This window comes from Heterodontus francisci, chromosome 24, assembly GCF_036365525.1.
Source record: "Heterodontus francisci isolate sHetFra1 chromosome 24, sHetFra1.hap1, whole genome shotgun sequence".
Classification (NCBI taxonomy): domain Eukaryota; kingdom Metazoa; phylum Chordata; class Chondrichthyes; order Heterodontiformes; family Heterodontidae; genus Heterodontus; species Heterodontus francisci.
In genome coordinates this window covers 62,281,924-62,426,102 of record NC_090394.1, presented here as the reverse complement: position 1 = coordinate 62,426,102, position 144,179 = coordinate 62,281,924, and the positions used below count along the sequence as shown (strand labels likewise).

At 44.8% G+C, this 144,179-nt stretch overlaps 2 protein-coding genes and 1 pseudogene across 2 annotated transcripts in view; 1 reads left to right on the top strand and 2 right to left on the bottom strand.

Annotated features, from left to right (window-relative positions):
* Positions 1-6,292: 6,292 nt before the first annotated feature.
* On the bottom strand, positions 6,293-6,400 carry LOC137383732 (U2 spliceosomal RNA; annotated as a pseudogene).
* A 65,293-nt stretch (positions 6,401-71,693) lies between these two features.
* Positions 71,694-127,837, bottom strand: LOC137383695 (tektin-3-like). The gene is made up of 8 exons (XM_068056870.1): positions 127,698-127,837; positions 126,679-127,364; positions 117,257-117,340; positions 113,126-113,196; positions 107,696-107,839; positions 93,464-93,686; positions 84,234-84,388; positions 71,694-72,117 (listed from the first exon to the last, which is right to left on the bottom strand). Exons 2-8 carry the CDS (start codon positions 127,348-127,350, stop codon positions 71,814-71,816), a joined length of 1,653 nt encoding a protein of 550 aa, XP_067912971.1. The 5' UTR covers positions 127,351-127,364; positions 127,698-127,837; the 3' UTR covers positions 71,694-71,813.
* Positions 127,838-138,633: 10,796 nt separating this feature from the next.
* Positions 138,634-144,179, top strand: part of nubp1 (nucleotide binding protein 1 (MinD homolog, E. coli)) — a 70,796-nt gene continuing 65,250 nt past the window's right edge. Inside the window, exon 1 of the mRNA XM_068056390.1 lies at positions 138,634-138,716. Within this exon, the coding sequence (XP_067912491.1) occupies positions 138,683-138,716 (34 nt within the window). The 5' untranslated portion in view covers positions 138,634-138,682. The remainder of the gene's footprint in view (positions 138,717-144,179) is intronic.

Below are 144,179 nucleotides of genomic sequence, written 5' to 3'. Positions count from 1 at the left end.
TTCTCCGTTTAAGTAATACTATGCTTTTTTATTCTTCCTGCCAAAGTGAACAACTTCACATTTTCCCACATTCTGCTCAATCTGCCAGATTTTTGCCCATTCACTCTAACTGTCTATATTGGTCTGCAACCTCCTTAAGTCCTCTTTACAACATACTTTCCTACTTATCTTTCTGTCAAGTGCAAATTTAGCTACCATGCCATTGCTCCCCTCATCTAAGTCATTGATATAAACTGTAAAAAGTTGAGGCCCCAGCACAAACCCCTGCGGGCTCCACTCGTCACATCCTGCCATTCATCAAAGGACCCATTTATGCAAACTCTCTGTTTTCTGCCAGCCAACCAATCTTCTATCCATGCTAATATGTTACCCCCTACACCATGAGCTCCTACTTTGTGCAATAGCCTTTTATGTGGCACCTTGTCAAATGCCTTCTGGAAATCCAAATACAGTACGTCAGCAGGCTCCCCTTTATCCACAGCACATGTTACTCCTTCAAAGAACTCCAATAAATTGGTGAAACATGATTTCCCTTTCACAAAACTATGCTGACTATTCCCAATTACCTTGAGTTTTTCTAAGTGCCCAGCTACAACCTCCTTAATGATCGATTCTAACAACTTCCCCACCACAGACATCGAGCTAACTGGCCTATAGTTACCTGTTTTCTGCCTCCCCCACATCTTGAATAGAGTAGTTATATTTGCTACTTTCCAGTCTGATGGAACTTTTCCAGAATCTAGCGAATTTGGAAAAATTATCATCAATGCATCTACTACCTCATTAGCCACCTCTTTAAAGACTCTGGGATGAAATCCATCAGGACCTGGTGACTTGTCAGCCCACAGCTCTATCAGTTTGCTCAGTACCACTTCCCTACTGATTGTAATTTCACCAAGTTCCTCTCTTCCTTCCACCTCCTGATTTATAGCTGTTACTGGAATGTTTTTTGTATCCTCTATAGTGAAGACAAGTAAAATATTTGTTCACTTCATCCGCCATTTCCTTATTATTCACTATTAACCCCCCCATTCTCATTCTCTAGAGGACCAACATTCACTATACTTACTCTTCTTTTTTAAATTTTTTTTTTCCAAAATATACTTTATTCATAAAAATCTGTAAAAATTACATTGCCAACCAGTTTCCAAACAGCACGAAAAAATACAAACATTGCAAAAGAGATCAGTTTCTTTCAATAATGTCATGAGTTTCTTCCCAACCCTTCCGTTTCACAATTGTCATGTCAATTACAGTTTTACATTTACAGCAATTGAGAATATTAACGATACAGTTCGAGGGGCTTCCCATGGTTCCAGCCCCTCAGTCCAGCTTGGTGGGGGAACCTTACACTGTGGTCTTTCCCCATTGAGCCTTTGCTGTGGCTGCCCCAAGCTTTAGTGCGTCCCTCAGCACGTAGTCCTGGACCTTGGAATGTGCCAGTCTGCAACATTCGGTGGTGGACAACTCTTTGCGCTGGAAGACCAGCAAGTTTCGGGCAGACCAAAGGGCGTCTTTCACCGAATTGATAGCCCTCCAGCAGCAGTTGATGTTTGTCTCGGTGTGCGTCCCTGGGAACAGCCCGTAGAGCACAGACTCCTGTGTTACAGAGCTGCTTGGGATGAACCTTGACAAAAACCACTGCATCTCTTTCCACACCTGCTTTGCAAAGGCACATTCCAGGAGGAGGTGGGCGACCGTCTCTTCCCCACCACAGCCAACGCGGGGGCACTGTGCGGAGGGGGCGAGACTTCGGGTGTGCATGAAGGATCTGACGGGGAGGGCCCTTCTCACCACCAGCCAAGCTACGTCTTGGTGCTTGTTTGAATGTTCTGGTGATGAGGCATTCCGCCAAATGACTTTGACGGTCTGCTCGGGGAACCATCCGACAGGATCCACCGTTTCCTTTTCCTGTAGGGCCTTGAGGACATTCCGTGCAGACCACTGCCTGATGGACCGGTGGTCAAAGGTGTTTTTCCGCAGAAACTGCTCCACGAAGGATAGGTGGTACGGCGCCGCCCAACTGCACGGAGCGTTCCGCGGCAATGTGACCAGGCCCATCCTTCGCAACACCGGGGACAGATAGAACCTCAGCACGTAGTGACACTTGGAGTTTGCGTACACATAGACTTGATGCAGCCGCACACGAAGGTGGTCATCAGGATGAGGGCCACGTTGGGTACATTTTTCCCGCCCTTGTCCAGAGATTTGAACATCGTGTCCCTCCGGACCCGGTCCATTTTAGATCCCCAGACGAAGCGGAAAATGGCTCGGGTGACTGCCACGGCGCAGGAGTGGGGTATGGGCCAGCCCTGCGCCACGTAGAGCAACAACGTGAGCGCCTCGCACCTGATGACCAGGTTCTTACCCACAATGGAGAGAGACCGCTGCCCCCACATGCCCAACTTTTGTCGTACCTTGGCTACTCGCTCCTCCCATGTTTTGGTGCACGCCCCGGCCCTTCCGAACCATATCCCCAGCACCTTCAGGTAATCTGACCTGACGGTGAAGGGGACAAAGGATCGGTCAGCCCAGTTCCCAAAGAACATGGCCTCGCTCTTGCCGTGGTTAACTTTGGCTCCCGAGGCCAGTTCGAACTGGTCGCAGATGCTCATCAGTCTGCGCACGGACAGCGGATCCGAGCAGAAGACGGCGACGTCATCCATGTACAGGGAGGTTTTGACCTGAGTGCCTCCGCTGCCTGGGATTGTCACCCCTCTTATGCTCGCATCCTTCCTAATAGACTCAGCAAAGGGTTCAATACAGCAAACAAACAAGACCGGGGACAGAGGACAGCCCTGTCTGACTCCAGATTTGATCGGGAAACTTTCAGATTCCCACCCGTTGATTGACACTGCGCTACTGATGTTTGTGTAGAGCAGTTGGATCCAATTGCAGATTCCCTCCCCAAACCCCATTTTGGAAAGCACGTCCATCATGTAGGTGTGCGATATCCTGTCAAAAGCCTTCTCCTGGTCCAGGCTGATGAGGCAGGTGTCCACCCTCCTGTCCCGTACGTAGGCGATCGTATCCCTGAGTAGCGCGAGGCTATCAGAGATCTTCCTGCCGGGTACAGTACAGGTCTGATCGGGGTGAATCACCAGCTCCAGAGCAGACTTGACTCGACTGGCTATGACTTTGGACAGAATCTTGTAATCAACATTAAGCAGTGAGATGGGCCGCCAATTTCTGATTTCTACCCTCTCCCCCTTCTGCTTGTAAATGAGGGTGATGATGCCTTTTCTCATGGATTCTGACATGCTACCGGCCAGGAGCATACTCTCGTATACTTCCAGCAGGTCCGGGCCGACCCAGTCCCACAGGGCCGAGTACAACTCGACCGGTAAGCCGTCGCTCCCGGGAGTTTTACTAGCCTCGAAAGATTCGACGGCCTTTGTCAGCTCGTCCAGAGTTAGCGGCTTGTCCAGTCCCTCCCTCCTGCTGTCATCTAAGACCTCTGTGATAGATGACAGGAAGGACTGGGAGGCTCTGCTGTCTGTGGGCTTCGCGTCATACAGCCCAGCATAAAAGGATTTGCTGATCCTTAGTATGTCGGACTGCGAAGGCGTTACCGAGCCATCTTCTTCCTTCAGGCTGCTGATAACAGAGCTCTCTCTGTGTACCTTTTGGAAGAAGTAACGCGAGCACGTCTCATCCTGCTCGATGGAGCGGACTCTGGACCGGAAGATGATCTTGGAGGCCTCCTTGGCAAAGAGCGAGGCCTGCTGGCTCTTCACCTCTTGGAGGTCCTCCTTGACCTCGACCCCCATTGACTGCAACCGGAGTAGATTTTGCATAATTTTCTGGAGTCGGGACAGTTCCCTCTGTCTCTCTCTCGCCTTCTGAACACCTTTGTGGATGAAGAACCTCTTGATGTTCTCCTTAATCGCTTCCCACCAGTGAACTGGAGACTCAAAGAGGGGTTTCACGGTCCTCCAACCATTGTAATCCCTTTTGAGTTCCTCAACGTTCTCTGGGGTCAGCAGTGTCGCATTGAGCTTCCACGTCCCTCTGCCAACCCGCTGGTCGTCCTGTAAGTGACAGTCGGCCAGTAAGAGGCAGTGGTCGGAGAAGAACACCGGCTTGACGTCGGTGGATCCGACCGTGACAGCACGGGACACAAACAGGAAGTCAATCCTGGAACGGGCAGACCCGTCCGATCTTGACCATGTGTATCTGCGCTGCGCTCCGTCTGCAGGTTTGCTGAAGACGTCGTGCAGTTTGGCATCCTTAACTGTTTCTATTAGGAATCTGGACGTAGCGTCCAGTTTGCTGTCGTCACTGCCGGATCGTCCAGCCGCATCGATGATGCAGTTGAAGTCACCGCCTAGGATGACCGGCCTGGACGTCGCCAGCAGCAGTGGGAGCTGCTGGAAGACGGTCAGCCGCTCGCTGCGTTGTACCGGGGCGTACACGTTGATCAACCGGAGCGGAGCGTTGTTGTACATCCCGTCTGCTACGAGGAGGCGGCCGCCCACCACCTCCTTAACTTCGGAGATGGTGAAGTTACCTCCCCGCAGCAGAATACCCAGGCCGGAGGAACGGCAGTCATTACCCCCCGACCAGATCGATGGCCCGTGGGACCACCATCGCGACCACTGCCTGTAGGTGCTGAGGTGTGGTATTCCACACTCCTGCAGAAACAGTAGGTCAGCTTTGACCTTGGCAAGGTAATCCAAGGTTGAAACACATCGCGTAGTAGATTTAATGCTACGCACATTAATGGAAGCAATTCTTACACCCATTTTTTACTAAAAATTAGTTGTTGCTTCCCATACCATTTGTCCTCGCTAGTCCCAGTCCTTCCCCTTCGGGATGTTCCTGCATACCCATCGTATGCGCAAGCAGTTTCACGTTGGTTGGGCTCAGAAACCCCTCCTGATTTTTCATGCAGGGTTTGTGCCGCTCGGGTGACATCGGGGGGGTCTTGTAGGCAGAGAGCATTGGGTTGTCCTCAGCTGCTTCCATCTGTCCCTCCTCGAAAACATCACAGCTCCCGGTCTCCCGGAGCTCAGGTGCGCCAGACGTGTCTTTGCTCCCGGTGTCCCGGAGCTGAGATGCGTTGGCCACGTCGTTACGTGTGGGGAATTGGGGTTGGGGCACGCCGGGCCCATCACAGCTTCCAGTGCCCGGGGGCTGGGATGCTTTATCATCCATCTCGGAGTTCTGCCGCCTCTTTTGAAGGGGCTGTCGTTCCAGCATTTCCCCGTCCAGTGAAGAGGAGTTGTTGCAGTCTGATTCAGAAGAGAGCCTCCTCTTGCCACTGGTTTGGGTGGTGGCTTTGGGATGTTTTTTCTTTGTGGTTTTCCTCTGGACCACTTGCCACTGACCTGTTTGTCCATCTGCTGCCTCCTCCTCCATTGATTCTGTCTGTGGAGGAGGGGTTTCCGGGCGCTGGGTAGGTGCTGGGTCGTTGGTTTCAGCCGCCTCCCCTTCCTTCTCAGGTTGAAGTTCCTCACTGCGGAGAAGGTTGCTGGTCTCCTTTCGAACAGCGGACGCCTTCGTCGAACCTTCTCCCGGCCTTTCCTTGGACCTTGCCGCCTGAGCATAGCTGAGGCAACGTTTGGGGCAGGTCTTGTAGAGATGGCCTGCCGCACCGCACAAGTTGCAACACTTAGTCTGCTTACAGTCCTTGGTCTGATGGCCTTCCTCCTTGCAGTTCTTGCAAACAACCGTGCTGCAGTTGGCTGCCATGTGACCAGATTTGCCACAAGTGCGGCAAACTCTGGGCTGCCCAGCGTAGACCAAGAAGCCTCGACTTCCCCCGATAGCAAAGCTGGAGGGAGGGTGGATGATGGCTCCACTGGGATCTACCTTCAAGGTCACCTTGACCTGCCGCTTGCTGGTCCAGATCCCAAAGGGGTCCTTGACATCAGTGCTGCTGCCGGCCACCTCGACGTACCTGGCGAGAAAGGTGAGTACATCCACCACCGGAACATGGGGGTTGTAGAGGTGAATCGTCACCACCCGGTCCCGTTGTGACGGAAGCGTGAAGAGCGGCTCCGCTGTGAGGATCGACAGTGGAGCCCGGTCCCCTTTCTCCTTGAACGCCTTCAGGAACTTGATGCATCCCGCCACGTTCCGGAACGTCACGTCGAAGTATCCACTGCTGGGGAAATCCTGCAGGCAGAAGACGTCCGTCGCTTGAAATCCGCAGCAATCGAAGAGAATTTTCTTGATGAAGAAGGTGCGATCGACCGGTGCATCTCCTTCCTTGTCCTTCACGACCACCCGAACGGTGTTGCGCACTCCCTGGCCCGAAGCTCGAAAATTGGTTATAGCCATTTTACTCAAAGCTTCCCCAGGATCAAAAGACAATGATCATGGTCTCTTCTCAATCAAATAAGCACTGATAGGAACAGATACTACACTCGATCTTAGCCAAAAGGCCAGAAACTCTTGCTGTCCATTTTTACATTTCTAGCTAGCTTCCTCTCATACTCTAATTTCTTTCTCCTGATTAACCTTTTAGTCATTTTATGCCGTTCTTTATATTCTGACCAATCATCTGAACTGCCACTCACCTTTGCGCAAATTACATGCCTTTTCCTTAAGTTTCATACTTTCCTTAACTTCTTTAGTTAACCACGGATGGTGGCTCCTCCCCTTAGAATTTTTCTTTATAGTAGGAATATACTTATTCTGAACATTCTGAAATATCCCCACAAATGTCTGCCACTGCTTCTCTATTGATCTATCTCCAACCCTAGTCACCCAGTTCACTTCAACTAGCTCAGCTTTCATGCGCGCATAGTTGCCCTTATTTAAGTTTAAAATACTAGTCTTAAAACCACTCTTCTCCTTTTCAAACTGGATGTAAAATTCAATCATATTGTGGCCACTGCTACCTAGAGGTGCCTTTAGTTTGAGGTCGTTAATTAATCCTGTCAAATATTACAATACCAAGTCTAATATAACCTGCTCTCTGGTTGGTTCCTGAACGTGCTGCTCTGAGAAACTTTCTTGAAAACTTTCTATAAACTCCTCATTTAAAAGCAAAATACTGCGGATGCTGGAAATCTGAAATAAAAACAAGAAATGCTGAAAAAACTCAGCAGGTCTGGCAGCATCTGTGGAGAGAGAAGCAGAGTTAACATTTCAGGTCAGTGACCCTTCTCCAGAACTGGAGGGGAGCAGCAGACTGCAATGGAAGATAGGTCACAGAGAGGGCACTTTAAAACATGGAGGCATCTTCTCTCCAACCTTTTCAAATCTTTAATTAAAAAAAATAGATTCAGCAGCCAGGCCACCACTGTAGAGGGGAACCCCTCCACAGGGAGGCCTGTGGCTGCTCCTGCACACAGGCTGCCGGGTGCCGGTCCCCAGGCACCTAAACTGGCACCGGCCAGTGCGGGAACCTGAAATATTCTAGTCAGCCTCCTTTAATTGGCCTCAATTAGGACCTTAACAAGCATGATTGGCTACCCACTGTGATGGGCGGGTCACCCTACCCACCCCCAATCCTGCCACTGCAAAATGGCCTGGAGGCAGGATAGATCCCAGGAACTGGCACACCGCCCTGCCCGCCTCTGATGCCAGCCCCAGTAGGGGCTGAAAATCCAGCCCTAAGTATTGAGACAGCAGAGGAGTGCTGAGAGAATACATGGAGGTTAGAAAAGAAGTAAAAAAAAATTAGAAATGCAAAGAGGAACAATTAAATTAAATTATCAAGCAACGTAAAACAAAATAGTAAAATATTTTGCAGGAACAACATTAAAAAAGGACTCCATCTTTTCTCCCCTGCTCCAGTCTCTTCCCACCTACATCCGTGACTCTTCTGATGCCCTACGTCTTTTGACAATTTCCAGTTTCCTGGCCCTAACCTCCTCCTCTTCACTATGGACGTCCAATCGCTCTACACCTCCATCCCCCACCAGGATGGTTTGAGGGCTCTCCACTTCTTCCTTGAACAGAGGCCCAACCAGTCCCCATCCACCACCACCCTCCTCCGCCTGGTTGAACTTGTTCTCACATTGAACAACTTCTCCTTCAACTCCACTCACTTCCTTCAAGTAAAAGGTGTAGCTATGGGTACCCACATGGATCCCAGTTATATCTGTCTTTTTGTGGGATATGTCAAACATTCCTTGTTCCAATCCTACTCAGACCCACTCCCCCAACTCTTTTTCCAGTACATTGATGACTGTATCAGTGCCGTTTCCTGCTCCCGCCCCGAACTGGAAAACTTTATCAACTTTGCCTCTAATTTCCACCCTTCTCTCACCTTCACATGGTCCATCTCCGACACTTCCTTTCCTCGACTTCTTTGTCTCCATCTCTGGGGATAGGCTGTCTACTAATATTCATTGTAAGCCCACCGACTCCCACAGCTACATTGACTACACTTCTTCACATCCTGCCTCCTGTAAAGACTCCATTCCATTCTCCCAAATTCTCTGTCTCCGACACATCTGCTCTGATGATGCTACCTTCCATGACAGCACTTTTGATATGTCTTCCTTTTTCCTCAACCAAGGATTCCCCCCCACTGTGGCTGACAGGGCCCTCAACTGTGTCCGGCCCATTTCCCATACCTCTACCCTTACCCCTTCCCCTCCCTCTCAGAACCACGACAGGGTTTCCCCTTGTCCTCACTTTCCACCCCACCAGCCTCCACATCCAAGGATCATCCTCCGCCATTTCCGCCACCTCCAGCATGATGCCACTACCAAACGCATTGTCCCCTCCCGTCCCTTCCACTGTCAGCATTCCAAAGGCATTGCTCCCCCCACAACACCCTGGTCCACTCCTCCATTACCCCAACGCCTCATCCCCTTCGCATGGCACCTTCCCCTGCAATCGCAGGAGGTGTAATACTTGCCCATTTACCTCCTCTCTCCTCACTATCCAAGGCCCCAAACACTCCTTTCAGGTGAAGCAGCGATTTACTTGTACTTCTTTCAATTTAGTATACTGTATTTGCTGCTCACAATGTGGTCTCCTCTACATTGGGGAGACCAAACGCAGACTGGGTGACCACTTTGCAGAATACCTCTGCTCAGTTCAAAAGCATGACCCCGAGCTTCAGGCTCATGCCCACATCTCTGTAATGGGATTCCTGCAATGTTCCAGTGAACATCAACGCAAGCTCGAGGAACAGCATCTCATTTACCGATTAGGCATGCTACAGCCTGCCGGACTGAACATTGAGTTCAATAATTTCGGAGCATGATGGGCCCTCCTGTTTATTTTTACTTTTAGTTATTTTTCTTTTTTCTTTTTTACGTGTTTATTTTATTTTAGTTTGTTTAGTTTTTTTCTACTGTGTCTACCCAATGTTCAGTTTTCTGTCCATTAACACCCTCTCTGTACGAACACTTTGTCTTTCAGCACACCATTAAGATACCGTTTGCCTTTGCTCCATGACCTTCTGGTCAGTTATTCTTTGTGACCTTGTCCTATCAACACCTTCTCTTTTGTTATCTCTTGCTCCACCCCCCGCTTTACTTGCTTAAAACCTTTTACATTTCTAATATTTGCCAGTTCTGATGAAGGGTCACTGACCTGAAACATTAACTTTGCTTCTCTCTCCACAGATGCTGCCAGACCTGCTGAGTATTTCCAGCATTTCTTGTTTTTATTTCAGATTTCCAGCATCTGCAGTATTTTGCTCTGATATTAAAAAAGGAAGGCTGGGATGGTAATTGCACCATTAAGGGATAGACTTGATACACAGGTAACGACAAGAAATGGCAGAAATATTAATTATTTCACTTCAGAATTTACAAGGGAGATAGACGTGATATTGAATAATGAGTAATGAGGTAAGTGCACTTAAAATAAAAAAGATGTATTAAATTAAATTATAAAACTTATAGAGAATAAAACCTTGGTCTGGATGGATTGCATCTACGCATTTTAAAAGAATCTAGGGAAGAGATAGCAGAGACATTTTAATAATTCGTTAGAAAAAGGTGTAGTGCCAGAGGGCAGGCAGACAGCTGATGTAATACGTATATTTAAGAAGAGGTTAGAACATGTCCAGGGAATTATAGACTTATAGGATTATGGCTTAACATCGGTGGTAGAAAAAATAACTAAATCCTCACTAAAGGAGAGAATAGAAGAAAATCTAGAAATGTAAAAGATAACAATGAATGGGCAGCATGGATTTCAAAAGGGAAAATCTTGCTTGACTAATCTTATTGAATTTTTTAGGAGGTAGCAGAGAGAATAGACAATGGTAATGGAGTAGCTGTAATTTATCTGGATTTTTAAAAGGCCTTTGATAAAATGTCCAATCATAGACTAATGAGTGAGGTCAGAGAAGGGGCAGTCAGGGGACAAGTGGCAGAATGGATTGCTAGCTGGCTTCAAGACAGAAGGCAGAGAGTGGGAGTAAAGGGTTGCTATTCAAAATGGCAGATGACGAATCAGTGCTGGGACCACTGCTGTTCATAATTTACATAAATGATTTGGACCTTGGAATCAAAAACACAATTTCTAAATTTGTGGATGAAACAAAATTGAGGGGGAATAGTCGATACTGAGGAGGACTGCAACAATATACCAGAGGACAATAATAAACTTGCAGAATGGCCAAATAATTGGCAAATAAACTTTCACAGATAAATGTGAGATAGTACATATTGCTAGGAAGAATAGGAAGGTCATTTATTACTTGGAAAGTGCTAGTCTAGGTGGGTTAAAGGAACAAAGGGATCTCAAAGCACAATCACTAAAAGTTGTGCCACAGGTTAGCCATGCCATAAAAAAACAAACCAAGCACTAGGGTTTATTTCTGGAGGGACAGAATTGAAAAATAGGGAAGTTACGCTACATCTGTATCGAACCTTGGTTAGACCACACTTAGAGTACTGTGTGCAGTTCTGGTTAGCATATTATAAAAAGGATATAGAAGCACTGGGGAGGATGCAGAGAAGATTTACATGGATGACACCAAAATGCGTGGGCATACATATAAGGAAAGGGTGAACAGGCTGGCTCTCATTTCTGTTGAAAAAAGAAGGCTGAGAGGTGACCTAATAGAGGTCTTTAAAATATGAAAGGTTTTGTTAGAGTAAATACAAAGGGAATGTTTCTACTTGTGGGGAAGAGCATAACTAGAGGCCATCAATATAAGATAGTCACTAAGAAATCCAATAGGAAATTCAGAAGAAACTTCTTTACCCAGAGAATGGTGAGAATGTGGAGCTAGTTACCACAGGGAGCGGTTGAAGTGAATAGTATAGATGCATTTAAGGGGAGGCTAGACAAGCATATGAGGGAGAAGGGAATAGAGGATTACACTAATAGAATTAGATGAGGAAAGACAGGAAGAGGCTCGAGTGAAGCATAAACACTGACATAGACTAGTTGGACCGAATGGCCCATTTCTGTGCTGGATATCCTAAACAATCCTATGATTCCTGAGATGTCTCCATGAGAGGACTGGAAGATCACTCTGGTGTAAAGTTTGAGGATCGTGGTGGCTTTTACTGACAAGGGTGGTGTATATAAAAAAAAATCGCACACCACCCTTGCAGATCTTTGGGGATCAGGTCATAGCTTCCCTGATGAGTCTGAGCCTCCTCATGAGCTACTCCTCCACTAAGGTTAAGTGGTACATCAGTAAGCTAGAGTGAACTTGTAGTGGGTCATGCATCACCCACGATCTTTGCAAACTTGGCTCTTCTGTTCCTCCTGCTCCACTATCTTATGCCCACCAGTGGCTTCTGTATGCATGATGTCAAACAGAAAGATCTTCCGTACAAATAACCTCTACTACTGTTGTGGTGAAACTGCAAATCTTGTTTGTTCAGCTAATTCCAGACCGAGAATAAATCACACACTTTTCAATTTGGCTCTACAACTGTAATCTTTAACAAGGCCTTTAACACTAAAATATTGGATTTTTTTTATTGCTTTTCACTCGGCTTTTGCATTTCTTTATTGAAGGGATAGAGTGCCTAGAACAGCACAAAACACAGACAAGTTATCGATTGGCACTTTCTCCCAACAGAACCTCACATTTTACTTGTGTCAATTTTTTCCCAAAGATTAATGAGCTGAGAAATGCCAAGCCTTTGTTTACTTTTAGCATGTTTCTGCTCCATTTTCCTCCCACCCATTACTGAGCTTGAGAGTGTGGATTAACATGCACATTATTATAAATCAGTAAAAGAGTGAGTGGATTACAAGCCAATTGTGTTAATCATGTTTACTTTGTTTAATGATCAGCTCCAACATGAAGGGCTTCCTGGCAAATACACCAAGCTGTTCTTTCATTATTTTGTGAATTAGAAATTCTCTCAATGCTTTCTGAAAAGGATGTTGCAGCTTGTTTAAAATAACTTTTTGCTGCATTTAAGGATAGAACAAGAAAGAAGGAAAGCCTTGCATTTATAAAGCACCTTATCACATCTCTGAAAGGTATATCAACTCAGTTCATACCAAATTAATTACTTTGAAATGCAACAGTCATTTTGTTCACATCAGGACCTACAACAGCAATGAGACGAATGACCAATTAATTTATTTCGGGTGGCATTGACAGGGGTACGGTAGTATAGTGGTTATGTTAGTGGACTAGTAATCCAGAGGCCTGAACTAATGATCCAAAGACATGAGTTCAAATTCTGCCATGGCAGCTGGAGAATTTAATTTTAATTACTTAAATAAATCTGGAATAAAAAGCCGGTAATCGTGACCGTAAAACTCCCAGATTGTCACAAAAAAACCATCTAGTTCACTAATGTCCTTTAGGGAAGGAAATCCACCATCTTTCCCTGGTCTACCTACATGTGACTGAATGTGCAATGTGTTTGACTATTCACTGCCCTCTGAAATGGCTTAGCAAGCCACTCTGTTGAATTTAAGAATGCAGCTCACCGCTGCCTTTGCAAAGGCAATTAGTGATAGGTAATAAATGCTGGCCTTAACAGTGGCACCCACTTTCCATAAATGAATAAAAATTATCCAAGAACAAGAGTAGGCCATTCAGACTCTGGAGCCTGTTCTGCCAATAAACTCCATTTACCTACCTAACAAAAGTGTGTCTCAGTTTTGAATTTTTCTATTTGACCTAGCCTCAATAGCCTTTTTGAGGGAGAAAATTCCAGACTGAGGAAGCAATGCTTGTCAGGACACTGGAATCTTCCTGCTCTTTTTTGAGGAGTACAAAGTGACCTTTAACCTCCACCTGAGCCATCAGAGGGTGTCCCTGTTTAACTCCTCACCCGAAGGACATCATTTCTGACAGTGCAGCATGTCCATTGTACTGCACTGAAGTATCAGATATGTGTTCAAATCCTGCTATGCAAGTTAGCCTAGCAGCTTCTGAATGAGAGATCAGTGATATCAAATTATACTTAATAGATTCTCAATGATACTGCAAGATCCACAACTATTTCATTCAATAATATTGTTCAGCGATTATATTTAAAATCTTCCCATATAGATCTCCTAAATTCTCACACAGTAGTCCTGTAAATCCATTATAAAATTCCAGTGATAGTTAAATATATAAAAACTCAGGGTTCATTTGCATTTGAAAACATATCTCTTGATTCATGCGCCTGATTTCCTGTTTGTCCTCACTATAGTAAAAGAGGCAAAAAAAACTCCATTGGTAATCTGAGACCATAGTGGTAGGGCCAGCTTTTGGGAAAACGGCGGCCTGGATGAACTTATATTTTGGTGTCCATTCTTTGAGTTTAAGTCTGTAGTAGCATTATCCAAAGTTTCAGAAATAAAGCTGTAATCTTACAAGTCTTTTTTATAATTTACTAAAAGAATTGCAAAGAAGGAATGACACAAAATTCAATTCAATTCAAACAATAAAGAATATGCGATAACAACATAGCTGTGACAAATAAGTTAAACATTAAACTAACAAATAAGAATAACAAATAAAAATCTTTGTTCACCAAGATTCCATGACTCAGAAGGCCTCATTGAGTGCCTTTGCTGCCACAAACTCCGATATTGCTTGTGATGGGTAAACCACATCATTCTCAATTGACCGAATAGCCAGTGAAGATGCCTGTTTCCTCCCATGGTCTAATGCAAATATGTTTTTATGAGCTTCATCTGCGAGAAGCTCTGTTCGCTGCCCGCCACTAATATAGGCATGGTTAACTGAAGGCTGAGTGCTCTGCACGTGTTTGGGACGTTTCATGAAGTCCATCATCACAAATAAATCAGAGAACCTATTGAGGAGCAGCACAGTTGGAAGCAGACTTTGGAGGTAGCCAGGTTCTTCGCAGAGGTTGATGTCATTAATGTCTGAGCTCTTTCCATATGCCAACACACAATGAAGGTCCTTACAATGCCTTATCAAAGTTTCTTTGTCAGGGAGAACACAGAAATAGGAGCAGGAGTTGTCCATTTGACCCTTCAAGCCTGCTCCACCATTCTATATGATCATGACTGACCTTCTACCTCAACTCCGCCTTCGCACACTATCCCCATACCCCTTAAAACCTCTAGTATTCAAATATCTAGTGATTTCTGTCTTGAATATACATATACTCAATGACTGAGCATCCACAGCTCTCTGGGGTAGAGAATTCCAAAGATTCATAACCTTTTGAATGAAGAAATTTCTCCTCATCTCATTCCTAAAAGGCTGCCCCCTTATTCTGAAACTATGGCCCCTAGTTCTAGACTCTCCAACCAGGAGAAACATCCACCCAGTATCTACACTTTCACATCCCATAGGAATTTTAAACACTTCAATGTGATCACCTCTGTTCTTTAAATTCTAGTGAATGTAGGCCTCATCTACTCAATCTCTCCTCAAAGGACAATCCCCTCGTCCCAAGATTCAGTCTAGTGAATCTTTGTTGCACTCCCTCCAAGGCAAGTATATCAAGTCATGTTATACAGAAAACCCCAAAGGTTCACATGCTCATTAATTTGTTCAAACTGTCCTTTCACGGACAGTCTTAGTGTGTCTATAAGCCAGTTTGAAAATTTCAATTTTGAAGTTGATTTCTGGATTGTTAACTGTTTCATCTTCACATTTGTAGCAGTGTTGATGCTTTTTACAATGAATGTGTGTAGCTGGTTTAAACAATAGATCAATACCCAGATCTTCAGCTATTTCCTTAGCTATTATCAGAGCTGCTTTTTATTTATTTATTTATTATTTATTTAGAGATACAGCACTGAAACAGGCCCTTCGGCCCACCAAGTCTATGCCGACCATCAACCACCTATTTTATACTAATCCTACATTAATCCCATATTCCCTACCACATCCCCACAATTCTCCTACCACCTACCTACACTAGGGGCAATTTACAATGGCCAATTTACCTATCAACCTGCAAGTCTTTGGCTGTGGGAGGAAACTAGAGTGCCCGGCGGAAACCCATGCGGTCACAGAGAGAACTTGCAAACTCCACACAGGCAGTACCCAGAATTGAACCCGGGTCGCTGGAGCTGTGAGGCTGCGGTGCTAGCCACTGCGCCGCCCGTTGGCCTTGCCCCAATTGAGAACTCTATCTCCTGCCTATCCTTGGCCTTTTCCATAATTCTGTTAAAACTGACTTAATTATGACCACTACTACCAAAATACCTCCCACTGCCACTCCTTCCACCTGCCCATCTTCATTTCCTAAAACTAAGTCTAAAATTGCATCCTCTCTTGTTGGACTTGCTACATACTGAGCAAAAAAGTTCAAGAATTCTGCTCCCTCAATTCCTTTCACACTAAAATGATCCCAGTTAATACTGGGGTAGTTAAAATCCCCTACTATTACTGACCTATTGTTCATGCACTTCTCAGAGATTTGCCTACATATCAGCTCTTCTATCTCCCTCTGACTGCTTGGGGGTCTATAGTACACTCCCAGCAGTGTGACTGCCCCTTTTTTGTTCCTTTGCTCAATCCATATGGCCTCATTTGATGAACCTTCCAACGTATGGAGGTGACTTAATAGAGACATATAAGATAATCAGAGGGTTAGATAGGGTGGATAGTGAGAGTCTTTTTCCTCGGATGGTGATGGCAAACACGAGGGGACATAGCTTTAAGTTGAGGGGTGATAGATATAGGACAGATGTCAGAGGTAGTTTCTTTACTCAGAGAGTAGTAGGGGTATGGAACACCCTGCCTGCAACAGTAGTAGACTCGCCAACCTTAAGGGCATTTAAGTGGTCATTGGATAGACATATGGATGAAAATGGAATAGTGTAGGTCAGATGGTTTCACAGGTCGGCGCAACATCGAGGGCCGAAGGGCCTGTACTGCGCTGTAATGTTCTATGTTCTATGTTCTATGTATCATCCCTCCTCACAGCTCTAATAGTTTCTTTGACCAAAATTGCCACTCCTTTTTTTATCCCCCTCCCTATCGCATCTGAAAACCCTGTATTGTACCTGACTTCCCTGTAGTATACAATATAGTCAGGCCAGGTATTTGTCAAGCTTGTGGCTGCAACAGTGTTGAATTTTTTTTCTCACTTTGCATGTTTTTGCTCAGCACATTGACTTGAAAAGGATATCATTCCATGCCACAATGGAGACAAGAAACCTGAATTCAGTGAGTGGATATGCCAGGATGAGAATTTCATGATGAATCCTAGGGTCCGCTTGCTTTGATTCAGCTAATGCAAATAGAACAATGTGGAATCAAGATAAAAGGTGCTGGAAATAATCAGCAGGTCTGGCAGCATCTGTGGAGAGAGAAGCAAAGTTAACATTTCAGGTCTGTGACCTCTCATCAGAGGACAATGTGGACTTCAACTGTTTGGTCTCAAACAGTTTTAATACTGTCAATTCAGCATTCCCAGTATGTTCCACATACTGGCTTCGCAGAGATAGTGACATGATCTGTGAGAATCTTCCAACAATGAATAGAGGCAGAGAACAGAATGCAGATCCTTTGCAGAATGCCAAAAAGAGACATGGTCTCCATTGAAGATGTTGTAGTGTTCCCCACGATTGAGCAAGTGGCGTCCACATGAAATGTTCTTGGGTTTTGATTAAGGATTCTTGCCTGTGCACCTTTTTTTTTATCCCTTCATATTTGCACTATTATCATAATCCTGGCCCCAGCAGTGTTGGATATTTATGTAGCATTCCTTTAGGGTAGAATGTATAGTATCAGTTAGTCCTTCCCCTGTGGACTCATCCATTCTTTTAAAACCAATAAAGTGCTCATGGATCGTCACTTTGCCATCTGAAGTGTCAAGAAACCTAACAGTAAAAGACATCTTTTCAGATTGGTTCGCATCTGGAATGCAGTCCAATATCACAGACTTGTACTTGGCATACTTCAACCTTTTAAAGCTGCCTTGCGGCACTTCTTTCCCACTAATTCAATTGTCTCATTCTGGATTGTTTTTCCGCAGTCGTGATCTATCGCATCCCTGGAAGTTTTCCTTCATTATTTCTTCGTACTTCTCCAGTAACTCCACCAAACCCAGGAAGTTCCCATGTTCACTGAGTAGAGCCTGTCAGACAAGCCTCAGAAAGCCATTTAATTTTTAGAAACGTAAAGGATTTTGTCTTGAGCCTCTCTAGAACATTCTCCCAGTGTTTTGTCTCTTATTTAATCACATGTTGAAGCTCCATGCCAATAGGGTTATCCTGTTTCATCCTTTGCTCTGCTTCGACCCGCATTAGGTATGAATTGAAATGACTAGGTGACATTTCATGATGCACGAGAATCTGAGACATGTGCTTCCGATCATTTAACCCCTGAAATGCTAGTGATGATTTTGGATTCAAGTCGAAGAGCTTGCAGCAGAAACAGAAAACCTGGTCAGTGGCAGCCAGAGCCGTTTTGCAGTTTTCAAGCTTTCTGTATGAAAATCTCATAGATAAATGGCGATTCCACTCATCCAGAAGAAAATCCCAAGCCCTTTACTTTTGGTGGACCATTTGTCACTAACTGATCTCAGATTTTGGGTGTTATATTGGACAGGATCAGAAATGGTATTGACAACATTTATAATGGGAATTGTTTTATCTCTATCACTACTGACATTGTTGTTATTCTGGTCCGGATGAAGAATTTCTACTTTGTTTGGGTCTCTTTGTTTCTCTTGTGATGATTTTTGGAGGTTGAATTGTGGATCATCTATGCATTTTTCATCTGATGACTCTGTTGTGACAATCTCACTACTACTGCACAGGTAGTCGTTAACAGGTTTGAAGTATTTTTCCATTGCATCTGCATTTTTCTTCATTGTAGTCATTAACCGAGCTTTTCGTTTCCTGTCCTGCGCCATAAAATCATCACCATATGTACTTGCGACATTTTGTTTCCTCCCAAGTTTCATGAAATAACAATAAAAAAACTAATTTACAAGAAATTTATCAAATCACATGATTTTGGAAACAACATCAACTTCACAATGCTATGGGGGTGAAATTCATTCTTATGTCGTTCCCCAGGGACAACCATGCCGTGAGCTGCTACCTGTGCGGCCTGTGAGGTGTTCTCCACTGATATCATTGAAGAATGACGTGTGGGTTGCTAGAAGTGACACTGCACCAATAAATTTCTCATCTAAATCTCCTAAATGGCGTGTTTCCACTTCAAAGTTTTTTCATATTTACAATCCTCTCAACCAGCCCTTTCATTTGATATGTAAAACCACATTATCTGAGATGAACATGTATTCTTAACTTTTAGCTAAAAAATTCTAGCTTGCATATATATTTGCACCTGAACTCTTTCCATCAAAATTGTTATTTAATTTTTCTTAACACCCTCTTGACTATGGTGACCCCCTGACCACGGCACCCCCTGACCACGGCACCCTGGCAGTAATCAATATCACCCACCCATACTGCATATTGGAAATGGCTACTTGTAATAATTCTAATATGCCACTACTCTACTATCGACTAAGGCACCATTCTATCACCTGACAATGTACTATCCACAGGGTGTTAGAGTGCCATTAAAGGCTGTGCTATTATTCCTTAATCTGCTTGCATATTATGCTATGCTGTGTCATGGTATCATTTTATACATTATATAGTGGACTAAGTTTGGCTGCTGGGTTTCCTACATTACAACAGTGACTACACTTCAAAAGTACTTCATTGGCCATAAAGTGCTGTGAGATGTCCAGTCGTCATGGAAGGTGCAAATATTTATTTTCTTTAAGGCACCATAATGAAACAGTCCAATGTTCTATTCAAATTGTGCTCGGTGAAAACTTGAGGATCGGGTGTGAGAAAGTCAACTTATCTGCTGATTGAATAAGCAACGTTTGTGTTGTTGAATACAACTCCTTTGTTTAAAGTTTTGTTGTTGTACAACATGTACTCAAGCACATGATAAAAGACGATACAGGATCATTATCTTTGACATACTTACATATTATAATGCGGCCAGTGATTTGTATCCTAGATTGACGTACCTCACAGTACTTGTTACAACTCAATTCAAAAGGTTACAAGATGCTTTATGAAACATCTTAATATGGCGGAGTAGTGAAATGAAAGACAGGAGGAGGGGAAGGAAAGAGAGATGGGGGAAGACCGTGAAGGACAGAAGTCTTACACTGGACTTTCAGAACACCTTTCCTCTTAATCCTAGATCATTTTCTATACACATCTATTGCATTCACTAATGCCAAATGAATAATTTTAGCTGTTTGCTCTGGTTTAAAAAATACCAGACTGAACCACACTTATGGCCCCAAATGGCACCCAGTTATTTGTTGAGTAACTTTTATATTTAATTCATCAAATTACAGCAAGTTAAAAGTAAATGCATTTGTAATCAATTAATAACAACTAGTATTGAATAATTAATGGTACAATCTTCTGGCACAAGTAAAATTCTTATAAACCTGTCTCAAGGTGAATATTTGTAGGAAACATGATTTCTAGCAGGAGTGGGCTGTGCTATCTTTTCATGCATTTTAACCGACACAATGTGTATGATTCTGTCAATCCTTTACATTCACTATAGTTTTCCAGGCACCAGTGATAAGTTCGGACTTGTCCAGTGCTATTTAAAATTCCTCCTCCCTCATGAAATACATTAACTTGCCTGTGGACAAGCTCAGAACTATTAGTGGAACACTGCATTTTGTGGAATGCAGCGCAGAAGGGACATCACTGGGACTGTTCAACAACAGCTCTAAGTTCTTATCCAGCCCCTGTTCAAAAAGTATTAATAACCAGATCATATAAATGCTCCCTTGCAAGTTGTTGATGCCTTCTTCAAAAACTTGGGGACCAGGTCAATGGAAGATGCTGTAGCATTCATATTGAATCTTTAAAACATATTTTGGAACATATCCTAAAGAATATCACATAGACTATGATTCCCAGTTCTTAAAGTTGAAGATTTTTTTTGAATTCCTATTGAACATATTGGCCTAGAAATTCGATTGTGCCTGAAAATGAGGCAGGGTTTGTGATTTACGCACCTATTTGCCTAGTCCCATCCAGCACGTGAAATTGTTGCTGGGACCTCATTATAATGTGGCAGGCATGCAGCAAGCATTACCCACACTATTCATTGGCTCTGTGTCTGTTTGGGGCAGCCGGAAATAAAGCTGGACTGACGTCACTTGATGGTAGCCAGCAGCTCTTAAAGAGGAGGTGAACTGTGGCTGCAGAGATAGCGGAATGTTTTACAACAAGCAGATAGCTAGGGCATCCAGATTCTGTGATGCCACCTTGGAGGCCCTAATGTAGGGGTGAACAACTGGCTGGTCCTCCAGCTGGCAGAAAACCTTGAGGCAACTCCTACACTGCTAATGGGAAGAGATGGCAGAGCTATTGAATGCCAGGAGCTCAGCTCCCAGGACCTGGCTGGAATGCCAAAATAAGTTCAATGACATGACCAGAGTTAGCAAGGTAGCAATAAGAATTATGGGACTCTGTTGGTTTACTGGGGATGGGAGCTATGGTTCACATGAACTGCTTTTGGATGAGCTGCTCTGTGAGAGCTCGGGCAGCTAAAATCAATATTTTTCATGCTCTTCCTCCTCTTACCCCTCTTTCTCCTCCTGTTCTTCCTCTTCTTCCTCCTCCTTCTCGTCCCCATATCGTCCACTTGATCCTCCCCTCCTACTCCTCTACTCCTTTCTGTACTTCTTGCTGTCCAGGTGCTGGTAAGGGCTGGTCCCTTATGATGGCAAAGTTATGGAATATGCAGCAGCAGATGACAAAGCTGGATGCATGCTCAATGGTGTATTGCTTTATTGCTCCACTGTGGTCCAGGCAGAAGCATTGTTTGAGAGCGCTGACTGTCTGCTGGATAATGTTCCTGGTAACAGCAAGGCTCTCATAATAGGCATGTTCTGTTTCTGTGCCTGGGTTCCTAATAGGAGTCATGAGCCAGCTCTGAACAGGATCAATAGCCCTAGTCCCCCATTGGCTAGCCTATGACCTTGTGGCTTAATTGAAAGAAAGGTGTTGGGTATTCTAAAAGGCATTAAGGTGGACAAGTCCCCAGGTCCGGATGGGATCTATCCCAGGTTACTGTGGGAAGCGAGAGAGGAAATAGTTGGGGCCTTAACAGATATCTTTGCAACATCCTTAAACACGGGTGAGGTCCCGGAGGACTGGAGAATTGCTAATGTTGTCCCCTTGTTTAAGAAGGGTAGCAGGGATAATCCAGGTAATTATAGACCGGTGAGCCTGACGTCAGTGGTAGGGAAGCTGCTGGAGAAGATACTGAGGGATAGGATCTATTCCCATCTGGAAGAAAATGGGCTTATCAGTGATAGGCAACACGGTTTTGTGCAGGGAAGGTCATGTCTTACCAACTTAATAGAATTCTTTGAGGAAGTGACAAAGTTGATTGATGAGGGAAGGGCTGTAGATGTCGTATACATGGACTTCAGTAAGGCGTTTGATAAGGTTCCCCATGGTAGGCTGATGGAGAAAGTGAAGGCGCATGGGGTCCAAGGTGTACTAGCTAGATGGATAAAGAACTGGCTGGGCAACAGGAGACAGAGAGTAGCAGTGGAAGGGAGTTTCTCAAAATGGAGACGTGTGACCAGTGGTGTTCCACAGGGATCCGTGCTGGGACCACTGTTGTTTGTGTTATACATAAATGATTTGGAGGAAAGTATAGGTGGTCTGATTAGCAAGTTTGCAGACGACACTAAGATTGGTGGAGTAGCAGATAGTGAAGGGGACTGTCAGAGAATACAGCAGAATATAGATAGACTGGAGAGTTGGGCAGAGAAATGGCAGATGGAGTTCAATCAGGGCAAATGCGAGGTGATGCATTTTGGAAGATCCAATTCAAGAGTGAACTATACAGTAAATGGAAAAGTCCTGGGGAAAATTGATGTACAGAGAGATTTGGGTGTTCAGGTCCATTGTTCCCTGAAGGTGGCAACGCAGGTCAATAGAGTGGTCAAGAAGGCATACGGCATGCTTTCCTTCATCGGACGGGGTATTTGAGTACAAGAGTTGGCAGGTCACGTTACAGTTGTATAGGACTTTGGTTCGGCCACATTTGGAATACTGCGTGCAGTTCTGGTCGCCACATTACCAAAAGGATGTGGATGCTTTGGAGAGGGTGCACAGGAGGTTCACCAGGATGTTGCCTGGTATGGAGGGCGCTTGCTATGAAGAGAGGTTGAGTAGATTAGGATTATTTTCATTAGAAAGACGGAGGTTGAGGGGGGACCTGATTGAGGTGTACAAAATCATGAGAGGTATAGACAGGGTGGATAGCAAGAAGCTTTTTCCCAGAGTGGGGGATTCAATTACAAGGGGTCACGAGTTCGAAGTGAAAGGGGAAAAGTTTAGGGGGGATATGCGTGGAAAGTTCTTTACGCAGAGGGTGGTGGGTGCATGGAACGCATTGCCAGCGGAGGTGGTAGACGCAGGCACGATAGCGTCTTTTAAGATGTATCTAGACAGATACATGAATGGGCAGGAAGTAAAGAGATACAGACCCTTAGAAAATAGGCGACAGGTTTAGATAGAGGATTTGGATCGGCGTAGGCTTGGAGGGCCGAAGGGCCTGTTCCTGTGCTGTAATCTCCTTTGTTCTTTGTTCTTTGTGTCACAGAGGACTGGCACATAATAATTGAGTTCTGACTGTAGTTGGGAAGCTGGTCACTAACCTGCAGGATTTGCTGCCTGTGGTTGCCATCAGTCTAGTCAGAAAATAGATCAAAAAATGCACAGAAGCTAAACAGCAACTTCCAATGGTAAACCAGCAACTAACTTGTTTGTAGTGGATGAGGCCTTTAAATAGCACTGCTGAATTTTATGAATTCTTTAACAGCTGACAACAGTTGAAATTTATATTCATAGACTGATGTCAACATGATACTTCTACATGAAATAACCTAGTAGAGGCTCGATTGAGACAGACAATAGATGGCCAGACATGGGTATGAAAATATATTTAATGGAAGCCAATCATTGTGGACGCTGGTAATCTGAAATAAAAAAAGGAAAAGCTGGACACACTTAGCAGATCAAGGAGCATCTGTGGACAGAGAGAAACAGAGTTAACGGGTGAGATTTTAACTCATTCAAAACCCATCCAATTGCACACAGTTAAAATCAGGACCAATGTTTCAGGTTGATGACCTAGATGAAAGGTCGTCGACTTGAAATGTCAAAAATATATTTAAGTCAGATACTCATGTTGAATAAGTTGAAGATGATGTTTGCACTGTAAACCAAACTCTGCTAACATACTAACTTTGCCACAGTGAAAGACATCCCAGAGACAGAGCCGCCTGATCCCATTTTAACATGGATTTACCCTGATAGAACTGATAAAAACCAAAGATTTGTTAAATCCTGTTTTGTCACAAAGACATCCTTTTTTACATGAGAGGTCCCATTCTGATAAAAGGATAGATATATCAAAATCAAATGTTCCAATCTGCGACAGATTTCACAATCATTTGTGGTATATAATCCTGTGCTTTGGAGTTGGCTAATTTTCCAAAGGTAATATTGTCCCCTACGAAGAAAATCAAGAATATGGGGATAGAGCAGGAAAGTGGAGTTGAGGTAAAAGATCAGCAATGATCTTATTTAATAGCCGAGAAGGCCTGAGAGGCTGTGTGGCCTACTCCTGCTCCTATTTCTCATGTTCTTAGGCTCTTACAAGCATTTTTTGGATTCATCTAATCTTACATGAAATAGTGGCTCAGTGGTTAGCACCGCAGCCTCACAGCTCCAGCGACCCGGGTTCAATTCTGGGTACTGCCTGTGTGCAGTTTGCAAGTTCTCCCTGTGTCTGCGTGGGTTTTCTCTGGGTGCTCCGGTTTCCTCCCACAGCTAAAAGACTTGCAGGTTGATAGGTAAATTGGCCATTATAAATTGCCCCTAGTATAGGTTGGTGGTAGGGAAATATAGGGACAGTTGGGGATGTAGTAGGAATATGGGATTAGTGTAGGATTAGTATAAATGGGTGGTTGATGGTCGGCACAGACTCGATGGGCCGAAGGGCCTGTTTCAGTGCTGTATCTCTAAACTAAACTTATTATCTAAAAAAGTTTGTTCTCACATGTATTAATGTTAATGATTAGTCTGCATTGGCAGTTCCGAGCTGGAAGAGAACATGATCTATATTTATTCATCTGCCTCTGCAAGGAAAAATTCAGAACTCAAACTCCTTTGGGGCCTAGGAGAGCAATTTGAGGTAATGTTAATTATCTTATTGATTACTTTCTGGGAAAAATATAACCTAGTCAATACCAGTTCCCATTACACTGCACACCAAAACGAAAGATAACCAGATATTATCAGTTATTATATGTTACAAAGGTCAAAGCTTTCATAAAATAAAAGTAATGCTTTAAAACATTGAGGGGCATTGAGGTGAGCTGGTAACCTAGAGTATTGATGTAACAACAACTTGTACCACTTAGTAGCAGGACATAGACTCAGTTCCATATCTCACACAAAGGCTAACATTCTTGTTTTCATAAATTTTAGTGTTAAACTTGTATTTTAAAAAGCACTGTAAGGTTGGTAGAAAACACCAAGAGACTATGGTCCATGTTTAGTTGAGAGGACTTCTACCCTTCCAAAGGTTCAGTAGAAAATGTGTTTTTCACTGGAGCCATAGGGCCTGAAATTGCTGTGGTGGGAATGGGTGTAACTCAAGCATTTGTGACAGAATCCAGATCTGCTGGGTTTTTGCATTTGTCCTAAATTTTAAGTGGGGTAGAGTGGAGGAGCAGGCGTGTCTACTGCCAATCCTCCCTGTGTCTGCAGCCAGCTGTGGGGGCAATGTCTGGGGGCATTCCCTCGCTACCCGAAGAATTCCAGCCTAATTATTGCAGTGGAAGCAGCACCTGTTGAGAGTGGGTGTGGGTTCTGCACTGAGCTTTAAGAAAGCACCAAACTTTGGAAGAAGGCAAAGAAATCAATCCCAGAGGGGATCTTAAGTGAGGAAGAGTTGTGATAAACTTTACTTTTTATGGTATTCTAGTTTTGTAGGGTGCCCAATATGGGTGGACACAGTTAAATAAGGCAATATTAACGCAGTGATGTTGTTTGCCACATTTTGGATTATTATTGCCTCAGTAACACTGGACACTATTCATGACCCTTTACAACTGGCATCCAGTGTTATTAGATGATGGGGAGAATTTGAAACAAGAGTGTTAAGTCACAGCGGGCACCTTAATCAAGAAAGTCGTGAATATACTGGGTTAGTAGGCAGACAGGCAGAATGGCCAGCACCAACTCCCACCCTCACACCCACCCACAGGCCCCACCTCCAAACCTAATACCACAGATAGAAACATCTAAGGTGATGTGTCCTGGGTTTTTAATCACTACTATTCCCATGAGGAGAAGGAAAATTTAAGGATAATCATCCAGGATTGTTCTCACTTACTTCCTGACATCTGTATGAGGAATAATGCTGATGAAGACTGAAAAGCTGGTCCTAGCTTTATTGGAATAGTGTGTGGAGCGGCCCATTGAATTAGGCTCCCGTGGCTTTACCTGGTCACAGGAGTAGATCGAGCCCCACAGACCAGGAAGTCTTATATTTAGTCGCTGGTCTGTGTTGATTTACAGCTTGAAGTGAGTCAGAGGGTGGGTCATAATGTAGCTTTAGAGGGGCTTATTTGTTATTGTTCAATGGGTCTTTACTGAAAGTATAGCATGCGTGATTTTAAGTAAACATGCCATTTAGTTGCAGTAAGATTGAACTGGGGAAAAGGCTGCGAGGGCATTTTTTTTTGAAACTGTGGAGATCCGTTCTTTTTAAATCAGTGTTGGCAATAAGCGTAAAAAGAGATCATCATGTTCTAACAATATTTTAAAAATCTCTTCTTCCCCACATCTCAGTTGCTGGGCGTGTATTGTATTTCCATAAGACTTGAAAACAATTTCTTGACAACACTGCCTGCAGCATTTTCAGGTGTGGCGTGTCTGCGGCACTGTATTAAGCAAACCACAAGCTTGGTGCTGAGGTATCTTGGTGGTTCTGTATTGTGGTATGTACACCCCATTCACTAGAGCTACGTGTCTGCACATACAGCTGTCCTGCAATGACATTCCCTCACAGCAGCAACGTGCTGTCCCTAAACAGAGAATCCCGAAGATAGCAGAGCCTGTTTATAAATATTAACATAGCCCTTCTTACCACACGCTGTCTCCCACTAGCTCCAGCTTTCTCAGTGCAAAATTAAACTACAGCGTTCAATATAAATCAATGGGAGTTACTGGCTGCCAAAATTCTGTCACTCCCAGAGATGTAATTAATTTTTTAAGTTGTATAAAATAGTACAATAAGTGATCAAACTACAGCAGTGGTGAGATAGTTTAATAGATCAAGCAGCTGGGCGGGGGGGGGGGGGGGGGGGGAGGTGGTGGGGGTTGATTGTGAGTCACTGGTGAGTCACTGTCCCAAACTTCATCCAGTAAAAATACCATTTTAAAAAACCAGCATGTTAAAAAGATTGCTCACAGTTGCACATGATTAACTGCATTTTTGAAAGCATTTCTTTTTTTAAACGTACCGTAATTCTGTATTTTTATTTGGTGTTAGCAACCACAAACTGAGTCACATGCACTAAGTATTAAGAAGTCAGATTTACCATATTCACTGTGAAGCCACTTCATCAATTTAGGGAGTGGTTTGCAACTCTAGTCTGAGTAACACACAAAGGCACTTTTATTCATAGAATGATGATGGGGAGGGGGAGTTTGATGATATTGCAATTTCATCTTTTTGGCTTGCAGTTATCAGAAGGCAGCACTGACAGCTGGAGCGGAAAAGATGTGACAGCATGTGGTTCACTCGAGACATATCTTTCAGCTGGAACGAGGCGGGAAGTGTTTAAGACCGTTCCACCCTCTTGACTGGTATAGAATACACAGTGTGGAGTGCTCTATCCTTACCTCCCTCCCAGTTGGGAGTGACTCTGATTGCTCATCCCGCTCTCCCCATCGGTACCATAAAGACATACGATGATTTTGTGACTTTGGCCTTGCTGACAAATTGGGCTGGATTTTCCTGTTCCTGCCCTTACAAAGATGCACACCAATCTGACCCACCGTGACCCTGGCCCAGCTTGCGGCGAGGGGGAGAGGTGGGGAGGGCTAAATCACCAGATATTCAGCAAGTTCCCGGCAGCAAGAGGGAACCCACCAGGAAAATCAATGCAGCAGGACCAACACTGCACATGAGCACCCACAGCCAACAATACATATTGAGAGGGAAAGGAGACCTCTTATGGGCTCTCTCCTTCCATTTGCTGCATTTAGGCCCATTGCCATTTCTACCCCTAGCCTCCTGCTATCATTTATTTGACAGTCCTGAGAGGGGGGAGCAGCAGAAGCAGCAACGGGTGGGAGGGATAAAGTCTAAGAGCCTGTATGTGGGAGGCAGCCACAATCCTTGCTGGGTGGGGGAAGAAATTCATCGTGTGAAACATTTTGAGACATTCGGAACATTTAAACAGTATGTAAATACATTTAATTTTTTTTCAATGCATCCTGGTTCTAAACCATATAAATGTCCTCGGGCATAACTGTAATTCTTTAGAAATCAGACACCATTATCGACTATTCTGCACCTAAAGCATAATTTGCAAAGCTTGTTGAATGCATTGAAATGGGAAGAAGTTTACTTCTGCAGTTTTGCATGCTGCAGGGCTGTGACTAGTCCCCCGCGGAAATGTGCACAGAATACCTGGAGTTGTTTTTGAAGGGTTTGTGTGACTTTCTAAAATTGTCCAATATTGCATCTGACCAATCAGCTATCCAATAAAAGGTAGTTCGCATCAAACGGGGCATTTGGGACATCGGAAGTTGTCATGGAATTTCAAATCCAAACACCAGATCAGATTTGAAACGTGGATTTGGGTCTAGCTGAGATACTAAAGCTTTTACATTGTTCTGCAGAGCAATTTTAGCCTTTGCAGATTACTCGACATGCGCTTAAAAATCTGAATCTACCATTATCTCAACAACTTTTGGATCATTCAGGTCTGGCAACATTCCAAGATATCTGAACTGAGTCATAGGCTGAATTTTAATCTGCCTAATTGCGTTGGTTTGGGTGCAGGAGGGGATGGTGTGAGGAGGTTATAACCAACAAAATTGACAGTGTCAGGAAGTTGACTCCAAATCATCAACATCCTGACTTCACTCGAGCCATTAGGCTACACCTAAGCAACACCCTCAGGAAAAGCGTATTGGCAACTAACATTTGTTAATCAATCAATTAGAGTGATATTTACACCCACTATTGATTTTAACATTGAGTGCATGGGTTTCCCGGGCTTCCTGAAAACAAGACAAGTACACAATTGAGGGACCTCAAGCAATCTTAGGCAAATACACCAATAAGTACTCAGGGCGGCACAGTGGCGCAGTGGTTAGCATCACAGCTCCAGGGACCCGAGTTCAATTCTGGGTACTGCCTGTGCGGAGTTTGCAAGTTCTCCCTGTGACCGCGTGGGTTTTCGCCGGGTGTTCCGGTTTCCTCCCACCGCCAAAGACTTGCAGGTGATAGGTAAATTGGCTGTTGTAAATTGCCCCTAGTGTAGGTAGGTGGTAGGGAATATGGGATTACCGTAGGGTTAGTATAAATGGGTGGTTGTTGTTCGGCACAGACTTGGTGGGCTGAAGGGCCTTTTTCAATGCTGTATCTCTAAATAAATAAAGAATAATAATAAATAGTCAGCTACTTTCTTACTTGCTAGTTGCAAAGAGTTCATTCCCAGTACTTTTGTTAAGAAATTACTTTCTGCACTTTGGAAAAAACTTTCTACATTTTGGATGTTTGCTATGCCAGATCAGATGGATGCCACTTATCCTACTTTAGATTGAACGCAGATCAGGACCGAGGTGCCAACAGCACTAGCACTGCACCCTCCACCAGCTGGTCACAGATCTAGAGCTGCATAGCAGAAAGGGGAGCAGCAGAGAGGGGTGCAGTTTGTCGGAGGCACTACCACGAAACAGGGTCTACAGGCAGAGGATCAGTTTCCAGGACATGTCTGAACACCAGTGCCTCAGGAGGTTTAGGATGTCACGTGAGGTGGTGGCAGACATCTGCAGCCTCCTAGAAGAAGACCTTCTGCCTGCTGGGCCTGGTGGCCATGCATTACCACTGCCAAATTCACCACTGCCCTCAACTTCTTTGCCTCTGCACCCTTTCAGGGCTCTGCCACAGACATAGCTATGATCACCCAGTCAACCGTCCGCAAATGCATTAGACAGGTCATTGATGGCTTGTTTGTCAGGGACAGCAATTATATCAAATCTGTCTGCGATGATGCCAATCAGAATGAGGGGTCACTCGGCTTTGCCACTGCAGCCGGCTTCTCACAGGTGCAGGATGCCATCGACTGCGTACACGTGGCAATCCGGGCACCACCAGAATTTCTAGGAACTAGATCTAGTGCCAAGTGTGTGAGCGTGAGGTAAAGTGTACAAATTTTAAGGTTAGGTACTGATTGATAGAGATTATTGTTAAGTGGGTGATGGAGGTGGAGAGAATTGAGCAGTGGATGTGGTTACTGGTGCAGTTGATAGGATATGCCATTTGAAGATAAAATCGCTCAGCTTGACAACTTGTGTCAGATTGTTGAACATCTTCCTATACTGGCAAAACTGTAATGAAACAATGGGGCTGCCTTTAAAGAGGAGCTAGTTCAGGCACAGTCAAAGTAACTTCCACAAGGGGGAAAGGTAGGGTAAACAAATCCAGAAGTCACTGGATGATGAAAGAGATAGAGAGTAAGATGAAGCAGAAAAAGCGTAGATAATACAACTGAGAACTAGGCTGAATATACAAGGTTCAGAGGGGAAGTGGAAAAAGCAATAAGAGAAACAAAGAGAGGGTATGTGAAGAGACTGGCAGCTAACATAAAAGGGAATCCAAAGGTCTTATATAGGCATATAAATAGCAAAAGGATGGTAAAAGGAGGAGTGAGGCCAATTAGGGACCAGAAAGGGGATATTAATGACCTAAACTTGGGTATAGAGGGCACAATTTGAAGATGATACAAAACTTGGAAGTTTGTGAACTTGGAGGTTTGTGATAGGCTTCAAAAGGACATAGACAGGCTGGTGGAATGGGCAGAAAAGTGGCAAATGAAATTTAATGCAAAGAAATGCGATGTGATTCATTTTGGGAGGAAGAATGAGGAGAAGCAATATAAAAGAAAGGGTACAATTCTAAAGGGGGTGCAGGACAGAGGGACTTGGGGGGATATATGTGTATAAATCAATGAAGATGGGAGGGCAAGTTGAAAAAGCAGTTAATAAAGCATAAGGGATCCTGGCTTTATGAATAGGGGCACAGAGTACAAAAGCCCGGAAGTTATGATAAATCTGCATAAAACACTGGTTCAGCCTCAACTGGAATATTGTACCCAGTTCTGGGCATCACATTTTAGGAAGAATGTGAAAGCATTAGAAAATATTCATGAGACTGGTTCCAGGGATGAGGGACTTCAGTTACATGGATAGGTTGGAGACGGTGGGGCTGTTCTTCTTGGAGAAAAGAAGATTAAGAGGAAATTTGATAGAGGTGTTCAAAATCATGAGGGATCTGGATAGAGTAGGTAGGGAGAAACTGTTCCCATTGACAGATGGATTGAGAACTAGAGGACACCGATTTATGATAATTAGCAAAAGAAGCAAAGGGGACATGAGGAAAAAACTCTTTACCAGCAAGTGGTTAGGATCTGGAATGCACTACTAGAGACTGTGGTGGAGGCAGATTCAATCGGGGCCTTCAAAAGAAAATTGGACAATCATCTGAAGAGAAAAAATTTGCAGAACTACAGAGAAAAAACAGGCGAGTGGGACTCGGTGAGTTGCTCTTCCAGAGAGCCAGCACGGACTTGATGGGCCAAATGGCCTCCTCTGTGCTGTAGCCATTCTATGATTCTATAATTGTAGTTATGTTTTTTTGGCAATAGCAAAATATTAGTGCATGAGTTGTTGTTTAACTTCTTTGATTTGGCAAGATATGATTAATTAATTCACTCAATAGCTTGTGCGTATCCTAATTCAGGGTTGTTAAGGTGAACCCTTATTCAGTCGGAACTGGGTGATGTAAGACAGTTTGGCATGCCAAATGTAAGCATCAGTCACCCTAGGCATATGCTGGGCAGTAAACCTGTTCCTTAATGAGGAGTTAAACTGAGGACGTTGAGGATTCACCTGATTCTTTGACAGGTGTTTCTCAGGTTACTGAAGTCAGTATTCTTATATCCCCATGTCCTTGTCTATCAATATGTCTCTCCTTGTACTCTCTTCCCACTTAACCGCCTCTTGTACAATCTCCCCCATTTGCCTTTCCCTTACAGTCTGTCCCTTATCCCCTTCAACAATATGGTTCTAAAATAGAACCATAGAACAATTATGGCACAGAAGGAGGCCATTCAACCCATCGTGTCCATGCCAGCCGAAGAAACTAGCCACCCAATCTAATCCCACCTTCCAGCAACTGGTCCATAGCCTTGCAGGTTGTAGCACTTCTGGTGCATGTCCAGGTACCTTTTAAAAGAATTGAGGGTTTCTGCCTCCACCACCATTCCAGGCAGTGAATTCCAGACACCCACCATCCTCTGAGTGAAAAACTTTTTCCTCATGTCCCCTCTAATCCTTCTACCAATCACTTTTAATCTGTGTCCCCTGGTAACTGACCTCCCCGCCAGGGGAAACAGGTCCATCCTGTCTAGTCTATCTAGGCCCCTCATAATTTTGTACACCTCAATTAAGTCTCCCCTCAGCCTTCTCAGTTCCAGAGAAAACAATCCTAGCCTAGCCAATCTTACCTCACAGCTACAACTTTCAAGCCCTGGCAACATTCTTGTAAATCTCCTCTTTACTCTCTCCAGAGCAATTATGTCCTTTCTGTAATGTGGTGACCAGAAGTGTACGGAACACTCCAGCTGTGGCCTAACCAGCGTTTTATACAGTTCCAGCATCACATCCCTGCTTTTGTATTCTATACCTTGGCCAATAAAGGAAAGCATTCCATAGGCCTTGTTCACCACTCTATCTACCTGTCCTGCCACCTTCAGGGACCTGTGGACATGCACTCCAAGGTCTCTCACTTCTTCTACCCCACTCAATATCCTCCTGTTTATTGTGTATTCCCTTGCTTTATTTGCCTTCCCCAAATGCATTACCTCACACTTCTCTGGATTGAATTCCATTTGCCACTTTCCCGCCCACTCAACTAAACCATTGACATCATTCTGGAGTCTACAGCTATCCTCTTCACTATTAACTACCCTGCCAATTTTTGTGTCATCAGCAAATTTCGCAATCATGCCTCCCACATTTATGTCCAAATCATTACTATATACCACAGACAGCAAGAGACCCAACACTGAGCCCTGTGGAACGCCACTGGAAACAGCTTTCCAGTCACAAAAACATCCATCGACTACTACCCTTTGTTTCCTGTCACTGAGCTGATTTTGGATCCAACCTGCCACATTCCCCCGTATCCCATGGGCTTTCATTTTACTGACCAGTCTGCCATGCGGGACCTTGTCAAATGCCTTACCAACATCCATGTAAACCACATCCACTGCACTACCCTCATCAATCCTTCCTGTTACTTCTTCAAAAAACTCAATTAAGTTAGGAAGACATGACCTTCCCTTAACAAATCCATGCTGACCATCCCTGATTAATCTGTGCCTTTCTAAGTGGCAGTTTATCCAGTCCTTCAGAATTGATTCTAACAATTTACCCACCACTGAGGTCAGAATGACCGGCCTATAATTTTTCGGCCTAACCCTCGCACCCTTTTTAAACAATGGTACAATGTTCAAGACCTCCAATCATCTGGTACCTCTCCTGTATCTAGTGAGGATTTGAAGATGATCCTCAGCACATCCGCTATTTCCTCCGTGGCTTCCTTTCACAACCTGGGATGCAATCCATCCGGTCCTGGCGATTTATCCACTTTCAAGGGTGTCAGACCCTCTAGTACTTCCTCTCTTATTGTATCTAATATTTCACACTCCTCTTCTTTAACTACAATGTCTGCATCAACCCTCTCCTTTGTGAAGACAGAGACAAAACCTCATTAAGTACCTTGCCCACATCTTCTGCATCCTCTTCTTCTTCTTCTTCTTTTGCCTCCTTATCTCGAGAGACAATGGATAAGCACCTGGAGGTGGTCAGTGGTTTGTGAAGCAGCGCCTGGAGTGGTGATAAAGGCCAATTCTAGAGTGACAGATTCTTCCACAGCTGCTGCAGATAAAATTGTTTGTCAGGGCTGTTACACAGTTGGCTCTCCCCTTGCACTTCTGTTTTTTTCCTGCCAACTACTAAGTCTCTTTGAATCGCCATACTTTAGCCCCGCCTTTATGGCTGCCCGCCAGCTCTGGCGATCACTGGCAACGACTTGTGATCAATGTCACAGGACTTCATGTCGCGTTTGTAGATGTCTTTAAAGCGGAGACATGGACGGCCGATGGGTCTGATACCAGTGGCGAGTTCACTGTACAATGCGTCCTTGGGGATCCTGCCATCTTCCATGCGGCTCACATGGCCAAGCCATCTCAAGTGCCGCTGGCTCAGTAAGGTGTATATGCTGGGGATGCTGGCCACCTCGAGGACTTCTGTGTTGGAGATACGGTCCTGCCACCTGATGACATGGATTCTCCGGAGGCAGCGAAGATGGAATGAATTGAGACATCGTTCTTGGCTGACATAGGTTGTCCAGGCCTCACTGCCGTAGAGCAAGGTACTGAGGACACAGGCTTGATACACTCGGACTTTTGTGTTCTGTGTCAGTGTGCCATTTTCCCACACTCTCTTGGCCAGTCTGGACATAGCAGTGGAAGCCTTTCCCATGCTCTTGTTGATTTCTGCATCGAGAGACAGGTTACTGGTGATAGTTGAGCCTAGGTAGGTGAACTCTTGAACCACTTCCAGAGCGTGGTCGCCGATATTGATGGATGGCGCATTTCTGACGTCCTGTCCCATGATGTTCGTTTTCTTGAGGCTGATGGTTAGGCCAAATTCATTGCAGGCAGCCGCAATCCTGTCGATGAGTCTCTGCAGACACTCTTCAGTGTGAGATGCTAATGCAGCATCGTCAGCAAAGAGGAGTTCCCTGATGAGGACTTTCTGTACTTTGGACTTCGCTCTTCGACGGGCAAGGTTGAACAATCTGCCACCTGATCTTGTGTGGAGGAAAATTTCTTCTTCTGAAAAACTGAACGCATGTGAGAGCAGCAGGGAGAAGAAGATCCCAAACAGCGTAGGTGCGAGAACACAGCCCTGTTTCATGCCACTCAGGATAGGAAAGGGGTCTGATGACGCACCGCGATGCTGAATTGTGCCTTTCATATTGTCATGGAATGAGGTGATGATACTTAGTAGCTTTGGTGGGCATCCAATCTTTTCTAGTAGTCTGAAGAGACCATGTCTGCTGACGAGGTCAAAGGCTTTGGTGAGATCAATGAAAGCAACGTCGAGGGGCATCCGTTGTTTGCGGCATTTCACCTGTATCTGGCGAAGGGAGAACAGCATATTAATGGTGGATCTCTCTGCTCGAAAGCCACACTGTGCCTCAGGGTAGACGCACTCAGCCAGCTTCTGGAGCTTGTTTAAAGCGACTTGAGCGAAGACTTTCCCCACTATGCTGAGCAGGGAGATTCCACGGTCGTTGTTGCAGTCACCGCAGTCAGCCTTGTTCTTATAGAGGGTGATGATATTGGCATTGCGCATGTCCTGTGGTACTGCTCCCTCATCCCAGCACAGGCAAAGCAGTTCATAGAGTGCTGAAAGCATAGCAGGCTTGGCACTCTTGATTATTTCAGGGGTAATGCCGTCCTTCCCAGGGGCTTTTCCGCTGGCTAGAGAATCAATTACATCACTGAGTTCTGATTTTGTTGGCTGTACGACCAGCTCATCCGTGACTGGCAGAGACTGGGCTGCATTGAGGGTGGTCTCAGTGACAACATTTTCCCTGGAGTACAGTTCTGGGTAGTACTCCAACCAGCAGTCCATTTGCTTGCGTTGGTCAGTGATTGTGTCTCCTGATTTAGATTTGAGGCAGGTGATCTTCTTGATGGTTGGCCCAAAAGCTCTCTTAATGCCATCACACATTCCTTTGACGTTTCCAGTATCGGAGGACAGCTGAATATGACTGCATAGGTGTTGCCAGTAGTCATTTTCACAGCACCAGGCTGTTCTTTGTGCAGGGTTTCTGGCTGCTTTAAGTGCTACGGATGTTAACTCACTGGGGGCTTTCTTGTAGTTCAACAGTGCAATGCGCTTAGCGGCTATGACAGTTTCCAGCTCTTCAAAGTGAGATTGCATTCTGCTTCACACGTTTGCCATAGGTGGTCATTGCTGAGTCATAGATGGCGTCTCTGATGTGGGTCCACTTGGTCTCTGCATCCCCTGTAGGAGTGTTTTGAAGGGCTTTTTCAAGTGAATTTAGAAACTTATGTAATAGCTGTGGATGAGAAATTCTGCTGGTGTTGATGCACGGGCGGCCCTTCTGCTTGGAGTGATGCAGCTTCTTTGGTTTGAGTCTAACCTTGCTGCACACCAGGGAGTGGTCAGTGTCGCAGTCTGCACTGTGGAAGTTGCATGTGATTTGAACGCTGTTTAAAGCGGCTTGCCTTGTGACGATGAGGTCCAGCTGGTGCCAACGATGTGATCTTGGGTGCCTCCAAGAAACCTGGTGACAGGGTTTAGTATGTAAGAACGAATTGGTGATGCAGAGGTTGTGATAGGTACACAGCTCAAGCAGTCTCTGTCCATTGTCATTCATCCTTCTAATGCCATAGCGCCCAAGGCAGGAGGGCCATGAGTCATGGTCGGCCCCAACCCTGGCATTAAAGTCCCCCAACAGGAACAAATGTTCGGTATTGGGAATGCTACTAATGATATTATGGAGTTCCTCATAGAACTGGTCTTTAACTTCATGTGGGGGGCAGAGTGTTGGAGCATAGATGCTGAGTAGGTGTACGGGGCAGAGACGGTGAGCAGTCGGATGGACAGTATGCGTTCCGAGCCATTTGAAGGTGGCTCTATCATGCTGAGCAAAGAGTTTCTGATGGCGAAGCCCACTCCATGCTGTCTTGGTTCTTCAGGATCCCTACCCTGCCAGTAGAAGGTGTAGTCTTGCTCTCTTAGAGATCCACTCGCAGGGAGGCATGTCTCCTGAAGTGCTGCAATGTCCACATTGAGTCTACTGAGCTCGTTGTTAATGATGGCGGTCTTCCAAGAATCGTTGATTTGTGTAAGAACTTCCGACAGGCCAGGACACATAGTTCTGACGTTCCAGCTTGCAAAACAAAGGGCTGGTACCTTCTTTCCTTTTTTTGTCGTGCTGTTTGGTGCGGTGTTGCAGTCCACTTGTCAGGCAATGACCCTGAGCTCCAAGCACCCATTGAAGCAGGTGGACTGTGACGGGACAGAACCTTACTGACTGGGGGCTGCCCGGTTTCAGGCGGGCAGTAGCTGTCCAGTGAGATGCAATGACCTCTCTCACCGACAAGGGCAACCCGTGGCGCCAAATCTCTATGCCAATTGAGCTGGACTTATAACCAGTAACTGCTGCCTTCCGTGTTGTTTTGGTCGCTGTGAGGCGACCAGGGAGTGATCTCTCCATGGCGCATGTCTGGGCGGATGTATGGAGGTTGTGAGTTGCCTGAGCGTCAAAACCCCCCTCTCGGCATTCCTGGTGGGGTCCAAAGGAGTGCAGAGCACAATGTTTGGCACCAGTATGGCTGCAGGAACTGCCGGAAACATGCCAAAGGTGACACATGACCGCCTTTGGGGTTCCGCTCTGGATTTTCTGTTAGGGTTTACTCCCTTAGCTTTGGTCTCTCCCAAGATGCCCACAAGGCAGTGGGATTGTTAGGGCCCCTGCTCAAGGATAGGTGGATGCCGGTGGGATGAGGTGGGGGAAAGGGGGTGCGGGGGGAAGGGGTGGAGGGAAGGGGGTTGTGAGGGGCAGCTGGGAAGGGGGCTGCAGGGGGTAGGGGAGGGGGTGCAGGGGAAGGGGGTGCGAGGGGAAGATGGTGCGGGGGGGAGCTGGGAAGGGGGTGCGAGGGGGTGGGGGTAAGGGGGTGCGAGGGGGGTGAGCTGGGAGGGGGGCGTGAGGGGGGAGCTGGGAAGGGGGAGCAGGGGGAGGGTGTGGAGGAAGGGGTTGCAGGTAATAAAACATTTCATCAGCTCCCACCATTGTCCTCTACCATTGTCTGCATCCACGCATATCCATTTATGTCCATCACACAACTGTGTTGCTGCTAAAACTTATAAATTTTTGGATCATATTAGTACAGAGGTTTTCTGCAGAATTTAAATTAGATTTCCATGAGTGGGATGTACTTCTATGAATTCTCTTGTTGCTGTCTGACATTAATGGTTTAAAAATCTAATAAAGAAACTCGACACTGAAAATTGCACCTGATCCTTGTTTCTGCTACAATGCCAACTCATTTAGATCTCATGCATTCTTAATCACTGACATTATACAATATGCTGGGTTACAACACCTGATCATAACCAGGTGCAACTGTGTATTTGCAACACCAGCTCCCTTCTTTTAAGTCACTTCCTCCTTTTTTCTGTTAAGGCCTCATTCTGTGAATGATAATTCTAGGTCCAGAATGTTCTAGGGCCCTATCTTTTTGTCTCTGTCGGACTTGGGACAATATGTCCTTAGTTCATACTGAGTTATTCATGGCGATTGTAATCATAAAGGAAAGGTTGCACTCATTTCATACAAGTTATTCTTTCATATTATGTAGACTTGCATAGTCACGTAAGGCCAAAGAGATCTGGTACAATATGATGTTCTAAATTGGCTGCTGGATTGAAGAATTTGTAATTTATGTGGGGGTCTGAGATTTGGAGCAATGGCACTGGTGACAAAGCAAGGCTGGTCAAAGGTGAGAACTCTTTGTGAATAAGTTGATTTCTGATGCAGCTGTCATTGAACAGTCTGTCGGTAGTTTCTTCAGATGGCAGGCTCCAAAGTAAAGCACACCCAGTCTCAGCTGAAGCTGGCAAGAGGTAAGCCTCACTAATATCATGAAACATCCCCTGGTACCTTCCGCGCAGAAGTCCTGGGTTTTGGTGCTGCAACACCAGACCCTCTCATTTCGACATATTTAAAGCAGTTGCCTGTAGAATCAGTGGGTACATTATAGTGTGGCCTCAGGCCTGATCAGAAATGCAGATGCTGCCTTTAGAGGGTGGAAACCCAGCAGAAATAGATCCTGCGCAAGCATCCACCACTGAAAATGCCATTGTGCTGAAATAGCGCCCAGAAATATGAGGAATTAGAGGTTAGGTGTTCAAAGGCCTAACCTGCACACCAGCACAAAGGGAAAACACTGTGGAGAGAAAGTACAGACACATAACAGAAAATGAGAAAATAAATACGTTGCAGTGCATTTGAATTTTGATTGTAATTTCCTCACTCAATCAGAACGGGACTCGCAGGGGCTTAAAATCCTTGCAACCAACTCACCCAGGTAAATCTTTGCTAGCCTCACACCATGTGCCATTTTACAAGGTGCTTTTCAGCCAGTTGGTTACTTCATGCCAAGTAGATGAGGACCTCATTGAAATTCAAAAGTCGGGGTTTGATGATGTCATTAAGACACGAACCATTGTTACAAACATCCAAAATATACACAACAAAACCCACTCTCACACTCACACAGATACACACACACTGAAAAAAGATGGAGATTACAAAGATAACGTGTTAAGTCTGATGATTTTAAAGAGTCCTCTGTTGAACTTGCTTTTCCCCAATGTGAAGACTTGAAACGGTGCAGGCCTGTAATCTTTATCCCTTGTTCACTGAAGAAAGACGTGGGATGTTCAGAAAGATGGATCGCTGTTGCAGACTGCTCTTGTTATATTCCAGCCAAAACTCAACGGCGAAGTCCTGGTACGATTTCTCAGGTAGGGATTTCAAGGCCAAATCCAGTTACTGCCTACATGTAGTTCAAAGCTGGTAATCTTAGGCAGGGTCCTGTCTCTTCGATGGCATAGATGGATCTCCCTGGGACCAGCATGTGTGCAGGAAGTGTGTCCAGCTGCAGCTCCTGGAAGCTCGTGTTTCAGAGCTGGAACGGCAGCTGGAAACACTGTGGAGCATCTGCAAGTCTGAGAGCATCCTGGATAGCACGTATAGAGAGGTGGTCACACCGCAGCTAAAGGCACTTGAGGAAGGAAGGGAATGGGTGACCACCAGGCAGTCCAAGAGAATCAGGCAGGTAGTTCAGGAGTCCCCTGGGGTCCTGCTTGCAAATCGGTATTCCATTTTGGAGGCTAATGAGGCTGGTTCCTCCAGGGAGTGCAGACAGAGCCAAGCTTCTGGCACCACAAGCAGCCTGTCTGCACAGGAAGGGGGAAAGAGAGGAAGAGCAATAGTAATAGGGGATTCTATAGTCAGGGGAACAGAAGGCGCTACTGTGGCCATCAACGTGACTCCAGGATGGTGTGTTGCCTCCCTGGTGCCAGGATCCGGGATGACACTGAACAGCTGCAGGGCATCCTGAAGGGGGAAGGTGATAAGGCAGAGGTCATGGTACATGTTGGTACCAATGACATAGGTAGAAAGAGGGATGAGGTCTTGCATCAAGAATTCAGGGAGTTAGGCAGTAAACTAAAAAGCAGGACCTCCTGGGTTGTAATCTCTGGATTACTCCCAGTGCCACGTGCTAGTGAATATAGAAATAGGAGAATAGCACAGATGAATGCATGGCTTAAGAGTTGGTGCAGGAGGGAGGGTTTTAGATTCTTGGACCACTGGGACCGTTTCTGGGGAAGGTGGGACCTGTACAAGAGGGACGGTCTACATCTGAACCAGAGGGGAACTAACATCCTTGCTGGCAGGTTTACTAGTGCTGTTGGGAGGAGTTTAAACTAATTTGGCAGGGGGAGGGGACGCAGACTCCTAGCAGAATAGGGACACAGCTAAACACAGGAAAGCAAACAAGTCAGAGGGAATACAGCGGAAGTAAGTTTCAAGGGAGTAAGACCAGGATGGATGGCCTCTACTTTAATGCCAGGAGTATTACAGGTAAAACGGATGAGTTAAGGGCAAGGATTGACACGTGGAATTGTGATATAGTAGCTATCATGGAGATATGGTTGAGGGAGGGGCAGGATTGGCAGCTTAATATCCCGGGATATAGAATCTTCAGGCGAGACAGAGGAGGGGTTAAAAGAGGAGGGAGCATTGCAATATTAGTTAAGGAGTCAGCTACTGCAGTAAGGAGAGATGATATCTTGGAGGGGGCATCAAATGAAGCTTTATGGGTAGAGGTTAGGAATATAAAAGGGCAGCCACATTGCTAGGTGTTTATTATAGACCCCCAGATAGTCAGCGGGAAATTGGGGAGCAAATATGTGTGCAATTCGCAGAGATGTGTAAAAATAATAATAGGGTAATTATATTAGGTGATTTCAACTTTCCCAATATTAATTGGGATAGTCATCTTGTTAAGGGCTTAGATGGAGTGGAGTTCTTAAAATGTATACAGGAGAACTTTTTAGCTCAATATGTAGAGGATCCATCAAGGGAGGGTGTAGTGCTGGACCTTATTCTGGGAATGAAGCCAGACAGGTGGTTGATGTGTTGGTGAGGGTGCATTTTGGTGATAGCGACCACAACATGGTGCAATTTAAGCTTGTTATGGAGAAAGAAATAGACAAGTTGCAAAAAAAGGTTTTGGATTGGGGGAGAGCGAATTTTAGTAAAATAAGGCAGGATCTGCCCAAGGTAGACTGGAAAGAGTTACTTGTCGGGAAATCTACAGAAGAGCAGTGGGGGGCATTCAAAAAGGAAATGGGGAGGGTACAGGCCCACCATGTTCCCTCTGGGGTAATAGGTAGGAGCAACAAGCCCAGGGAACCATGGATGACCAGAAACATTCAGGATACAATGAGAAGGAAAAGAGAGGCTTTTAGCAAATGCAAGGAGAACAAATCAACAGAAGCATTAGTGGAGTACAGAAAGTGTAGGATGGAGCTTAAGAAAGCAATTAGGAGAGCAAAGAGGGGATATGAGAAAGCTCTGGCTGGTAAAAGTAGGGAAAATCCCAAGATATTCTATAAGTATATCAATGGGAAGAGGATAACCAGGGAAAGAGTAGGACCCATCCGGGACCAAGGGGGAAATTTGTGGGTGGAGCCAGAGGACATTGGTAGGGTGTTGAACGAATACTTCACATCTGTCTTCATGCAAGAGAATGCGGATGTAGATATGGAACTCAGAGACAGAGAATGTGAGGTTCTTGAGCAAATTGTCATAGGGAGTGCCAAGGTATTGGAGGTTTTGGCAGGCTTAAAAGTGGACAAATCTCCAGGTCTGGACGATTTATGTCCCAGGATGCTGTGGGAGGCGAGGGTGGAGATTGCAGGGGCTCTGACCCAAATTTTTAATTCCTCTCTGGCCACGGGAGAGGTGCCAGAGGAATGGAGAACAGCTAATGTGGTCCCACTATTTAAGAAAGGTTGTAGAGATAAGCCAGGGAACTACAGACCAGTGAGTCTCATGTCAGTGGTAGGGAAACTATTGGAGAAAATTCTGAAGGAGAGAATCTATCTCCACAAAATTTGATTAGGAATAGTCAGCATGGTTTTGTCCGAGGGAGGTCATGCCTAACAAATTTGATTGAATTTTTTGAGCATGTGACCAGGTGTGTCGATGAGGGTAGTGCAGTTGATGTAGTTTACATGGATTTCAGCAAAGCCTTTGACAAGGTCCCACATGGGAGACTTATCAAGAAAGCAAATACACATGGGATACAGGGTAACTCAATAAGGTGGATTCAAAATTGGCTTAGCTGTAGCAGACAGAGAGTGATGACAGATGGCTGTTTTAGTGACTGGAAGCCAGTGTCCAGCAGCATACCACAGGGATCTGTGCTGGGTCCCCTATTGTTTGTCATTTATATAAACGACATAGATGACTATGTGGGGGGTAGGATCAGTAAGTTCGCAGATGACACAAAGATTGGCCAAGTGGTTAACAGTGAGGTTGAGTGTCTTGGGTTACAGGAAGATATAGACGGGATGGTCAAATGGGCAGAAAAGTGGCAGATGGAATTTAACCCTGAAAAGTGTGAGGTGATACACTTTGGAAGGAGTAATGTGACACGGAAGTATTCAATGAATGGCCTGACACTGGGAAGTTCTGAGGAACAAAGGGACCTTGGCGTGTTTGTCCATAGATCACTGAAGGCAGAAGGGCAGGTTAATAGGGTGGTGAAAAAGGCATATGGGACACTTGCCTTTATCAATCGAGGTATAGATTACAAAAGCAGGGAGGTCATGTGGAGTTGTATGGAACTTTGGTAAGGCCACAGCTGGAGTACAGTGTGCAGTCTGGTCGCCACACTATAGGAAGAATGTGATTGCATTAGAGGGGGTGCAGAGGCGATTCACCAGGATGTTGCCTGGGATGGAACATTTAAGCTATGAAGAGAGGTTGGATAGGCTTGGATTGTTTTCGTTGGAGCAAAGAAGACTGAGGGGTGACCTGATCGAAGTGTACAAGATTCTGAGGTGCATGGACAGGGTGGATAGGGAGCAGCTGTTCCCCTTAGTTGAAGGGTCAGTTACGAGGGGCACAAGTTTAAGGTGAGGGGCAGGAGGTTTAAGGGGGATTTGAGGAAGAACATTTTTACCCAGAGGGTGGTGACAGTCTGGAATGCACTGCCTGGGGGGGGTGGTAGAGGCGGGTTGCCTCACATCCTTTAAAAAGTACCTGGATGAGCACTTGGCATGTCATAATATTCAAGGCTATGGGCCAAGTGCTGGCAAATGGGATTAGGTAGACAGGTCAGGTGTCTTTAATGCATCGGTGCAGACTCGATGGGCCGAAGGGCCTCTTCTGCACTGTATTATTCTGTGATTCTGATTCTGTGTGTCCTGAATATACCTTTATTAAAGCTCCTTAACAGAAACCTAGTTTCTGTCATGTGACCATATTTTTTCTCTTCCCATAAATGGTTTCTGATGGTGAGGCTATTGTTCGACAATGGAGTCTGGGTGTCAGTCATCCTCATCTCACCTTGAAAATGTAGGACTTTTCACACCCATTCTTTGAATTTTGAGTTTGGAGTCAAAAAGGTCTATGACAGTATTGTTAACCCAATCAGTTAGAGAGAAGCAACCATTTCCATGGAAAAGGTAATTTCCATTTTAATGGTTTCTCAGGGATGTGTCCAGAAAGATCATTTGTATTTTAATGACTTCTCCAAAACTAGTGCAGACATGTAAATTAGCTCAGGCTTCTTGTAGTTCTATGTGTATTAGTAGGAGAGGAAAGATTACCTGACCTCTTACTCCATTTTGTTTACAAGAAATGTGTCCATTTTGGGTTTTCTTCATAAGTTCATTTTATAGTTCATAAGTTCAAATTGCATGTCACCTCACCAGAAGAGGGCCGAAAAGATAAGTAACATTTCTTTTATTTAAACGTTTCCTTGTAGGCCAGGAAGGGAAGTCGTGTTCCTTTGGGCCCTAAAAGGAATCCAAGGGCCCTGGACTTCCCTGCCCCTTCCCATACCACAATCAACTCCCCACCCTTTCCGATGCCCCCACCCCCACCCCCACACAACTCCCAGCAGACTGCTGGAGCAAATTCACACTAGTCCCCAGCCTCAACCTCATGCCACATTCGACCATCAGCTCCACATAATTGGTGCAAGGTTCAGACAGGATTTGGGACTAGCTTATTGAAAAGAGCAACCTAGAATTAAAATAGCCTGAGTTTCATGTTGGTCAGCCTGACGCTGACCTTGCTGGTCCTTTGCTCACCCCTTCCCCCTTACCTCCATTTAACATTGGGGCTTTTCTTACCAACTGTGGAAAAGGATGGGTGTTAGTGGTAATTGAGCAGAGCACTGTACTACATAAGGTACTTGCAACCACTTTCCTAATGTCATATAGATAGCAGAGATTCTTAAATGGCAACTCACACTTAGCTGAGTATCAATTGAATTAGCACCTGGCACGTTAGCCTTCCAATGTTTCTGCAATGATATCCTGTATTATCCAACGGTGAAGGTTGACTGCAGTTCTCCTTGCACCAGATGACATTTTGTCTGATAATGCTCCTGTGAATTGCTTTAGGAAGTCTTACTATGTTGAAGGTGCTGTATAAAGTGACGGCATTTACAGTTCTGCATTGTGCAGTAGATATGCCTTGGTGTGTAGGTATGGTTGCTGGGACAACAGCAGGAGCAGACAGTCCCCTTGTAACACCATCTGATCTCCCTAGCATGCCTTGTTTTGCTTTGTCATCTTGCACAAAATCTTGTGGTAGGGGACCACTGAAAGTAAACCCCATACTTTAACTACCTTGAGAGCCCATCCCATCAGGTGATAAGCTCCATGGCTTTAATACTTCGAGACTGCCCTCACCTAGTTCCATTCCTATCTATCCGTCCTACAACCCTCTGAGCTCTCTACGCTCCTCCAATTCTGGCCTCTTGAGCATCCCCGATTTTAATCGTTCCGCCATTGGTGGCCATGCCTTCAGCTGCCTAGACCCTAAGCTCTGAAATTTCCTCTCTAAGCCTTTCCGCCTGTCTCTTCCTTTAAGGCACTCCTTAAAACCTACCTAACCTGTCCTAATATCTCTCAATGTGGCTCGCTGTCACATTTTGTCTGATAATGTGAAGTGCCTTGGGAAATCTTACTTTATTGAAGGTGCTATATAAATGAAAGTTACTTTTTTATTGGGTGTGATTGGGCTGGTAAAACAGACTACTCAAGTCTTCCTCATTATGCGCTTTATTTATATTGCATTTCCCTTCACAAGAAACGTTTCTCTCATTCTGTGTGTGAGAGAGAGCACCACTGGAGACAACCAGGTCCCTTCACTGGCAGAACAGGAGTTGCTACCCTTTTCTGTGTGTTACTTTACTTGGATGCTTGAAAGGAATTTTAATTTGAAAATACTGAGGTGTCTGGAACAGAATGCGTTCAGTTTTGAAACAAGCCAATTCAGATCCAACAGAACAAAGTTTTGTCTCTGCACAACAAAGCATTAGCACTATCTCATCTTCTAACATTTGTATTAAATCAACGCATTTCACAAGGTAATTGCACTAATTAAACAAACACAGATGCTCCATAGTTTGTGCTCTTCAGGGTCTTGTAACAGCATCTGGACTGAGGTTCCACGCAGGTACAGGCACTGCCAAGTCTAGGAGATTATACTGCCAGGAAATGAGTCATCTTTTCCGAGGGCTGCAAGGCTTTCAGTATTTAGAGTAAGAAATCCATACTAGCTTGCTTTGTATGCAGACAAACACACAGACAGACATGGCCTTTTGCAGCAGCTTCAGTCTCCCACATGTACATAGAAACTACACATGATTTTATCCTTTATAGGGCAGTATTTATGGTGTGAGGGGTGATGTTTATGGTGCAATGCAGTGATTATAGTGCAAGGCGGTGCTTATGATGCGAAGCAGCAGGCTGAATTTCCCAGCTGGGTTGCGATCCCAACGTCAGCCTCAATTCCGTGATGGGAACGCGGATGTGGCCGTGGCGGGGACATTGGTCGCAATCTTCCTGGTTGCGGCCAATTAGGAAGCCACCTCCAGGAGCCCCATCCAATGAAGAATGGCAGGCGTACCAGGAAAGCAGGAGGCCCAATAGCAGAACCCGCGCCGATGTCCGGTCGGCAGCCACTACCGGGAGAGGCCTGCCGACCGGGAAAATTCACCTAGTGTTTACAGTGAGAGGTGGGGTTTATGGTGAGAGGTGGGGTTTATGATGAAAGGTGATATTTATGGTGAAAGGTGATATCTATGGTGAGAGACACTATTTACAGTGAGAAGTGGTATTTATGGTGGGAGGTGCTGGTTATAGTGAAAGCCGAGATGTGGAATCCCAGAGTTGCTCAAGGTCATCCTGTAAGGCCATCCACAGTCTCCTCCACCGAAGGTCAGCCACTAAGTTAACACTGCATAGGAGCACTAGGACAGGCAAAGGCACACGGAAGATATGGACTAAGGGAATGCACAAGGGTGATTGGTTGACTTTTATTTGCAATATAGAATGATTTCATTACAATGAATAAAAACAGAAGGTGCTGGAAATGCGCAGCAGGTCTGGTAGCATCTGTGGAGAAACAGAGTTAACAGGCTGGATTTTGTTCTCACCCAAGCGTCGAGTTCCATGGCGGGGCAAGGCCTGAAGATGGCTCTGGATGAGACCTGCCATGGAGCTCGATGCTGGCAGGGCCAGGCCCGATCCTCTCACGATGGTGAGGCTCTTTGGCCCAACTGCTGGGCGACAGGACCTCAATTAAAGTATTCAAATCAATAAAATGAATACAATTAAATAGAATTACCCACAATCTTGAGGGCCCGCCGCGATCTTCGGTGCAGCAGCCAGCACTCCCGTGCCTTCAATGCCTTCAAATCCTCGTCGGGGGGGAAAGCAGCGCCACACTGGTGGGGAGGGGAGAGGAGGTAAGATTTTCAGTGTGGGGTTGGGGGTGGGGGAGGGGAACAGGGTCAAATACACATAATGCGTGTCGAGGATGGTGGGAAGGGTTGACCTTGAAACTTTGTGCATTCTGGGGGGAACATCAGATGTAAAAGGTACGTGCTTTTGCGGAGGGAGGGAAAATAGTTACTGTAAATGTTACTGGGGGTGTGGGAAAAGGGCGTTATAAATGTATTTATTTCATTGTGGGGTTGGGGTTACTTCTTTAAAAATTTAAATACGCCAGCAGGGCTGGCTGCCCTTTAAAAAGGGTGCCAGCGCCTACGCACAGACAGCTGATGCCATTGCTGGCGACGGACAGCCCACCCTCTCCATGTGATTGTGGGGGGGGTGGGGGGTGCAGGCCACGCCAGCTATTTAAATGAGCTGCAGCTTGGAAGATTGCGGTGGCTCTTTGGCGCGGGCCGCCATTTTTTGAGCTCACTGCTGAGATTGGCAGCAAGCTCTTAAATCCAGCCCAACTTTCAGGTCTGTGATCCTCCGCCAGAACCACATTGTGGCCAAGTGGACACTGTGAAGGTCAGTGACAGAGGGAAGGGAAGGTGTGGGATTATTGGTGAATAGGGAATTGGAGTTTCAGTTACTCAAATTGCACTCAAATTAGTTTTTCATGGACAGCCCAGGCAGAAAGGGGCTGTCTAGGTTGCATCCTCCCTTCCTCTTCCTCCTACTCATGCTCCTACTCCTCAGCTGCTCGCCATATTGCCAATGGCAAGGGTTGTCTCCTGGTGACAACAAGATTGTGCAGCATCCTGCGGACCATCTTGACATCTGCTCTGCTAAGTACTGCAGGGCTCCTCCAGAGTGGTTCAGACAGTGAAAGTGTTGCTTTCGCATGCTAATGGTCTGCTGTCACATTTCATGTGGCAGTGTTATGAACACTGCACTTTGCAACGTGATTATGTTTTAAAAATTGCGACTTTTAAACGCTTAAGATGGAATCTGGAAGGTCAGGTGACTTCATATTCACTCTGCTAAAGGGGAAGGCAGAAATCGTGGTTACCAGGGCAACAGAGAGTACTGATCAAAGACTTTTTTTAAGAAACAGAGACTGCAGGGGTAACAACTGAAGAACAATGTGCTTCGCTCTCCCAGACCTTTGGGTCGTAAACAAGGAGCCAATGATTCTGAAGAAGCAAATGTACCAAGTAGCTATTAACACCTGTGAAGATTGGAAGGTCCTGTGAAATCAGACTTCTGGTCTTTCCATATCAGAACGGGACAATAAGCTATTGACTTTTGAGTCCAGATAAATTTAACAGATTTTCTGAAGGCAGACAGGCTATAAGAAGGGAACCCAGTGGTTGCAGCCTCAGAGAAGGCTGTATGGAAGATAACCAGTGATGGCGACCTTGAGAGAGAGAAGAGGGAACATCTGCTCTAGGAAGCCTAATACAGCGAAAAGATGTGAAGACTTGAACGTGTTTAGAAAGTTGAAGCTTGTGGAGAAGTAGAAGAAGGAGAAGACCAGCAAGATCAGCAGGAGTCACCTTATTCACGGACGTCCAGGTCAAAAGTGCTCAGAGAAGTGAGCAAAGAGAACATTGATTTTGAAAAGGTATGGGAGATCCAACCCATTGCACCTGGAAGGAGACTGGGACTTTTAACCTCAAAGGTTTCACTATCAAAGTGTGGTGTGAGGTTTTCACGTATTTTTCATAAATAAACAAAATACCATTCGTCGTAATTTGGGGTATCAGCTGCTTACACAGTACTATTTAGTTAATGGGGATTTCTTTTAGTTTAGTTTGTTATAGAAAAAATCTTAAAATGTGAAATCTTGTGTAATTCTTTAAATTGATCTGGGAGTTCATAGCTCATATTTTAACGTCAACGGTCTCACTGAGGTTATAACAAGCAGCATTGCTTTCATTGAATGCATGCTGTGCATGTGTGCATGGATTGCACAGCGGAGTCATCAGCCATGTGTTCAGTAGATACCCTCACCGCCCAGTGGCCACCCTTTGGTTTACTGCGGTGGCTCTAATGCAGCTGGCACAGTGGACTGCTGCAGAATGAAAGCATCGTGACTGCTGTCAGGATACTGGGCACTGATCTGCATGGTTCGCTGCCTATAGTCATACATCAGCTGGATGATGAGGGAGTGCAATCCCTTTCAATTCCGATATGAGGCAGAGTTGGCTTGCAGCACCCGCAAAGCGATGTGTGGGCAGTTAGTGGCACCCTGCACCATGGAAAAGCCTGCAATCCTAGTGAAGCTGGGTGCTCCCTCCAGCTGCTTCTCTCTGACTCGAAATAAATAGAGTGCCGATGGATGCAATAGTGCGCGATGTTGCAACTATCTCCACCTCCAGCCTGGATAGAGCCGGATGCATAAAAGTTCACCACCACTCTCACCATCGCATGGTAAGTCCTGGGTGATCAACTCCTCATGGAGCGCCTTACTGTGCATGTCTATCCTTGGCCATTTGCTTTCATCCTTTGCCCTTTCTTCCTCAATCTCCTCTTTTCCACTCTTTCATTTTGTCTGGTTCTAATAGTAGTGTATTTTAGCACTAACTATAAGTTAATTGCTAGTTTAAGTCGCCACTGCCCAACAACAAACATGCCTGCTCGTTGGTTTTCTCAGTGAGCTCTGGATCTTTTCTCAAATTTGGCTTCCAAGTTCACGGACGTCTCCGGACAGCAGGATTTTGAGCTGAATTCTTGGGCCCCACCGACATCAGGAACAGAGGCCACAATTATGAGGCTGGCCAGCATGCTGGCTTCCCAACCTCGTTCCCAACGTCGGAGCTCTGCAAGGCTGCCCGTCCCCACAAGGCAGGCAGTCAATTATGCTCGCTAAGAGCCTTGTTGAGCAGGGATTAAGGAGGACTACTGGGATTTTCCAGTCGGCCTCTAGTTTCCCGACATGACGAGGACAGATCAAATGCCTGGAGATGAGCAGCCAGTAGCAGGATGGGGTGCCAGCAATCCTGGAAGGCCTACAGGCCCTACCTGCCTGCTGGCTAGAGGTTTTTTTTTTATTCGTTCATGGGATGTGGGCGTCGCTGGCCAGGCCAGCATTTATTGCCCATCCCTAATTGCCCTCGAGAAGGTGGTGGTGAGCTGCCTTCTTGAACCGCGGCAGTCCATGTGGGGTAGGTACACCCACAGTTCTGTTAGGAAGGGAGTTCCAGGATTTTGACCCAGCGACAATGAAGGAACGGCGATATAGTTCCAGGTCAGGATGGTGTGTGACTTGGAGGGGAACTTGCAGGTGATGGTGTTCCCATGCATTTGCTGCCCTTGTCCTTCTAGTTGGTAGAGGTCACGGGTTTGGAAGGTGCTGTCTCAGGAGCCTTGGTGCATTGCTGCAGTGCATCTTGTAGATGGTACACACTGCTGCCACTGTGCGTCGGTGGTGGAGGGAGTGAATGTTTGTAGATGGGGTGTCAATCAAGCGGGCTGCTTTGTCCTGGATGGTGTCGAGCTTCCTGAGCGTTGTTGGAGCTGCACCCATCCAGGCAAGTGGAGAGTATTCCATCACACTCCTGACTTGTGCCTTGCAGATGGTGGACAGGCTTTGGGGAGTCAGGAGGTGAGTTACTCGCCACAGAATTCCCAGCCTCTGACCTGTTCTGTAGCCACAGTTTTTATATGGCTAGTCCAGTTCAGTTTCTGGTCAATGGTAACCCCCAGGATGTTGATGGTGGGGGTTTCAGTGATGGTAATGCTGTTGAACATCAAAGGGAGATGGTTAGATTCTCTCTTGTGGAGATGGTCATTGCCTAGCACTTGTGTGGCACAAATGTTACTTACCACTTATCAGCCCAAGCCTGGATGTTGTCCTGGTCTTGCTGCATGCAAGCATGGACTGCTTCAGTATCTGAGGAGTTGCTAATGGTACTGACAACTGCAATCATCAGCAAACATCCCCACTTCTGACCTTATGATTGAAGGAAGGTCATTGATGAAGCAGCTGAAGATGGTTGGGCCTAGGACACTACCCTGAGGAACTCCTGCAGTGATGTCCTGGAGCTCAGATGATTGACCTCCAACAACCACAACCATCTTCCTTTGCGCTAGTTATGACACCAGCCAGCAGAGGGTTTTCCCCCTGATTCCCATTGACCTTAGTTTTGTGAGGGCTCCTTGATGCCATACTCGGTCAAATGCTGCCTTGATGTCAAGAGCAGTCACTCTCACCTCACCTCGAGTTTAGCTCTTTTGTCCATGTTTGAACCAAGGCTGTAATGAGGTCTGGAGCTGAGTGGCCCTGGCGGAACCCAAACTGAGCATCACTGAGCAGGTTATTGCTAAGCAAGTGTCGCTTGATGGCACTGTTGATGACACCATCCATCACTTTACTGATGATTGCGAGTAGGCTGATGGGGCAGTAATTGGCCGGGTTGGACTTGTCCTGCTTTTTGTGTACAGGACATACCTGGGCAATTTTCCACATTGCAGAGTAGATGCCAGTGTTGTAGCTGTACTGGAACAGCTTGGCTAGGGGCCCAGCAAGTTCTGGAGCACAGGTCTTCAGTACTATTGCCGGAATATTGTCAGGGCCCATAGCCTTTGCAGTATCCAGTGCCTTCAGTCGTTTCTTGATATCACGCGGAGTGAATCGAATTGACTGAAGTCTGGCATCTGTAATGCTGGGAACTTCAGGAGGAGGCCGAGATGAATTATCAACTCGGCACTTCTGGCAGAAGATTGTGGCAAATGCTTCAGCCTTATCTTTCGCACTGATGTGCTGGGCTCCCCCATCATTGAGGATGGGGATATTTGCGGAGCCACCTCTTCCAGTTAGTTGTTTAATTGTCCACCACCATTCACGGCAGGACTGCAGAGCTTAGATCTGATCCGTTGGTTATGGGATCACTTAGCTCTATCTATCGAATGCTGCTTACGCAGTTTGGCACACAGATAGTCTGTGTTGTAGCTTCACCAGGTTGACACCTCATTTTGAGGTATGCCTGGTGCTGCTCCTGGCATGACCTCCTGCACTCTTCATTGAACCAGGGTTGGTCTCCTGGCTTGATGGTAATGGTAGAGTGGGGGATATGCCAGGCCATGAGGTTACAGATTGCGGTTGTATACAATTCTGCTGCTGCTGATGGCCCACAGCGCCTCATGGATGCCCAGTTTTGCATTGCTAGATCTGTTCGAAATCTATCCCATTTAGCACGGTGGTAGTGCCACACAACACGATGGAGGGTCTCCTCAATGTGAAGGTGGGACTTCGTCTCCACAAGGACTGTGCGGTGGTCACTCCTACCAATACTGTCATGGACAGATGCATCTGCGGCAGGCAGATTGGTGAGGACGAGGTCAAGTATGTTTTCCCCTCTTGTTGGTTCCCTCACCACCTGCCGCAGACCCAGTCTAGCAGGTATGTCCTTTCGGACTCGGCCAGCTCGGTCAGTAGTGGTGCTACTGAGCCACTCTTGGTGATGGACATTGAAGTCCCCCACCCAAAGTACATCTTGTGCCCTTGCCACCCTCAGTGCTTCCTCCAAGTGCTGTCCAAAGACTGCCCTGTAGAGGAGCTCCCCTCAGAGAAAGGCCTCTGATTGGCCCTCCAGCTTCGAGCACCCACCAGCCGCCCTTAATTGGAAGGGAAGCTGTCTCCATGCCAATTAAGGGCTCACCCACCCTGAAAAACTTGATTTCAATCAGTTTCCCACCAGAGACAGGTTTGGGACCTGAGAAACATTCCAACTCCTGTTTCCCGCCTCCGTGGAGAAAATTTGGCCCGTGTTTCTGCACTGGACTACACTGTAAAACTCAGCTACTGTGTCTCAGCTGCTGTTCTGTTGCATACACTTTAAACTATCTTCAATCAGTTTGCAGCTATAACAGCTCTCCCACTGCTGCCGTTACCAGCTGAGCCTGTGACTGGCCTGCTGGTTCTACTAGTTATTTGACTGCAGCTACAGTCAAGTTTCTGGCCAGAGATTCATGCTCCTGGGGCAAAGTACATTTCTTTGCCTCTTCTGGATCTCATGGTGATCTCCAACTTGTCCACAGCATTTTTCTGCCCCTCAACTGATTCTGCACACTATCTGGATCTTCATTCCCCTAGAAATAATTCCATCAATGCATCCTCCATACTCTCCCCTTCAAATAGCTTTTGAACTTCACTCACTTTCCACATCTGACTCTGAACTTGGACAACAGTTCGTTGATATTTCATGCTGACTCCACTTTACCTACGTCGACTCCATCCCACCAGGAATACTGACTTTAACTCTTGGCTCTGTCCTATTGTCTTCCCACAGTTCTGTTTACTACCAGTATATCCGTATCCTAATAATTGCTGCAGAACCAGGCCTACGTAACTTGAGTAATCACTATTTCCGTTCAGGTGAGTATTTCAGGTGAGTATTTTGGCTACTACTCTGGACCCAAGCCCATCACCTTTTCCACTTTTTTCTTTCTCTTTTTCGCTTCTTTTCTCTTTACTCCTCCTAGCCCTCTCTCTCCAGTTTTCATGTCTCCTTTCATTTCTTCCCTCTTGGGTACTCTGCCTTCTCAAATCCGTACCCGAACCCTTCAGCAGTCCTCGACCTTACTACCCTCTTGCTGCCATCCCAGGCTTGGCTCCTTCTTAGACAAGCCTACAGCTTCCTTCTGTGCCTCTCTTGGCATCCTCCAAAAGCTCCATCAAGGCACTCAGTGCTGCCTGCTTAGGAGCAGGAACCCCAACTGCCCCATCTTACCCTCTCACCAAGCTCCCCATCCTGCACACCTGCTGGGGGCTGATCTTGCCAATCTCCTTCCCATCTAACTAACTCAACCTGAAACATTAACTCTGTTTCTCTCTCCACAGATGCTGCCAGACCTGCTGAGTATTTCCAGCACTTTGTTTTTATTTCAGCTTTCCAGCAACTGCAGTACTTTGCCCTCACTCTTCTCAGTGCTGGCCATGTGGAGCCTTCTAGTTAATCATCATCCCTGTCTACATCTCCCTCCAGAATGGCCATTCCCTGAACAAGACCGCTGCCATTATGAGCTTATTGTGAATGATTGCATCAACATCATGACCTTGATGGAAACCTGTCTGAGGGGTGATGACACTTACCCCCGAAATGAAGCTTCCCCGCCTGGCGATACCTGCCCCCACTTGCCCAGCCCAGACCATCACGGTGCTGATGTGGCTCTTATCACTAAATCACACCTTGATCTATCTCCCTACGTCTCTGTCACTTTCTCCTCATTTGAGCATCTCACCTTGTTCCACCCCTCTCGTCTCTCATTTAAATTCCTTATTCTCTCCTGTGTATCCAAGTACCATAAAATTTTGCTTGCCGAGATATCGTTACTGCTTATCGTTCCGAAGAAGGGTCACTGACCCGGAACGTTAACTCTGCTTCTCTTTCCACAGCTGCTGCCTGACCTGCTGAGTGGTTCCAGCATTTCTTGTTTTTATTTCAGATTTCCAGCATCCGCAGTATTTTGCTTTTATTATCGTTACTGCTTTCCTCCTTCAGCCTCTGCACCAAGCGATTTCTCATCCATGGTCATTTCATAGAATCATTGAAAGTTTATGGCACAGAAAGAGGCCACTTGACCCATCATGTCTGCACTCGCCGAAAAACAAGCTACCAAGTCTAATCCCACCTTCCAGCATTTGGTCCGTAGCCCTGCAGGTTACAGCACTTGAGGTGCATATTCAGACACCTTTTAAATGAGTTGAGGGTTTCTGCCTCTACTACCCTTTCAGGCAGTGAGTTCCAAACACCTACCACTCTCTGGGTGAAAAAAAATCCTCATCTCCCCTCTAATCTTTCTCCCAATCACTTTAAATCTCTGCCCCCTAGTCACTGACCTCTCTGCTAAGGTAAATAGGCCCTTGTTACCAGATGAGCAATGTCTCGGGGTCTTTTGCTGTCTTTACCTGGTCTTATTGTAACAGGGTTTTATTTTTTTAACACACTGTGTTTTGAGCTCCCCTTTGTGTGAATCCTTGTTCACAACTTTCCAATGATAAGGCAAAGAACTGAGCACAAACAGGCTTTCTTTGGTTTAAAGCAGAAAGATGAAATTTATTAAACCTTAAACTTAAACTCTAATATGGTTCATGCTTACGGATATATCAAGTGCCCATGTTAGTATGCACACATTATATAAACATGCAAAAATAGGGACAGAAAGAGCAGTTTCATTGGGGCCCAGTATTAGTCTTTAACCTTGTTCACGTAGGAAATCTTTCTCCCTTTTAGTTTCACGTGTCTTCAATGGTTTCAGTTCCTTGAGAGATGAGCAGGCAGACAGGCAGATAGGCAGGAGAGGAGATGTTCTCAGTTCCAGGAGAAGTCTTTACTCCATGAGCACACGGCTTTGTCTCAGTTCAAATTCTTTTGATGGTAGTTCAAATTCAAAAAAGACTCCCAGGTTGCCCTGCAGGTTAATCATGTGACTAGTTCCTTATATGTCTCTTCACATCCTTTGGGGAGGTTCAAATTTCTCTGCCACTGCCAGTCAGCTATGTGACTAAAACTGGTCTGATCACTTCTGTGTATTGGAGAAGCAACTGCTGGATCCCCATCGTTTCAACATTGTTACCATGGAAATGTCTTTCAGGTCAGGGCTTGCAATTTTAAGTTTTAATGTTCATGTGGCAAAATAATGTGTGCCTATGTCTTGGCAGGTGGGGTTTTCCTGACACCCTTCAAATCCACTCTATCCAGGCCCCTCACAATTTTGAATATTTCAATCAAATCTCCCCTCAGCCTTCTCTGTTCCAAGGAGAACAACCCCAGCCTATCCAATCTTTCCTCATAGCTGCATTTTTCCAGTCCTGGCAACATCCTCGTAAATCTCCTCTGTACTCTCTCTAGCGCAATTACATCCTTTCTGTAATGAGGTGACCAGAACTGCACACAATACTCAACGTTGCGGCCTAACCAATGATTTATACAGTTCCAGCATAATCTCCCTGCTCCTATATTCTATATCTCGGCTAATAAAGCAAAGGATTCCATATGCTTTTTTTCACCAAATATACTTTATTCATAAAAATCTGTTAAAAAATACATTACAAAACAGTTCCAAAAGCACCAAGTCAAAAAATACAAACAGTGCAAAGGAGATCAGTTTCCTTCAATACAGGATCAATGAGTTGTCTCACCACCCTTCCATTTCATTTTTCCTGCCATATACATTTTACAGCAAACAAAGATTTTCCGGATACAGTTCAAGGGGTTTTCCATGGATGCCGCCCCTCAGTTCACCTTGGTGGGGGGATCTTACACAGTGGTCTTTCCCCATTGAGCCTTTGCTGCGGCTGCCCCAAGCTTTAGTGCGTCCCTCAGCACGTAGTCCTGGACCTTGGAATGTGCCAGTCTGCAACATTCGGTCGTGGGCAACTCTTTGCGCTGGAAGACCAGCAACCTTCGGGCAGACCAAAGGGCATCTTTCACCGAATTGATTGTCCTCCAGCAGCAGATGATGTTTACCTCGGTGTGCATCCCTGGGAACAGCCCGTAGAGCACAGACTCCTGTGTTACAGAGCTGCTTGGGATGAACCTTGACAAAAACCACTGCATCTCTTTCCACATCTGCTTTGCAAAGACACATTCCAGAAGGAAGTGGGCAACCGTCTCTTCCCCACCACAGCCACCTCGAGGGCATTGTGTGGAGGGGGTGAGACTTCGGGCATGCGGGAAGGATCTGACGGGGAGGGCTCTTCTCACCACCAGCCAAGCTACATCTTGGTGCTTGTTTGAAAGTTCTGGTGATGAGGCATTCCACCAAATGACTTTGGCAGTCTGCTCGGGGAACCATCCGACAGGATCCACCATCTCCTTTTCCCATAGGGCCTTGAGGACATTCCGTGCAGACCACTGCCTGGTGGATTGGTGGTCAAAGGTGTTTTTCTGCAGAAACTTTTCCACAAAGGATTCCATATGCCTTCTTAACCACCTTATCGACCTGTCCTGTTACCTTCAGAGACCAGTCGACATTCACTCCAAGGTCCCTCTCTTCCTCTACACCTTTCAGTATTCTCCCGTTAATCATGTATTCCTTTGCCTTGTTTGACCTACCCAAATGCATCACCTCACACCTCTCCGGGTTGAATTAAATTTGCCACTTTTCTGCCCACCTGACCAGTCCATTGATATCTTCCTGCAGACTACAGCTATCCTCCTAGCTATCTACCACACAGCCAATCTTTGTGTTGTCTGGAAACCTCTTGATCATGCCCCCTACATTTATGTCCAAATTGTTAATATATACCACAAAAAGCAGGGGACCCAGTACTGAGCCCTGTGGAATGCCATGTCGCAAAATCATCCGTCAACAATTACCCTTTGTTTCCTGCCACTGAGTCAATTTTGTATCCACCTTGCTACATTTTCCTAGAAATACATCTCAATTCATTATGCTCTCTCTCTTCTGAGTTCTCCCGCCACATAAACTCCCCAACCCATCTCCACAAGAAACTCCTTGACCTTGCCATCTCAGGTGGCCTCTCTACTCCCATCATGTCAATCACAGATAAGGCCATCGCTGATCACTTCCTTGTATTGCTTTCCATCTACATGCCACTTCCAGTTCCTGACCCTACTTAAGTTCTCTCCCAATTCACTTACAACTGCATTTTCAAATTTCTAACTGTGCTTTGGCCCTCCATTCAACCACTACATTTCCGCAGCTACCGATCTTCTCAATCATAACCTCACCTCCACCTTTGATGCCCTTATTTCCATTAGGAAAGTTACTCTCTCTACCCTGGCCATTTCCCCAACATGTCCCACAGCTCTGCTCCCTTAAGTCAAAGGGCTGCAGACTTGAAGAGACACCTAGTTTAGCCATTCACCATCAGATCTGGCTGGACCACATAAAGCACTTTTGGGCCCTGCATTTGTCTGCTAAAACTGCTCACTATTCCAGGATCATCCTGGAATGCAGATATAACACCTGACTTCTTTTCTCTACTGCAAATCCTGCACCCCTGTCTCTTCCACCCTGACCTCCAACAAGTGTGGGCTCATGGTCTTTTTTGTCACTGAGATCAAATCTATCCAATCAGCTGCCTCTGCTGCTGCCCTTTCTTCCCCATCAGGCCAAACGTTCTCTAAGGTTCCATCCTGTCCTAGCCCTGAATTTGCTTCTTTCTCTACTTTCTCTCCTATCTCCCCTCATGCCTTTTCCAAGCTCATCTTGTCCATGAGGCCCACCTCCTGCTCCCTCAATCCTATTCCCATTAAACTGCTGACCACCCAACTTCCCCTCCTGGCTTCCACATTAGCTGATATTGTTAACGGTTCTCTCTCTTTCGGTACTACCGCTTCTCTTTCAAATTTGCCATCATCTCTCCTCAAAACAGCCCTTTACCCCTCAGACCTTGCAAACAACTGCCCCATCTCCAACCTTCCTTTCCTCTCCAAAGTCCTTGAACAAGTTCTCACCTCCCAAATCCATGCCCCTCATCCTTTTTGATCTGTCGGCTGCCTATGACATGGTTGACCACACCATCCTCCTCGAATGTCTCTTCACCCGCCATCCAACTGGGTGGAACTGCACTTGCCTAGTTCCGTTACTATCTATCCAGTTGCAGCCAGAGAATCACCTGTAATGGTTTCTCTTCCCACTCCCATACCGCTTCCTCCGATGTCCCCCAAGGATCTATCCCCCTCCTATTTCACATCAATGTGTTGCTGCTGGGCAACATCATCCAAAAACACAGCGTCAGTGTAAATACTGTGGCTATGAGCAGGTCAGAGGCTGGGAATTCTCACCTCCTGACTCCCCAAAGCCTATCCACCATTTACAAAGCACAAGTCAGGAGTGTGATGGAATAATCTCCACTTGCCTGGATGAGTGCACCTCCAACAACACTCAAGAAGCTTGATACCATCCAGGACAAAGAAGCCTGCTTGATTGGCACCCCATCCACAACCTTCAACATTCATACCCTCTAGCACTGGCACACAGTGGCATCAGTGTGTACCATATAAAAGATGCACTGCAACAACTCACCAAGCCTCATTTGACAGCGCTTTCCAAACCCATGACCTCTACCAACTAGAAGGACAAATGCAGCAGAAACATGGGAACGCCACCACCTGCAAATTCTGCTCCAAGCCACATGCCATTCTGACATGGAACTATATTGCTGTTCCTTCACTGTCACTGGGTCAAAATGTGGCTACACCCACAACTCCCTGGGCATGTGTGACACAACATCACTTCCTCTGGTGACCTTCACTTACAGCTTCTTAAGATATTCCTCTTAAGGTCGTCCCTCAACAACACCCAGCTCTACCTCACCACCATCTCTCTCAACCCCTCCACTGTCTCTAAGTTGTCAGACTCTGCCCCTGTCTCAGCTCATTTGCTGCTGAAATCCTCATTCATGCCTTTGTTACCTCTAGACTTGAACATTCCAACAAACTCCTAGACAGCCTCTCATGTTCTACCCTCCATATACTTGAGATCATCCAAAACTCTGCTGCCAGTGTTCTAGCTCCCATTGACCCATCACCCCGTGCTCATTGGCTCCCAGCTAAGCAACACGCAATTTTAAAATTCTCATCCTGTTTTCTAATCCATTCATTGTCTCACTCCTCCCAATCTCTATAATTGCCTTCTGCCCTACAACTCTCCGAGATGTCTATGCTCCTCCACTTCTGGCCTGTTCAGCATCTCCAATTTTAATCCTTCCACCACTGGTGGCCATACCTTCAGCTGCCTTAGCTCTGGAATTCCCTCTCTAAATCTCTCCGCCTCTCTCCCTCTCTTTCCTCTTTTAAGATGCTCCTTAAAACCTACCTTTTTGCCCCAGCTTTTGGTTATTTGTCTTGATATCTCCTTATGTAGTTCGGTGTCAAATTTTGAAGTTTGATTACACTCCTGTGATGCGTCTTGGGATGTTTTATTACATTAAAGGTGCTATATAAATGCAAGTTGTTGTTGTTCACAGCCAATGACAATACAGTTCTTACAGGTTGCATTTGTAGCTACAGCAGGTGGCAGATTTCAATGAGGAAATCTTTACTGAAACATAGACATCACACACATTGTTCCTCACTGAGGTTCAGGTTGAAGAATTGTTCCCTGTACACCCTGGCAGATATGGCTTCCTGCTGAGAGCCCTGCTCCTCCTCCTCCTTCTCCCACTCCCAGCAGCTCGTCCTGCTCTGTGTGTCCTCTGTTCATTCTCCAAGTCATGTTGTATTCCAAGGGAAATGGTTACTAGTGCACTGGGAGCCTTGAAGTCAGTGTAGCTTTCCTGCTACTTTCAGGATTCAATTTAATCCAACAAGGGTGACTTGTCCGTGACTACAACAAACCACTATGGGTACAGGTATATGTTGGTAATAAGTGTAGCAGATTTGTAAGTAGTTTACATTCAGTGCAAAGAAGTAATACTTAACAAAGACAATAGTCACAGGCTGTTCCTCAGAAGCTCGACAGTAGCCTTCTGAGTGACTGCGGTGCAGTCTGTCTTTCTCTTGCTGTGTTCTGTTGACTGAAGATTCTCTTTTTTCTTCCTCTGGGTTTTTCATGCTGCTTCTCATGTTCAATAGCTATTCTTTTATACCCTTTTTCTCCTTCGAGCCTACGTGGCAACTGACAATCGCCTGGGCTATCTCATTCATGTTTAGAATTAGAATTAGAATTAGAACATTACAGCGCAGTACAGGCCCTTCGGCATCCGATGTTGTGCCGACCTGTGAAACCATCTGACCTACACTATTCCATTTTCATCCATATGTCTATCCAATGACCACTTAAATGCCCTTAAAGTTGGCGAGTCTACTACTGCTGCAGGCAGGGCATTCCACTCCCCTACTACTCTCTGAAACTACCTCTGACATCTGTCCTATATCTATCACCCCTCAACTTAAAGCTATGTCCCCTCGTGTTTGCCATCACCATCCGAGGAAAAAGACTCTCACTATCCACCCTATCTAACCCTCTGATTATCTTATATGTCTCTATTAAGTCACCTCTCCTCCTCCTTCTCTCCAACGAAAACAACCTCAAGTCCCTCAGCCTTTCCCCGTAAGACCTTCCCTCCATACCAGGCAACATCCTAGTAAATCTCCTCTGCACCCTTTCCATAGCTTCCACATCCTTCCTATAATGCGGTGACCAGAACTGCACGCAATACTCCAGGAGCGGTCTCACCAGAGTTTTGTACAGCTGCAGCATGACCTCGTGGCTCCGAAACTCGATCCCCCTACTAATAAAAGCTAACACACCATATGCCTTCTTAACAGCCCTATTAACCTGGGTAGCAACCTTCAGGGATTTATGCACCTGGACACCAAGATCTCTCTGTTCATCTACACTACCAAGAATCTTCCCATTAGCCCAGTACTCTGCATTCCTGTTACTCCTTCCAAAGTGAATCACCTCGCACTTTTCCGCATTAAACTCCATTTGCCATCTCTCAGCCCAGCTCTGCAGCCTATCTATGTCCCTCTGTACCCTACAACCTCCTTCGGCACTATCCACAACTCCACCGACCTTAGTGTCATCTGCAAATTTACTAACCCACCCTTCTACACCCTCTTCCAGGTCATTTATAAAAATGACAAACAGCAGTGGCCCCAAAACAGATCCTTGCGGTACACCACTAGTAACTAAACTCCAGGATGAACATTTTCCATCAACCACCACCCTCTGTCTTCTTTCAGCTAGCCAATTTCTGATCCAAAGCTCTAAATCACCTTCAACCCCATACTTCCGTATTTTCTGCAATAGCCTACCGTGGGGAACCTTATCAAACGCCTTACTGAAATCCATATACACCACATCCACTGCTTTACCCTCATCCACCTGTTTGGTCACCTTCTCGAAAAACTCAATAAGGTTTGTGAGGCACGACCTACCCGTCACAAAACCGTGCTGACTATCGCTAATGAACTTATTCTTTTCAAGATGATTATAAATCCTGTCTCTTATAACCTTTTCCAACATTTTACCCACAACCGAAGTAAGGCTCACAGGTCTATAATTACCAGGGCTGTCTCTACTCCCCTTCTTGAACAAGGGGACAACATTTGCTATCCTCCAGTCTTCCGGCACTATTCCTGTCGACAATGACGACATAAAGATCAAGGACAAAGGCTCTGCAATCGCCTCCCTAGTTTAATCATCAGTTTTTAAAACTTTAACATTAAATTTATGCTTAATTTTAGCTATCACTTTGTCCCATTTTCTTGCAACTTAGTTATTCCTTATCTAGAAACTTCATACAAACAGTTGTTACATGAGTTTCAGCAATGTCTTTTACTCTAGTGATCACAGATCTTAGAAGCTTTAAACCTTGTTTTAATTGTAACTTAATTAATGTTCTGTTTTTCATTATCTGTTTGTTTCATTCTGTTCATATTTAACTCAAGGTTTGCTTGTTGCTGCCAGTTTTTTTTTTAACATAACTGTGGCTCAGTACCAGGCTTGTTTCTCAACCATGTTTAACTGAGCTTACACATATTCCGAAGAAGGGTCACTGATCCGAAACATTAACTCTGCTTCTCTTTCCACAGATGCTGCCAGACCTGCTGAGTGGTTCCAGCATTTCTTGTTTTTATTTCAGATTTCCAGCATCCGCAGTATTTTGCTTTTATTACACATATTATAGTTACTTTAACAATATTTTAAAGCATTATTATTTATCCTAATCGCTTCTAATTAAGCTTATACATTTTAAGACATTACACCAAGCAGTGAACTATCTTACATCAGCAAAACATCTTGAGCACCTACCACCTACATCCTGTAGACCTTGGGAACATTATAAACAAATATAGAAACTACCTCACACTTGTAGAATTGTAGCAACAGCCAGAAGAAATCAATCAGCAACTAACCTGTAAGCAGTTGATGATCCCTTTAAATAGCACTAATGAGGGGGAGAGGGGTTCTTCATGCCGCTGAACACATGTTCAGCTGTACAAGGTTAAGACAGGACGTTGGCTGGAGCATTGAGCTCCAAAATGGCACCACTGCTGTCAAATCAGTGTTGCATCCTGATTGATGTCATGGTGTGCCTAATCTCCATACTTCCAATGGCCATTCACTGTCTGTGCTTTATCGCCCTCACCAATATGGCATCCAGCGCAATTCTCCCCAAAGGTTTCTGCATACAACTTGCATGCTATTTTCGTCCCCAAACGGCACCCACAATACCCAAACTGTGGCTGATGACGATCCTAATTTTGCGGCAAACGTTTATGGTGCAAGGTAGTGCCAAGGAAGTTGCATTCCTTTGAAGCACAGTATTAGTCATCAGTATCTTGTTCAATTAAGTGTCATTTGCTCATGTATTCAATCAAGCAATCCTATGCCAAGTTATTTGTCAACAAGAGCCATGAAGGGTGTCAGTACAAGGGAGGAACAGAATTTCATAAATGGCAATCAATCATAGAACATATGGTGGAAAGCACAATACTGCAGATGCTGGAAATCTGACAGAGAAACAGAAAATGAACTAAGTTCATACAGTGTTATAAACTGAAATAACAATCAAGAAAACATTGTGGTGTCTCTTATTAAGTTCAATTAAAAAACAAAGTGGAAAACAGTACATCATTGCAAAGCATTTTTTCATCACTGTATTCATTAGTCATTTTAGTACAATGTATTCAGTTGTCAATCGTACAAACATTCCAGGTCAGTGCAGACAGCCAGGGAACTTTCTGTGCTTAAAGATGGATACAAAGTTTTGCAACAAATCTGAAACAAAGATAGTCCAACTCTTGAGTGCCTGTTATTTGTTATAATGCTCTGTTGTGTTAGATTTTACTGCATTAACCTTGCTGCTAAATAGCATGTGTTCATCTAGCTATAGCACTAGTGCTATTGTTGAGTAATAGCACACAGACCACAGTGTTGATTTCCCTCAGATTATTGTAATCCGTTGCTCTGAGAGGGCAGAACCAACTGACACACGGTGAGAGAGTTGCTGCTAACGTAACTAACAATTTTTACTGATTGTATCAGCCTCGGCCTTCCTTTTTCTACTTTGAAGCAACACAGCAGAAGCAGTAAGGCTCCATTCTTTAAAAACTTGTAAAAATCATTGCGAAAGTCGGGGAAAGGGACTGGAAGACGCAATAGGTAGGGGAACTGTCCTTACCTCTACTGACCCATCCTAAATTGGTGGGATTAAGGTATACTCTCCGTAAAGGTACTGCCAGCAATAATTTGAATTTGAATGATCCCATAAATACTAATTTGATGGTGAAAGACATATATCACATTGCTGAGTAGATCTGGTTTTTGGTACCACACCAACCTCTCACACTGCTCAATGCACCACATCCCCATCGCTCACCCAGCACCAATCCCTGGCACTCAGAACTAAAGCTTAACATTAAGGTACTCCACCTCACCCTCACGTATCTTCCAATGCTGCCAGCCTGACACCCACCTCTCGCTGCCTCCACAAACCTCCAACCATTCAGCTGTGAGAGGCACATCATTCTCCCCTCTCTCTCGTCACCCATTACAGGTGGCAAACAATAAAGGCCTGCTCAGGTCTGCAAATGAAACCCGACACGAGCCTGACAGAACTACAACCAACACGAGCCCGACCCGGCCCGAGTCCTTTGATTTTTTCCTGCACCCGACCCAACCCGACCCGACTATCAGTTAACCTAGCTTCAGTTTTCACTTTGTTACTTATCTGCACAAGCTTAAAAAAAACTGTAATTAAACAACCTTTCTAGTCCAAAAAGTACATTAACAGCGGAGACACTTACTGGAAGTGGTGATAGAGTGTGTCCAACCCGGCTCGACCCGAGCCAAGCCTGAATTCCGGACCCGGAAGTGCGACCTGATCCAACCCGAACCCGACACATATCAGGTCCCGTCGGGTTCGGGTCGGGTAGCCATGCTCTAGCACACAATACAAGGGAGCAGAACAGAACCAGTGGGGGAATAAGAATGTCTACATCTCCCGAGTCTACAGAGGAAATGGTTGTCCGCATCATGGGGCTAGCTGGGACGGAGCCTGTGGCATCTGGCGTCGCTGAGAACATTGGTATGCTTCTTCCTTATGCCTCTTCTCAGCTACCAGCTCACCCTCATCCTGCTATCTGGCATGATGAACAAGCGGTTGATGATGTGACCATGGACCTCTTGCTTTCCTCCCCACCCCATTTCCCTTAATTCAAACTCCCCCTTTCTGAGTTCCTGCTTTCAGATATCCAAAAACTGCTCCCTGCCCAGCCAAGGAGGCAGCCCAATGAGGAAGAGAGAGAGCAACAGCACAGCACTAATGAAGTGGCCCCGTCACTTGATCTGACATTTGCAGCCGCCAGCTCAGACACTGGCACTGCACTATACGTACCTTGGAGGCAAGGATAGAGTTGGGATCAGCCCATGGTGAGTTATCTGGGCATAAGTGGGCTGCAGCCAGGCTAGGGGGAAAGGATGGTTCATTTTCCAGGAGGGCAAGGTCGCAGATGAGTTCTGCTACAGAAGACTCAGATGAGCACCTCGAAGGGGTAGCATACAGGACAGTGTGATGGGCATGCACACTGAGATGCTGGGTACATTGGTGTTGCGTTGTTGGGTTTATAATAGTAGTGTTGTAGGGTGTTCCAGAGAAAGTCTTAGTCTCCGGTTAAGGTTAACTAGCAACTCTCTATGATTTACATTGACTATAAACACTCTCAGCAAGCCATCTAAGCTAGCATCCTTTGCTCTGCTATATCTTTCTCTCAAGCCTATCTCATGTGAATGTTACATTATCACTTGTACAGTGGGAGGTGTCTCTCTCACTGCTTTCAGTATTAACCCTTTACATCCTTATATTGCATCCCCCCCAAGTCTTTATCCAGCAATTTTCCTAACATATATATATTTATGATTTCTCTACTACTCTCTCCCCACAACTCTCTGACTTTACAGATTCAATCTCATTGGAGGTTTGACAACTCTCCCTAATTTGGTTGTAATCTGTCTGGGATGATCAGTAGTCTTCGTAGGATGTCTGGGTTGCTGACTTGGTTTTTCGTTTCTATGGGTTGTAGTATTCCATTTGGTTTAGGTATGTTCACCTTCATCTGAATCTTGCAGATGGATTATTGGCTGTTGCTTTTGTGTAGTAAGAATTATATTCCTCCGATTCCTTCATATGTTCCCTTCATTCATTCATATAACATACAATTGCTGATAGTCCTCATGTTTATGGATTACTGTAGCTTCTCGCTCCAGGTCACATATCCAAACTTTTTGACCATTGTTTAATTTGGGGTTTGTTTCCTTCTGTAGGAGTTTTCTCTTTCCTGAATTTTCTCGTAGTCTTGAGTCTTCAATCCTGGCATTAATTGTTGAGACAATACTGGAAACTGTGTTCTTACCTTCCTTCCCAGTAGTAATTCCGCTGGTGATAATCCGCACAGCAGTGGCCTTGATCGATAAACTAGGAGTGAGATACAAAGATATTCATTTTTCTTGAGTAAAGATTTTATGGTTCTCGCACCTCGTTCTGCCTTGCCATTGGACTGTGGATACCTCGGTGAGTTTGTAAGATGCTGAAAGTCCATCTCCATGGCAAACTGGATAAAACATTCCTTCAGGAACTGTGGTCCATTGTCTGACAATATTTCATCCGGAATCCCATGTGTTGTGAAGATGTCCGTAAGGATTCTGATAACTACCTCGGTGGTCCTAGAATGTAATCGCAGACTTCTATCCACCTGGAAAAGTAGTTGATAATGATGATATATGACTTCCCACCAAACGTGAATAAATGCATGTCTAGCCTTTGCCAAAGCCTAGTTGGAAATTGGGTAGTCAACAGCAGTTTGCACTGTTCTGGCCTCTGCATCGTGCATGTCTGATCGCTGTTGATCATGGTCTCGATAGCCTTAAATATCCCACACCACCACACCAAAGATTGTGCCCTTGCTGTGCACTTGGTTATACCCAAATGGCCTTGGTGTAATCGAGCTAAGATATCAGATCTCATTGAAGTCGGAATAACAATTCTGTCATTGTAAACTAATAAATCATCAATTATGATAAAGTATTTCCTATCCTCATGGAACATCTTCATTGTTCTCCCTCCTGGATTTTCTTGTGGCCAACCACGTGCACAATATTGTCTAATGCAAATGCAGTCTTCGTCATTCTTCTGTGCTTGTCATATTTCTCGCAACTTCTGTTGCTGGCCAACTTTGTACTGTGTGTTGCGAGTATGACTCTATTTCACATATGAAATTCACGTCTTCCTGTGATGGATGATCTATGGTTGCCCTCGATAATGCATCAGCTGATAATTGGAAGGAATTGTTTATCTTTGTTTGCTTGAATTCGGCTACCTTTACAATCAACTGCAATTCCAAGCATGCATTCCAGCTCAGTGAAGAAAATTTCTGATTGTGTAAGACAAATAAGATCTCTACCAGTTGTCTGTCTCTATGCTGAAGAGTTGCTTGGAGTTTGCCTTTTACTCACAGTTGTGTCCTGCCTGGACCATGCAACTGTATATCTGTCAGTTGCAGGTAATGTCTCTTCACCCATGGCTCTTGGTCAGACAATACCGTGATGTTAGCCCCTGTGTCAAGCTTAAAATTTGTGAGGTGTCCATTCACGTAGATATCTGCTGTCCAGAAATCTTGGTCTTGATTACTGATTTCTCCCAAGAACTCTCCTGGTTCTTTCTGGGTACTGCTGTACTTGATTCACTGCTCTTTGCGTGAAGGTCTTCTGCTTTGTACCTTTAAGTGCAGAACTTTTGCTGTTGCACATCTTCCCAGTGTCCAGTTTTTCCACAATTAAAACACTCAGCTTTACTTGCTGGGCGTTGCTGTCGTCTATATGTGTTCTTGGCTCTACAACATTGGCAAAGTTTTCCTATGTCATGCGCCTTCTCACCTGGATGTTTTTTCTGTTCCTCAAAGTGTTTCCCTGTCTTTGGCTTAACTAGTTGGACAGGCATTGGACTCCTTCTCATCCGCGGCTTATCTTCAGCTCATAGGATGTCCCTATTCTGTTTGCAAACTTCAGCCTGTCCTGCAATTTGAATGGCCTTTTCCACTGTAAGGTCTTCCTTGGATTGCAACAAGTCTGATAAGGATTCATCCGCTATGCCAATGACTATCGTGTCTCTGATTAGTTCTGCCTTTAATTTTGCCGTATTTGCAACCTTCTGCCAATCTATAAAGGTCATTAATGTAGGAGTCACAGATTCGCCAATCATCTGCACCACATATTAAATTTGGCTGTTTCCAATATTTTATTCATGCAGAGATTAAAATATTTATCAAAGGCTTAAAGTACCTCTTTGAATTTATCAGTCGCCTCATTGATCCCTTGTTGGGCAATTACGTTGTCCGCTATCACTCCTACTGAATACAGGAGGGTGTTCACTTGCTCCACTTCAGATTTGGTCTGGAACTTTTTTCTCCATACCAGCCAATTTTGGACCTGATTGGGACTTGCTTGATTCTGGAAACTCTCAGGCATTCCCAATTTTGGATCCATACTGTTTCCTTTTGTTTGCTAGGCTTTGCTAGGGTGTTCCCCTTTAATTTTAACATTTTCAGGCTTGGCTTGAGGTGTTCGTGTTCTGTTTTGACCTTTCCCATGCTTTCCGACAATTACCACGTCTTTTCTCCTTGGCGAGGCTGAGCAATGGATGCCAACTGTACTCACCTCCCTAGTTGCCGATTGGACCAAGATCGCATTCTGCACCCGATATTTTTTCTCCCCAGTGCCCCGTTTAAATAAATGGCCAGTTTCACTGTCTCACCAATCCTGGATCATTGCCCGACATGAAGACTCGGACCCGACTGCTGGATGTGATGGAAGCACTGATGCAGAGCCCCACACTGCTGTGGTGTGGTCTGAGAGGCTGCAGAGCTCGTCACAGCCTCTTAGTTTTCTTACTGTACCAGGCTAGTATTTATCTTTAAATTTGTCTGTTATGCCCCTGATAAGGAGATCTTCAAATTCTCCTGGTCACTTTCACGGTTGCCACCATGGTGCATTGTTGAGTTTGTATTAGAAGCATTGTAGGGTGTTCTGGAGAAAGTCTTGGACTTTGGTAAAGGTTAACTAACAACTCTATTATTTACTGTTACTATATACACTCTCCACAAGCCACCTAAACTGGCATCCGTCATGCTGCTATACCTTCTTCTTCTCAAGCCTATCTCATGTGACTGTTACATCATCACTTGTACAGTGGGAGGGGTCTCTCTCACTGTCTTTGGTATTAACCCTTTACATCCTTAGACTGCACTAGGCAGTCTCCTGTCACTGTCAAGGAGCATGGAGGAGGCTGGCTCCAAGTTGGCAGAGGGCATGGCATACAGCTTACAGTCGTGCTGCAGACCCAGGGCACTGCCACTGCTGTCCCCATACCTGTTGATGCCTTTGAGTGGACAGGACTCCTCTGCAATCCCTGAGAGAATGCAGCCAAGCTCTCTGGTAAATCTAGGAACTCACCAAAACACTTCCAAAAACACTCCAGACACTTTGCAATAGAACAAGATCTTTCAAAAATTACCTTAACAGCAATTTGGATAATGTTAGTGCATCTTGCAGCAAAACGCTTGTTTACAGAGTAATCCCGGAAGATGCTGCCTGGACCTGCGTGGCCCGAATTTAGTATCCTTGTGTCACATCAGCCGGTTGGATTGTGTGACATCAGGATAGCATCAATTTAAAGCCTTCCAGCGCACACAGGGGCATCCCCTGTGTGCAGTCTTCTCACAGATCACCGTGTGGACCACACAGGAAGTGGCCAGCAGCTCAGGCACCTGACAAAAGTGGCACTAGGCCTTTGTAGTGCCACTGGAAGCAGTGCAAAGGAATTTCATACCCACTGTTTTCTATCCCTTAGCCAATTTTGTATTCATAATGCTACTGGCATTTTATCCCATGGGCTTGAATTTTGCTAGCAAGCCTATTATGTGGTACATTGTCAAATGCTTTTTGAAGATCCACGTACACAACATCAACTGCACTGCCCTCATCCACTCTTTCTGTCACCTCACCAAAAATCTCCTCAAGTTAGTCAAGCATGATTTGCCCTGAACAAATCCATGCTGGCTCTCCTTTATTAGTCCATGCTTGTCCAAATAGCTGTTAATTTTCTCCTGGACCATTGTTGAATGTAAAGCGTAGGTAGTTAGTATCTCTCATTAGAGATAGCCATTTCACGGAACTTGTGTGGCACAATGTTACTTGCTAAGCCTTGATGTTGTCCAGGTCTTTGCTGCATGGACTGCTTCATTACCTGAGTAATTGCAAATGGAGCTGAACATTGCAATCATCAGTCAACAGCCCACTTCTGACCTTATGTTGGAGGAAAAGTCCTTGAGGAAGCAGCTGGAGATAGTTGAGCCTAGGACGCACCAGGTATGTGGGCAGCAGTGGCAGTGCCACTGGGTCTGCAGCACGACTGCAGGATGGAGCAGAGGTGGAACAGAGGGAAAGCTCTGTGCAATGTCCTCTGCCAACGTGGAGCCAGACTCCATGCTCCTTGGCAGTGACAGATGACTGCCTGGCAGGCCAGCCAATGCACCCAGCATCTCAGTGTGCATGCCCATCACACTGTCCTTCTAATCTAAAATATCCCAGAATTGTTTTAAATACTTCCAATTTTCAAAGAGATACTCTCTGTTTTTCCAATCACAAAGCAAATTCAAGGGCTGTAACCTTCCATATTTGTGTAAAAATTCCCAGGTTTCTTGCCAGTTTTCTAAGTACAGTGTGGAACACAAATCACAGAATTATACTAATTGATGATATCATTGCAAGTTATTTTGTTCAATATCTATTCCCTGAATAAAAGAACGTAAAGAGAACCTTAGGTAATGCAACTTTGTAAATTGATACCTCAAAGGTTGGACAGCATAGCACAGATTAACTCAATCCTCAAAGAGCCTCCACTTTGCTTCGCATACTTGACAATCCAACTAAGATCAAGAACTCGCCGAGAAAAGAATTACATAAGTGGGTGTACATCCTTGCAAACCATAGTGAAATGGTGAGTACCTCAAATCTGTCCTGCGACTGGGAAAACTATTACTGTAGGTTTATTATACAACGATTTGCAGAAAATTATTGAGAGATTACAGGTTCAGTACATTTTATGAGCACAGTAATAGTTAGCTTGGAGCATGTTACAAAGCTGAAGCACAATGAAGTAATTCTAAACCTGGAGATTTCATTACGCCAGCTGTTCATGTTAGCAATTATAGTTTTGCTCAAAAAATGTTCCTATTGTTGAATCACTGACTTTTACTATTCAGGTCCCACTCACAATAAGACATCATAACTTGATAGGAAAACAATTTATTTATAACACCCATCCACAGGAATGGAAGATGAGATTTGCTGGCCTAGATTGTCTGATCGGTTTTGCCAAAAAACATCAAATATTTGTTGAACTGACCAGAAATCAGGCTAGAAAACCATCATGACAGTTCTCCACCAGTCCTTAGTTGCCTTGAGAAGATGGTGGTGGACCTTCTTGACTCATTGTAAATCCTGCGCTGATGGTGTTCCCATAACAGTGTTAGGGTCGGAATACCAGGACTTTGACCCATTCACAATGAGAGATGGGCATTTTATGCCCATTTATGTTTTTCCATAAAAGCCAAAAGCAGGCAAATCAGTCAGCCTGGACAACTATTGTGTTGGTGTAGGAAGTTAGTTCAAGAATAGCACTGGTGTGCATTTACAAATAGTGTGTTGGCACAGGGAGGGAAAAGAAACAAAAAGAGAAAATAAAGTTTCATTAAAAATAAGGTGGTGGTGGGGGGGGAGGAGTCTTGTCGAACTATAAATTCCTGACAAGGGGGATAATGAATAAAGTTCATGTAGTGAGGAAGTAAGTCAGAAAATTGGCAAGTGTCGTCTCATAAATTTGGCAAACGCACTGACTGAGGACATTCTTGTTAAACCATCAATTTTCTTTATTTTATTTTTCCACAATAGTCAAGCATTGTTTTCTGAAACAGACCAAAGCATGCATTTATCTGAAGCCTAGGGGCTCCATTGTTTTAATTCAGTTATGTTACTTTCTTTTTATTTTTGCAGCCACAGTTGCATGGCTTCTTTTCAGAGGGCAGGGGAGCACAATAACTGCCCATATTCAGTTGAGTGCAACCAATTAAGCGCGGTGTGTTGGGAAGGGTTCTGCGCATCCCCATGCATTTTTCCTGATCTATGAAGAGAGAGTTGGCCTTCACACCGATGTCATACTCCAGGACAGACTTGGTTTGCACCAGCAGTTGCAGAGCATTTTGTGCCTCTTGTAGACGCTGTTTCAATGTCTGTATGGTTGCATCAATGGTGTATACTTCACAGACCAACCTGTGCAGGAAAGAGAATAACTTTTTATAGTTTGCACATCCCAGACTATTTACAGAGTGAGTCTCACTGTCTTATTCAGGGGAGGGAAGAAAAGGTCTAGTTTTCATCTTTGGAAAGTATAATGGTAAATTCAAAACTCACGCCCTCTCTCAGTGGAAGCATAAAAAAGAAAATAAGGAAAGACGTTTGTTTCTATCACGCCTTTCCCAATCTCAGGGCGTCCCAAAGCACTTTACAGCCAATTAAGTACTTTTGAAGTGTAGTCACTGTTGTAGGAAACATGGCAGCCAATTTGCACACAGCAGGGTTCCACAAACAAATTGTTTCAGTGATGTTGGGTGAGGGATAGGTATTGGCCAGGACGTCGGGGAGAGCTCCCTGCTCTTGTTCAAAATTGTTCTGTGCGATCTTTTACGTCCACCTGAGAGGGCAGACAGAGCCCGTGTCTGCCACCTCATTCAAAAGACAGCATCACCAACAATATGAGTGGCAGCCTAGATTCTTTGTTCAGTTTCCTGAGAGGAACTTGAACCCACAGCCTCCTCACTCAAAAGCAAGAGTGCTACCACTGAGCTCTGCTCAAAAGCAGCAGGTAGCAGAGGCAGGGTTACAACATGGGGACCTTAATTCTCTGACCCATGTTCACTTGATTGCAGCTCCCTATTGGATGCACAGGAGCACTGAATTTATCTTATAGGTTCCAATTTTCTCTTCCATTTTCACAAATCCAATTATATGTCACTGTATAAGGCCGGAATAGTATACCTCCCCGTGGAAGTGGGCTGGAGGCGGGGGGGTGGGAGGATTTGTAAAATTGAGTGGGAGGCAGGGGGTGCTGTTCCCATTGCCTTCCCTCCCCCACTGCAATTTTACGAGCGGCGGGGAAGGTAACAAATGGCCCACTTGCCCCAGGCCAATTAAGGCCCTTATGTGACCAATTAATTGCCACTTAAGGGCCTCCTCCCACTGCTGCTGGTGTATTACCAGTGATGGTTGGGAACTTTGCCAGCTGAGGAGGCCACCCAGTAAAACCTGGCGATATCCTTGTGGGCTGGGGGGTGGTGGGCAGGTGGAGGGGGGGGGGGGGAGCGCTCCGGATCAGGTACCCTGTGCCCCACAGAAGGCCCCCCCCACAACGGCACAAGATGCCCCCACTGGAGCACCACCACCCTACCTCGACTGACCCCATCCCCCCACACCGCTTTGTCTGGGCCCAGCTGATTGTCACTGGTGAGGCCCCACACACTTACCTCTGTTCTAGGGCCTCCTCTAATGCTGCTCCTCTCGTTGGGTGCAGTCCCAGCAGTGGCCACCATTCCCAGTGGCACTGCTGGGACTGAACAGCTGCCAGCCCGCTGATTGGCTGGCAACTCTTGGAGGCGAGACCTCCTGCCTCAGAGGGGTGGAAGTCCCGCCTGAGGCCAATTAAGGGCCTGGGCCATGTAGAATCACAGCGTGGCTTCCAGGCCCGGCAAAGGCGGGCATCGCCACCAACCTTTTGGCCAATCTATGTCTGTGTAAATGCACTATTCCCTTTTATGCATTAATGATTTGTTAAAGGGGTCCTGGCACCAGGAGCAAGCACTTAGCTAAGCTTTCCAGGGTAAGCATAAACTCAATATGTATAATATACATCACAGGGCAACAACATAGTGTGTATCATTGATTTTGCTTCTGGAAAACAATAAATGGTTTACAAAAAACCTCAACATATTGAAAAGCTGTACATTGTAAATCTCCTGGAATGTGAACGTTCCCATCAGTGAATAAAGTACTTCCAAAAAGAAACTTTTACAGCCGGCTGTTCTTGGCTGTCCAAGACCTGAGTTTGCTTGAAATGTGAGAAAGTGGGGTTCTGCATTTTGGAAAAGTGTTTCTTGCACTTGGGCTGATTTAGAATCTACAGCTCGCCTCTTTGTTAGCTTTAGAAAGGAAGCATCTACATATTTGGCAATAGCAAAAGTTGCTGGCAGCCCATTTTTTGATATTCCAATCTACAAGGGCTAGACACAACCTCAAGGCCCACTTTTAGTTGGCACAGGAGTGTTTGAGCCTCTACCAGAGTATTGTCTCGGAGAAAAATAACTTAACAGTGGACTGTACCTGCACTCAAAGGATTACAGTGAAAGCATGTCTCTGAAATCAAAATAACTACAACTGGAGTGCCAGATTCCTTATCTCCAAACCAACAATGTGGCGATTGATGTTTTCTATTCAGTGTATTTGTGGTTTAATTCCGCAATTCCCTAAATACTACTTCGCACTGGATACCTATTTCTGTGTACTTGTGACTCATCTTTTTCCCCTTTTGTAGCAGTGCCAGCAAAGGAAGTATCCAATTTGGGATTTTCAATTTGTGATGTGGATAAGTGTTACACATTGCTGCCTGAGCTTAAAGGCAAACACTCCTTTCTCCCATTTTGATCTCTTGCTGAATGGCATCTGTTAATGTTAGCAAAGATAGAGATCTTGAGCTATTGAGCCCTAGTCAAAACTACAGTCCAGAATGTTGAAACATACAACTGTTACGACCAGGTGAGAAAGAGGTCTAGGGTTCCCTTTAGCCTTCACCTGGTCTTACTGTAACAAGGTTTTATTTTTAAACATACTGTGTTTTGAGCTCCCCCTTGATGAATCCTTATTCACCACTTTCCAATTATAAGGCAAAGAAACAAGCACCAACAAGCTTTCTTAGGTTTAAAGAAGAAAAAAACTCTAATTCGGTTGACGTCTATGGATACATGATGCGCCTACGCTAGCATGCATATGTGATACACACATGCAAATAGAGACAGAAAAGAGCAAAAGAAAAGTAAAGTGGAAAGGCTTGAGGCAATATCTGAAGAGTTACAGTTTTGCAAGCTCACTATAGAGTCCTTTTGTAGGTTGATCTTACTTTTCTTTGGGGCCCAGTATTCTTCTTAAACCTTGTTCACTGTAGGAGACTTTTCTCTCTTGGGGTTCATGTGTCTTCAGTAGGTTTCAGTTCCATGAGAAAGAGATGGGAGAGACAGGAGGAGAGGAAGTCTTTTTCAGTCCAGGAGCAAAAGAGCTTTCTCCCAGTTCAAACCCTGTCTCTACAATTTAAAACTCCCCAAGTTGGCCAGCAGGGATGTCACGTGACTGACTTAAGCGGTGATGGATTGAAGAAATTCATTTGTTAAAAACACTCTTTTAGTAAAACAATCTGTACTGAATGTTGGTAGTCTTCTAGCTTTTTATTGCTGGCTGGAAATAGACTGGATAGATACCTAGAACATGCTAGTTTGTTGCACATGTTAATGTCACTTCAAAGAAGCAGATGAATCACCTCTACCTTGGAAGACAAGTGTTAATTGCTAAGTACATATAGTTGACGGACAATATTGATTGCATGGCTGCAACAGCAAGACAGAATTAATTGTCTGTCCAATTAAAGGCTCCTGCAAACCAAGTCTTTCACAGTATGGCCTTGTTCTGAATGGAGCAGATGGCTGGAAACAGCATTCTGGGAAATGAGACTAACACATCATTTAAGACAACTTTTTGTTGCTAAAAGGACAACTAAGTTCATATCTGGTTTAGGCACCTGAGTTATGAGGACGACATGGATAACTCTTAATTGGCAGCTAGTTGTACCTTCCCTTTTTAGATATCAAGAATTAAAGGATATTAAGATAGTAGAACAGCTGTGAACTGCGACGTAAAAAGAACACAGGTTGATCCTATGTAAAGTTGCAGTGAAGAAAATATTTACCTCCATGATCATGTGTTCTGGCATGTTGTAGAAGGCAGGGTGGGATTATGGTGGTAGTTTATGCACTTTATTTCTCTGTTTCCACAGCAGTCAAATAGACAGAAGTGACATAACTAGAGTATTTTTGATGCTGCAAGTAGAAAGTCACTGAAAGATATTAGCTGGCCTTCTGCATTTGACTTTCTTATTTAGACCGCCCAACTCAGCGGCACAGTGGTTAGCAGCACAACCTCACAACTCCAGCAACCCAGGTTCAGTTCTGGGTACTGCCTGTGCAGAGTTTGCAAGTTCTCCCTGTGACTACATGGGTTTCTGCTGGGTACTCTGGTTTCCTCCCACAGCCAAAGACTTGCAGGTTGATAGGTAAATTGCCCCAAGTGTAGGTAGGTGGTAGGAGAATTGTGGGGATGTGGTAGGGGACATGGGATTAATGTAGGATTAGTATAAATGGTCAGCACAGACTTGGTGGGCTGAAGGGCCTATTTCAGTGCTATATCTCTCTATAACTCATTCCATTACCTCTGACACTACAACAGGAACTGCCTTTTCATCCTCTTTGTAAGGAGAAGCATGGCCCCCAACTATTTTTGTGCAATTAGGTGAGCATGCTGTCCTTTTCCTTCCACCTCAAATCATTCGAAACCTCTTCCCAGCATGTCACTGTATGGAATGCAGTGTCACATTAAATTCCATGTGATGCACTCAACTTTGTTCACCTATTTATTTTGTGAAATAAATTTTTGTTTTTTTGAAGAACTTCTGCTTGTTAAAAACTATACTGGAAAGTCATTAAAGTTGCTCCCCCAATATCTCATTGGTAGGCACTCTGCCTAGTGAAGTTGAGTCACATAGAGCAGAAAAATCCCAGCTTTGATTCCTGACCTGCATTGAGTTAGCTGCAGAGGGCATTAGATTTGGTTTCAGTGCCTCCTTGACAATGGAGGGAAAAATTCAGCCTGGGCCCTTGTTCTTATTCAGAGTTCTGTGAGCCATGCTGGAAAGTGCATGTGTGTGTGTCAGGCGAGGACAGGATTGAGCACTGCTATGATGGACAACTAAGTGTCCCCCATCATAGCGTAGTTTACTGACACTAGGCTTGCATTGCCTTTGTTAGCATGGGTTTCAGAACAACAGGAGACAATTGGAAGAGGAAAAAAAATAAAGGTTATTTGAAAAGAAGTCACTAGAATTTTGCAACTTATTGTCCTCTCACTAGCATTTCCACTATTGACATTTAGATTCTGTGCCAAATTCTGAGCAAAGTTTGGATTTTTTTATGCTGTGTCAAATTGGCTGAATGACTTTTCTTTCTCTGAATCTTGTAATGAATCTACTGGCATAAGTTGAAAGAATAGAATTTGATCTAATATGCTTTAATTTTCATGTATGACATTTTCCATTTCCCACACTGGCCCACCTTATGTCCTGACACTGGCAATTTAGTGCGAATTATGGAAAGCTTTACACTAAGGACTGGGATTGAGACAGGCCAGTATTCAAGTGTTTTTCTCTTTTTTCCCGAGATCATGTATCATCCTCAGCGAAGAAGGAGATCTGGACCTCTGGCTTCACTAGTGCTATTCTGCAGTTAGCCAATAGGAAGCGCTTGAGAAACTTTTGGGGCAACAGTCTATTAAGGACATCCAACCTGCAGTATTGGTACTGTCAGTGGGATTCGGGGATGCGGAACTGCGACACTGAGCACTGACTAATCCCATCCTTTGTCTCCTTTGGTTAGTACCAGTAATATTTTTCATTTGAGCTGTGTGCCTCTTTTTAATTCCACACCTAATGAGCCCAATTTCATGTGTATGCTAATGAGGCCCACCAAAACTCCTGATGTTCGGACAAAGGTATGAGCCTGCATTCGTTCTGTCGATTGAGACCAGGCGTAAAAGGTATTTTGGAATAATTTTTCCTATATGATTCTTGAGGTCATTTTGTTTTTTTTGTATCAAACTATGGAGGACATATTTCTGTTATCAGACAAACAGCCCAATCACTATCAAAAAGAAACCAACTATATGAAAATCCACCCAAGAGTTAAGCAAAACAGAATGATGCCTCATGACAAGGTGCATAAACAGATATGCAAATATTCTTTCTACCTCAAGGTATACCAGTTCAGCTAAATGGAATGTCACACACATTGGAAGAGCAATGACACAACATTCATGGACTAACTCTGAAGAATTATGAAAAAACAAACTTTGTCTTTAAAAAATTAACCTTAATTTTAAAAAGTGAACAAAAACAAAACAAAGGACAAATCTTCAAAGTCAAAAAGTGTCAATGAAACCCATCTCATGCCTTTCCTAAAAACATTCCAGAACTGAATGTCTTCTTCTAAAACAAAGGAGGTTTAAAGTAGCCATGTCTTGGGCCATTGTGTAATCACCATGGGTAAGAAACCAGAGTTCTCCTAACAGGAAGTGAGAGGTGACACAGTTTTACCTTAAAACAAAGACAGCCAGAGAGAGAGAGACAGACTGACCCAGAAGGTGAAGCTTCTTGTAACAGCTGGCATACCAGCAAGCCAAAAAGCACATGCCCTGCTGAAAAATCCAACATCTACATTATACAGCAGAGACAGCTGAAAGTGACTCCTCACCTTCAACAGAATCTTCAATCAAGAGAGAAATCTACAATCATATCAGGCCTGCAACCATCTAGAACTCGAGTCTCACGAGAATTCAACAGGTTTATCGTAACCTTCCTCCCCCACTAAAAAAAAACACCTTCCTCTTTCCCTTGTCTATCTGTTTCTTCTCGTGTGTGTGTGTGAGTGCGCACGAGCAAATGCGTGAATGGATGCGGTTGTGACAATTTCAGGATAAGGCGTATTGATCAATAAACAATTGACTTTCTGTTTGTAAAACCCAGAAGAAAACCTGTCGCTGTCTTGTTTATTTGAAGAATAAAACACCAAGGGGCTAAACTCTTAATACAAATACACTTGCTGTGGTCGGGTGGGGAGTTGAACAGTGGGAACCACCCACATTGCACCACGTGATCATAACAGGAAACTAAACAGCCAAGTGCCCTTTCTAGAATATAAAAGCATCACTGTATTTAAATGGTACATGATGAAAGAAGGCATCTGCTGGCACCTTAGAATTCAGCAGTAGAAAGAACATCTTGGACAATCTGGTTATAAATTAAATTCTATTGATTTCAAGGGGAAATGAAAATTGGGCAGTTCTTATAGTGGGTGCATGATCTCGCTCCAACAGATTACCACCCATGCTGGGCAGATGAAAATTTACCCCAATAAGTAGACAAGGACATCTGGGCAAGCTATCTTGTAACGTGACTGAAAAGTAAAGTACTGACTGTTTTCATGTCAATCCAGGGGATAGTACGACTATAATATTATAAAGCATGCTATTCTTGATGTATATCATTTAACATCTGTGGTAGGATTTTGGGTCAAGACCTCGACATCGAGGCCAAATGGAGGTCCTGTCCCTGCCCTGTGTGGGGGACAGTCACCCAGTTGTGATTTTCCCTGAATTGGCCAATTAGTGGCCAGAGGGCATGATCGCTGTCCAATTAAGGATGGCAGGCGGGCTCTCGAGGGCCAGTAGGAGGTCCTCCAGCACAGAAGGAGCTGCAGCCTGTTGTTGTAGGTAACAGAGAAGGCGCTTCCATCTTGAGGTGCCCTCTCAACAACTTTAAAAAAATTTGAATTAAAAAATGGCCACAGCTGCGGGGCCACCATGGTGCAGGATACACCCCTCCCCCTTCCCCACCAAGTCTGCCGCCAGGAGGCCACTTCCAGGCAGCTGGCCTGTTCCCGATGCCATGGGGGGCTCGCAGGCGAACTGGAAAATTCCAATCGGCACGTAATTGGCCTTAACCTTACGTGAATTGGTTATCCGCCACTTGCAGGCAAATAGCCTTCACACCCCCAATTTCACCTCCGGGAAAATGGCCCGGAGATGGGATGGTGCTGAAAAGATTACCCTCCCCCGACTCCCTTATTGCCCCCATATGGGGGCAAAAATTCTAACCCTGAGGTTTACAGGAAAGTTTATGAAATGAAAGTAATTTAATACATATAGAGAATTGGCTATTGAACTAGATGACATTTAAAAAGTTTGGTTAGAGAGCAAACATGTAATGGACTACAAAGACCTTTTGTCACCTAATATTTTTTGAAATAGTTTCAGATATTAAAGAATTTGGTGATCAGGAATGTAAAACTCCCAAAGAGCTAATTGAATATGCCAATTGTTTCTACGGAGTCACAAGCACCAATGAACCATAAACCATGAAGAAGAACATGAACAAAGAGAACGACAAGCAGAAACATTTATTAGGCACCTTTAAAATAGTATTATGTCCCAAAGTCAAGTCAGGAAATATTAGGAGGGTTGATCACAACCATGGTCAAAGACATTATTGTCAAGGAAAGGAAGAGCTAAAAGGATAAGAGGAGCTGGAGAAGTGGATGGGCTTATGGATGGCAATCCAGGCCAGGGAACTTAGGCAGACCTACCAGTGGTGGGCTAAAGGAATGGGAGATGCACAAAAGAAGAATAGAGTCTGTTGGGGGGAGGAGCATTGTAAGGCTACGGGAGGTAACAGAGATTGGGAGGGGTGAGACTATAAAAGAATTTAACCATAAGGATGAGGATTTTAAACTTGAGGTGTTGGGAGCCAATGTAGATCAGAATGGGACTTATGCAAGACAGGTTACGGACTGCAACGTTTTGGATGAGCTGAAATTTATGCAGGGTGGAAAATGATGCATCTCAATTTCACAGTAGCACCTCTGATAGGAACCGGGACTAAATGAAACTGTGATCTTCATCCATATCAACTTGAAGAGTATCCTTATTCAATGCAAGCCAATCCATGTACATTTAGGGTTATCTATGTTCCCATTATTCACTAAGTCAATGTAAGGTGAAATTTTGTAAAATGCACCTTCCCATTAGGAGCCACGATTATGAGGAGCCCACCTGTTGGGCAAGGCTTTGGACCGTGAAGCGCACATCTGTAACCTTGACCGAGAAATTGCTGATCTGCAGTCAAAATATACTGCACAGAACCAGCAGGCTTAATGCAAACAAGTGCCAATATCTGCAGCAGAAAACCTTTATAAAGAGAAACAGGAGCTGGTGGCTGGGGTATACTGGGACCAATTAGTGAAGGGTAAATGGAAGAGTTGTGCTGAAATTACTAAAAAGTAGTTGTAAAAGCAAAAAAGGCTGCCTGTCAAACTATCGAGTCTAATATCAGAGCCACAGACAGGAGAGTGTTGACAGTTGAGCAGAAGTCAATTTCTGATGCGTAAAATCTGTGCAGGTTAAACAGAATCCAACATTAAAAGAAGCAGAAATTAATCTGTCGACCAGGACTGTTTAACCTACACAGATTTTACAAAGTTTGGTAAATAGCTTTTGGTGTCGCAATGCTGTGTTGAAAGCAAACAGAAGCTAACTTTAACACTGCACCAATGAGTGGAAATAAGTAAGGCTTGGAAGACTGAAATAGATTTTTGGTCTCTCAGGAAATCAAGGGATAAGGGGAGCAGGCAGGAAAATGGTTTGAGGCAGAAGATCAGCCATGATTGTATTGAATGGCAGAGCAGGCTTGAGGAGCAATATGGTCTAGTCGTGCTCCTATTTCCTATGTTCTTATGCTGTTATGCAAAGTTTCACTGGAATCTAAAGGGACTGGAAGATTAAGTTCTGTTAATTTAAATAAATCATAGACCACATTTTTATTGTAGCTGAGGTAATTTCCAATACTTCTGCTCCGTTTGGCTCATAGGAACATAGGAGCAGGAGTAGGCCATTCAGTCCATTGAGCCTGCCCCGCCATTCAATGCGATCATGGCTGCTCATCCACTTCAATGCCTTTTCTCCACATTATCCTCATATCCCCTTATGTTATTGGTATTTAGAGATCTGTCAATCTCTGCTTTAAACATATTCAATGACTGAGCTTGCACAGCCCTCTGGGGTTGAGAATTCCAAAGATTCACAACTCTCTGTAAACAGCAGTTTACTCGATATTACAACAATGACTACACTTCAAAAGTACTTCATTGGCTTTAGAGTGGACTTTCTGAGGCTATGAGAGGCACAATAGAAATGCAACTCTTTCTGCTTCTTTCTTACCCAGACACACGCCTTGCCTGGTCCAACTCGAGACCCAAAATTCCTCCTGCAATGTTAACAATCAGCAGTTTATGGTTATACACTCACTGCCCCAATTCACTTGTCCTAGGTCCTGGAACTCCCTACCTAACAGCACTGTGGGTGTACCTACACCGCACGGACTGCAGCAGTTCAAGAAGGTGGCTCAACGCCACTTTCTCAACTAGAGCTGGGCAATAAAATGCTGGCCTTGCCGGTGACTCCCATGATTGAATTAAAAAATCTGTTTTAAATGCATAATAATAGTTCCCAAAGAAAATAGTGAGCTGAGAATCAGACTAGCTGCAGTTTGGCCAATTCCCCAGACACACACCAGTCGGCCTATTCCCCAGACCTACACCGGTTGGCCTACTCCCCAGACACACCCCAGTCGGCCTACTCCCCAGACACACACCAGTTGGCCTACTCCCCAGACACACACCAGTCGGCCTACTCCCCAGACACACACCAGTCGGCCTACTCCCCAGGCACACACCAGTCGGCCTACTCCCCAGGCACACACCAGTCGGCCTACTCCCCAGACACACACCAGTCGGCCTACTCCCCATACCCCACACCAGTCAGCCTATTCCCCAGACGTACACCGGTCAGCCTACTCCCCAGACACACACCAGTCGGCCTATTCCCCAGACCCACACTGGTCGGCCTATTCCCCAGACCCACACTGGGCGGCCTACTCCCCAGACCCACACCAGTCGGCCTACTCCCCAGACCCACACCGGTCAGCCTATTCCCCAGACCCACACCGGTCGGCCTACTCCCCAGACCCACACCAGTCAGCCTACTCCCCAGACCCACACCAGTCAGCCTACTCCCCAGACACACAGCAGTCGGCCTACTCCCCAGACCCACACCAGTCGGCCTACTCCCCAGACACACACCAGTCAGCCTACTCCCCAGACCCCCACCAGTCAGCCTACTCCCCAGACACACGCAGTCGGCCTACTCCCCAGACCCCACACCAGTCGGCCTACTCCCCAGACACCACACCGGTCGGCCTACTCCCCAGACACACACCAGTCGGCCTACTCCCGAGACACACACCGGCCGGCCTAGTCCCCAGATACACACCGGTCGGCCTACTCCCCAGACCCCACACCTGTCGGCTTACTCCCCAGACCCCACACCGGTTGGCCTACTCCTCAGACACACACCAGTCGGCCTATTCCCCAGACCTAGACAGGTCGGCCTACTCCCCAGACACACACCAGTCGGCCTATTCCCCAGACTGACACTGGTCGGCCTACTCCCCAGACCCACACCAGTCAGCCTACTCCCCAGACCTACACCAGTTGGCCTACTCCCCAGACCCCCACCAGTCAGCCTACTCCCCAGGCACACACAGTCGGCCTACTCCCCAGACCCCACACACAGTCGGCCTACTCCCCAGACCCCACACCGATCGGCCTACTTCCCAGACACACACCGGTCGGCCTACTCCCCGGACCCCACACTGGTCGGCCTACTCCCCAGACCTACACAAGTCGGCCTACTCCCCAGACCTACACAAGTCGGCCTACTCCCCAGACCCCACACTGGTCGGCTTACTCCCCAGACTCATACAGATCATGCTACTTCCCAGAACTACACCTGTTGCCCTACTTCCCAGACCACTCACGATAACTAAATGGAAATCTTTGACTGCGCCCTTGACATCTCTGAGTCCACCTAGAAACTGAAAATCTTTGTAATGAATTTGAAAACCACTGTGGAGGAGCAAAATGGTATGGTTGGGAAAGGAAGTGCCAACAGTTCCCTATGACAGAGGAACTGTAACAAATGGACAGAATCAGAGACTGGATGCTTTTGGAACACTCTCTGGTAGCAGGATATTGAGTGCTATCTGGAAAGACACAGTGGCCACAGTGCGATAATATGAAGTGTTTAGATGCAGTAACAGACCATGTGACCATGCGAAAGTGGGAACAGTGTGATATACAGGTCGTTATGGAAAACTGAAGCTTTTCAAAGATGATGAAATACATCCTGGACAATAAAAGATCACATGGAAAGTCAAAGTTGAGATTGTGGGACCATGGGAAAACCTGAATAGAGAACGTGATTGCTGACTATATGCATCCTTGGTTGGCTTATGACAGATATAAGTAGCCATGAATAGAACAATCTCTAACCACAAGTCCATAGCAAAATGTAACAGACAACGTACACACTGCTGCACAGAAGCGAGTCAGAGTCCACATATCACTCACCTGTGCTGAGGCTGATCACAACACAGCTCCATATTGGGCCTCTTGATTCTCTCCTCCAGACGGGTTTGTGCAACCTTCATGGGAGCTTCTTTTTGCCTAATAGCCATCTTCAGCTCCTCAATGGTGCATTCCGTTTGGAATATTTCTTGCAGAACCTTTAGAACAAAACAGATGTTATGTATAAAACCAGCAAGCTACTCCCTAAAACACCTCAGCCAAGAACAAATTATTGGCATATTCAAGGTCTAAGATGAATCATTGAGCAGAGCATTAGTGAAGCAGCCTCTGACTTCCCTCAACATCTGTTTTCTTTATTTCTACATGCTATCAAATTCTAAGGTGTTAGCCATGGCTCAGTTAGTCGTACTCTTGCCCCTGAGTCAGAAGGACATGGGTTTAAGTCCCACTCCAAAGACGTGAGCACAAAATCTAGGCTGACGCTTCAGTGCATGGAGCAAATGCTGCACTGTCATGGGTGCAGTCTTTTAGATGAGATGTTAAACCAAGGCCATGTCTGCCCTCTTAGTTGAATGTAAAATATCCCATGGCGCTATTTCAGGAGATTTATCCCTGACCTAACATCACTAACAAGCAGACGATCTAGCTGCTGCATTTCATACGTTATAACACTTCAGAAGTGCGTAATTGGCTATGAAGTCCTTTGGGACATCCTGAGGTACTGAAAGGTGCTCTCTGTTTCTTTATTTTCTATGGCGCTCAGAAAAAGTCCGAGATTACAGTGTGCACTATAATACACAATGAGTTGTATAAGTAGTTGTGTGCTTCTATCTTGCTAGCGCTTTTCTCACAAACATAAACAGGCCATATACAGGAAAGTTGTCCACTGCTAAATTGTGGCTAGACTACAGCAGATATCTGATGCCAGGTTTCCTCTGCGATTCCCCCCTCCCCCCACCCGCTGGTGCACCTATTTGTGGTTTGTAACATGGATGAAAAAGGGATGAAGACCTGTAAGGCCGGCACTCTACTCCATTTGAGCTTCGGGCACATTTCCAGTCACAGGACAGGTAATGGCTGTTCCATTGTGCCTGTAACAGGCATTTAAATTTAAATTTGATTTAAGGTAGCTGAATTGACATCATTATGAACTACAGCCAAGTTAGTTCCACCACTGCTGGCTGCTGGCCAGGTATAGGCTGTTCCTCTCTATTTAGAAACTGCATGTTCAATTCAAAAACTGCCAAGTTTAAAGAGACAAGCAGTAACTTGATGGGAAATACATGTATGGCCTTCGAGTAGGGGACTTTAATGTCCACCAAGAAGAGTGGTTGCTGATAATTTTCAACTTTGTCACTTGGGCAGTAAGCTGGCATAGCTGAAGCCCACCCACTGTGGAAACCACCATACTTTCAACCACTGTACCTCCAAGTTGTCCCTTCCTCTCTATGGGTAACTGCTGTGCCTCTGCTTGGCATATTCCCACAGCAACACAGCTAAAGCTGGGGACTTGATGTGTGGCAAATCATAGGTGTGAACAGCTGTCTTAGCATTCTATGACATACTGCCCCTCTCCCCCAGGGCACTGTTTCCCCCTCTGCCCCTAAGGGCACACTGCTCCCCCAACTCCTTCCACTATCTCCCCTATGGAGGATTTTACTGGTGGTGAGGGAGGGTGTCGACACTGATTGGATTCTCACCATCAAACACAAATCGCTTGTGATCTCCGATTAAGTATTTAAAAGCTGTAGTAGAAAGTTGGGAGGGTTAATATTCTGGGAAAATGAGATCCAATGGACTGAAAGGCTTTTAGCACACCTTCAGCACCATTACATTCTACCTGAATGAACCTGCACAGATCCAGAAAGTTGCTAATCAGGTTTTTGAGTATCTAAGGGATCAAATGTTTTAATATGCTGCCGCACCTCTAGATACCTTGTGAAGGTTACACTGGCCACGCCTTGCCTCATTTGCATTGCAATAATGAGAAATGATAGATTTTGTACTACATCCTTGCCAGCCAACTTGTTGTTGGCCTTCAGAAAGATTTTTCAGTTCTCCTTAAGCCTTCTTTTAGATTCTAGATTATGAGTATTGCTGAAAATAGAGACATTTTGTCAAAGCTTTTTGTCTTGCACTCATCAGGACAAGTCACAAGGATACCAATGTAAGGGAAGCAACAAATATATACTGTATGAGAAGAGAGTGCCGATTGGTTGGCAAGTGGACTCTGATTGGTAGAGGTGTTGCCATGGAGAATGCACCATTTATGGTGACTGACAGTTAACTGCCAAGCTTCGTTTGAAATTTAAACCAGGGCTTGACTCTGATTGGTCATGGCCTGATTGGAATGAACCAGCGAATGGCTGTCACTATTCCTTTTACTCCAGTGGAGTTTAATGAGGCAAATTATACATAAAACATTAAGATGCATTTAACACAATGGAAAGCTCAATGTATCCCTTCCATTTTTGAAATATCATGCATCAGTGTGAAAATAGAAGATGATACTCATGTCAGGTGGTAATCTGGTGGGGGCAGGACACCTGCCTATTATAGAAACCATCCCCCTCCCCCCATTTTCTGTTGCAATCATTTCAATGGTGACTGGAATTTTACGTTGGGCGGGATGCCCTGCCCACCGGCCGAAAGGTGGGGAGCCGCGCTGGGATTTTTCGCACCTCAGGCCCTTAATTGGCCTTGGGCAGGACTTTCACCTCCTTGAGGCAGGAATTCCTGCCTAATGGAACTGCCGGCCAATCAGCAGGCCAGTAGCTCTTACCAGGAGCAGCACCACCGGGAGCGGTGGCCTCGCTGGGACTACACCCAGCCAACGGAAGCAAGAGGAAGGACGGACCTGGAACTAAGGTAAGATTTTGGGGCCTCAACGGAGACAATCGGCCAGGTCCCAGCGAGGCAAGGGGGGGTCCCTTAGGAGGAGGAGGCGGGAAAGAGTGTTGTCCAGTGAGGGCAGTTGGGGATTCAGGGGCGGCCCTCCATACAGCACAGGGTGCCCAATCGGGAAGGCTTATTTCCCTAATCTGCCCCATGCCCTCTGGGACACTACTGCTCACAGGTGATTTTCCAGCTTCCACTGCACTCCCCTGCAGCACTTCAACTAGGTGAGGCATCTCCCTCACTCTTGGCTTTCCTGTTTGGGAACTTTCCTTGTCCCCATTTAAATCTTTGATAAAGGTTTCAGCTAACCATATCTTGGTTGCTTTTCTTTCAGTTTTTTGGATTTTATCATAGCTTCTTTAAATCTTTTTTGGCTCTGTCTAGGCCCTTTTAGATTCTTCTGCCTCCATTGTTCCCTGTGGGATTTTTGGGACTTCCCCAGCCTTCTGCAGGTGTACTGAGTTTTGTTTTCTCCCTCAGTTTCTCCAGGCTCCATAGACTGCTCTGGACACAATACTGTGCTTCCTGCCAAGTCATTGCCCAGCAATGTCTACCCCCCTACATGGGTAAGCTCAGAATGATTCTGACTGTCACTGCCCCAGTGACCAACTTACTCTGTAGGTAAATTTTAATTAAGGAAACCTTCAGGCATTTGCCAGTAAGTCCTTTTACTAATACCGTGGTATTTGTTCTGCTCGCCAGTGACATTTCTGTCAGTTTGGCTGCCAGTAGGGTTGAGAGTCATACAGCACTGAAACAGGCCCTTCAGCCCATTGAGTCTGTGGTGACCATCAATTTATACTAATCCTACATTAATCCCATATTCCCTACCACATCCCCACCTTCCCTCAATTCTCCTAGCACCTACCTACACTAGGGGCACTAGGACAATGGCCAATTTACCTACCAACCTGCAAGCCTTTGGCTGTGGGAGGAAACCCACGCAGTCACAGAGAGACCTTGCAAACTCCACACAGGCAGTACCCAGAACTGAACCTGGGTCGCTGGAGCTGTGAGGCTGCAGTGCTAACCACTGCACCACTGTGCCGCCCAGTTTGGAAATAACCAGTACCCCTGCGGATGGTTATCTCCTTGTATGATGCCTGGGACACAAAAGGAGTAATTTTTCCTTTGTGCAAAAAGTTCTTATATGTGCTCTGCTCCTGCTTTATATTAGAACCCAGGCTTATAACTTCCAAAGCCACAGACACAGGCCTGACTGCAGCACCTCCTGCTGGTTTTTTGGCATACCAACAATTGGCCTGGGTATCCCCAGATTTGCCACACTGGTAACATGTCAGGCGGACCCCTACTGGTTTATACCCTGGGTTCCTTCTTTTAAAAGCTGGAGCCTGGTCGAGTTTTACTTCCTTGCTCTCCATTTCTCTCGAGCCCATTTCTGCTTCCTCTGCATCCCTGCAAGCTCACCCTAATTTATATGAGTTACTAGACCCAAATTTATTTGGAGTTAGGGATTTATGTATTAATTCATAGTCGCGGCCATTTTTGCGGCTTCCCATCCTCTTGTGATTCTTTCTTCTCCAATGTGAGTCCTTATATTACTTGGGATGTTATTTTTAAATTCTTCCAACAACATCACTTTTCTCAAATTTTCATACGAGGGTTCTAGCTTGAGAGATCATATCCAGCGATCAAAAGCCAAATGTTTGATTCTTTCTAATTCAATGCATGTCTGTGTAGGTCTTTTCCGGGTCTGTCAGAATCGCCGCCTGTATACTTCCGGTACCAGCTCATATGCATTTAGAACTGCAGTTTTAGTTTGTTCATAATCAGAGGAACTTTCTTCTGATAACAGTGAATAGCTTCACGAGCACAACCCACAAACGCACCTTGCAAGAGGAGTGTTCAAAGTTTTTCAGCCATTTTAGCCTGGTAGCAATATTTTCAAATGATATAAAATATGACTCAACCTCCTCCTCATTAAATTTTGGCACTAGTCTGGAGTGTCTCAGCACATCAATATTTTGCTCTGAATTTGGGATAAGGTTTGAGGGACTAGTTGCATTTCCATTTAAGGTTTGCAGTCTTTGCAACTCAAACCTTCTTGCTACTTCTCTCTCTTTCCTCTTTTTCCTTTTGAAACTGCAGCTCTTCCCTTTTCAACTGTAACTGGATTCTATCTAGAATAATTTTTTTCAGACTCCGATGCTAGGCTTTTTTCTTCTAGTTCAGGGGTGGGTTTAAAATGGTTGGCTAGACTTTTCACCAGTTCAAGTTTCCTTGCTTTCAGTCTGAAAGTAATTCCCACCGCTGTAGTTAAGCTTTTTAAATATTCAACACTTAATTTGTTTAACTTAGCATGGGATATCTCTCCCTGCTCTACAACCTCCTTAGGATTAAATGTGGCCATCTCCTTTGTTTCTAGCACTGTAGAGAAAAACGGAAGAATTACAAGAACTGTGTAAAACGCTGGTTCGGCCACAGCTGGAGTATTGCGTTCAGTTCTGGTCACCACATTATAGGAAGACATAATTGCTCTGGAGAGAATGAAGAGGAGATTTACAAGAATGTTGCCAGGGCTTGAAAGTTGCAGCTATGAGGAAAGATTGGATCGGCTAGGGTTGTTTTCCCTAGAACAGAGGGGTGACTTAATTGAGGTGTACAAAATTATGAGGGCCCTAGATAAATAGACAGGAAGGACCTGTTTCCCCTAGCGGAGAGGTCAATTACCGGGAGGCACAGATTTAAGGTGATTGGTAGGAGGATTAGAGGGGACATGAAGAAAAAGTTTTTCACCCAGAGGGTGGTGGCTGGAATTCACTGCCAGGATCGGCGGTGAAGACAGAAACCCTCAACTCATTTAAAAAGGTACCTGAACATGCACCTGAAGTGCTGTAACCAACAAGGCAACAAACCAGGTGCAGGAAGGTGGGATTAAATTGGCTAGATTTTTAGGCTGGCGCAGGCACGATGAGCTGAATGGCCTCCTTCTGTGCCATAATTTTTCTACGGTTCTATGATTCGACAAGAAAACCTGTTTTTTTATTTTTCCACAATTTTAGAGGTCAATTTTCCTCCCTTTTTCCAAATCTCTTGTTTGTCTGGCAATTCAGATCCCGGCTTTGAGCCCCCATTTTTTACGGTCACATGGTGTGATGTGGGTAGTTCTCACTGTTCAACTCTCCACCTGACCGCAGCAAGTGTAACTATATTAAGAGTTTAGCCCCATAGTGTTTTATTCTTCGAATAAAAAGACAGCAACAGGTTTTCTTATAAGTTTTTAAAACAGAAAATCAATATGCCGTATCCCGAAATTGTCATAACCGCATCCACTCACGCATTCGTACACAGACACACTCGCAAGAAGAAACAGATAGAGCAGGGAAAAAGGAAGCTTTTTTTTAGTGGGTGAGAAAGGTTACGATAAACCTGTTGAATTCTCTTGAGACTCGAGTTCTAGATTGTTACAAGCCTGGTATGATTGTAGATTTCTCACTTGATTGAATGCTCTATTGAAGATGGAGGTTCACATCCAGCTATCTCTGCTGTATAATGTAGATGTCGGATTTTTTCAGCAGGACACCTGTTTTCTGGCTTGCTGGAACGCCAGCTGTTACAAGTCGCTTCACCTTCTGGGTCAGTCTCTCTCTCCCGCTTTCTGGCTGTCTTAGATTTAAGGTAAAACTGTGTCACCTCTCACCTCCTGTTAGAAGGCACTCTGCTTTCTTCCCATGGTGATCGCACAATGGCCCAGGTCATGGCTACTTCACACCTCTTTTGTTTTAGAAGACATTCAATTCTGGAGAGCTTTTAGGATAGGTATAAGATGGGTTCCATCAACACTTTTAGGTTTTGAAGATTTGTCGTTTGTCTTTGTCAGAGTGTTTGGATACAGAAAAGGCTAATCCCCTTTTTCTCCTGTGGATATTTTGAACCATTGTTCACTTTTTAAGATAAAGGTTCATTTTTTAAAGACAAAGTTCATTTTTCATAACTCTTCAGAATTAGTCCTTGAATATTGTAACATCACAGGGCGGCACAGTGGTTAGCACCGCAGCCTCACAGCTCCAGCGACCCAGGTTCGGTTCTGGGTACTGCATGTGCGGAGTGTGCAAGTTCTCCCTGTGACTGTGTGGGTTTCTGCTGGGTGCTCCAGTTTCCTCCCACAGCCAAAGACTTGCAGGTTGATAGGTAAATTGGCCGTTGTAAATTGCCCCTCGTGTAGGTAGGAGAATTGAGGGAAGGTGGGGATGTGGTGGAGGACATGGGATTGATGTAGGATTAGTACAAATGGGTGGTTGATGGTCGGCACAGACTCGGTGGGCCGAAGGGTCTGTTTCAGTGCTGTATCTCTCTATGACTCTATCACACTTATGATGTGTGTGACGCTGTCCAAAGGAACTATTACCTTAAGTAAAGGAACTGCTGTACATTATCAGGACAGACAAAAATTTTTTGGGTAACTTGCCCTTTTACCGGTGCAAACAAAGTGTTCTAGTTCTTCTGCATTTTAAAATATCCACTTTAAATAAACATTTATTGTCGTTAGTATCTGCACAATATTTGCACAGGTAAAAATCAAAGTTAGATGTGAACATACTAACAGAACATTGAAATAAGCAAAATGGGCAGGAGCAAAATTAGGCACAACAACAAACACAACTTGTATTTATATAGTGTCTTTAACATAATAAACCCTCCCAAGGCATTTTGTAGGAGTGTTATAAAACAAAATTTGACACCAAGCCTTGTAAAGAAATATTAGGGCAGATGACCAAAAGTTTGGTCAAAGATGTAGGTTTTAACGAGCATCTTAAAGGAGGAAAGTGAAGTAGGAGGAAATTCCAGAGCTTTGGGCCTGGGCAGCTGAAGACAAAGCTACCAGTGGTGGAGTAATTAAAATCGGGAATTCTCAAGAGGCCAGAATTAGAGGCCAGCAGATTTCTCAGAGGGCTGTGTGGCTGGAGGAGATTACAGAGACAGGGAGGGGTGAAAGGGCCATAGAGGAATTTGAAAACAAGGATGAGAATTTTAAAATTGAGGTTTTTCTTAACTGTGAGCCAATGTAGACCAGCGAACACAGGGCTGATGAGTGTTCGGGACTTGATGTGAGGCATGGTGGATAACTGAGGGCATTGTCAATACTTAGATTTGAATAGGTAAAGTAATAGCATGCACAAGCATACATTCCCAATGGCACAATTAAAAAAGGCAAAACATTTGCTGAAAGAATGATTTGTGGGATAAATATTTGTCAATGAACTAGATGAAAAAGTGTACTCTTTCTATGGACAGAAACACTGATTGTTTTTGGTTGTCTTCATTTGACACAAAATTTAGTTTTCCAGGTACAGGCGATTACAGCAAGTTCGCTTGGTGCCAAAAACAAATGCTTACACCATTTCAACGCCAATCACAAATCAACCCAACCAATTCTTATAAAAGCAATGGAAATTGTTCTGTTCAGAGAATCAGACTCGCTGAGGTGAATGGAGTGATGCACAGAGATCTGTTCCTGAAGTGAATTTGTACTTTTTTTTTAAAATGAGAACTGCTTTTAAATTAAGCTGCATTCCCAAAAGAAAAAAATGTGTGTGCATTGGCAAAGGAACAGGAGCAACAACCCTCCCATATACTCACCAGCCAGCATCCAAATGAAGGGGATCCTTAAGTTTAGCAGGTCAGTCAAATCAGTCCAAAAACCATTCAGTCTTGTTAACAAATGTGTCATAAACAGAAGTACCAGTGAGGTGGGAAAATGAGGACTTATTGTGAACATAAACAGGATATACTAAGCAGTAGTGGCTTGAAGAAAATTACAAAGTAGGATACACATCCCATGGATATGAGGGATTGTCTAAATACCAACAGGGTGAAATCGGTCTTCACGAGTTGTGCCGAATGGGCTCAAAGTGAATCCGCAGTCTATTTTACACCATGGACGTTTTTTCTTTTCCAAAGGTATGGCTTGCAAGAGGAGAGAGTGATCGGAAAGGGAAGTGGAGGGTGAGCGACTAGAAGAGGGGTCAGGGGAGTTATTGGGAAAGGGTGACTGTGAGAGGGGTTGAGGCAGCAATCAGCAGGGGGAGTCTATGGTTTTGATGTGGAGTCGGGAGGGACACTCCTGCACCTCCAGAATCCACATTCAGGTAGGTTTTTTTAATCGTACCTTTTTGGTGGCAGTCTCTAGTGGTCCCCTTAAGAACTGATGGTTAAGCCACATGCAGATTTAGTTTCCCTGAATGCAGCCAGCCCGACGCCAGCTATTCTCAGGGCAAACTAATTTGGTAACGGTGCCATCAAGCAGGCGTTATGCCCCTTATTTACATACGCAAAACGACTAATGCCTGTTTTAAGCGTGTTTTGATGCCCATAACAATATGCCAGGCAACACACTATAAAAGGGCCCTTACCTTTGACAGGTGCATCTGTAACTTTTTCTTGGCATCTCCAATTTCAAAGATGCGATGTGTAAATGCAAGATTGACATTGTTAAACTGTTTCCACAACTCCTCTGAAGTAGCAGCTAGAAGCTTTTCAAGCTCATCTCGCAGCCTTGATGAAGCAGCCCGCTCACACTGTGCACGCAGAATGTTGTCTTCTGTATACTGTAACCAGGAGCCAGGAGTTGAGATACTAACAAAATAACACATATTTGAATAGGTCAATATAAGTGAATAGTGCATTCATATAGGTTTGATATTTTAAAGCCTTACAGAAAAATAGGCATGGTCATGCAGGCCAAGAATACGGCACACATTATTTTGCCACATGAACATTAAAACTTAAAATTGTTGCTGGGAAGAAAAGACAGTCCATCACAAGGCATTGCCAAACCCCTCGCCGGAAAGACCTTTTTTGCATACTAAGGAACCAGTCCCTGCTTCCCCAATACACATGACTAACTGGCTGTTGGAGTGTTTTGAATTTGAACTTGTCACAGAACTTTAAAACTCAGAAAGCAGTTTGCTCCTGGATTGGAAAAATCTCTCTCTTGTCTGGTTATCTCTTTCTCACCAGCTTGGGAATCCATTGAAAACACAGGAACCCAAAGAGAGAAAAGTCTCCTACAGTGAACAAGGTTTTAGAAGAATACTGGACCCAAGGAAAAGCAAGAATTACCTACAAAAAGATTACAGTGAGCTCAAAGCACAGTAACAAGAAACTCTTCTGATATTGCCTCAAACCTCTCCACTTTATTTTTCTTCTGCTCTTTTCTGTCTCTATTTTCATGTGTGTATTGTGTATACATGCTAGCATGGGCCCCGGCATGTATCCGTAGGCGTTAACCGAATTAGAGTTTAAGTTTAAGTTTTAATAAATTTCACTTTTCTTCTTTAAACCTAAGAAGGCCTGTTTGTGCTGATTTCTTTGCCTTATAATTGGAAAGTGGTGAACAAGGGGGAGTTAAAAACACAGTGTGTTTAAAAATTAAATCCTGTTACAATAAGACCAGGTGAGGCTGAAAGAGTCCCCGAGATATCTTTCTTACCTGGTCATAACAGTATTATTAAAATTTACAATACCTGCATGGAATCATGGCCTGTTGGGCTGGATTTTATTCTGGCGATGGGGGTATGGCAGCGGGCCAGAAGGTGGGGGGACAATCTTCCTCAGCCCTCCGTCAGACCCCCGTGCCCGCCATCGGGGATACCCACCCTTTAAGAGACAAGCTCCTGGCCCAATTGGAAGGCCGGCGGCTCTGCCATACCTGCAGCGCCATGGGGAGTGGTGGCCACTGCCGGTACAGCAGGAGGACTGCAGTGCCAGAGCCACCCTGGAACAGGTGGGCGGGGTTGGGATCACCAGAGCCAGGCAGGCAGGCCCTAACGACTAGTGAGGGTGGCCGGTTTCTTCCTGGGGGGGCATTGCTGCCAGGGGAGGCCCTCCAGGGGCCCTGGATTGCCCCCAAAGGAGGGAACCTGCCCTACACCTACACCCCGCCCGCCCCCCCCACCACCACCATGCCTGCTTGGAGGCCGCCAGATGTCAACTGGTGGCATCACCACACGGTGGCGGGTCCTTCCGTCCTTCACAAATTTGGAGTGGAGGCAAGAAAAGGCCATTAAGTGGACATTGAGGCTCTTAAAGGCCTCAATTGGCATAGGGCAGGAAGACTGTCCTCGGCTTTCCCCAGCCCGAACAAAATGGCAGGGGGCCCGGGTAACACCCAGAACGTCACCTCTCGCTATTTTGTTTGTCTCCACCACCCCACCAACCACCCCACCCCCCGCATCTTGAAAGGCAGCATAAAATCCTGCCTGTTATACTCTCATCCCGAGCAGCTCCGTAACGTGGGTCTTAGTGCTTTACGGGCTGTTCCCAGGGACGCACACCAAGATAAACATTAACTGCTGCTGGAGGATCATCACCTCGGTGAAAGACATTCTTTGGTCTGCTGAAACCAGCTCGTCTTCCAGTGTAAAGAGTTGTCACGACCGAGTGTTGCAGACTGGCATATTCCAAGGTCCAGGTCTACATGCGGAGGGACGCACCAAAGCTTGGGGCAGCTGCCACAAAGGCTCAACGGCGAAAGGCCACAGTGTAAGGCCCTCCCGCCAGAGTGAACCAAAGGGCTGGAAACTGTGTAAACCCCTCGGACTGTATGCACCAGAGAAAGTTTGACATGAACTGTAAATGTACTTTGTAACTATAACCTGTAAAGGCAAGTGCAGTGAGGCACCTCATATTGTATTGAAAGAAAATGATCTCGATTGCACTTTATACAATGTCAAATTTGAACTGTTATGTAATGTATTTTTAAAAATTTTATGAATAAAGTATATTTTTGAAAAAAAGTTATAATCTTACTCATAAAGTCCAATTCATCAATAGACAGGTGTTGCCATACATTTGCACGTACATGACTGAAAATGACTCAGTAGAATTGTTATTTTGCAAATAACCAGAACACTCTGAATAAAGTGTGGCACTTAAAACTATTCTTGCTTAGGAACTTTTGAGTCAGCAGGCACAGTAGGAGGCAGAAATATTGTTTGCTTTGTGGTAAAGAATGTAAGTTTACAAAGTGTATTTCTTCCAAAACCACAGCCAATAGTTCAGAACATTAAAAAGGAGGCAGGCGTCTTCGTCCAAACAGCCTCTACCTCCTCCTGCATAATATATTGCAGAAAGATGTGCTTGTGCACTTGGGTTTATCACTTGTAGTTTGTTTATGCACCAAGCCAAACTATAAGAATAGGAGGTGGAATGTACTCTTATTGGCATGATCGTTTCCATATTTTATTTACAGATCAAAGATGCAAGGATGGCAAAGGCAACGAATTGATTTCCTCTCGCACAGAAAGCACTTGGGCATTTCCTCTGGTATACCAGCAAAGATTGGGAGCACACCATGTTGAGAATTTTGGATGGCAAATCTGCAGTCCGCCACTCTGTCAGCAGGGGAAGGGAATGCCTATCAAGTAAACCAACATATTGATGCTAAATGTCATTGCCAGATGCCTAAGAGGAGGCCAGCTGCTCTTGATTGGAAAATGATGTTCAGGGCAGGAAATATGTAAAATGTTACTGCATTCCCTCCGTGGTTTTCTTCTTCATAAACATGCTTGTTGGTTCTTTCATCTGGGAAGTCAAAGGCCACAGACTATTCCATGGCCAATACCAATGCTGAGCTCGTGTGACAAGAGGTAAACATGCAACTTACCAAGACAGCTACATTAGCTTACATTAACTGCACAATGGAACTTTCTGTTAACAGAAGCCATCCAACAAAACCATCCTTTGCAGAACTAATCAAACCCATGCCTATATGATTAAAAGGTTGCACTGAAAATCAGCAATGGAAGACGAAGTTGAGACCAAGTGCAGAAACAATAATTCTACTTACCTGTGCTACTGTAGCCTTGTACAATTAGCTTTGTTTGAAAAAAATGTATTTTTGCTACCAGCTCCTCCCTGCGCCAAAGTGATCTAATGTTTTTATTGGAGCAAGGAAGCCATAGCTGATGGAAAGAGTTATCTGGTGGTCATGCCTGAGCCAGAGAAACAGAGCATGGCTCAATTTACTCCTTCCCCTTTTCTCTTGCAGAGTACAAATTTGTTGCTCCAGGACATATTCCAGAGAAAAGTGCAAAAGTATATCTGTACCTACTTTGGAATTCCTCTCCCACCTCCACTCCTGAAGGAACCAGAAATTATTGCAACAGCTATACACAAGGAACAGTGGAGTCAACAACGCACAGATTACCTCTGCTTTCAGATTGTGGTAGAATCTCCACATAAGGTGGAAAAATGCCACAGTTTCATTTATTAATTTTTTTGTTGCTAATTTTAACCATTGTCCCTTGCCTCTTCCCGGAAGGTACTGACCCCCACTCAGTACGATTCCACAGGCACCAGGCCCCCAGTACACCAACCAAATGTCCATTCTTTGCGGATGGCCCTGGGCACCAAGTGCTGGTTGGCTATTCAGTGGTGAGATTTAAAGGACATTGCCAGACCATGTTCAAAACCAGAGTACAAATGAGCACTTCCAGCAGGGATAGCAATCATAATTTAATCCACTCTTTATCATCAGCAAAGTAATGGAAGGGGTCGTCAACAGTGCTATCAAGCACCACTTTCTCAGAAATAACTTGCTCACTGACGCTCAGTTTGGATTCCACCTGGGCCACTCAGCTCCAGACCTCATTACAGCCTTGATCCAAAACTGGACAAAAGAGCTGAACTCAAGAGATGAGGTAAGAGTGACTGCCCTTGACATCAAGTCAGCATTTGACCGAGTGTGGCATCAAGGAGCCCTAGCAAAACTAGAGTCAATGGGATTCAGGGGGAAAATTCTCCACTGGTTGGAGTCATAGCTAGCACAAACCAAGATGGATTTGGTTGTTGGAGGTCAATCATCTCAGTCCCAGGACATCACTGCAGGATTTCCTCAGGATAGTGTCCTAGGCCCAACCATTTTCAGCTGTTTCATCAATGACCTTCCGTCCATCATAAGGTCAGAAGGGGGGAATGTTCGCTGATGAATGCACAATGTTCAGCACCATCTGCAACTCCTCAGATACTGAAGCCCATGTCCATATGCAGCAAGACCTGGACAACAATCATGCTTGGGCTGATAGGTGGCAAGTTACATTCGCACCATACAAGTTCCAGGCAATAACCATCTCCAGCAAGAGAGAATCCAACCATCTCCCTTTGACATTCAATGGCATTACCATCACTGAATCTCCCACTATCAACACCCTGGGGGTCACCATTGACCAGAAACTGAACTGGACCAGCCATATATGTACTGTGACTACAAGGGCAGATCAAAGATTGGGAATTCTGCAGCAGGTAAGCCACCTCCTGACTCCCCAAAGCCTGTCCACCATCTGGAAGTCAGGAGTGTGATGGAATACTAAAATAAAAGCAAAATACTGCGGATGCTGGAAATCTGAAATAAAAACAAGAAATGCTGGAATCACTCAGCAGGTCTGGCAGCATCTGTGGAAAGAGAAGCAGAGTTAACGTTTCGGGTCAGTGACCCTTCTTCGGAACTGACAAATATTAGAAAAGTCACAGATTATAAGCAAGTGAGGTGGGGGTGGGGCAAGAGATAACAAAGGAGAAGGTGCAGATTGGACCAGGCCACATAGCTGACCAAAAGGTCACGGAGCAAAGGCAAACAATATGATAATGGTGTGTTGAAAGACAAAGCATTAGTACAGATTAGGTGTAAATACACTGAATATTGAACAGCAGCAAGTGCAAACCTGAAGAAAAAAAACCTGAAAAAAAGTGGGTAAGCAAACTGAACAAACTAAGATGAAATGAAATAAATGCAAAAAAAAGATTGTAAAAAATGTAAAAAAGAATGTAAAAAAAAGGAAGAAAAAATAACTAAAAATGAAAGTAAAATGGGGGGCTGTCATGCTCTGAAATTATTGAACTCAATGTTCAGTCGGGCAGGCTGTAGTGTGCCTAATCGGTGGATGAGATGCTGTTCCTCGAGCTTGCGTTGATGTTCACTGGAACACTGCAGCAATCCCAGGACAGAGATGTGAGCATGAGAGCAGGGGGGAGTGTTGAAATGGCAAGCAACCGGAAGCTCAGGGTCCTGCTTGCGGACTGAGCGGAGTTGTTCCGCAAAGCGGTCACCCAGTCTGCGCTTGGTCTCCTCAATGTAGAGGAGACCACACTGTGAGCAGCGAATACAGTATACTACATTGAAAGAAGTACAAGTAAATCGCTGCTTCACCTGAAAGGAGTGTTTGGGGCCTGGGATAGTGAGGAGAGAGGAGGTAAATGGGCAGGTATTACACCTCCTGCGATTGCAGGGGAAGGTGCCCTGGGACGGGGACGAGGTGGTGGGGGTAATGGAGGAGTGGACCAGGGTGTCGCGGAGGGAACGATCCCTTCGGAATGCTGACAGTGGAAGGGAGGGGAAGATGCGACTGGTAGTGGCATCACGCTGGAGGTGGCGAAAATGGCGGAGGATGATCCTTTGGATATGGAGGCTGGTAGGATGAAAAGTGAGGACAAGGGGAACCCTGTCACGGTTCTGGGAGGGAGGGGAAGGGGTGAGGGTAGAGGTGCGGGGAATGGGTCGGACACGGTTGAGGGCCCTGTCAACCACAGTGGGGGGAAATCCTCGGTTGAGGAAAAAGGTAGACATATCAGAAGCACCGTCATGGAAGGTAGCATCATCAGAGCAGATGCGTCGGAGACGGAGAAACTGGGAGAATGGAATGGAGTCCTTACAGGAGGTAGGGTGTGAAGAAGTGTAGTCGAGGTAGCTGTGGGAGTCGGTGGGCTTATAAAGGATATTAATAAACAACCTATCCCCAGAGATGGAGACAGAGAAGTCGAGGAAGGGAAGGGAAGTGTCAGAGATGGACCATGTAAAGGTGAGAGAAGGATGGAAATTGGAAGCAAAGTTGATAAAGTTTTCTAGTTCGGGGCGGGAGCAGGAAACGGCACCGATACAGTCATCAATGTACCGGAAAAAGAGTTGGGGGAGGGGGCCTGAGTAGGACTGGAACAAAGAATGCTCGACATATCCCCCATTTTACTTTCATTTTTAGTTATTTTTTCTTCCTTTTTTTTACATTCTTTTTTACATTTTTTACAATTTTTTTTTGCATTTATTTCATTTCATCTTAGTTTGTTCAGTTTGCTTACCCACTGTTTTTTTCAGGTTTTTTTTCAGGTTTGCACTTGCTGCTGTTCAATATTCAGTGTATTTACACCTAATCTGTACTAATGCTTTGTCTTTCAACACACCATTAACATATTGTTTGCCTTTGCTCCGTGACCTTTTGGTCAGCTATGTGGCCTGGTCCAATCTGCACCTTCTCCTTTGTTATCTCTTGCCCCACCCCCACCTCACTTGCTTATAATCTGTGACTTTTCTAATATTTGTCAGTTCCGAAGAAGGGTCACTGACCCGAAACGTTAACTCTGCTTCTCTTTCCACAGATGCTGCCAGACCTGCTGAGTGATTCCAGCATTTCTTGTGTGATGGAATACTCTCCACTTGCCTGAATGAGTGACATTCAAACAACACTCAAGAAGCTCCACACCATCTAGGTCAAAACAGCCCACTTGATTGGCACCCCATCTACCACCTTCAACATTCACTCCCTCCACCAGCGACGTACAGTGGCAACAGTGCATACTGTTGTACTACAAGATGCACTGCAGCAACTCACCAAGACTCCTTCAACAGCACCTTCCAAACCCACCACCTCTACCACCTAGAAGGACAAGGACAGCAGACGCATGGGAACACCACCAACTGCAAGTTCCCCACCAAGCCACAGATCATCCTGACATGGAACTATATCACCGTTCCTTCACTGTCGCTGGGTCAAAATCCTGGAACTCCCTTCGTATCAGCACTGTGAGTGTACCTACCCCACATAGAGTGCAGTGGTTCAAAAAGGCAGCTCACCACCACCTTCTCAAGGGCAATTAGAGATGGGCAACAAATGCTGGCCTGCTAGCAATGCTCACATCCCATGAAAGAATTTAAAAAAGGGATTCCTGGCCAGTCCAGTCCAGGGCTTTCCTGGTCTGTAAAGCTCAGCTAGTTATACAATTGAATTTAATTATAATTGCAAATTAAGTTGAGAGTAGTTCATATACTGTTGTACATTCTTGAATGTATGATCATTGGTAGAATGGCTTTCAATGTTCCGATATGCATAGCCAGTGAACGGGTCTCCCCACTACTGCTGCAAACTCAGAAAATTACCTGCCCAGCTTTATTTTGTATACATAATGTTTTCACTACCGGAGGATGGATACATCACACCTGTCAGGTGTCTGACTTCTTTCATGCAGAGGTTCAAGCATTTCAAAGTGACCTTTAGAGGGATTGTGTAGTGTTTGGAATTTAAGAAGCTGCAGTTGTTTGCAATCTGTTTGTGTAGAACAAGAGATTGAGAACAAACATTGGAAATATTGAAAAAGCAGGAAACACTCCATAGGAAAGGTAAAAGCAGGTTAACTTTCAGACACACAAAGCTGAGTCATATTCACCAATCCCAGGTGAGTCATCCCATGTAAATATTTTCAAAGCTTGACACCATTAACCACTCAAAGAAGATACAGAAATGTACTTTTCAAAAAATAGTTAGAATAGTAATGTTTTCTGGAATATTCTAATCTCAAAAGATAATTTGGGGAACAATTAACTTTTGTACTCATAAGGTGAATTATCTTACTGCTGAAGAACAATACAATTTCTTACTTTTGATGCAAAAAAAAACATTATTCCAAGGTGTGATTCAGGGGAACAGGAAATTAATTAAGTACTTAAATGTGGTCTGACACCAAATCTTCCAGTTTTGGGCAAGGCTCTAACACACACACACCTTTCCTGTGTACAATTGCTGCATGAGGAAACCTGGAACCTGGCACACTTGAGTAGGCTTCTTAAAGAGAGATCAGTGGTTTCATTCACCAGTATAATTCTTTGTTGTTTTCGTAGTTGCAGCTACATGTCGCCCCATGCCTTTAGTTCCTTTTGCTGGGTAGTCTGCCATTTTTGCATTGGTTTTTTTACTTCCTGCATATACTTTCCTGCATTGTTCTCTATTGGCCCTGGCATTTAAGATCAACCTCTAAGCTTTGCGGTCCTGGCAGAGACCCTTGCCTGCTAGTAGCAGGCATTGGAATTCGGGCACAAGCAGTATATGATTTTCCACTACGCAGTCGCAAGAAATGCAAAGTCAGATGGTTATCCTCAAAAGGTGCAGCATGCAAAGTGGAGAACTGGCATCCCTCTGGAGGTTCTGAATGTGCTGTGTGATATGGATGGGGAAGAGAATTTCACTGCAAGCCAATAAATGTGGATGAAAAAAGCAATTGGAATGGTTTGTTAACACCTATCACTACCTAAGGCTTGCATTCACTGAACCTTCCACATCTTGCTGGGAACATCAGAGGAAATCTAACTTTGTTGCTCCTGCTTCACAAGGTATTCCGTTTGGAGTTTTACCATCTGCTGCAGGATGGCCAGCAGCCAACAGTGGAACAGGATGGTTCTTTCCAAAGAAGTAAAGGATTTCACTCATGAAACTTTCATGACAGCAGATCTTACAAAATCATCTCTGAGACTCCTGCCACACCAGGCAGTTTGCAGTGCACACGTGACTGAAGCATCAGCAAGAGGCAAATTCATTGAGGCATCAACTGGACAGAGTAAAGTGGAGCGGAGGGGTGGTAGAAATGAGCGGTTGCCCAGTTTGGTCGTGAAGGTGTCAATATGGCCACAGTGTGTGCCAAACTGGGAGGTTCAAGGCAGGCCCAAAACAGGGCCTCAGGCCTCAACTATACAACCTAGCCAAACAATTGGGACCTGTCAGACTTCCAGGTGAATGAACTTCAGCAGCAGCCTCAGGTGAGTTCTGGGATGCGGATGGGGGAGGACAGCAGTGGGAGGATCAATTGCGCTGATCAGTGGCTATCAGAAGTACTGGGGAACTGGGAATGGTACTCCTGCTCCTCCCTACTCCACATGAATTTTTTTTGGCTCTTTTTGCAATGGCAGCCGATTCCTAGGCCACATCCACACCAAAGCCAATTTGGGCACCAATTTCCCAAGGGGTCCTAACACAGAATTTAAGCTCCTCATCAACAAATATTAAGGGCCTTGCATCTGTTTTAGGCAGCCGTCACAGATCTTTCAGATATGCTTGGGGTGAAGGGTGTTGATCCCAAAAATTGGGCCCCGTTCTACTTGTTGTATGTGAATACAACAGGTGCAACAAAGTCCAATTTTTAACGCAGAGCTTTCGCTGAGTAGCAGGGTTTCTTTGTGCAAGGTGCTGCAAATGGCATCATGAGCTCTGAGATGCAGAGGGATCTGGGTATCCTCGTGCATGAATCGCAAAAGGTTAGTATGCAGGTACAGAGTAAGTAATTAGGAAAGCTAATAGAATTTATTGCAAGGGGAAATTAATATAAAAGTAGGGAGGTTATGCTTCAGCTATACAGGACATTGGTGAGACCACATCTGGAGTACTGTATTGGTCTCCTTATTTAAGGAAGGATGTAAATGCATTGAAAGCAGTTTACAGAAGGTTTACTAGACTAACACCTGGAATGGGAAGGTTGTCTTATGAGGAAAGGTTGGACAGGCTAGGATTGTATCCGCTGGAGTTTAGAAGAGTAAGAGGCGACTTGATTGAAACATATGATCCTGAGGGGTCTTGACAGGGTGGATGTGGAAAGGATGTTTCCTCTTGGGGGAGAATCTAGAACTAGGGGTCAGTGTTTAAAAAGAAGGGGTCACCCATTTCAGACAGAGCTGAGGAGAATTTTTTTCTTCCAGAAGGTCGTGAGTCTTTGGAACGCTCTTCCTCAAAAGGCAGTGGAAGCAGAGTCTTTGAATATTTTTAAGGGAGAGGTAGATAGATTCTTGATAAGCAAGGGGGTGAAAGGTTATCAGAGGTAGGTGGGAATGTGGAGTTGAGGTTACAATCAGATCAGCCACGATCTTATTGAATGGCGGAGCAGGCTCGAGGGACCTACTCCTGCTCCTAATTTGTATGTTCGTTTGTTTGTATCATCATTCTGCCCATTATCTCCATGGCCTACAGGAACAAAAACAGTTTGTATTCACATAATATTCAGATGATATCAGAGAATCCTCTTTATGCAGATCAATGAGCATCAACAGGAAACAAACACTCCGCCCTCAATATGTGGCAGTCAACAGCGGTTACATATGTAGCAGAAGGAACACTGGGAATTTCCTCTTGGGAGACTGCGGCTAACCTCTGCATCCACCATTGGTGATTCCATTGAGAAACCCCCAAAGAGCATTGGAGTGCCTCTGACTGGAAGCCTGAGCATCTGTTGAGCATTCCAGGTATGCCACCACCACCTGCAAGAAGAGTGCCATCCAGCTTTGGCACAATAAAAAAAAGCACATGCAAAGTGGCAGGGGCTTGACAGTGCTTGAAATGCCAGTGTGTGCAAAGATTTCCCAATTTAGGTTTGCCTGTTGATGACATACGCCACATGTGCAGAAGGAGAGGAAAACACCTCAGGCTTCTGCCTGAAACTAGGAAAATTCTTCCTCAGTTGCGGGCAATTACCTGGGTGCGACTGCATTGCCCTTGCTGGTGATGTTTCTCCATACAGATGTGCACCTGTACTTTTACTGAAGGGCAGCATCCAGCCCTGAATGAGGCCAGTCTCCTTTGATATACCTTCTGCAGCCGTACCACCAACCCTTCAGCATCCCAGGAAGCAGTTTTGTTCACATATTTCGCCTGTACTATTGTGACCAACTAGTTCACTGTGTTCTACTGCCACAGCTTCCTCTTTAATGATGAGCTGAGTCCTTTTCAAGAGCTTTTCAAGCCCTATTTTGCATGCCCGAGTATGCTAAAGGCCAAACTATCTGGGCATGCTTTTCATGAGAGGTTGAGAGTCTTGTTAGGAAGAAGAAGGATGCGTATATAAAGTTGAGGAAAAAGGGCACAGGCATAGCTCTGGAGGGATACAAGATGGCCAGGAAGGATCTGAAGAAAGGGATTAGGAGAGCTAAGAGAGGGCATGAAAAATGCTTGGCGGGTAGGATAAAAGAAAACCCCAAGGCCTTTTACGCGTATGTCAGAAATATGAGGATGACTAGGGGGACCGTAGGTCCGGTCAAGGACAATAGCGGGAGACTGTGTGTTGAGCCGGAAGAGATAAGTGAGGTTTTGAATGAGTACTTCTCTTCGGTATTTACGAATGGGAAGGGGTGTATTACTGAAGAGGACGGTGTGAAACAGACTGGTAAGCTCGAGGAAGTGCTCGTTAGGAGGGAAGATGTGTTGGGGTTTTTGAATAACTTGAAGATAGACAAGTCTCCCGGGCCTGACGGGGTATATCCAAGGATGTTATGGGAAGCAAGGGATGAAATTGCAGAGCCGCTGGCAATGATCTTTTCATCTTCTCTGCTGACGGGGGTGGTACCAGGTGATTGGAGGGTGGCAAATGTTGTGCCCCTGTTCAAGAAAGGGAATAGGAACAACCCTGGGAATTACAGGCCAGTTAGTCTTACTTCGGTGGTAGGCAAGTTGATGGAAAAGGTGCTGAGGGATAGGATTTCTGAGCATCTGGAAAGACACTGCTTGATTCGGGACAGTCAGCACGGTTTTGTGAGGGGTAGGTCTTGCCTCACAAGCCTGATTGAATTCTTTGAGCAGGTGACCAAGCAAGTGGATGAGGGTAAACCAGTGGATGTGGTGTACATGGATTTTAGTAAGGCATTTGATAAGGTCCCCCATGGTAGACTTATGGAGAAAGTCAGGAGGCATGGGATAGTGGGGAATGTGGCCAGTTGGATTAAGAATTGGCTAACTGATAGAAGGCAGAGAGTGGTCTTAGATGGTAAATACTCAGCCTGGAGCCCAGTTACCAGTGGCGTGCCGCAGGGATCAGTTCTGGGTCCTCTCCTGTTTGTGATTTTTATTAACGACTTGGATGAGGAAGTCGAAGGGTGGGTCAGTAAATTTGCAGATGATACAAAGGTTGGTGGAGTTGTGGATACCGAGGAGGGCTATTGTCGTCTGCAAAGGGACTTGGATAGGTTGCAGTGCTGGGCTGAAAAGTGGCAGATGGAGTTTAACCCTGAAAAGTGTGAGGTCGTCCATTTTGGAAGGACAAACATGAATGCAAAATACTGGGTTAACGGTAGGGTTCTTGGGCATGTGGAGGAGCAGAGAGACCTTGGGGTCTATGTGCATAGATCATTGAAAGTTGCAACTCAAGTGGATAGGGCTGTGAAGAAGGCATATGGGGTGTTAGCGTTCATTAGCAGAGGGATTGAATTTAAGAGCCGTGAGGTGATGATGCAGCTGTACAGGACCTTGGTAAGGCCTCATTTGGAGTACTGTGTGCAGTTCTGGTCGCCTCATTTTAGGAAGGATGTGGAAGCCTTGGAGAGGGTGCAGAGGAGATTTACCAGGATGTTGCCTGGAATGGAGAATAAGTCTTACGAGGAAAGGCTGAACATTCTAGGCCTCTTCTCATTAGAAAGGAGAAGGATGAGGGGTGACATGATAGAGGTTTATAAGATGATCAGGGGAATAGATAGGGTAGACAGTCAGAAACTTTTTCCCCGGGTGGAGCAAAGCGTTACAAGGGGTCATAAATTTAAGGTGAAGGGTGGGAGATATAAGGGGGATGTCAGGGGAAGGTTCTTTACCCAGAGAGTGGTCGAGGCATGGAATGCCTTGCCCGGGGAAGTTGTTGAGTCAGAAACTTTAGGGACTTTCAAAAGGCTTTTGGATAGGTATATGGATAAAGGAGAATGATGGGGTATAGATTAAATTGTCCTTGACAAAGGACAAAGGATCGGCACAACATTGTGGGCCGAAGGGCCTGTTCTGTGCTGTATGTTCTATGTTCTATGTTCTATGTTGGGAGAGAGACACCTATTGGAACATTTGTCACAGCCCACTCTCTGAGTTGTGGCACAGAGCTATCCAACTCCACTTTTGCCATGATCAGAAAAATGAGGCTTCAGTGCCAGCACAAGTACGCCTCGATCAGGTACAGTATAGGCCAGATGCTGAGTGAAGCTCGCCGTACTCTATTCCACCAATATCCTACAAAATACTGCGAGGGTATCAGCAAGATGGTTTCAAAATAAATAGGTTAATCCCGGCATTAAAACAGTGGACAAAGGAACATCACATGAATTCACTGGGGCAGATCGTGACTTTGCAGGAAGATGTAAAACGGGTTTTAATGAGTTGGCTGCTCGTTTCACAACTCTCCCAAATTTTTATCTGTGTCAAACTTCACAGTCATTTCATCAAAATCAGTGGATACAAAAATGGAGAGAGATGTAAACTGGACGGCGGACTCACTATTACCCAGCTTATACTATAACGCGATATCAAGATCCACCCCATTCCATGTTTTTCCAACTATATCACCAAAAGCAATTTCTAGGATGTGATGCTCTATCTAACCTTATCCTCGGAACAGTTCGCCTACTGGCTTAATGAAATAATTGCAATTCTCGCATCAGCCACCCAGGCAATGATCTATTTGAAAACAACCAATCTAATGAGTTCCATTGTGCATGCAGAATATTCCGATGACCTTAAAGCAACTTTGAATGTTTTAACCTTAGATTTAAAATTTTCAGTGGAGAATCGCGTCGGGCTGAGGCTGGCACTTACGTGGCGTTTACTTGTTCAATTCCACAGTAATAACTAATACCATCGGAGGTGTTCTTCAATTGGTGTGCCTTATCATCAATCCAGTACGCTGCACATTTGTCACACAGATCTCGTTCTAGTTCATGCTGAGCTGCCCTGTTGTTCCTATTTTAACAAAAAAAAGAGCGTTCATATTTGCAAGGTTACTTCACAGAACAGCGCACATGACTCAACCCTTTCCTGTAAAAGAATACTACAGTTCCACTCTCAGTTGTTAAAAAGCTGGTTGACAGGTTTGCTGCGAACTGGTCTTTTGGTTTGATTACTGGAGGGTCATTTTCACAGGTTGTTCTGCTGATTTATGATCAGTATCACAATAAACAAGGAAGCCACTAAGGGGGAGAAAAAAAGGTCGTGCAATGCCAATTAACTATTTCCTTTCTGTGTTTATTTTTGTAAAGGTGGCAAATTAAAGGGTACTAAAGGTTTGGTCCAGGAGGAAAAACTACAGCATTGAAAAATCCCAAATTAATACTTGACATGCCACCCCACCCCCCCACCCCAAAAAAAACACATGAACAGAAGGAAAATACTGGTCATGGCTTCATTATTCTGAACTGAAGGAAAGGCTTGGATTTGATTAATGCCGACTGGTAGTTTTCATGTTTCCAGCCAAAAATAGCAAAAGCCATATGTTCTACTATTCTCATAAAAATCTGCTCATTCACAGTATGGTACAACCTCTTCATTAGTCCAGTTGAAAGATTAAAAATAAAGATTTCGAGCCAATAATGAACAAGATGTTAATGTATTTGGGTGTTTTGCTCTGGCACAAGGCAAAACCAGACGGTAAGTCTCTGCTACATGCATGTCCACGAGATTAGATTGCCATTTCATCGCATACCCTACTCACTCTCTCAAAGATCTGTTAGAAGGACAGCTGCACCAACAATGTTTAGTCACTGACTAGTCAAGGGCTAATAATTAAAGTTCTATACCCAAGGCCTGATTTCAACTTAGGTCACTGGTGGGAGTGAGATAGTAGGGTGCCCTAAAATGACACTGCTGCATTTAGTGCCCTGTTCCCTCTCTGCCTGCTGGCATTTTTTTGGAGGGCGGGGGAAGGGTCCTTGACAAGGCAGCCCAGGTACCTGCTTTAAATTGCATCAGGGTTCCTTTGTACGTCATGGGGCCTCATCTACATACTAAGGCCCCACACTGGTACATGGGGAAATCCTGCATGGTATAAATTGGCTCAGTCGTAGCCGTGTCTGCTCTACTGCACTTAGGATGGCAAAGTGAGGCCAAGGATTTTCAGGGTTGACATTTCTGAAGGATGATATGACACAATTTCCTCACTGGCATTCTCCAAATTTCTGTGCAACTGATCAACCAATGTGCTGGCAGTTGATGGAAATCGTTAATATTGCCAATTAATACTGCCAACTAGCAAACAGCACTGGTTGCCAAACTTGGGTAATGCTGCAGACACAACACCCCCTTCCTGCCACCCAACCCCACGCCGGACCTCACCAAAAAAAATTGGCCAAACATATCAAATAATTAATCTTTCCAAATTCATCACTGTCATCAGATATGTCGACAGATTTGTGGCTTTTTTCAGTCAATTAAATTGACTCATGTGCCTATTTGTTTACTGCCCAGTTTCATGGGGTGCTGAATGCCAAAAAGAAATTGTGTTATGTCTGTTATTTATACTGCTGCAAGCTAGTCAAAATCACCTGGAGATTTGCATTTTTACAACTTTTACAGCAAACTAAGAGGGTCCCAAGCCACCTCCTGAAGAAATGGTTTGAGAAGATTTCCTCTGCTCCCCTCCATACCAACGGTACATTAAGCAACCTGCAAACTTTTTTTTATCAAAATGACTTCCTACATTATTCATCCTTGGCCTGATGCCTTCCTTGGCATAACACTTCAATGGTTCCCAGCTGTGGACCTCTCATATTCCAAATAGCAGTCAATCATTATCAATACTAATCCTCATATTCCTCGATCATGTTCATGACCAGACAAACATTGATCTCATTTTTTAAAAGATGTTAACAGTACATTAATTACTTTATATGGGAATCTATTCTACATGCAATACCCACCATGACATGAGGAAAAGTGCCTTTTTAAGCCATATAGCTCCTCAAGCCTGCTCCACTATTCGATAAAATCATGGCTAACCTTCTACCTCAACTCGTCTTTCCCGCCCTATCCCCTTAACCTTTGATTCCATTAGTGCCCAAAAATCTAATAACCTCAGTCTTGAATATACTCAATGACTGAGCATCCACAATCGTCTGGGGGAGAGGCATTATCAACTTTACATGAACATTCTTGTTTCTAGTTCTTTAATTATGCATGGTATAAATTGGCTCAGTCATAGCAGCATTAGAAGAGGAGCCCCTCCAGTTTTGGACTTGGCAATGTGTTAGTGTAAGGCATTGCTTTGAAGTCATGGACCCAAGTTTCCTTTGTTGACGACCCCTACCATGTATGAGGGCACGGGTTGTTGAGGAGAGGAAAAGGATGTAGAGAACTAATAGAAGTGGGTCTCTACTCCATTTGCCCAGGATGTGCACTTCTGTTGGGCCAGAGAGCGTGTGACGGAATGGGTGGAAGATCATTATAACATATAAATGACGTGGGAGCAGCATTCTGGCCTTTTTTCTGGAAATCCAAGCACACGCAAAACGATTCTCACACTTGAATGGATAGGCCAAAGGAGCACATGATATTCGGGTTGCATTATCATCAAGCTGGCGAGTTGCGGCCACCTAATGGGGTCCCCAGGCAGCTTGCCAGCGAAGAGGAGTCAAAGATCGGGTTGCTGTGATGCCAGCAGCAGCCCTCATGTAAGTCCTTAAAGGAAGAGTAATGGGCAGGATTGGGAGGGTGCAGGCTGGGATTGGGGAGGGTATGCACCAGGATTGGTCAAAGTGGTAGCAACAGTGGGTGGGGGTGGGGAGCAGGGGGTAACACGGTGGCCATTAGCAGCCCAGGTGAAGTTTGGAGGGGCACGTGTGCTCCTCCCTGCTCCACGTTCAGGTAAGTACTTTGTAAACACTTGCCTTGTTGGTTGCAGCAAGCAGCAGATTCTTTATGTACTGCACGGTAATACACATTGAAGGGTGGCAGAAGTTTGAAACTCTCTTCCACGGGTGGCAATTTATAATAGATCAATTGTTAATTTTAAACCTGAGATTAAGAGGTTTTTGTTAACCAAAGGTATTAAGGGATATGGGGTAAAGGTGGGTATATGGAGTTAGGTCGCAGATCAGCCAGCCCTGATCAGAATGGTGTTGCGTCAAGAGCCCTCAAACTCCTGGGTCAGTTCAACTGCACAATTCTTCACTGATCCATGTGCAGAGTTGGGTATGAACGGAGGGTACAGTGAGGAGTGGAAAATTGTCTGTGAGTGAAAGAATTGAATGGAAGAACAGGCTCAAGGGGCTAAATGGTCTTCTCCTGTTCCTGTGTCCCTGTGCTGGCTAGGCCGCATGTAAACCTAGTTGTCCCGAATGCAGCAATTCCAGTTTGTAATAACAGTGCTTCCTGCTGTGCGATCAAACTTCTGGACCAGTATGTTTATTTGTTTAAAACGTTTCTTTGTTGACAGCACCATTGCTGGTGTCGATGGGTCTCGTTTCCCAATTAGATTTCCCCTCTCTGAGGTGGTTGGGAAGTAGAGGAGACCACCCTCTGAAGGGCTCTCAGGCAAGTCAGGCCGCACAAGAGGTGCTCTGCACACAGCTGCCAGTTCCTGCACATCCACATATGAACACAGAGGTGACCAAACCCCCATTTGGCAGGATTAGTGCATAAGGAAACTAATTCTCAAGGTAGGATGTGACAGCAGGCCTGATGGCACAGATATGTGTTTGGGCCCATTTTGCTGGATGGCCTCTCAGGAGCAGCTCAATCACAGCATGTCATTTACACTGTGCTGCAGGAAGGGAAGCAATCCAGGGCGATCGCCAGCCAGCATAGCCTATTTATCCGCACCTGCCAAGAGGCCACAAATCATATCTGAGCCACGGTTACAGCTACCTGGTAATGGAGAAGTGCCTTCGCAGGGCTGGAGTGAGCAGAGGACCATATGCGGAGGTGAGCATCTGCTGTGAGGACAGCTGCTGTTAACATGCACAATAAGACAGGCAACTAGCAGTGACAGAATTGATCAACTGTGGCCTCAGACCTGCAAATGTGGGGTTTTCTTTCCTTTCGCTTTTGTTTGTGATTTCTTAATCCCCATCTATTGCCCCCTTCAGTCTCAGCAAAGACTGCTAATGGGGCATTTGATCTTCTCCCTCACTCTTCGTGACTCTCCCCTTTCCTTGTCCCATCCCTCTATATTTCACTATAACAGTGACTTCACTTCAAAAGAAGTACCTCATTAGCTGTAAAGCGCTTTGGGATGTCCTGAGGTGAAAGGTTAAATATAATTGCAAGTGTTTCTTTTCTTCTTTCACTCACAGACAATTTTCCACTCCTCACTGTACTCTCCATTCCTACCCAACTCTGCACATGGATCAGTGAAGAATTGTGCAACTGAACTGACCCAGGAGTTTGGGGGCTCTTGACGCAACACCATTCTGGTAGTATTAGTACCAATGCTTAATCTTTTGGACATTAGTTGTAGCAGTAGAGGAAAATTAAAATGGGAGTGCCACAACAGGAGAGATTAAATTCTGAAAGTGTTTAGAAAGGCTCTAAATTTTTGAGATGGATACTTCCAACATCGCTGGTAAAGGCATGATGGTCTGAACAGTTGCCTTCAGGGCTTTATTGTTTTATGATTCTATGATCATTGTTCTGCCCCACCCATCATAAAACCTTGCCACCATGTGGGCAGAGTCCTGTTGGGACAGAACTCACTCCCATTTTCCACTATCAGCACTCCCCTGGACGAACACTGTAACAACAAGCAACCAAAAGCAGATAGCTCAAGCTATGGTCTCTCTGATGTAAGCATCATTCCCTGGATGAGAGAGGTGGCAGGCGACATATTCTTGAGTGTCTACCATTGTCATTCATGATCCAACTATTAGGAGATGCGTATGATAATCAAGGGCCAGGGAATACAGTGGAAACAAACATCTGGCCACTATTTGACTCCTCCCTCTAAACGTACAGCTGAGATCAGAAATTATAAATGAAATGCCATAGTACATTTGAGGGTCAATACAGTGAATGGCTCTTGTTTTTTTTTAATATTCTGTGCTGGGATGATCAACATGGATTCAATAGAATTAATCTTCAAATTAAATATCATTAAGTAAATTTTTCTGAATCCTTGCTTACATGTCCACAATTTTCCAATGCATACTCACAGTGTGCAAGGAGTCAGAAAATATACCCTCAAAGTTGATTGTATCCAGTGAGCTTTCATTCAATTCTAAAGTGCAGCTGCAGGATAAAAAAAAAAGCTTTACTTACGCAAGTTGTGCGGTAGCTCTCTCTATGCCTCTTTTCAATCTTTCTTGAATACATTTGATTATTCTCATTTCCTTTGAAGAGATAAAAACACAAATCTTGGCGTAGTTCCTGGTAAAAGTGGCTAACCACTGTGTGGTTACAAAATAATTGGGGCCCGCCTTTTGGTGCACTCTCAGCACAATTTGAGTGAGAGTGAGGCGGACAGGCTCTATGATAGGCTAGGGCCCAGAAACGCCAGGTCCCAGCTTATCCTTGGGAATTTCTGCTTGATCTGGTAAGGGACGTAGACTCTTCCCACCCCTTACAAGGCCAGTGATGCAAAGGGAAGGGAGTAAAGGGCAGAGACTCCCAGTTGCCATGGTCCCACCTGTCAAATGCCGTGTAGCCTAATGAGGTGAAGAATATTGATTTCTAGAACAGTGCAAGTGGACCCCAATGAGAGGGTCCAGGCCAGGGAAGCGGCTTGGACTCCCGAAGAACGGATAAGCATTTAACATTTTTTTAGTTATTACAGGTCCCTTAACAAGGTAGGTAGAATATTTGTTTCTCTGAGGGTGAGAAGAGGGGTACCCACTATCAAAGGCAGCCAGCAGCGGAGTTTCTGCCACTTCTACGCCCCAACCAGGATTTCCCGCCTCCTGAGACTGCCACCAGCAGCTCCTTCTCCACTTGGCACATCCAAATGGTGATGGTGCCATTAGGCCCTGTGTATCCAGTGAAGTTCCCTCCCATTTACCCCACCTCCCAAGACTGCCATATGGAAGGCGATGGTAGGGAACAGAAATAAAGGCCCTGAGTTTCCCCAGTGGAAGGAGAGGAACCTGCAGCAGCCTCCTTTCTCCAAGTCGGACACAGCACTTACCTGCTGAAGGCATCACTTTCTGTCGAGGCCCTCATAGCTATCTTAATCCCAATGTTCGGGGTGCATCTGTCCCTTTAAAGGTCCCTCGCTGCCTCTTCTGGTGATGCAGCAGCATCCCCACTGCAGCAGCCTCGGAGTTTCTTTAGTTGCACTGGGGGGCTTTCCACATGTTGGCAGGACCCACTGTGCACATGGAATGAACCCTGACCCAGGAAAATGGGCGGGGACCGGGGCCAATTCAGAGGGGTTGGGGGTGGGGGAGGAGATGGGTGGCAAAGTCCTGCGCTGCCAGAATTCTGTCCCAAAAGGAGGAGAATTCCCCACATTCAGGGTGAGTTTGATCTTGAGCAGTAGCACAAAACTGGCCACAGTGACGTGGCAGTCCATTTCGCGAACTGCCCGATCTTCTCCACTACCACAACAAGCATCAAAGGTATGAGATTTTAATCCACAAACTCCAGGGAATGAACTGTGACCTTTCTTGGAGGTTCCTCTTTATAAAATAACATATCATAGCAGGTGTAAACAAGTACTGTGCCATAAAGTAGGTTGGATTCCTGATTTCTTACACATCTGAGTTCCTATACATGCCAAGTGTCCATGCTTGATATAAACAATCAGTGTTCAGACCATCTGAGTTTGCTGATGAAAATCAGCATGCCCTCAGCTTCATCCTTTGACATCGACCCTGGACCCTTATCTGATGCTGTGGCTATGCTGCTCTGGAACTCGGCTGCATGTAGAAATTTCCAAGATCAAGAATTCCCATTCATAACATATCCAAGTCCAATGCTGAGTAAGCAGTGTAATCATGAACTCGCCAAAACTCTGCTGTCTCCCTCGTAACTCACACCAAGTCCTGTTCACCCATCACCTCTGTGCTCACTAACCTACATCAGCTCCTGGTCCAGCTATATCTCGCCCCTCACTATCACTCTTCAGGCCTATAAACTTCTGCAATCTCAGCACTGCTCTAATTCTGTCCTTTTTCATATCCCCAATTTTCATCACTCCACCTGTGGCAGCTATCCCACAGGTGCCTAGGCACTAAAGCTCTGGAATTTCCTCCCTAAACCTCTCTGTTTCTAGCTCTCTCTTTTCCTTTAAGACGCTCCTGAATACATATCTCTTTGACCAAGCTTTTGGTCACCTGTTCTAATAGTCTTTGGCTCAGTGTCAAATTTTGTCTGATAACGCCGCTGTGAAGTGCCTTGGCACATTTTACTACATTGAAGGTGCCATATAAAAGCAAGTTGTTGTTGTTGAAAGCAGTACCCATTTCACACAGATTACAGTATCTTGAAACTGCACCATGTCTGCAAAGGTACACTGACTCTGCTACAATGCCTGATATATATGGACATTAGAGAAAATAAAACACACACACGGGACTCATCAACATTCCAATATGATGCTTTCTTCTTAATGGTGGTGCTGTGGATGATAAATGGAAATTAAATCTGAGGGGAGAGAAAATCCCAGCAATAACCATTAACACACATCCTCATTATGTAACACATGGGAGTCTCCGCAACAATTTCCCAACAGTTCACTTCACAGACTACTTTTTTACTGGATGTTACAGCCCACTGCATTGACCTGGCTTTAAAACTCAGTATGACTTTCAGGTCACCTCAGTTAGTTTGAAACTCTCCAAAGCCAACGTTCAACATTATCAATCGGAACTAAAAATCAAAGCCAAAGTTTTGAAAGGAATGCTGCAGGCATAACCAGTCTTCCCAAGCCTGTGTGTAAGAGCTGCAGTGGTCCAGCAGAGCAGCTTTTCACTTCACACGTGCAACAGGATTCAGTCCCAGTTTTACAAACACTCCACTGGTATCAGGCTATCCGTGAGCAAAGCAGAGGAAAATGAACATTTGCTGATAAATTCACATTGGTCACAATGAATATGACTGAGCTACAAGGTGTTTATACTAGCTAATGGGTTCAGGTGACATTTATAACTGCTCAGGCAGTTTACATCATTGAAATGCAACCTGCACTAATAGGATAGTTAATGATGAGTTAAAGCCATGATTCTCAAGGCTCCGATAATCTCTGACTCATCTATATTACTCAGACCCCTTGATTATATTACTGCATCATATGTCACTACTAACTATTCATTATTACCTCCTGCTACATAACCGTCTGACACATAGGGCTGGATTTTACCGTAGGCGGACAGGAATTCGCCACTGACGTAAAAGTCGGTGGCGAACCTGCTTCCGCCTAGCCTGGGGATCTGACCCACATTTTATGGGTCCCTGGGCTTTAATTATCCCGAGGCGGGATTTCCACCCGCTTGAGGGAGGAGGTCCCACCTCAGTGAGCTGCCGGCCAATCAGCAGGCTGGCAGCTCTTAGCCCCAGCAGTGCCACTGGCAGCAGTGACCACTGCTGGGACTGCAGCCCAGTCGACACCATGGAGCCAGGACTTCAGGTAAGTTGGGCTTGCCTCACCGGTGGGGGTGGCGGGGCGTGGTGGTGATTGGTTGTGGCGGCAAGGCAAGGGTGGTTGTTTGTGGGGGGTGGTGGGGTGGGCGTCTTGGGTCCCAGGGGTGGGTAGGGAGGTGGGGATGGCCCTCAAACGGGCACCAGGTGCCCGACAGCCATGGCAAACCCCCCCCCACCCCCCCGGCATGCAGAAAGGCCGGCAGCTATTGCTGGGAGGCCTTTCACATCCCTAGCACACCCGCTTGCCACGGGCAAATACCCGTGGAGGCAGGCGAGGGCCATTAAGTGGCCACTTAAGGCCTTGATTGGCCTCGGGCGGGCGGGCCATTTTCCCCACCTGTCCAACTGCCGTAAAGTTGGCCGGAGGCGAGAGCGGGGCGGGAAGGCCTCCCGGAGCCTCCTGCTCAATTTTATGCCGCCCCCACGCCACCATCTGACCTGATGGGGCGGCGTAAAATTCAGCCCATACACCTGTGAGAAGGCTAGAATTTATCAAGTAAAGATGTCCATTTCCTAAAATACTTTCATTTGATTAAACAAGTAAGCAGCATTTAAATTTTACCAGCTCTTTGGCCTACATTCTGGTGCAGACAGCGGCAGTGAAATATGGGGTTCAAACTCAATCACTGAGTTATCGATAAAGCTTTGCAGCAACAGACTATGCATGAGATGGTGTTGCTTATTGGAACCATGTGAACAATAGAGACTTTCTATCCACTGGTGAAACTTGGATAATGCTGCAACTGTCGATAGACAGTCTTTCCAGATTTGAGTTTGTCATTGTGTGCAGTGGTATCTCTGTGTGTAACTCACCTCAAGTAGCTGTGTCTCCACCTCATCATGGACTAGATCGATGCCTATCCTCTTTTCACGATGGTATAAACATTCTTGAACCATCTGAAACAAGCAAAAAAGCAATTACACAAACAAAATCTTTGTATTCACGTTACACTTCTAGAGCATTATATTTACGGGCTTGTTTTAAAACAATAGACAACATTGTAGGAGAATAGCAGAAACTTTAAGAGGATGATCAGAGTAGAGTGGGTATGGAATAGTAAGCATGATGTCAATAGTTTTACTGATAACATCACTTTTACTTGTCCATTTGGAAGTTTATGCAGTCACAAGGTGGGAGAACTGCACATGGGCTTCAGTTGACAATATATGGGAGTACTTTATTAGCTGTGGAATGCTTTGGGATATTCTGAGAACTGCCCTATATATAAATGCAAGCCCATTCTTTCCAGAAAATCTATAGTTACAAGACTCAGGGCAAATCCAATGGGCTGAAAATTGGTGTGCGTCATCTTTTGGAACCAGGCAGGTTGCGAATTGGAGGTAGACAGCATGCAAATTTGGTGCTGCCTCCTCATTTACCTGATGTTAGCGTTAGGTTGAGCAGCTCCCACACTCCTGACTGCTGCAGTGCTCAGCAGGGAGCCAAGCAATGTGTGCTAATTGCATGTGATGCAGCCAGCCTTCTGTTCTTAAAGGCAGTCTGTCCCTCTTAAAAGGAAGTTGCACTGACTTATAGGAGGCTACTGCTGAATATTGTTGCTGTAATTGTAAACAAGGAAAATGGAACACCAGAGCAGGGAGAGGGCTCCAGGGTCACAGGTAGGGTACTGGATGCTTTAGTGGTGGAGTTGACAAGAGGCGAGATGCCATGGTTCCACGGGGGCTTGGAGACATGCAAGGAACACACTCAGAAAGCAATGGGAGCAGGTGGCCAGGGAGGTCAGTTCCTGGCGTCTGGATCCCAGGACCTGGCAGCAATGTGACAAGAATTCTAATGACCTTATGTGGGTGGTCAAGGTCAATGAATGCATCTTCACATAAAATCTCCTACCTACCACTCCACCAGCCTCTCATGATGCTCAATGCACAACACGCCCATCACTCAGCCATCAACAGTCCGTGGCACTCAAGAATCACACCTAACATCCAGACACTCCACCTCAACCTCACACACATTTCAATGCTGCTAAACTCACACCCAGCTCTTGCTGCCTCCCCATACCTCCAGCTATTCAGCTGTGGCAGGCACATCACCCAAACACATTGCAACACAATCATTAACATTCTTCCCTCTCCCTTGCAGGACATGGTGGCAGAAAATAGAAGGGGGCAGAGCAGAACCAAAGGGAGACACCTGCATCTCCTGAGCCCGAAGGAGGAGGTGGTTCTCCCATCACGAGGCTGGCTGCGACAGAGCCCATGGCTTCCAGACACCCAAGAACTGTCACCTGCCCAGCCACAGCAGCCCTAGGAGTAGAAGAGAGAGCAACATCACACCACTGATGGAGAGACCCCCAGTATTTGATCTGAAACTCTCAGCCACCAATTGAGAAAGTTTATTTTTATTCATTTGTGGGTGTCACTGGCTAGGACAGCATTTATTGCCCATCCCTAATTGCCCTTGAGAAGGTGGTGGTGAACTGCCTTCTTGAACCGCTGCAGTCCATGTGGTGGGAGGGAGTTCCAGGATTTTGGCCCAGAGACATTGCAGGGACAGCGATATAGTTCCAAGTTAGGATGGGTTGTGACTTGGAGGGGAACTTACAGGTGGTGGTGTTCCCATGTGTCTGCTGCCCTTGTTCTTCTAGGTGGTAGAGATCGCGGGTTTGGAAGGTGCTGTCGAAGGAGCCCTACTGAGTTGTTGCTGTGCATCTTGTAGATGGTACACACTGCTGCCACTGTGCGCCGGTGGTAGAGGCAGTGAATGTTAAAGGTGGTGGATGAGGTGCCAATCAAATGGGCTGCTTTGTCCTGGATGGTGAAGAGCTTTTTAATTGTTGTTGGAGCTGCACTCATTCAGACAAGTGGAGCGTATTCCATCGCACCATCGTAGATGGTGGACGGGCTTTGGGGCGTCAAGAGGTGAGTTACTCACTACAAGATTTCTAGCCTCTGACCTGCTTCTTGTAGCCACAGTATTTGAATGGTTGGTCCAGTTAAGTTACTGGTCAGTGGTGCCCCCCAGGATGTTGATGGTGGGGAATTCACCACTGGTAATGCCATTGTATGTCAAGGGGAGATGGTTAGATTCTCTCTTGTTGGAGATGGTCATTGCCTGGCATTTGTGTGGTGCGAATGTTACTTGCCACTTATCAGTCCAAGCCTGGATATTGTCCAGGTCTTGCTGCATGCGGGCATGGATAGCCTTAGTATCTGAGAAGTTGCGAATGGTACTGAACACTGGCAATCACCAGCAAATATCCTTACTTCTGACCTTATGATGGAAGGAAGGTCATTGTTGAAGCAGCTGAAGATGGGTGAGCCTAGGACACTACCCTGAGGAACTCCTGCTCTGATGTCTTGGAGCTGAGATGATTGGCTTTCAACAGCCATAACCATCTTGCTTTGTGCTCAGTATGACTCCAACCAGTGGAGGGTTTTCCCCTTGATTCCCATTGACTTAAATTTTGTCAAGGCTCCTTAATGCCACACTCAGTCAACTGCTGTCTTGATGTCAAGGGCAGCCACTCTCACTTCACCTCACCTCCGGAATTCAGCTCTTTTGCCCATGTTTGGACCAAGGCTGTAATGAGGTTTGGAGTTGAGTGGCCCTGGCGAAACCCAAACTGAGCGTCAGTACTGTCAATGACTTTGCTGATGATCGAGAGTAGACTGTTGGGGAGGTAATTGGCTGGATCGGATTTGTCCTGCTTTTTGTGGACAGGATATACCTGGGCAATTTTCCATATTGTGTGGTAGCTGTTAGTGTTACAGCTGTGCGGGAACAGCTTGGCTAGGGGTGCAGCTAGTTCCAGAGCACAAGTCTTCAGTTGGGATAAAAGCAAAATACTGCAGATGCTGGAAATCTGAAATGAAAACAGAAAGTGCTGGAAATACTCAGCAGGTCTGGAAGCATCAATGGAGAGAGAAGCAGAGTTAACGTTTCAGGTCAGTGACCTTCCATCAGATGAAAGGTCACTGACTGAAACATTAACACTTCAGCTGGGATGTTGTCAGGGCCCATAGCCTTTGCTGTATCCAGTGCCTTCAGCCGTTTCTTGATATCACATGTAGTGAATTGAATTGGCTGAAGACTGGTATCTGTGATGCTAGGGACCTCAGGAGGATGCCGAGATGGATCATGGTTGCACATTTTTCCGCCTTGACTTTTGCACTGATGAACTGGGCTCCCCATCATTGAGGATGGTGATGTTTGTGGGGCCTCCTTCTCTGGTTAGTTGTTACTTCCCCATCAGTCTACTCTCAAATCATCAGCAAAGTGATGGAAGATGTCATTGACGTAGTCTGTGTAAGTGCCACTTGATAAAATGATAAAACTGACACCAAAACACAAAGAGAAAATATTCATAATATTATCTGTAAATAATACCCATTTTAATGCATTATATTTTTGTCGAACATCAAATATCTTGGAGAATTTTGAAGCTCATGAAATCGAGGTACTTAGTTAAAGACTAGAAAATCTGAGGCTAAGTGGTAGATGTCCTATGATGTCGAAGGAGGCTTGGGAGGAAATTTGTTGCACCGACTGTCTTCATGAAAGATTCATTAAGCACTGATGAGGTTCTAAAGATTGAAAATAATAAAACATAGTGGGGACAGATTTTCAAGTTCACTGTCTCGGTGGTAATTGATGGGGCAGATCACATGCTCTTCACAGAAACTGCCTGATTGTTATTCCCATATCAATGGAATGAAAATCAGTGAAGGCCATGTGTTCTGCCCAAGCAGATTACCAATCAGACAGTGGATGAAGATCTACCTAAAGTACTTATGTTTAAAAGGATGACATATCTGACCTGAACAGCATTTCAGACTCAGGCCAAGCATCAATAACAGCTAAAACAATGAAAACTATTCTAAGAAGGAGCTGGTCAATGTAGAACAAAAGGCAACCTAAATTACATCCTTGGAAAACTGAAAGGGTTAACACATGAATTCTGTAAAGTTGAGACTCAGGCAAAGGAATTATACGTTCTACAAACACACATGCTAGCTATAACTAAAATCTGTCAAATTGTGGCCAATAGGACTGATTTATATGCTATGGGTCTTGTAAATAAGCAAGGACATCTTGTAAGGCAATTTATATCAAGGCCCCTGTCACTATAACGTAGCTGCCAGCAGTAAAGCATGGAGTGTAGCACACAACAGGCATCCTGTCCTTCATTAAACTAATTGATACTTTGTAATTACAGTTTCTGATAAATGCCTGACTATTTGAATTTCACCTTGTATAGAGGCCATATGACCAAATTAGTCATCTTGGATTGGTTACTACTGGTCCTGTCTCTTAAGTGGGATTTGCTTGGTAAAAATAAAGATGTAGAAGGTCATGCTTTGTCCACCCCTAGATCAGAAGGTTTCTAGAAAGGCAAGAAAAGTATGAAGAATAACTGTTTAAACACTAATCAAGTGTCTAACTGAACAGAAATGAAATGTGTAGGACTATAACTTGCCTCACACACAGCAGACAACATATTAGAAAATCACAAGTCCATCTTTTGACATTAATGCATCTGTGGTTTTCTGATAAGATGCTGCTGCATTCACAGCCCTGCTTATGATGCAGGGCCTCAGAATTTTCAACCCATAAAATGCATCATTGCTGTTAGCTAATACCTTAAGTCTCTGATTCCATACGGTAAATTAATTGTATAATAAGACAGAGTTGGAGAGGGAGTTCCAGAGATTAGGGCCCAGCTACAGGTGATATACTCCAACAAGTTACATCTGTCTGTGTGATTTATAATCTATCAGTGATAATAGTCTTCACTTAAATGCTGTAAACTCAGTGTCTAACTTAATGTTTAACTAAATGTGTGATATAAGCCCAATGCAATGTCAGCTTCACTCAGTGGTACCATTCACATCTGTGTCAGAATGTTGTGGTATTGTGCACCACTGCAGGACTTTAGCACATAATTTAGGCTGACACTTTGTGAATTCGTCCAGGTGAGATGCCAAAGCTAGGTCCTATCTGTCTGCTCAGATGGACTTAAAAGATCCTGGGCAATGAACCACGCATCTCATCTTCCTACTTGGCATTTTAAAATGTTGGTGTGCTGTCTGCATTGCTATTAATCGCTGTGGGCTAATCGCACATTGCGATCCCTGTGCCCATTTTTGGGTGCTATTGAATTTGACCTGCATCAAGTCTGAAATCTGGTTTCAGTCGGTCAGGAGAGCGGGGGCGAGACCAATCCTCTCTCAGGAAGTGTCAGACAGTAAAAGCTTTTAAGAAGAGGCTGAGTTTCTCAATCTTAACAGGATTTTTATTTTTAACCAATAGAGGCCTGGTTTCCTGGCAGTTAAAAGGAGAGAAGGGCCAAATCCATGAGGTAAATACATTTACAGCACTGCTTATGGGCCAGGGGGAACAGGAGTTTTTTTTCCAGATCCAACATGCTGTTACACACCCAGTGATTAGCCCACCCCAACCCAGTGATTGTCGAATCTCCACCTCGATCTCCAACTCTCCCCATCTTCGACTAAACCCCTCACCCCCACCATTCACCACTACTCTCTGCTTCCTGTCCCTCTCCAATTTCGTATTCATGTTGCTACTGCACTGTTAATCCCGTGGGTTTCAATTTTGCAAACAACTCTATCATATGACACTTTAGTGAACAACTTTTGAAAGTCCAGATACACAGCATACACTACCTTCATCAACCCTCTCAATCAAAGGACTCAATTGCATTTGACAGACAGAATTTACCTATAACAAACCCATGGTTTTTCCAAGAGACAATTAATTTTGTCCCAGATTATGATCTCTAGAAGCTTCCCACCACCAGAATTAGGCTGACTAGCCTGCAGTTACCAAGTTTATCCTTCAACCCTCCATTCCTCTAGCACCACTCCTGCATCCAATGAGGATTGAGAGATTGTGGCCAAAACCTCCACTAGTCCCATCCTTACTCTCTTCAGCAACCTAGGATACATACCAAAAATAGTCAGGAACCAAGGGGCTAATGAGAGTAAGGAACTTAAAGTAATTAAGTACTCGAAAAACTAGCTGTGAGGAGGATACAAAGAGACTGTAAAGGATATAGGCAGGTTAACTGATTAGATTAGATTAGAGATACAGCACTGAAACAGGCCCTTCGGCCCACCGAGTCTGTGCCGAACATCAACCACCCATTTATACTAATCCTACACTAATCCCATATTCCTACCAAACATCCCCACCTGTCCCTATATTTCCCTACCACCTACCTATACTAGTGACAATTTATAATGGCCAATTTACCTATCAACCTGCAAGTCTTTTGGCTTGTGGGAGGAAACCGGAGCACCCGGAGAAAACCCACGCAGACACAGGGAGAACTTGCAAACTCCACACAGGCAGTAACCGGAATCGAACCTGGGTCCCTGGAGCTGTGAGGCTGCGGTGCTAACCACTGCGCCACTGAGTGTGCAATAAAGTGGTAGATGGAGTATGTGGAGAAATGTGAGATTATTCACTTTGGTAGGAAGAATAGAAAAGCAGAATATTATTAAATGGTGAGAAGCTTTTAAATATTGATGTTCAGATAGATTTGGGGGTCCTCGTACAAGAAACACAGAAAGTTAGTGTGCAGGTATGGCAAACAATTAGGAAGGCAAATGGCATGTTGGCCTCTATTGCAAAGGGGCTGGAGTACAAGAGTAAGGAAGGCTTGATATAACTGTGTAGCACTTTGGTGAGACCACATCTGGAGTATGGCGTACAATTTTGGTCTCCTTTTCTAAGGAAGGATATATTTGCATTGGAGGCAGTACAGCAAAGATTGGTTACTTGGATGAAAGGATTGTCCTATGATGAGTGGTTGAGTAGATTTGACCTATATTCTCTGGAATTTAAAAAAAATGAGAGGTGATGTCATTGAAACTTATAAGATTCTCAGGGGACTTGACAGGATAGATGCTGAGAGGTTGTTTCCCCTGGCTGGACAGTCTAGCACTAAAGGACATAGTCTCAGGAGGCCAGTCATTTAAGATTGAGATGAGGAGGAATTTAGCACTAATACAAAAGCAAAATATTGCAGATGCTGGAAATCTGAAAAAAAGAACAGAAAATGCTGGAAACACCCAGCAGGTCAGGCAGAATCTGTGGAGAGAAAAACAGAGTTTACGTTTCAGGCCTATGTGACCTTTCATCAACCTGAAACATTAACTGTCTCCACAGATTCTCTCCACAGATGCTGCCTGACCTGCCGAATATTTCCAGTATTTTCTGTTTTTGTATGAGGAGGAATTTCTTCACTCAGAGGGTTGTGAATCTTTGAAATTCTCTATCCCAGAGGGCGGTGGATGCTTAGTCGTTGAGTTTATTCAAGGTTACAATAGATAGATTTTTGGTCTCTAGAGGAATCAAGGGATATAGGGATCGAGTAGGGAAGCGGAATTGATGCCAAAGATCAGCCATGATCTTCTTGAATGGTAAAGCAGGCTCCAGGTGCCCTATGGTCTACTCCTGCTCCTATTTCTTATGATGTTATGTTCTTATCCCATCTAAACTAGGTAACTTTTCTACTTTGAGTGCTGCCAGCTGTGTAAATACCTCTTTTTTTTTTACCCTATCCAGTTTCTCTGCCCCCTCATCCTTTACTGTGATATTGGCAACATCCTTTTCTTTTGTGAAGACAGATGAAAAGTACTCAGATAGTACCTCAGCCATGCTCTCCTCCTCCACAAGATTACCTTTGTGGTGCCTCATTAGCCCCATCCTTCTTTCAACTATCCTTTTCTCTTTTGTATTTATAAAATAGATTAATGTTGCCTATTATATTCCGCAGTAATGTTTTCTTATACATTGTCTTTACCCCTCTTATTATCTTTTTCAGTTCTCTTCTGGATTTTCTCAATTCTGCTTGATTCTCTTGTGCATTATGAACTTGACATTTATCATAAGTTTACTTTTACAGCTTCATTTTTATCTCCGTTTCTATAGTCATCTCAGGAGCTCTAGCTTTGGTTGCCTTTCCTTTCCCCCTCATAGGAATGTGTTTAATCTGTACCCAAACTACCTCATATTTGATGGCCTTCCATTGCCCAGTTACTATTTTGCCTGCCAATCTTTGGTTCCAATCCACCTGGGTCAGATCTTTTTTCAACGTCAATGAAATTAGCCTTCTTCGAGTTGAGTATCTTCACTTTTGATTGTTCCTTATCCCTTTCCATAACTGCTCAAAACCTAATGATATTGTAAACACTATTTCTCAAGTGCTCTGCCACTAAAACATGCTTCACTTGGCCCACTTCATACCCCAGACTTTTTTAGTTTGTTACTTAAAAAAAAAATCGTAATTCATTTTCTGTCCAATGTTCTCTCTTGAATTAACATAACAGCTAAACAACATCCTAATTTAGTGACCAAGGAGGGAAAAGTCATGTGTATCCTATACAAGAGAAAGTGCACTGGATATCCCTCTGGTATTATTCTGTTTGCGATACTTTTAGTTTTGATATGTAACAATCCTTCACTCAGACGATAATGAAGTAGCCAAAATTTATGAACATACACAATTTCACATATATGTACATGAAAATAGGTCAAACCTAATCTTCCCCACGAAAGGCATATAAAAATGTGCTTACCAAAAAACCCTCTGATTCTTCAGATTATTTTAGTTCATTATTCAATAAGGAAAATAATCATAATACAAAAGCAAAATACAGTGGATGCTGGAAATCTGAAACAGAAACAGAAAATGCTGGAAATACTCGGCAGGTCAGGCAGCATCTGTGTAGCGAAAAACAGAGTTAATGTTTCAGGTCTGTGTGACCTTTCGTCAAGCTGAAATATTAATTCTGTTTTTCTCTACACAGATGCTGCCTGACCTGTCGAGTATTTCCAGCATTTTCTGTTTTTGTGTAAAAGAATCATGTTATCTACAGAATAATGAACAGCTGGGAAACTGTGAGTAGGTGATAATCCAAAAGGGTTCAGATTGTATGATCAACTGGAAAACAAAACTCAAAGCTGTTTAAATCAATATCTGAAGTTGGAAATAAGATCATTTAATCACCTCAAGCTACAGTTTTTAAAAAATATATCCAGACTTAAAACTGTCCTACAAAATTAAATTTACTTTATTTTAAAACACAATAGTCAGGTTCAGTTTTCTGCCAAAAGTGGGTATCGGTGATTGTGTGTTCCATGCTATTGGTGCGTATTAGTATTTATACTGAAGAATTATGGCTGTGGTGTCATTGCTGTACATTTATCAAGAAACAAGCTACATCTGATATGGTATCTCTCTGACCTGTAGATGTGCATCTGTCTCTTCCAGTGCTTTCTCCAGTCTTTTCTTAACTTGACCGAGAGCATGAGTCTCCATGATCATTTGGTCAAGCTCATGATCGAGCTCTGCTTTCCAGAAGCTAATGTCCTGCACCCTCTCTCCAATGTTGTTGCTGGTGTCATTCTGTATTTTCCTTGTCAGCTGAGCCTTGTCCTGGATAAGCCTTGAGGTGTCCTCCCTGAGCTTCTCAGCATTATGCCTGGAACAATCAGATTGCTTGTAGTTGTTGTGGTTGGACTCCACCCATTCACCTGGGGTGTATCTGCTGAAAAGGGCTATACGATTAGAAGTTCCCGGGGCGCATGGATCCATCGAAGGGCATGGATCTATCACAGAGCAAGGATTCACTACAGGGCAGTTTATTGGTAGTCGTGGAGTTATTGCCGGGCATGAATGCATCACGGGATACGAAGGCACGGGGCAGTTGATGATGGGACCCCCACTCACAGTTGAGCACGAGGTCATTGGTGGATACGATGTCATCACAGGGTACTGCCTCCCACACAAATTCCTAGTATAAGGTGCAAGGGTGGTGTTGACGCCTGCAACCTTGTAATACGTGCTCGGTCTCCATGGCAAGTTGACACTACTGCACCTTGTTTCCACATCTGCTGTACAACATCTGCCATACATGGTGGCTACAGTTCCTATAAAATAAATGGTATCCTATTAGCTTGGGACTGTGATAAATAGCTATTTCTGCAGATCCAAGACAAATTAAGGCAACTAAGCCTTGAAATTTAAAAAAAAGAGAGAAAGGATACTATCAACGTCAAAGTACAAAACGCTATGCAATATCTGGCCAACCCAACTAAAGGTTAGTGCAACAGATCCTGACAACATTTAATTATAGTAATGACATAATATGGTTATCATAAAACTTTCTTACGACGCATTATGACATACGCAACATCATAAAGCTGGCTATTAAAAAGCAGCTCATCATGAAGCTCTCTAAATAACCAACACGTATTACTGACATCATTCTTGCAATTAGCCAAGATCCAGTATTTAAAACGGCGCCAGGTCTGGTCTATAGGACGCCTGATGTGAACTGCACCTATCGTAGGTTTTTTAAAATATATATCATTATCACATTACAAACAGAAAAGGGGGCGTCCATGCCTCATAGCGAAGCACTTCCGAGTTAACGGGCTTATTCTAACCCCATGAGCTCACACGTAGAAGTAAACGGGAGCGCTGCTGCATCGTTTCTCTTTTATCCCAGTTTAGATAGAATAGCTGGGCTGATGCTTGCGCCTGTGCTGTGCATCTGTCTGTTTGCCTACTCAAAGCAGATGTGCTCGGGATCGCGGGAGCATGCGGTTGCTATGGACGCTGCAACATCCCGGACCTTAGCAACTGGAGGCAGCAGCTGGCGCAAAGGTTGGGGGAGGTAGGGGAGAGAGCCAAGCCGAATAAAAAGAGGCTTAGCAGATTCCCTACTCGAGTCAGGGGTCCAGCTCACGCCCCCATTGTTGACGCCTGCTGCTGTTGCTTGCAGCCTATGAGAGATGACTCGAATGTAATGATTGATGTAAAGGGGGGGAAATGCACGTCATTTAACCAGACATTAAATCTCCATCTTCAATCAGGAGCTTTTTAAAAGGGGTGCTATTAGATCAGCAGCTAACATTTCAGACCCTGAAGCAATGTTCCCAGTGCTCACTTTTCTACCAAAGTTCCTCTTATTTTCTGAATTTTGACCTTCTCCCCACTAATAAGATGGAGAGGAAATCACAAAAAAAAACAATCTACCGTTTCTTCATGCTTGAGGTGCTTCTCTGTTTATCTCTTGCTTCCACCCCAATCCAACCTGACTGCCATCTCTCCCCTCCTCAATCTGCTTTTGTCAGTGGCTGCTGATCTCACAGTGCAATTCAGAGTTCAAGCTAAGAGCCGACCCCATCCCAGACTCCCTTGTAATGTGAAACTGCTCTATTCGCTTATAAGCAAGGGAGCCACTTTGGATGCAATCTTCTCAGCCACCTCGATTTACCCTGAGAGGACTGAAGGCCAGTAGAGAAAGATTGAGTGCAAATTTTTATCAGCTATGCACAATTGGACAAGAATCATAAAAATAAAATGTGCTAAAATATGCATGTGATGGTGCAGTGCAATCATAAAGTTCACAGATGGTGGTCAGCATTTTAGTTGTCGATACTTTGCCTCAATAAATATTCAGGCTGCACCGATCTTCTAATTACTTAATTTCCAGAGTGATAGGTGGTTTTGAACAATCACTCATTAACCTCTCATCAAATTACACCTTTTAAAAACACACACACACACACACAATTGCAATGACCTCATTGCAGTACTTAGTTAACTTTGTCAAATAAAATAAAGTTTGTGACATTATGCAAATTTTTAGTGCCCGTGGAGCTAAGAATATAAACTACTGATTGTTACTGCTCCTGATTGTTAGCCGGGCGCCTTTCTTCTTTCCCCATCACCTTTCAAACATTGAACCAACCAAGAACAACACAGTGAAGAGATTGATGCAGAAATGCACCAATCACAACAGTACTGAGGTGAGACAGAAATGCTCAATTCACAATTATCATGTAAGAAATGTTGTGGAGTATGGAATTAGTTTGACCAGCAAAGACAGCCTTTGAGCTCAGAGATTACTGTGCAAAGTTTTCACACAATGAGAAAAAAGGGACTGATGCAGATCAAAGCCCCAGAAATACCTCAAATTGCATATTAGGTTGGCAAGAACACAAAGGTTCTTTCTGGAAGTTAAAAATGGTCCTCCTAAACCCTAGCTAATTTGGTTATGGTTTGCATCTTCAAACTTTTGGCTGAGTCTTCACCACAGAAATTTCTTCTGTGGTTGGAAGGTCCACCGACAGCATTTTCACATTGCAGGTGAAGTTGGAATTGTTCTTTCCACTGCCTCTAAGGCTATTATTGCCTGCTCCACCGTTTGGAGTGTGACAGTGGGTGTGCAATGTTTCCAGCTTTGCACATAATACAATACAGTGTGGAAACTTAAGTTCAGCTTTTTTAGATCCTGCATGACTGTATGGCTCCAAATGGTTATTGCTCGGCCTTGAGGTCTACACTAATCTGGAGGGGCTACTTTCAAGTCAAAGCTCTCATCTAACTGAGATCTAACCAAATAGTTGCAATTGTTTGGTTTGACATATGGTTTGAAAGACAGAGGGTTGTGCTGTGCACCTGCTGATCTTCATTTTACTGACGTAGTTGTATTAGCGGATGCCAAGTATTGATCAGAGGCACCAGTAGTCGCAGGCATCCAGTTTTGGTTGGTCACAAACTGTATGAGCCTATGTATTTGCTCCATATGTCAAGACTGGGATAACAAGTCAGTTGTATAACCTAAACTTGGCTGCTAGTTGGATCCTGGGCTTCCATAGGTTCTTACCAAGAAATCACATAATAACCCTGGCGATCTCTATTTATTAACATATCTCTCCTTCAGAGTTATTTAAGCTGTGTACTGACCTCCCAAGGTGATTGACATTGTCAAGTATCTCTGTGCGTTTGTTATTCACAGTGGTGGAATATAGAGCATTCGCAAGTCTGAAGTGCAGGTGTTTTGTCAGCTGCACTCCAGGCCTAGTGGCTCAGTCTCATCTTTGAGGATACTCAGTTCCAGATTTACTATCTCTAGCATTACCATAAGAAGGGTAATGTCATCCAAGTAGTCACAGTTAGCGAAAGCTCACAGTGCACTCCAAGTGAAATATTGCCTGAAATCGATATAGGCTACCCATAATGACTTTTGGTATACTCCATGTGTCTAACTTCTGATGCTAAGCCCCAATATTCAGCTATGGTGGACTTGCCAGGCATGAATCCCCTCTGCTATGATCATCTCTTAATTAAGAGAGCTTTAATTCTTCCAAGAATTGTGTGTGCATTGGCCATTCCTGGAATTAACAAGAGTCTGATTTCTTTGAAGCTTCCATGCATCGTTTTTCTTCCTTTGCTTTTCCAGATTGGGATTATTATTCCTCACTTTCAATTCTTAGATATTGCCCCTTGCTCCCAGGCACCACGTGTCAACTGATGTAGGGTTTTAATGTAAGCCTCTGCCTCCTTTCAGCATTTCAACGGGTATTCCACGTATGCCAGGAGACCACCCATTCTTGATTTTCTTAATGGAAAACTCTACTTCCTGGACTATCAGTGAATTACAACTGATCATACAATCTGGTTTGGCTTTATCTGTTGCTTCTTGCAGTGCTTCAGAGATCTTTGTTTTGGGCCAGTTCAGGAGGGTTTCAAACTATTTCCACCAACTTGCCATTTACTCCAGTGTGGTTGATAGTAGATGACTGTTACTGTCCTCAAATGGATGAGGACTGATTTATAATGCTTTCAAAGAAAGCTGATGTTGAATAAGGTGTTCCTAGTGCAGTTGGACTTCAACAGCTTCTCTGCCTCGTCTGCTTTCTGAAAGGCCCAGTTATGACTGTCGAGATGAAGAGTTCACTTTCATACTGCCGAGAGATATGCAAACATGTTGCCCTTCATAAATGCCAATCTTCTTTTTGCTACAATATCAAAGGCTTCTTGACGTATCCACTGATTATGCCTTCCCTTCATGATTCCAAGGAAGGATTTGACCAATTGCAAATGTGCTAATTTGACCATGGACCACAGTGCAGTCAGGCTTCTATACCTCCTCTACCTTCTGACAGTAGTCCTGCTGATAATACTCCCCATTTAGTTTGATGATGTCCAGATGCACTGAGCAACCTGAGATTGACATCAACAAACAGAACAATGATGACAGCTGGACTCAGCACTGTGGTAGACTTGGCAATGCATCATGACTATCCATTTTTGATTCACCAATATTTAGTTGATCCTTTTGGTGCAGCCAATGTTAGAGTCCTATGTAAGAACACAAGAAATAGGAGCAGGAGTGGGCCATTCAGCCTGTTGAGCTTGCTCCGCAATTCACTAAGACCATGACTGATCTTCTACCCCAACCCCACCTTCCTGCACTACGCTATATCCCTGGAGTCCAAAAATCTATCTATCTCTGTCTTGAATATATTCAACGACTGAGCATCCACAACTTGCTGGGGTAGAGAATTCCAATGATTCACAACACTTAAGTCAAGAAATTTCTCCTCATCTCAGTCCTAAATGGCTAAACCCTTATTGTGAGACTGACTCTCCAGTCAGGTGAAACCTCCATCAATGTATATCCTTCTTTCTGTACCATGAGTCACCTTTTTGAAGTACAAAAATGGAGGAAGTATTCTGTATTCTCATTGGCTTCACTGATGTCATGTGGTCCAATTATCTCTTCTGTGGTGGTGCTTACATTCTCTGTTGAGGCATTATAATGTCCTAGGCAAATGACTGCATTGTTAATGCTGATGTTGTTAGGGATGGCGTAGTAGTTTTTCATAACCACCATGTCTGCAGTGTTGGTAGCAGTCGATGCCACCAAGTTGCTAATGTGACTGTGGCCATTCATGAAGCAAGTTAGCACTGAGGATTCTCAGCAAATGTGGCGTCCAGCATGAGGGATCTCCTACTCTCGGGTGCTGCTTCACTTTCCTTGCTGGGTGTTTTTCTAGACTCTACAATGATGTCGCCATCTGTCAGTGTTTCTCCGGTTCCCAGCCATCGCACCTCCTGCAGTCTGGCTGCTATGATCGTTAGCCGTCAAAGCTCTCGCGTTAAGCAGAGTTGCGGTTCTAGTCTTGTCTAGTGCTCTTGCCTTCTAGGATGCAACTCGTGCCTTCTTGTCTGTACGAAGGTTTTGTTGTTAGATATTCTGCGGGCCAGCTAGCCATCAGAAGGGAGCCATGACACTATGGCTTCTCCTCTGTGGTCCACTTGTCAGTCCTGGCCACGTGCCATGTCCCTTGGTAATAGGGGCAATGTTGTATGGGTTGAAAGTTGAAAGACTGATTCCACCAACTGTTGCCTGTGCTAACCCTTGAATTGAGAGCAGAGAACTTGTAGATATTTGTGGAGGAGATCATGCCACAGAGATACAGAAGAGAAGCTGATTTGGTGCGAGAGGGACAGGAGTAGGATGAGCCTAACAGGGATAGGAGAATAACAAGCAGGCACATCAGTCTCCCATGAGAGACTGCGGGGCATGGGAAGGGGAAAGCATGGGGAATATTGAGCATTAGGAATAGAGGAAAAAGAGGAGTGACAGAGGCAAAAAAGGAAACAGCAGAAAGAAACAAAGGAACAGAAAGAGAAGAAAAGAAACCAACAATACAAAAGAACTAAGTTGGAAAAGAAAATCAGAAAATAAGGCAAAGGACTGTGAAGAAAAAAAACACCTCGAAAGTAAACCGTTCTGCAGGCAGAACAATGAGCAAATAAATTTTAAAAATAAACAGTTTAATTATTCTGTATTTTTTCCTTGATTAGTGTATGTAGGAAATCTAAATGAAAAAGTAAACGGGTGAAATAAAAGAGAAAAGATTAAGCGAGAGATAAATCTGATTAAGATGCAGAAACATATACTGACCAGATAACCTACTAGTGTTAGTAGTCACTGAACAATTATGGCAGTCTCAGAAGTGGAGATACTTTTCATAGGCCATTGCTGACTATGATATACTATAATTACAATACTTGCTACAACTCAGTGCTGGGTAACCCAGGCAGATGACACTGCTTTATGATGTTACTTTGTCATTATGATGTCATACACAATGGACATATGATTTTTTTTCTTAATCTCAATGATTTTCCCACTTCTGACATTCGGTCAGATCAGCCATGATCTAATTGATTGGGGAAGCCAGCCCAAGGGGCTTGATGGCTTGCTCCTGTTCCTAGTATTTCCTACAAAGGAGAAATAGAAATACTCTATGAGGATTAACAAAGGGGATTAGTTACCGTGTGCATTAGCGCATGTGTCAAATGTGTGTTTCGGTCTTGTTATTGTGTGTGTGTGTATGTATGTGCTAACATTTGCTAAATTACTCAGGTTGGGGGTGGGGTAAGCATGTAAATGCACAGACTTAACTCACTTTTTTCCTTTGGCTTGATAAACACCACTTTAAGGGTTTTCCCAAAAATGATTCATGCTAAACCCCTTACAGGTAAATCTTTTATGACCCCTTCTCAGGAGCTGGAATTTTAAGAATCGAAGCAACGGAAAGGTGCATTAAGTGGCCTGAAGCAAAAAGAACTGACATGTAGGTTAGTGGGTAACTGAGTAAATGCACAGAATGGCAAGGAGAGGAAGAAGGACAGAATTTGAATTTATATAGTGACCTTTGCATCATCAGGCCAATCACAACAACACTTTGTATTTATTTTTCTTTGGCCTCCTTATCTCAAGAGACAATGGGTAAGCACCTGGAGGTGGTCAGTGGTGTGTGGAGCAGCGCCTGGAGTGGCTATAAAGGCCAATTCTAGAGTGACAGACTCTTCCACAGGTGCTGCAGAAAAATTTGTTTGTCAGGGCTGTTACACAGTTGGCTCTCCCCTTGCGCCCCTGTCTTTTTTCCTGCCAACTGCTAAGTCTCTTCGACTCGCCACACTTTAGCCCCGCCTTTATGGCTGTCCCCAGCTCTGGCGAACGCTGGCAACTGACTCCCACGACTTGTGATCAATGTCACAGGATTTCATGTCGTGTTTGCAGACGTCTTTAAAACGGAGACATGGACGGCCGATGGGTCTGATACCAGTGGCGAGCTCGCTGTACAATGTGTCTTTGGGGAACCTGCCATCTTCCATGCGGCTCACATGGCCAAGCCATCTCAAGCGTCGCTGACTCAGTAGTGTGTACAAGCTGGGGATGTTGGCCGCCTCGAGGACTTCTGTGTTGGAGATACGGTCCTGCCACCTGATGCCAAGGATTCTCCGGAGGCAGCGAAGATGGAATGAATTGAGACGACGCTCTTGGCTGACATACGTTGTCCAGGCCTCGCTGCCATAGAGCAAGGTACTGAGGACACAGGCTTGATACACTCGGACTTTTGTATTCCGTGTCAGTGCGCCATTTTCCCACACTCTCTTGGCCAGTCTGGAGAAGCTCGCCACTGGTATCAGACCCATCAGTCTGGACATAGCAGTGGAAGCCTTTCCCATGCGCTTGTTGATTTCTGCATCTAGAGACAGGTTACTGGTGATAGTTGAGCCTAGGTAGGTGAACTCTTGAACCACTTCCAGAGCGTGGTCGCCCATATTGATGGATGGAGCATTTCTGATGTCCTGCCCCATGATGTTCGTTTTCTTGAGGCTGATGGTTAGGCCAAATTCATTGCAGGCAGCCACAAACCTGTCGATGAGACTCTGCAGGCACTCTTCAGTGTGAGATAGTGTCAATAGTGCCTTTAACATAGCAAATTGCCCTGAAGCGCTTCACAGGAGAAAATTTGACATCAAGACACAAATAAGGTGATATTAAGGCAGATGGAGGTAGGTTTTAATGAGCATCTTAAAGGAGAAAAGAGAGGAAGAGAGGTTTTTGTTGGGGGGGGGGTGGGTGGGGTGGAGAGGGGAATTTCAGAGCTTAGGACCTCGGTAGCTGAAGGCACAGCTGCCAATGGTGGAGTGATTAAAATTGGGAATTCTTGAGTTAGGACATGGGCTGCAGAGTTTTGGAAGACCTCAAGTTTACAGAGGGTAGAATGTGGGAGGCTGGCCAAGATTGCATTGGAATAGTCAAGCCAAGAGGTAACAAAGGCATGGATGAGGGTTTCAGCAGCAGATGAGCTGAGGAAGGGCAGAGTTGGGTGATGTTACAGTGCTGGAAATAGACTGTCTTAGTGAAGGTGTGGATAGGTGCTCACATATGACTCCAAGGTTGCAAACATTCTGGTTCAGCCTCAGCCTCAGAGACGGATAGAGTCACCAGCTAAGGAATAGAGTTTGTGGCAGGAACTGAAGACAATGGCTTTGACCTTCCCAAAATGTAAAATGCAGTCATTGATGTTACTTAGGCAAATATGGCAATTGATGCACAGCAAGATCCCATAACCCACAAAGTTATAAATGATCAGTCACTCTGTTTTCAATGGTGTTGATTGATAGATGTTGGCCAGGGTATCATGGGAGCCCGTATGCTCTTCTTCAAATAGTGCTATGTGATCTTTAATATCTACTTGAAAAGCAGATTTGGTTTAATATCTTGTCCCAATGACAGCACCTCTGATAATGAAGCACTCCGATAATATTATCCTAGAGAGTCAGCAGATTACATGTTTAAGTCCTGCAATGAAACCTGAACATATAATCTTCTGATTTGGAGTCGAGATTGCTACCACTGACACTGAGGGAGCAGAAAATTACATGCTGTACTAATGGTCATTGCCTATCTTATAGTCCCCATCTTCAACTCCTTAAGTGCAAGGAGTGCAGACTAGAACATATATGGCAAACAACTGGTTTAGCCATTCAGCATCAGATCTGGCTGGATCACATGAAGCACCATCAGCCTTTACTCTCCTCTTCCAAAGCTGCTCAATACTGCAGGGTCATCCTGGAATGCATAAATACTTCCCCAGATTCTCTTCTCCACTACCAACTATTTCTTAAACTCCTCTCTTCTGCACTTTCCAGCCTCATATCTAGCAGCAAGTGTGAGGAGCTCATAGACTTCTTGTCTCTGAGAATCAGACCATCTATTTAGCTGCCTCTGCCTCATCCCTCCTTTCAACTTGCACAACAAGCAAAAGTTCCTCTACATAGCCCTGAACCCACACCTTTCTCTACTGTCTGTCCTATCTCCTTCATTCTCTCTCCAATGTCATATTGTCGATGAGACCCACCTTCTGTTCTCTCAACTCTATCCTTATTAAACTTCGCTTCCTGGCCTCAGTGCTAGCAAACATTACAAATGGATCCCTCTCATTTAATGTTCCGCTTTCTTTCAAATATTCCATGACTCACCCCTGACCCTTCTCTCCTTGCAAACTACACCCCCATTTCCAATTTCCCTTTCCTCCCCAAAATCCTTGAACATGTTGTCACCTCCCAATGTCATGCCCATCTTTTCTGCAACACCATGTTTGAACCTCTGCAATCAAGTTTCTGGCCTTGTCATGAGCTCTGAAATAATCCCAATCAAAGTCAATGGTATCCTACATGAATGTGATCGTGGTGCATTCTCCCTCCTCATCCTACTTGTCCTCTGACATTTCAAAACTTTGACAGAGGCAGAGCCACGCCCTCACCATCTGCTGCAAAGACAACTGCAGCTACCATGCAGCATCGAGCTGGTGCATCCAGTGATAGTAATAGTCAGCTGTAGCTGATCTACTGGAATAGTGGCGTGGAAAGGCACAGAGGAGTATCATCCTTGCAACCACCTCAGTTTCAGCAACAATTAAACAGAGGTCAGATGCTAGGCGGCTCTGTCAATTCTCTACAGACTCAAGATTGCATTTTCAGTTTCCTTTCCTTTCTTTTTACCTGTCTTTTAGTCTCCGACACCATCAACCTTGACAAAACGAATAATGGGTTCAAATGTCCTTCAAGAGACTTCCAAATGCCTGCAGAATTGTTGTGCTCCAATTGTGAAATGCTCCATTAATTCCCTGCACCTCATTAAATTTAATTTAATGCAATTTTCACTCTCACCATTACTGTGCTATTTACACCTGTCCTAATTTGCTATGGTAATGAAAGACCTCAGTAAGCTGGATGTAAACAACACGCTTTCAATTAAGTTTGAAATCCTCTAAGGGTTTTCAGGTCTAAACCGCACTAATAGCGGATAAGCTAGGCCTCAGTGTTCTGGGTGACCTCACACCACTTTACTCATTGGGAGGATTACAGCACCAGAGTGATGATCTTTGATGGGTTGAATTTCCTTTTTTTCAACCTTGACTGCTTTCATGGTGTACTGAAATTGAGGTGTCAGTCAATTCTAGTAAAATCCCAGATTGTGAACATCAATGAACCATCATTTATCCAGATTTCTCAGACGAGCAGATCACCTAAAGATGTCATTATATAACTAAATTAAAACACTTTGGTTTTGATCAGCAGTACACTGTCAACCAAAGGTATTAACAATAACTTGCATTTGTAAAGCACTTTAATATCTCAAGACACAATGTGGAGGCATAATTTTTTTTTAAATGGACAGTGAGCCAAAGAAGATTTTGTGGGGTACTGATGAAAGGTCACTAACCTGAAACATTCACTCTGCTTCTCTTTCCAGAGATGCTGCCAGGCCTGCTGAGTATTTCCAGCATTTTTCTGTTTTCATTTAAGATTATGTGGGGGATGGGGGCTGTCACCAAAGCTTGGCCAAAAAGATTGGTTTTGTGGAATTTCTTCTAGGAGGAGGGAGATGAAGAGGCAAAGGGGCTGCAGGGCTCGAGGAGGTTAAAGAGAGAGCAGAAGCAAGGCTATGAAGTGATTTAAACATGATGAAGTGTTAGAAGTTTGGGAACTAGTGTAGGTCAGCAAGGACAGAGATGATGTGAAGGTGGCTTGAAGAGCATTGGATAGTTCAATTTAGAGATGACAAATGCATGGATAAGAGTTCCCCAGCAGATGGAATGTGGTGTGTGGTTACAGAGGTGGAAGTTACGGGTAATGGACAGCATGTAGGATTGTAGCTCATCTTGGAGTTATACAGGACAGGTTTCAAGTAGTCCAGTTCAACCTGAACCAGAGGCTGGGGAGGGGAAGGAAATGGTGATAAAGGTGGCTACAGTAAAATTCACCTGCACATTGCTGGTTACTGGAAACACACTTATTCAAATCCTGGCCAGCTAACTGCATCTAAACTCAACAAAGTTATTGGATTTCATTTGCATAAGAGCTCTGACTGTTCTACCTTGTTTCAAATCTATGAATAAGACACGGAAAGTACTGTTAAGTTATGGTTATTTCTTGCACTGGAGTAACTACCCTTATCTTTCACCTCACTGAGGTTTGATGCTGCTGTTTTGGGGGAACGTTTGTCAGCAGCACGAGCAGCGGTCGGTATCATTCGGTGCTGCACTGGGAAACCGGAAGTGCCGCTCCGGGACCGGGCGATATGATGGCGGACGTTCCAAATAACGCACCAGCACGTGAGTGTCCGGGACGGCGAAACGAGCGGCAGGCTTGGGAATTCATTTCTAAAAGGCACCAGAGTCCGAGAGCTGGAGGAGAGGCTACCGGAAGCAGACCCACACTCAGTATCCTTCCGCTCCCCCATGGATAGTCACTGAGTGAGGGTCAGTAACCGACCCCGGGGATGGTCACTGAGTGAGGGTCAGTTACTGACCCTGGGGATAGTTAGGGAGGGTCAGTAACCGACCCAGGGGATGGTCACTGAGTGAGGGTCAGTTACTGACCCTGGGGATAGTTAGGGAGGGTCAGTAACCGACCCAGGGGATGGTCACTGAGTGAGGGTCAGTTACTGACCCTGGGGATAGTTAGGGAGGGTCAGTAACCGACCCAGGGGATGGTCACTGAGTGAGGGTCAGTTACTGACCCTGGGGATAGTTAGGGAGGGTCAGTAACCGACCCTGGGGATGGTCACTGAGTGAGGGTCAGTTACTGACCCTGGGGATGGTCACTGGGTGAGGGGCTGTTACTGACCCTGGGGATGGTCACTGAGGGATGGTCAGTTACTGACCCTGGGAATAGTTACTGCAGGAGGGTCTGTTTCTGACCCTGGGAATATTAGGGAGGGTCAGTTACTGACCCTGGGCATTGTCACAGAATGGTGACTGGTTACTGATTTGGTCTCTAGACTTGACGTTTGCAACACTTTCCTGGCCAGCCTCCCATTCTCTACCTCGATAAACTTGAGGTCATCCAAAACTCTTCTGCCCATATCCTGGCTCACACCAAGTCCCATTCACCCATCATCCTTCTGCTCACTGATCTACATTCGCCCTGGTCAGCCAACACTTCCATTTTATAATTCTCATCCTTATTTTGAAGTCCTTCCATGGCCTCCCCTCTCCCTGTCTCTAATCTCCTCTAGCCCTACAATCCTCCAAGATCTCTGTTCCTTCAATGCTGACCCCCTGCTTATCCTTGATTTTCATTGTTATGTCATTTGTCGCCTTCAACTGCTAGGCCCTAAGCTCTGGAATTCCCCCCCCCCACAAGCTTCTCCACCTCTTTAACACTCTCTGCTCCTTTAAGTCACTCTCTAAAATCTACCTTTTTGACTAAGTTGATCCTAATATCATGTGGCTCAGTGTGAAACTTAGTTTGATAATTGTTCTTGTGAAGCAGCTTGGGATGTTTTGCTCTATTCAAGGCTATATAAATGCAAGTTGTTTTTGAGAAGCCCAGAAGCTTTATTTGTTGAGGTGTGTCCAATTTGCTTCCTTGACTTCCACGTGAAGCTAACACTGTTACAGTCCTATCCTTAAATAAGCATTAGCACAGCCTTAACACCGTTTAGTCAGATCTTTAACACCTTATTCACTGTATTTGTGGGCCAAAACTGTCCAAGTAATCTTGATATAAAAACAGTTCAGGCAGCTAAGTGCACAGTCTAGCAATGTGCCAAGTCCTGTGGACAGAGTGATCCAGGTTCTGTTGCCCGTGTTGTAAGCTGGTTTCAGTCTCAGCAGCAGGTAAAGTGCCACAGGTGGGCTCAACTCCCCTGTCTGGGGGACGAGAAAAATCATTCGGGGTTCCTGATTGTGACCCAGTGCAAAACGAGTGTGTGTGGATACCTGTAGGTCATGATTGCGCTCAGCTGTAACATGTGTTACGACCAAGGCGGGAGTGTCTCTTGGCACTTCGCGGACGAAGATTTTGGGAAGGTTCTACTCATCGCAGGCCCCCTGGTGGGTAGTGAGGCCTATCCGTGACCGGCAGATTCTTCCACAGCGGGTACAAGTGGAGGTGCAGTCGCTGCTGTGGGCAGTTGGATCTATATTTCTCTTCTCTTTCATGCTGGTTCTTCGCTCAGTCTCAAAGGTGTCTGTCGACCTCCTGTTGTAGCATCTCCAGGCATCATGACCTATGGCCTGCGCTTCCCACTGGTGATGGTCGATGTGGCACAAAGGGACTTTTTCAGGGAGTCCTTGAAATGTTTGCATGGGACCCCTCTGTTCTCTTTACCCGTGGTCAGCTCTCCATACAACACGATCTTGGGCAGACAACTGTCGTCCATCTGTGCAACGTGACCTGCCCAACGCATTTGGCTTTGCAGGAGGATGGCCTCAATGCTGTGATGTTGACTATTTCCAGGACTTCGATGTTTGTAATGTGGTCCTGCCAGCGGATCATGAGGATGCTGCGGAGGCAGCGCTAAAGGAAGCGCTGTAGAAGGCGTACATGATGGTGATATAGGACCCATGACATGGCGCCATACAGACGGGTGGTGAGGACTACGGTTTTGTATGCTTTGAGTTTGGTCTGTGCTCTGAAACTATGGTTGATCCACACTCATTTGTAGAGACTGCCGAATGTACTGTTTGCTTTTGAGAGACTATTGTCCACTTCCTTGTCTATAGTGGCATCAAACGAGATGCGCTCCCCAAATAAGTAAATTGCTTGATGGCATTCAGCTCGGTTCCCTCGATGCCAATGCTTGGTGGTCTATATTCTTCTTGGGGTGCAGGCTGATACAGGATGTCAGTTTTCTTTAAACTGATTTTTAGTCCGAAGAGTTGTGCTGCCTCGGAAAAATGTTTAGTTATACATTGCAGGTCTGACTGTGGGCCAGGAGAGCATAGTCATCGGCGACAAGAAGTTCACAGATGAGTTTTACTTGTGTCTTTGTGTGAGCCTGAAGATGCCTGAGGTTGAAAAGGCCTCGATCAGTCTGGAAGCGTAATGCACTGCAATTCAGTTCCACTACTGCACGGGTCACAGCATATTAGTAAAGATTCCCACCTGCTGGAAAAATAGCCAAATTAATCACTTTACCCCCAGAATAAAGCACACCAAACCAGGTTTCTTTAAACAACAACAAAATTAACTATTTATTAATAAAGCAAGTTTTAAATGATAATGAAATGAATCTATATGTATGAAAAGATCTTCTAACTCCTTAATCTTCCTAACCCCCATGCATACACATACATTCAATTACCAACGGTTAACCGGGGAAAACGGAAGTATTGTCTTTACAGCAGTTTCTTAGGAATAATAGAACAACTGGGTTGTAACTTCTGGTAGTATTTTTCTTGGATCGGTGAGGTGTCCCAGAGTCGAATAGGCAGATGCCACTCAATGTCTCTCCTGGTGAAATTAATAAACAATTTATGGTAGGCATTCAAGGTAGTTCATCTGCAGGGGGCGTCACACAGATCTTTCAGCAGTAGGTTGTGGCAACAAGTCTATTTAAATTTTAAAGTAGCAGTCTAACAGTAGAAACTATCTTGAGATTTCAGGAGCTTCCAAAAATACAAAAGTCAACAAGACTTGCTCTCAGCAAAGGAGCCTTCTCCACAGAGCACAACAACTACAGAACTCACACTTGAGGCAGGGATTCTTGGCTGGAGGCAACAGCAACGTGCCACACCCGAGACATAAGCTTCCTTTCTCCAAAGCAATGTTTCTCCACAGAGTGTAACAATTCCTTTTTTTCTCTGGGTCTCTTCCTCTCTCTTCAGGCATAAACAGCAGCAAAGGTTTTAGCTCCCATATATTCGATTTAACTCCTTCAAAGTTCTTTTAACTTCAAGAAGAGATTAGAATTTTACTTGATACAGGAATTATTTTTCAAGAGAGAGTGTTTTCTGGGCTGTATTCCTGGCCAGTCACCAGCAGTAACTCTTTTTGGCTGCTCACAGCTCCCTGGCTTTTTTACACTTGAAATGCAGATCTTATTTTCAGAGAGAATAGGTCTTTTTCTCTGGTCTGTCAGCAAAACACAGTTCCAGCCACTGCTAGCTGTTCTCTTTCCCTCTGGTCTTACACTACAGAACTGAAACTAAAGTCTTTCCACATCATAAGACTGTCGCAAAATCTTCCTGTTGCTTGGATACAAATTGCTCTGCAGCCTGCACTTCAAATATCACAAGTCTCTGCAGTCACTGTTCACAGAAAATAGCAACAGGTCTTAAAGGCACACAGACCTCTCAGTTTAAAAAAAAACTCATGACATATGTCCCATAGCTAAACAGTGCACCAGCATTCGTCGTATCTGTCTGTTGAAGAATAGCATCTAGCTGAGGTGCTGGAGGGGAGAAAATTGGCTGAGGACAGGTCTTGAATGTCTGCATTTACGTCACCCACTTAACTGAGAACACTGCTTAGTGACATAAGAGGTTGGCTTTCTTAATGGTAAACAGAATACGATAAAATATTGTTTTTGGTTAGAAAGTGTTTTTTAAATTAACCTAATTGTTTAAATATGTAGGATTAGTAATCTTCCTGCTCTTTGTACATATACAATGTTAGCTCATTCATGACAGGCTTACTACTTCCATGTGTAAAGAAATGTAGGATGTGTTTACACTACAACTGTAGTCTCTGTGCAAGACAGCCTGAGTCTGGACTCGGGGCCTGATCTGATGCTGGGGATTGAAGTATTCTTGGAGGAGAGATTCTCACTCTGTTTTGCTCAGTCAATCTGTGCCTTAATAAATTGTTTATAGCACATAGGTTTTGTGACAATGTGAAACAGAAGCTTCTTTGCACTGATGCTAAACTTGTAAATGCCTGCTTAGGGAAATTGCTGTACCTGCATGTTAATAAGTATTGTACTCAATCATTGTTATTTTCCACATATTGACTTAATGTTATAATAAAGCTCCCAGGATGCCGCTTCTAGGATCATTGATAAAAGGGTACCACTTCTATAAAGTAACAAAAACAGAAAAATGTCCTTGTGCACAATCTTTAGGCAAGAGCACTGGATGTTTGTTCTTTTCAAAGTAGTACAAACCCTGTCATTAATAGAAGTACAGCTGGATGACTGTGAACATGTCCAGAGATGAGGAATGCAACTGGATAAACAGTATAATCAGCTCATGTTCAATGAGACCTAGACTAATTTCAGCCTCCGAAAGAATCCTTTTATGGCCACATTCCAAGGCAATTGTTCTATTAATTACCATTATGTAACATTGTCCAAAACTTTCCAAAGATCTTAGTGTATGATGTCAACTTTTTCCTCCTGTCCACCATGTCAGTAATAGATTTGGAAGAACTCCAGGTTAATAAAGCATAGCCTTCCTTTGCTGAATACTTGCTGACTCTCCCTTTAACATTGTTTTCACACTTGATCTCTCAATCATGACGTGTTTATTATCAGTTATAATCCTGGACTTTACTGTGGGGGAGGGGGGGGCGCGGTTAGGTTCCTGACATTAAAAGCAGCACTTCAAGTGGACAGTGTTATAAAAAGTCTCCTGCAAAACTGGATTTGTGATGAGATATAGAACACAGTGGCGCAGTGGTTAGCACCGCAGCCTCACAGCTCCAGCAACCCGGGTTCAAATCTGGGTACTGCCTGTGTGGAGTTTGCAAGTTCTCCCTGTGTCTGCGTGGGTTTCCTCCGGGTGCTCCGGTTTCCTCCCACAGCCAAAAAGACTTGCAGGTTGATAGGTGAATTGGCCAATCTAAATTGC

Coding starts and splice junctions, on each gene's coding strand:
- LOC137383695 (XM_068056870.1), bottom strand. CDS start 127,350: ATGTATGGCAGATGTTGTACAGCAGATGTGGAAACAAGGTGCAGTAGT. Junction 117,341..126,678: donor AGACAGATGCACATCTACAG/GTCAGAGAGATA, acceptor TGCTTGTTTCAG/ATGGTTCAAGAATGTTTATA. Junction 84,389..93,463: donor TACAGATGCACCTGTCAAAG/GTAAGGGCCCTT, acceptor TTTGTTCTAAAG/GTTCTGCAAGAAATATTCCA.